General features: G+C 48.9%; 3 protein-coding genes, 1 non-coding gene and 1 pseudogene across 10 annotated transcripts in view; 1 reads left to right on the top strand and 4 right to left on the bottom strand.

The window, feature by feature from the left end:
• yki (Transcriptional coactivator yki) overlaps positions 1-25,618 on the bottom strand; it is a 193,870-nt gene extending 168,252 nt beyond the window's left edge. For 6 of the 7 annotated variants that reach the window (XM_077658587.1, XM_077658589.1, XM_077658588.1 and 3 more), the window contains exon 1: positions 24,891-25,618. In XM_077658587.1, the coding sequence (XP_077514713.1) occupies positions 24,891-25,402 (512 nt within the window). In that variant the 5' untranslated portion in view covers positions 25,403-25,618. The remainder of the gene's footprint in view (positions 1-24,890) is intronic. The other variant, XM_077658590.1, reaches the window with a different exon arrangement.
• LOC144122819 (uncharacterized) lies at positions 18,303-20,304 on the top strand. Its single transcript, XM_077655819.1, has 3 exons — positions 18,303-18,443; positions 19,858-19,968; positions 20,041-20,304. Exons 1-3 carry the CDS (start codon positions 18,303-18,305, stop codon positions 20,302-20,304), a joined length of 516 nt encoding a protein of 171 aa, XP_077511945.1.
• Positions 25,619-66,043: 40,425 nt separating the features above from the next.
• LOC144125317 (putative serine carboxypeptidase CPVL) lies at positions 66,044-103,942 on the bottom strand. The gene is made up of 6 exons (XM_077658582.1): positions 103,888-103,942; positions 74,308-74,653; positions 73,238-73,495; positions 72,176-72,438; positions 69,021-69,197; positions 66,044-66,450 (listed from the first exon to the last, which is right to left on the bottom strand). The coding sequence occupies exons 2-6, from the start codon at positions 74,582-74,584 to the stop codon at positions 66,343-66,345; spliced, it is 1,083 nt and encodes a 360-aa protein (XP_077514708.1). The 5' UTR covers positions 74,585-74,653; positions 103,888-103,942; the 3' UTR covers positions 66,044-66,342.
• Positions 80,525-80,666, bottom strand: LOC144126494 (U2 spliceosomal RNA; annotated as a pseudogene).
• LOC144126482 (U2 spliceosomal RNA) lies at positions 87,075-87,269 on the bottom strand. Its single transcript, XR_013313521.1, has one exon. It is a non-coding gene; the product is annotated as a U2 spliceosomal RNA (small nuclear RNA).
• Positions 103,943-115,679: the final 11,737 nt, after the last annotated feature.

The raw sequence follows: 115,679 nt of genomic DNA, 5'->3' as shown, positions 1-115,679 counted from the left end.
CCAAATCGCCCCGCTGCTCTCGCAAATGGCGACGCGTCGTTCTCTCTCCCTGGCGCCGCGGGCGCTGCTGCTGGCACCTGACGCAGCTTAGCGATGGCATGCGCCGAGGAGGGGAAAAGGGTGGCGCAGCGGAGGAGCGCGGCTTCCGCAGATAACATCTTCAACGGCGCGCCGGGAACGCCTCCGGCTGCTTATTTTCGTTTTCTTCGCCACCGACCTCAGCGCGCGTCCCGAAGGCGACGTGCACGCCCGCGGAGAGAGGATATCGCTATCGAATACGCCATACGAGGCGGCAACAAAGCACCGTTTCGGAACTGAGAAGTCTTCCTTTATCAAGTGCGGTCCGAAAAACAAGGCTGCATTCCGTTTGAAAGCCTCGGCTCAGACCGGAAAATTTCGCGCTTGTATTCGCAGATACTGGGGCGCGGGTTTCACGCTGTTCCGGTGGTGTATACGGCAGTTTCTATCAGGGTGCCGAACGCCTACGGACGTGTCCGAGAAATCATCGCGCAGACAAGAAGACGTCCTGTTGATAGCGACAACATTCTACGCTCGTATTGCACCAAGCTTTTATCGTCGTCCTGTGTTCCCGCGATGTTTGCTGAACACGATCTCACGATTAGCGGGCCGAGTACAAACTCTGGATCTGGCTTATGGCCATCCCTGTATCGCTCACACTAGGTATGATTTTCCTATTCATTTAAAAAAACTCATATCACGGTGGCCACTCAGCCTCCTCCTTTCCCTCACCTTTCACCACACAATGGGGCGGCTTGGCTCCGGTCGGATCGCCGGGGAAAAGAGGACCCTCGCCCGTCAGGCTATACAAATCTTCTGGGCGCTCAATTTGCTGCTCGAAACAAAATATACACTCACAATTTCACCAGCGCTGCGACTAGGAACAAGAACAGAGAAGGAAGACAAGGACAAGCGCTACTAACAACTGAAAGTTTATTTGAAAAAAAACACAGATTATATGCACACAACTGACAACCCAAAGCGCCTGCGCTTCCCCCACCAGGCACGCAAAAGAGTTAAAAATCTAGATACAAAATTTCACACTCATGTAAGTTTACAGATGGTGTGCTAACGCACGTGTCGATGTTCTTGTGAATGTGATAGGCTTCACACAACTCCCTAGTTAACTGATCTGGATGTCTGAATTTAATCTTAGCCCTGTTAAGCAGAGGAAAGCATGCTTTTTTGTTAGACACACCGGGTTTGTTTAGAAGACAATCTCTGTAATGAAGGGACAGATTTGATGAAGGAGCACCATTCAAAGAGGTTCTATGCTGACGTAAGCGTGTATTTATGCATTTACCGGTTTGCCCAATGTAACTCTTGCCGCATTTAAAAGGTATGTCATAAACCACTCCCTCTGCACATGGCACAAAGGTTGACTCATGATCACCTGGCATGCATTTTTTCTTTTGCCTCTTATTTGCTTCTGTTCCCGGGCTCTGTTGTCAACAATAGCACAAACCTTGCCTAGTTTATTAGGGACCGAAAAGAGCACTTTTACCCCATATCTAGTGCCAACCTGCTTAAGCCTATGGGATAACTGATGAATGTAGGGTATTACCGCATACTTCGTTCTGTCATTGCCGGAATTTTCCTGTGCTTCATGTCTACCAAACGACTTCATCTTCTTCAGGATCTTGTTGCTAGCAAGCGCTATCACATCTTTGGGGAAGCCCGCTGACCTTAGCCTTTGAACTTGCTTATCGAAACTGCTGCCTAAAGTATGAATACATGACTTAGTAAGTGCAGATCCTAAACAAGACACTGCTATGCCACATTTAACTATTTTCGAGTGCCCAGACTGATAATTTAGCAAGGGCTTTTCCGACCGCTGTAGGAAGGACCAACAAACATGATTCACCTTTTTCTCCAATCTAATATCCAAGAATTGCAGCTGATTATCTTCCGGTAATTCAAAGGTAAATTTCAGACCAAACCCGCAGTTTTCAAAAGTCTTTAAAATGTCATCCAACATGTGCCTTGAAGTCATGGGATTCAACAAAAACAAGATAATCGTCTACATACCGGAAGATTTGTTTTACACGGTTGTCTAAGTTAACTTTAATGCTCCTATCTGCATAGGAAAGAAAGATATTACTAAGTACCGGAGCCACTTTTGAGCCAATGCACACTCCTGTTTTTTGAACATATAGCCTGCCTTCCCAATCAACAAATGTGGATTTGAGATAAAATGACACCAAGCTCCAAAAACGAGCCCACAGAAACACATGTGGATGACATTTTAAAGACTTTTGAAAACTGCGGGTTTGGTCTGAAATTTACCTTTGAATTACCGGAAGATAATCAGCTGCAATTCTTGGATATTAGATTGGAGAAAAAGGTGAATCATGTTTGTTGGTCCTTCCTACAGCGGTCGAAAAGCCCTTGCTAATTATCAGTCTGGGCACTCGAAAATAGTTAAATGTGGCATAGCAGTGTCTTGTTTAGGATCTGCACTTACTAAGTCATGTATTCATACTTTAGGCAGCAGTTTCGATAAGCAAGTTCAAAGGCTAAGGTCAGCGGGCTTCCCCAAAGATGTGATAGCGCTTGCTAGCAACAAGATCCTGAAGAAGATGAAGTCGTTTGGTAGACATGAAGCACAGGAAAATTCCGGCAATGACAGAACGAAGTATGCGGTAATACCCTACATTCATCAGTTATCCCATAGGCTTAAGCAGGTTGGCACTAGATATGGGGTAAAAGTGCTCTTTTCGGTCCCTAATAAACTAGGCAAGGTTTGTGCTATTGTTGACAAAAGAGCCCGGGAACAGAAGCAAATAAGAGGCAAAAGAAAAAATGCATGCCAGGTGGATCATGAGTCAACCTTTGTGCCATGTGCAGAGGGAGTGGTTTATGACATACCTTTTAATATGCGGCAAGAGTTACATTGGGCAAACCGGTAAATGCATAAATACACGCTTACGTCAGCATAGAACCTCTTTGAATGGTGCTCCTTCATCAAATCTGTCCCTTCATTACAGAGATTGTCTTCTAAACAAACCCGGTGTGTCTAACAAAAAAGCATGCTTTCCTCTGCTTAACAGGGCTAAGATTAAATTCAGACATCCAGATCAGTTAACTAGGGAGTTGTGTGAAGCCTATCACATTCACAAGAACATCGACACGTGCGTTAGCACACCATCTGTAAACTTACATGAGTGTGAAATTTTGTATCTAGATTTTTAACTCTCTTTTGCGTGCCTGGTGGGGGAAGCGCAGGCGCTTTGGGTTGTCAGTTGTGTGCATATAATCTGTGTTTTTTTCAAATAAACTTTCAGTTGTTAGTAGCGCTTGTCCTTGTCTTCCTTCTCTGTTCTTGTTCCTAGTCGCAGCGCTGGTGAAATTGTGAATATGTACCAACTAGCTCAAACCACCATTTTGCTACAAAATATACACTCTGTCCTCTCGAAAGCTTCGCGCCAAGACGAACGAAATGGAAAAGCAAATAAGGATCTGTGCACAGCAGCATATCATCTCGCACAGTCGGCACGATTGACGAAAGAATTGGCTTAGCCTCTCACGCGGTGTCCGCTAATAAAAATGGCGGAAGCAGGCGCCAAAACAACACGGCCGGTTATAAAGAGCTCCTTATAGAGGATTCGGCTATATATATATAATTTTCCTCATCGAAGCATCGGCCGTCGACTCTACCCCCCTCCCCACCACTGGCTATCCCACTCCCTACAAATCCCCTGGAGGCGACTCCAGACCCGAACTCTTCCCACCACTCAGCGCCTGTCCTACTTCCGCCCTGTTTCCTCAGAGTGCACTCTCTGCGGAGAATCGCACGCCACCCCGGACCACATCTCTCTTCGGCTGCCCTGCCGATCCTCCCCCGCAGGAACAGCCCGCCATCGGAACATTGGAGGAATGTGAGGCCCTCCTTGAGTCGCAGGAGCCGGACACCCAACTTTTCTGTGTGAACCTGGGTGCCTAGTGCCATGGCCCTGCGTGGCATGGACACATGCGCGTATGTGAGGGCTGCGCGGTGGCCCTGAGACCTGAGAGGGTCCAAACTCGCTTGCTAATAGTTTTCCATCCATCCATCCATCGATCTACGCATGCGCTGTTGGCGCACGGTACTCTCTAAAACGAACCTGCGCGCTCAAAGGCGCAGTTCGATTCTCGTTTTCCCAGAGCCGCGCCTTCGGCACACAAAAGTCGGGTTCTAACGGGAGACAGAGAAAGGAAAGACACTTTTCTGTTTCTCATCTCTCGAGACGCGTTCAAACGAGCTCGTTACAAACGTGCGGCCGCGCGACTGTGGTGGGGCTACAGGGTCCCGCGCAAGCACCTCTCAAGGTCAGCCAACGAAAAGAGTTCCTGCCACACTTTGCACAGCCACGACACAGAACTCGTCGATGACAAAATAAAAAAACACAGCACACGGAAACAAAAGTCGCCAACACAGCGTTTAACGATGGCGAAAGAACGAACCAATCGGCTGCGCCGACCCCTTTCTATACACCGCCCCCTGCGGCGGCGGCGACACACGATGGCATTACACGGCCCCGCAGATGTCGACGGGTTAACGGCCCTCTTTTGCGAAATATCGCGCTTTCGCAGGTGCCCGATCAAGGCCGACGCTGCAAAGGCCCCTCAGACACAACTCCGTGCGTTGCACGCGGACGGACACATATGCCACAGCGTGACAGCGCGGAGAAAGGCTTCAAAGGACAGCCGCGCCAGGGGTCGACCTCCTGCTCCTTACGCCTTTTCTTCCCCGCGTGGCAAAATGGCACTGCTGGCAATGAAGAAGCTCCGGTAGCATTACGAGAGCATTACGAGAGGAAAGGTCGCTCGACGTCAATTCGCCGAGGCAGGCGCCCATGGCCGGGAAAGGACCGGCTAGTTCAGACAACCTGCCCGTCGGTCGCGCCACGGCCTGCCCTTCACTCGAGTGGTGCTCAGAGACTTCTTTATATAACGGCGCACTCGAGAGGAACGAGCGGGGTGAATATGCCGACACCGCTTGAGTATGATTGATTTATGCCGCGGCCACCGTTCTTTTTCACCCCCGCAGATGCGTAGCTGCCCCATCGCCAGACCGTTCGCGAAGCCGTCCTTTTGTCCTTGTAGACAGCTGCGTTTTCGCGCCTGTGACGTCGCACCACAAGGTGCGAGAGAGAACGACGCGCATGTACGGACAACACGGCGTGCTGCTCACCGGGTGGTCGCGAAAAAAAGGGGAAAATTACAATCAGAGACTGAAGTTTAGATGGCTGGGCGCACGACCGCTACCTCAGCACGTGGAAACGCGTAGAACGAACACAACTGGGAGCGGTGTACGCGCGCGTAGGAGGAAATAAAAATCAACCGGCTCGGGGGCTTTCAAAACGGCGTTGACCTTACTAAGAGGCATATCTTCAATCTGACCGCCATCCACCCAGTTCGCAGAAGCGGTCTAGCGACGTCAGCGGAAGGCGTTACCACCGTGTTCATCTGCCGGAAGGGTTTAAAGCCTCGCCATTCACACATGACTGGTGTAGGCTTGCTGTTACTTTCGGCTGCCCTCTGCCAAAGATGAGTGCACCGAAAGCGCTGCCAGGCTATGAAAAGCGCCACCGTTTAAGGAAGGGGAGAGGGGTACAGGGAAGCCAGGCGCAGCGCTCACGCCGATTCGACCGCGTGGCTCACGGCCCGCGCCGGCCGCCCGACCAGAAGCCGTCGTTGCCGGCGGTAGGATTCTCACACCACCGCGGTGCGTGCCCGCAGGGGTGAGGGGTGGACGATTAGTGGTGACCCCGGCGGGCGCCTCGAAAAGGCCGGTCGTTGCCTCCCCGGGGGCTTTTCTCGCACGCACTGCCCCCTCCGAGGCGGCCAGGTAGACAAAAGGTTTAATGCTCAGACACATCAACTCCTCCTCCTGCCGTCACGCCGCAGGCAGGACACGAGAGCGGGGCGCTCCCCGATACGGCTGCCGGGGCCGCTGACCGCCCAGCTTTTTAAACCGTCGCCGGGAACTCTTAAAATGGCGCGTCGGCGCAACGCACCACCACCGCGCCGAGTGCGCGAAATGAGAAGTGGAAATTGCGAGCGGCGTGCAGCAGCCTTGACCCCGCTCCTCTTCTCTTCGAGGGAAGGATGCTCGCAAACGGGCAAGAAAGATGCTCTCCTCTCGAGCATTTCCCCAGCGCGGTAATGAAATTGCGCGCGTCGTCGCTCGCGCGCTCTTTATCGCAGCTGCCGCGCAACTTTTCGACACCGAGTGAGTCGCAATGTGCTGTATATGCAAAGGCGGCGCTTGTGACGGCCGCACCTCACCAACAGTGCTTCTCTCGTGACAGCTTTGTCAACACGCAGTAAAGAGCACTTCGTGCGTGAACAACGACTAATACCAAAGGGCACGAGTAGGGGTCAGCTCGCCGATACGACACAGCTGCTGAAACGCTTGTACAGCGAATCCCATGAGCACTCGCAAAGTGCGGTTATAGAAGGACCGGGCTAGACAGCTGCCCTAAGGCGACGCGTTTACACGCGCAAAGCCGCTGGCCCGCACTGCAAAGCGTAGCCCCGGCCAAGCGCAGAACACGATACGTGCACCCAGAAACGCACGCGCTGTAGGCGTGATATATAGTTCATGAAACAATGCGATTCGTCGCCGTCCCGAATGATTCATGATCCGAGGATTACAATGTCAAGCACGGGGCACGCGTCCGCTCGGCAACTCTTCATCCTCCTCGCGAAGCACAGGACCCGAGGCCCAAGCGGGGGTCCACCCCGGGCGCCTCTCATCATCGCACGATCCGGGAATCGCTTGGCGGCGCGCCCGAATTCGCGCCACGGTGGTCGGTCGGGCCCCCGCACAATGCCTTCTCCGTCTCCCTCCATCACGCGGCGTGGAGAACAGAAAGCCGCCGGCGACGAGGACGAATCCTGTTCTTTACGCGAGGAGGGGGGGGGGCGGGGGGGGGGGGGGGCGCTAAGTAGTGGGGCGCCGGCGTGCAGCGCGCAAGAGTATTGCGCGGCGGCGTTGGGGGGTCGCACACGCGCCTGGTTTCAGACGGCGCACGAAACCCTTAAGGTGAGCGAGAAGCGGGTGCGATGCTCCGAGCCAGCGCACACTGCTGCTGCTGCTGCCGACCAAACGTGCCACCTCAAGGCAGACCAGCGCGGTTCATTTGCCCAATAGTCCTTTTAAGTGACACTGCGCCCCAACAGCTCCCGATCAGGGCTGGAGATATAACTGCCGATCCTCCAAGCACGGCGAATAACCTAAGAGTCGCACTTTCACGGTAATTACAGTCGGATACAACGCAAGAACAAGGCGACTTTTCCCACACGAAGGACCCCCTTCCAGCGAATATATAGTGATTATTTATTTAAAATAACAAAAAGGAAGGTAAAAGATGTTTGCTCACCCCGGCATCTGCCATCACTAATCGGCGGCACCTGAGCTGGGGTAGCGGAAATATAGGATAGCAGGCAGTTTGAAGAAGTGAAACAAAAGAGGTGAGGGGATAGCAGGAAAGAGATAGGGGTGAGGGCATATATACACTATTTACAAGTCCAGCGAATGGCCGTTGGCCGATTCTGCAGGGAGCGGCAGATGAAAGGGAGCAGTCCCCTCCCCTGCCCTCCCCGGTCGGGTATAGCCCCCTATCTGCATTGTCACCCTAGCAGAGTCATGAAAATCGGCCGACGCCATTGGCTGGAAGGGGGTTCTTTGGCGGGGAAAAGCCGCTTTGTTCTTGAGTTTTATCCGACTGTAGTGGATGCTCGGAGTCACGGAGCCGTCGAGAAAAATATTGAAACGAAACGGGATTTCGAAAAAACACTTCCCACCTTTAGTGCCAGTACCCGCTGAACGTGACATTTCAAGAAGGTTGTGCAACGAACCACGTCAGACAATGTGGCGATCGTGCGCTGTTCGGAAAGAGCGAAGCAGCAGGGTGTGCAATCACTATTATCTCCGATGCCCGGCATCTGCTATCGGTTTCGGCAAATGTCAACAAGTGCATAAACAGCGGCTCTTGTAAAACAATGGCTGCAAATTTCGTCCATCGAGAGGAGGAGAAAAGGGGTACTGCCACGTACGCTGCGGTGCACTGCCGAGCTTATCACTTCTCGAATCAGACACGATCCACCGGTGCGCTTTGCTGGACGATTAAACTGCTGCCGTGGACATTCATTGCTCGATAAATATAAAAATAAAGAAACAAAGAAATTATAACGCTAGTCCCTGAAAAACTATGCGGTGCTACCGTTTCCCATTTCCCACTATCCCTGCGTTTTGTCCGCGGTTTCGAAGGCCGCGAAAGGTGTGTGCCACATTACGCGGAAGAATCAGCAAAAACGGTCGATACCTGTAACACGTGTAGTGTTATATGCCGTGCGACTCTGCCGCGACTGGAAGCCCCGGTTGCGTTACTGCCTCTCCATTTCCGCGACTGAACAACACGACTACGGCGACCACAGGTCAGCATGCAGCGACGCCATGCGTCTAAAGATTCTATATTTTACTGTCGTCATCAGACGGACTCGAGGCAGCAGGGACTCCCGCAGTGTGTGGCCAAGTGCGGCCACCAGTAACCACCATCCTCTCCCTCTTCCACCACCTTCTTCCCCTTCCCCGCCCACGGCGGGAGTTACCGCTTCTGTGCTTCCTTAATCCAAGCTCCTCCCGAACACTACCACACGTGGATATTTCGGAGACAGTGAGCACAGCCTGCCAACACTTGAAAAGCGCGCGCAGTAATGACTACGTCTGGCCACAACGACAGTGCACGGCGCTGGAAGACACCGGCTAGGGTGGACACAGCCGCTGTTTCGGTCCCGCGTCTAAATACCACGTACTGCAAGACGGACGCGGCCGAGAAAACGCGCTCATGCCCGCAGGCTCCTCCCGTCCTTGTTATTTTCTTTTTCCGCTCCGCACTGCACACACCGGTTCACAAGAAGAACCGACGCCACGGCCAGCTTCGCACCAGAGTTCGTGTGTAGTGTGCGTGCGTGTAGGCCAGATAGTATGTAGCATTGGTTTGCTGACGCGAGAGGAACGTGCCAATTCCATTGTTGCGGAGAAGGCCAGTCACGCTGGCAGATCGCAGGTTACCTTCACAAGCAACCCCTTCCCCCAAAGAAAAAAAGAAATCGGCTCAGCATCCCATTCTACTACAGCAGCACAGCCCGATTTGGGGTAGGCGCGCAAGGAACAAGAAGACTAGAAAAAAAAAAAACGCTCCCTCCGTCACCCTCGTCCCCAGGGAGGGAGGGCAGCGGAATGGTCGGGTCGGCCCGCGCGCGGGGACGTCCGACGGCGACCCAGGCGGAACGGGAGAAAGCAAAGCCGTCGTCGCCGGAGAAAGGTCGGCCATGCGCCGCTCGGGTGCACCCCACGGACCAACTCGGAAGGAACTGAGGCCCCGCAGCGCTGCTACAGAGCCGGCTGCTTCGATATTACGGAAAACACCGTTGCAGCAAAAAAAGAAAAAAAAACAGTCTCTTCATTCGCACGGGCGCTTTTCTTACAGCGTGCTGCCACCTTCCATTAGGTGACGATCTCCGGCCATCGGCGCAGGAAAACCGTCCCTGCTTTCACTTCATAATCCGTTGGACAGAAGCGCCACGCACAGTGACTCGGCGCAAGTGCGTTGCACGGGCAGCCCGAGGGTCAAGGGCGGCCCAAACGGCGTGCTCGCGTCGCCTGACAGGCCTCGTCCATCCCCGCCTCGGTGCAGATCAAAAGGCTTGAAGGCCACGCGGCGGGAGCCGCGCACTTTGCGGCAGCGAAAAACGTTGTTGCGCTCGGCCGTTAAATGTCGCCTCTGAAACGGGAGGAGGCGCGGCCAGAGCCGCGGCTGCGTCGTTACGGGCTGTGTCCACGCCTCGAGCCCGCCACTCCGCCTCTGTCACGCGCGTCATTTGCGCCGCAGTTTGCCAATAGCGTTCACGCGGCACGCGAAGATGCGCGCGCCCACTCGCAAGAGGAGGCAGATTTGCTGGACTTCTCACCCCCCCCCCCCCCGGTCCCAATGCACTAACCAAAACAGCTTTCCGCTAATTCCTTCAGTCATGAATTAGGATCCGGTCGGATGAAAAATTTCAAAATTTCTGATTTTCGTAAGGAACGCGACCAGATAGCACGTAAAAAATAATTTCTCTATGGTCCCGATTTTTCCACGTCATGACTCGACAATATTTTCAGGATGTCAGTTGTGCTCCTGTTGAACTATTTCTGTAAGAAGTCATTACGCATATGATTATATTATTCTAGGTACTTCGAAAACTCTGAAGCATGAAAAACAAGCTAAAAAGTACACATGTGTGCCGGAGTACGAGAGATCTGCTGACACTCGATGTTGCTCCTACATTGCCAAGTTATTTTCGGAAAAAAACTAAATTACAAAATTTCCAGGAATTTTTTGTTTCCTCATATTTCCTCATGTTGTTCTGATTCTGAGAATATATTCATTAATTGGTTCCTGGTGGCTATTAGCACGCAAAAAAAAGTAAAGCTATTTCGAGAAACGTTTTCGCTCAATCCATGCGACAGCTATGAGCTCAAAGGTTCTGAAATGCGCAGTATTTATGTCAACAGATGTACCGTAACAAACTATCAGGAAACCTTAAGACCGGTGGACCAGCCAGCCGCTCCTTAGGCGGAGAAAGCACAACAGCATCGATTGGCCTCGACTAACGTAACTCGTCACTGGCGATATCGGTACAATGTCCCATAACGAGTACAGACCGGGCCTTGGAGTTAAAAGGCTAATACCTAAGCGCACAGCAACAGTTATCACTCCAGCGCAGAGTAAGCACAGGTACAAACAAAAAATTGGGCAAGCTTTTCTGTATATTTATAAAACTTTCTTAACCGTATGCACCTTGTTCACATTTGCTCTCGTACGCTTTAGCTTTCTCAGCTTGACGGAGTTGCGACCGCAGCTTCTCGAAGGTTCTCCTTTGGCATTAAAAGGTCTTGGACGGCCACCTTCCCCTCCAAGGCAATTTGCGGTTAAGGTGCACCGCGAATACCGCGCGCACTGTGGGTCTTGGAACAAAATACATGATCAAGTTACCGAAGCCCTTTGAAGCGCCCCTTTGGCAGGACGCTTCACAAATAAGCGCGCGATACCCGCGACGTTTTCGACACCATAGACGAGAAACTGAGTTGCCAGAGGACGCACGTAGACGCAACGGCGCGGAGCTAACACGCGCCCGGCAACAGGTCGGCGGCGAGCTTTGTAGCGTGCCTAAGCACTCTAACGAACAAAAGGCCGATAGTACAACGCTTGAAACGATTAAACCGTTCCGCTTTGACAGGGCGACTCTTTCGCGACACAAAAGAGCGATCAAACGGCCGTCGCAATCGCGGTTTCTAGAAACCGCCAAAGGAGCCCCCGGTATATCAAAGGTCCGAAGGACGCGAGCGCGCAATGGTGACGAGCAGGGAACGATCTGCGTCACCTGCGGATCTGCGTCACCTGCGGAGCAAAGCTTAACCTTTGCCCAAGCTCGTGGAGAGAGAGAGAGATACTGTCGTGATATGGAAAGCAGCGTCTAACGCACAAAGAAGACGCGGCGCAGTTGACACTCTGCTCGCGCAGCATGATATCGTGCGAGCGGCCCTCACCAGCCTCGCGAGTCAAGGCTGGCAGTGGGCAGAGGAGGAAGCTCGAGTGCGGCACACTCTCTGTTGACGCTAGCACGCGAGGGGGCGGCAACAATGGCGGCCGATTTCAGTTATATCGCCAAAGCGCGCGATCAGCGATACGAGGCGACCAGCACGCACGCTGCACGAGCGGCCGAAATCGAATCTGTTTTCGAGGCGGCCCCCGGGAGAAGAACGCGTGCGGCGGCGGAGAAAGTAGATCGCGGCGCGAGGAAAAACAGCGTGTGACGGCGCAGCGAGCTTTTTCGCGAGGTGGGGGGGGGGGGGGGGGGGGGGGGGGGGGGGGGCGCTCGTGTTGACGCCCAGGTACGCGCGCTCGGAACGGTGAGACGCAGAGGCGAGCAGGTTTTTTTGCACTTGGCGGGGGAGGCAGAAGAAAAACGGATCCCTCATAACTCGCGCCCGGCTGCTGATGGGGGCGACAGGAAGGGGGCGCATGCGCGGAGAGGGCGCCGCTAAAGAGTCGAGACAAAGGGTGCATCCATCAGCAGCGGAGTTGCGCCCCTGCCGCCGAGAGCCTCCCGCACCTTCCTCCTCCCTCTACTACGTCAGGGCGCGCGCCTACAACACCCCGTGGCTGGCGGAAGAGGCCGTGCGACGTCGCGCCGATGCTGTCAAGTCGCGCCTCGGCTCGCGCGAAGGCCACCCCGCGGCGCGTGAACTGGAGGAGTTCTTGGAAACGCTCAATAATATATAGATCACGCGCCACGCCACAGAAACGAGAAGCCCCGCTACGGCAACTAGCTACGCTGTTCCAGTACGGCGACTTTTTATCGCACTCGTCCCTCCTTTCGCTTCGTGGTTCGGGTGTTTATCCGGGGAATCGTGATTATTAACAATTAATGGGAATTGGGAAGGTGTACGAAGAAGAGGGATTGCGCGGCCGCATAACTGCCTCCGAGAAGGGCTACACCGCGAAGGGGGCCACCCGAGGGTGTGGGAATTAAAAGGGCATAGGAGAGGAAGCAGTTCCGGAGGGAAGAGGAGAGGGGAAGGAGCAAGTGTGCCGTTCGACGGGCCAACACGGACTTTCGCGGCCACGAGAGACGCCGGTAACGGGGGGCAAGAAGCCGCAAAATCCTCAGACACAGCAGTGCTCTGCAAGCCCCAGTCCAAAGTTCTGGCGAACGCGCCTGCTTACCGGAAAGTTCCTCCAACATAAAAAAAGCGACCACTCTGTAAACGACAGCAGGCCAACTCGCTAACGAATGCAATGGATCGTCTCTGCACTGTCAGCAAGAAATGATGCGTCAAAACATTTCCAACGTGACGACACAGCCGTATACGGACCAGGGCCCTTTTTCTTTTTTTAGATGCTGCGGCGCCCCAAATTCCCAGACATCTCCACTCTTGGTCAGATCGAAAGGGTCGCCCATCACACCCAGCGTCGCCGACATCGGGCGCGTTTTGAGACATGCAAAACAAAAACGCGTTGAACCAAACGATCGCAGTACTCGCGCGGGCACCGAGCGCACGACCGGCACAGCGCCACTCGAGCGTCAACCACAACAGCACGATCACGCGCGCACACGAACACAATGGGGCGCCGAAGGAGGAGCTTCGGGGACCTTGGCGGGTGGGTTCAAAGTCCCACACGACGGCGCGGTTCAGTAATTGAATCGCCAGCCGAAGCAGACAGCGGAGGGAGACGCATCTGCATAACTGGCGCGCGCTCGCGGCGGAAGAACACGCCGATGCCCCTCCCTCCCCCTTCCACCGACGATCAGGCTACACGGCCGAGAGCACACGGCTCGGGACGCCATCGTCGAAGGGGCCCCACACTTGATACCGGGAGGCGGGAGACCTGACTGTCAGGAGGCGGGAGACCTGACTGTATGCAAGGTGAAGATCCTGCAGCACAAAGCACCGGGCACACTGGTAATCGCAAACGTAATACCAATGTGAAGGGATGGGGGGGGGGGGGGGGGGGGGGGGGGGGAATTCGTCCCACGACTGGATTAGCCTACTGCGCTCTATGTAGCGGGGTATTCATTTATACAAAAGTTCCTACATAATTTCCCGTCCTCCTCACCTGTGCGAACGAACGGGCGGATAAAAAAAGTTGGACAACACTTAAGCGCCCTGGAGTTCTCTATGCATACCACTTCACTAACACGGACACTTTTTTTTTCATTTACCACAAGGCACATATGCCTCCTTTTACCTAAGTCGAACGAACTTCCTAGGTGCTCGACGGGTAGCGCGTCCGGCTAACGACCCAACGGCCAGTGGCTCAACTCCCAGCTCGACCACTGTTCTTTTCAGCTCAATTTGCTTTTCTTTCTTCAAAGGCGCAACGTCATGGCAATGAACTGACGTCACGACCATGTAGACCAATGAGGAACTGTGTAGTGATGTCATCGCTGTTGTACTTTGTGACCGTTGTGGGGTGCTTGAATTACACGCGTGAGGTCATGCAGTTGTGACATTCACCCCGCCGCGGTGGCTCAGTGGTTAGGGCGCTCGACTACTGATCCGGAGTTCCCGGGTTCGAACCCGACCGTGGCGGCTGCGTTTTTATGGAGGCGAAACGCTAAGGCGCCCGTGTGCTGTGCGATGTCAGTGCACGTTAAAGATCCCCAGGTGGTCGAAATTATTCCGGAGCCCTCCACTACGGCACCTATTCTTCCTTTCTTCTTTCACTCCCTCCTATATCCCTTCCCTTGCGGCGCGGTTCAGGTGTCCAAAGATATATGAGACAGATACTGCGCCATTTCCTTTCCCCAAAAAACCAATTATTATTATTATCATTGTGACATTACGGCCATCTGGACGATCGAGACTTTTTCGACAGGCCGGCGGCGCCGGGGTTTTCGGTGAACCGGACCCCTAACGCTGCCGCGTCAAAATGAGCACTAACGAGAGAACGGACAAGCGGAAAGTCGAAATAAAACCGTGTAAAACGCTTCAATGCATTGAAATGTGACACCGCTTATCAAGAGAGCTGGACGATCTTGTGGTACTCCAGAGAGTTAGTCCGCGGCCACACGCGTACCAGTGCGCAAGCTTCAGAAAGAGCGTCTATGACGACTGAGTGCTCTCGTGAGATCGTTGAAAACGCGTGTCACACATGTGTCTGTAACACAGGCTCGAACCGTTAACATGTCACGTCCAGTGACGCGACATTTGGATCCGAAGGCTGGCAACACGTTGTTCTAAAGCCTATCAGGTAGGCATAGCATGCAATTTTCTTTTCCTTCTCGCGTGTGTACGACATAAAACCAAAGTGTGGGGGCGCCCGCAGGTGATTCTACCAATTCTACCACGGTTGACGCAGTCTTCCGCATGCGAACTGCACGCTATGCTAGAACTCTCTATTAGCGAAGGTCACGGCAAACACTCACGACTACGCGATCAATCAGTATAACATTCAGGCCCAGCGGGGTGACATGATCATAGACGTCACGACATACTAGAAAGCTTTAGCATAGCGTGATCCGTGGTCCCCTATCGCGACCCTCTTCCGCAAGGAGCCATCTGCGCCATTGCAGTTGGGTCCCCACGTATGCGGATGGCAGCAGCGGATCACGCTATGCTAAAATTCTCACCACGGCTGCACTACAACCGATGGGGACGACACGGAAGAACTCTCTCATCCAGCTATCGCTACAAACAATAATAGAAACAAAACGCGAGTCTCGCCTAACGCGTGCATGCAGCCAACGTCCAATAACGAGTGGGAAGCGACCCTGCGGCCGAATCGCACTGTTTTCGTTCGCCACACGGGGTGGAGCCAGCAGCGTCACCGCTACTACACTCGGGTGAGGTAAGAGATTACGTGCCATTGCGGCAGCGCCAATGCATTCGCGGGCAACCGTTCAAGGGCGATCTGAGCGACACGGCAGCAGCGCCAAGGTTACGCAAACAGCTGCCGCTGATCAACACACTCCGCCGAGAGGTTTCTGCCGTTCGGCGAACGCTATTCGCGCGGAGACATTGTCGCACTATGGCGAGGGGGGCGTACCTCGACACAGCACTCCTCTCGTACCTCTAATCGCGCGACCGAAACAGACGTCTCCTTGGCGAACACAATAAACGCCCGCTACTCCGCACTAGCCACAACTGGTATCAGTCGACGAGCGCCGAAAGCACGGGCCGCTTCCGCGCCGCAAAAGTAGAAAAAATACAAGTCACCCAACCCCACGCCCAGCGACAGAGGGTCACATAGCACGTAACTAGAATGAAACATTCGTCCGCTTCAACACGTTCACTCTCTCTCGTGCTGACCGTTGCAGCGACGGTCTGCCACGACATATTTTAGTAGACCTCTCCCTGGTGCAAACGACCTGACATCAGAGGGACGCGGCCTGGTGGGCAAAATCGTCCGCTTTCGCTTTTGAACCGTTTGTACATGTGAGGAGCGATCCCCCATCGCCTTTCTTTTCCCGATTAGAGTCGCCTCGGTGGGCGTCGCACCTACTGGACCACGCTGCCAAAAGTCGCAGGAAGAGTTTACCAGGAATGCAGACGAGTGGTGTGACACTCCAGGTGGACCGCGCAGTGAGGGAATGGATATATGAGCCGAAAGAGGCGAGAAATAAATAAAAAAAATGTGTAGGCAAAAGCAGAATCCACACGTGCGAGTTGCGAACGCCGGGCGACTGACTAGTTTTGACCGATTCGTTGCGGTCCCTCTCTGCTTTCTTACGTGTTCCGGAAGCGTAACTAATCGCCCGATCGCGGGACTCGCAGGTGTGGGTCAATGGGTCGATTCACCTTATGCTGACACCCCCCCATACACTTGGCTGTACTAGTTCTAGCCTAACAGACTTGCGCAAAGTGAACTTGGTGTTGATGCCAGCGTAATCTCTTTACGTTTAAGCAAAGCAACGAGCAGTGTAGCAGGGAGAGCCATCCATGAACACATTTTTTTTTTTTAATGAAGGAAGTTTTGTGGACTATGCAACAGCAAAGCCTCGGACGAAACTCGCAGTGCTGTTCGCGATCTCGCACGGTGAACGCCCGCCGCTTTTTCCATAACCATCAGCATGCAGTCAGACGGAAACAGTAACTATAGAATCGCCGGCAGCAAGTACTCAAGCTGTCGGACCCAAAATCATAAGAAAGAATACCTTTCCGCCGACAACAAGAAAGAAAACCCGAATGGAGGCAAATATTTACAACGACCCCCCAGCGCGACACTGTATCAAGCGGCCGTCACGTTTGTCATGTCATCTGCGAACACTGGCAACGTCGCCGAGTTGAATGTGTCGGAACATGCGTGCAAATGCAGATTTTTCACAACTTCGCACTTTCCGTGTTTCAACTCTCAATAAGGGTGTGCGTGAGAGAGAGAGCGACGACTAAATGCGAACGCCACCTTTATAACGAGCGAAGTAAGACTCAGTTAAAAAAAAAAATACGACCGGAAGGTTACCATTGTGTAACGCGAGACTCAGCGGCAGCTGGTGAGTTATTTTCGCTTCAAGATATACACCTATTGCTGTAAAATGAAGGAGATTGTACTACTACACTGCGATAGCCGACAAAATACGAGGCGCGGAAGAGGGGCCTTGCAGTTGGTCCAGCCCCAGGGGACATACGACAAGCGACGACGCGGGCACTGATCACAGCGCGCACGGCGCAATCAGCGGGTAAAAAAAAAAACAACGCTGGAGAAAAGAAAAGGTGAAGGAGGCAGGCTTCCACGGGGACGAGCCAACAAGAACACGCCTCGCCGCTGCTGCCGTTGAGCGAGCAGGCCACACCCCCTCGACTGCCAGATGACCGGCGCTTCGCTAGTCTCGCAATAAACTTGTCATCTCAAACTGCACGGAGCGCGCGAGACAACGGCGAGCGATCATCGCCAAGCAGCGTCGTGATTGATATCTCGCGCGGAGGGATTCTTCTCTTCCGCGAAGCGTACGCCTGCGCGGGGAGCGCAGCGCAGCCTGCGGAGGCGACCGTTGCTGCCGGGCATTTAGGCGCACGACAGTCGTCCGCGCACGCACACACAAGCGCGCGAACGAGAAGCCCCGAGGCGGCAGCGCGCGCGCAGCCAGCCAGCTGCCGCCTCTCGCCGAGAGCCGTACGCCCAACCCGTGGCGACATCAAAACCCAGTTCAGTCACTCAGGGAGGAGAGGGGCCGGTCCCGCGAGCGCAGTCGTCGGGCTCGTCGGCGCCGACGTGACCCGCGCGAACCGGCAGCGGCGCTCGCGGCAACCACCGGACTTTCCCACAACAATCCCCGCGCTGCTTGCTGTTGTCCAAAGGCGGCGGACTCCGCAGGAAGGCAGCAGCGGTCGCCGCTTTCCAACGCAACAGGCCCAACCACCCACTGACTACCAGCGCGGGGCCAAAACATAGTCCCCCGAGAAAGCCAACTCGGTGCGAGAGGGACGAGAAGGATCGGGACACCTCCGCGATAGGTATCCTTATATTCAGAAGACCCGAAATATCAGAATCTCGCGCTGTTCCGGGAAGCTCCGCGCGCAAAGAAAAGAAGCGTTCTAGCTTGTCCGTTTCCCACAGCTACGCCAGAGCTGTGGGACCCGAAAGGCTGACAGCTGAGTCCACGGTTACGAGACGGTCGGGGCGGCGTTTTTATATATATATTTTTTTGCCAAAACGTGGGACCAACGCGACGGCCAACTCGCGTATACATCTCGCCGGCGGCGCCAAGTGCTATACTGTCAAGTTGACAAGCACTTTGACGCGGCCTAGATGTCAGCGGAGAAAGGGGACAAGCCGCACAAAAGGGCCGACACGTACACGCAGCAGCGTCGACCGCTGGACGGGGACCGAGATGGTGTGACGTATGACAACCTGCAATTGAGCTCGGATCGATCACTGCCCCCAACCCGGGTACGGCTTTCATTCATGAATTTGATAAAGGATCGGCCAGCACAACGGTCGATTTTCACCCTTTCATTCCATGCCGAGGTCCTGTGCTCCAGTCTGGGATGGAAGAAGCCCCGCTGTCTGAATTTCCGCACCAAACTTCGTTAGGTGTCTGTTGGCTCAATAACTGTAAACATGGCACTCCATTCGTCCTGCGGCGCCCTTATTCGTGAATTTACCCCCCTGCAGTGGCAGAACCATGCAGACGACAACGCAACCAAACGCAAGTCGACGCCAGAAACCGAGGAGGGCGCTCTTTGGATCGTTGTGGACTCGTGTCTTATCGGATGACCGCCCGTCGTAAGGGATATGACCACATCATCATCATCAAGAAAGACAGGGTGGCGCCCGTTCAAAACGCTTCTCCCAGGGTTTAAAAGTGATCACCAAGCCGAGACACGCTTGCATAGGACACACAAAAAAAAATGAGCTCAGGCGGCCTACTGCAATAGGCCTTTCTCCAGTAACGCGGCCCTCTAGCTACAGATTTGCCCTGCGGAAAATGGATGCGAGGGGATGTAGCCATAACAAAGCGCCGTACAATGCTAAGCTGCTAAAGCGGAATTTAATTTTCTTTTTTCAGTCCGTCGCCTCGTCGGTCGAGAGAAGGCCGTGTGTGCAAGAACAACATGCACTGCGCACTCGCCAGTTATGCCGGTGGCGAGGAAGGCATGCGCATACGCCGGACGCTGGTGGAATGAATGAATGATAAACTTTTTATTGATTCTCTTAGCGGGGTGGTAGCGGTGGAGGACGAAGTCTTCATCTTGAAGCTTGGGTCCTCCTTGGCCGTGGCTGGGCCGCTATTCCAGGGCTCCACTGAGTCGGGCCACCTCGCTTGCGTGCGCTACTAGGGCCCTTTGGACCCCGAGCTCGCAGCTGGTGAGCCGGCTCTCCCATTGCTCCGCACATGGTGTTTTGTGTTTGTGGAATGCATGATTTCTTTCGCACTCCCACGTGATATGGTATAATGTCAGTTGGCGCTATAGGGAGTTTGCACGAAAGCCGGCGGCGCTATGCATTCTAGGTAGTCCGCCATTTTGTCGTCCTTGTTAGCAGCCGACGCACCCAGGCCAGGCAGCAATGTTTTTGTCCGAGTGCCGTATCGTCTTCTACAGTCATCAAAACTTGTAACAAGGGGTTGCATATTCGCCGCCCCGGCGTGCTCTGAAGATGTCGGCAGTTTCGTCAGAGACCTACGTGTCGACTCTGCGCCCGAAAGACCGGGCGCGCTACGAGGAGAAAACAAAACTGCGGCGTGGACCCATTCACGCTACGCGCGGATGACTGCACTGTCGATTTCAACTTGTGGCCGCCCGTCGACATCGCCGATATTCACTAATTTCTAGTTCTGATAACTAGTTTTGTTACTCGGCAGCAGCTTAAGGACAGAAAAGCTTTGGAAGGGCACAACTTCCTCACAAGTGGATGGGTACGCGAGCCATGCATGAAAACGGTCGTAGCCGACACAGTGATACTCAAAACACAGGTAAGGACATAAAACCTTTTTTTTTTTCGTGAAGTACTAATTCCTTTCGTCGCCGTTGTCATTTGCGCCCAGGTGAACCACTCGCAAAGTTTGAATAAGCCACCCGTGGACGTGTGGGTCCTCGCAGAAAGCGACGGTCACATTGTGTCGGCTCACTGTACCTGCATGGCCGGAAACGGAGAGGCCTGCTCGCGTGTTGCTGCCCTGCTATTTTATGTGGAGTGTGGTGTGCGCGCACGTCAAGAACAATCCTGCACAGACGGCCCCAACGCCTGGCTGCCGGCCACCGTCAAGACGATTGGTGTGCGCCCGGTGTCGGAAATGGACCTGTCGTAAAGCGCGGGTGCAGAAGTAAAAAAACAAACGCGCAGTAAGCCAAGAAATCGTTGTACGCACCTGAAACGAAGTGGAGTGCACAGACTTTATACTTGTACGGATTGGCGTCAGTCTCACTCCTGTTAATACGCGCCATCCACTCGCGTCGGCGTCGATATGAAAGCTGCTTTGCTTTCTCGCACTCGTGCAGGCGTATTTTTGGAATCTTGAAGAACCGGCAGTCGGCGTGTCCTGTCTTCAGTTTCTGCGCTTTGCTTTGGGTTCTGCTGGTGCAGCCCACAACAGCACAGTACACCATAACGCCAGCACTGTTGCGCGCACGTACTACGCGAGCGTAAAAACCAACGTGCGCTTCCTGCGTCGGCTGCTACCAAGGACGACAAAATGGCGGACTACCCAGAATGCATAGCGCCGCCGACTTTCGTGCAAACTCCCTATACTGTGTGGGGAACATCTTGTTTAGTATGTATAAGTTAGGAAAGGAGCCGGTTTGCAGTCTACGCCATACTGTGGCCTCCTCCTTGGTTAATGCTTTATGCGGTGGGGGATATTGGATTCTTAGCCCCTTGTATAGGTTTAGTAATTCCGAATAGCTGTCCCCACAAGGGACCTGAGACTCCTCCGGGGTTAACGACGTTCCTGCTCGGCTGGTCATTCCTCGAGCTAGGATGTCTGCCCCTTCATTGCCCCTGATCCCCGCGTGACTTGGTATCCAGATTAAACTTTGTGTTTGTCGTTCCTCGGGGCTCCACCGAGGATTTTGAGCGCCGTACTGCTAATTCTGCCTCGGATATAGTTCCGGCGCGCTTCTTGCGAATCTGTTAAAATGTTAAGGGATTTCCCTGTTCTATATCCTTCTCTAGCTGCCAGGGCGACAGCTATCTCCTCCGCCTCCGTTATATCGGACACTTCGGCTGTGAGGCTCGTGATGTGTTCTCCTCGGTTGTTTACGGATACCGCTACGGCGTAGTTTTTGTGTGCTTGGGGGTAGAGGGAGGCGTCTGTATAGACTGTATTGTCTCTGTGCCCCATGTGCCTCTCGTAAAATTCTGCTCTGGCCTGTCTCCTGTTAACATGGAGGTTTGGGTCCATGTTTCGGGGGATAGGTTGTATGCTTATTTTCTTTCTTAGCGGGTCTGGTATTGCGGCCCTACTGTTTTGCGGCTTTTCGATATCCCGACCCAACCTCGTCAGGAGCGCCCTTCCGGTTGTTGTGTTGCTAAGTCGTTGTACTTGTGCCTTGAGCTGGCATTCCCTCAGTTCTTCAAAGGTGTTGCTAACTCCAAGTTGCATGAGCTTGTCGTTCGATGTGTTTCTTGGGAGATGAAGGGCTGTCTTGTACGCCTTCCGGAGTATCGTCTCCGCTTGCTCCTTTTCTGCCTTGATGGTTACGTGGTACGGCAGTGGAAAAAAAATCTCCATTCAACCCCCTCCCCCCGTCTTCATGGGCAGATTCTCTCATCACACTACCGCTGCGCAAAAGCTTCTGAGTGTCCACTGGCTTTTTTTACCGGCTAGTTTTGTTTTTTCGAAGTAATAATAATAATTGGTTTTTGGGGAAAGGAAATGGCGCAGTATCTGTCTCATATATCGTTGGACACCTGAACCGCGCCGAAAGGGAAGGAGGAAAGGAGGGAGTGAAAGAAGAAAGGAAGAGAGAGGTGCCGTAGTGGAGGGCTCCGGAATAATTTCTACCACCTGGGAATCTTTAACGTGCACTGACATCGCACAGCACACGGGCGCCTTAGCGTTTTTCCTCCATAAAAACGCAGCCGCCGCGGTCGGGTTCGAACCCGGGAGCTCCGGATCAGTAGTCGAGCGCCCTAACCACTGAGCCACCGAGGCGGGTAATTTGTTTCAGGAATTACAAGTCGTTCCCCTAAACATTTCCTATTTCTAGCACCTTCTGCATCAATCATGGCGAAAGAATACTAGACTGGAGAAAGGATCGTAGATATGGAATCATCTGCATGGATATGTTTCTCTGCTGTCCTCAGAATTTCGAAATAAAAAAAAAAGAACAGTGGCTTCTTTTTCTGCAACATGCTACGCGCACGTGCATTGCGAGTCGTGTGGTCTTGCATCTTCGTGCTGTTCAGAAAACGCCGACAGGTTTTATAGGTGCAACAACACAACACTGATGGACGCATTTTTATTACTTCGGCTTGAATCGAACTTTCGTCGGACGCCTGATACAAAGGGAGAGCCACAATTGTCATCATCAACACGATCACTGTTACTTTTAGTATGCCCACATACGCAGTATGTCACTGTAGCCATCTGCTCTATTAAAACAAAAAAAAAATCCCGAGAAAAGCGACGTTAGAGACTATTATACTCGCGGACAACTTTCCGTGGCTGTGCAGTGGGAGCTACGAGGGCGAGAGACAGGCGATTAAGCAGGCGGCGAGCACTCGTAGCTTCTACTACAGAGCCACAGAAAGCTGTCCTCTAGTATACGAAGGATTTGAAGCCGAAAAGAAGACATCAAATGACTCCGTGAGCTCCGAAAGTATGCAGAACGCTTGTGTGCCTAGCAGCATAGATGCTAGGTTCAATTGGCTGAGAGGTGTGCCACAGAACTACGATTATAAGCACCAAACCATCTAACTAGCAAATTAAAGTACTAATCAGGCCAAACCAACGTCCAAACGAACATTACAACTTCAGCACAGTACATTTTGACAACCGGTCGCCCAATACGTCATCTGTGCACCTGACACGGACAGTTCCGTGCCTCACAGTGCAGCACGCCGGCGCGGCTGCATCGCTGCGGTGTTTGAACCACTGCCTTCTATTTCCTGCGGCAACGTCGGCAAACTGGTCAAAGCGCAGGCCTTTCGCGCGTCGCTCAAGAGCTGGAACGTGACCACTTCAGCAGAAATCTGCCTGGACGGGAGGGGAAAAGAATCTGACACCCTGATCAAACCCCAATGAGGAGAGAACCGACGTTGTCTAGATTTAAACTCTGATGTTCAAAAACTTCGACCGCTGTACATGGTACCGCTGTACCAACGCGTGGGCCAGCCCCGTGGCGAGTTGCCGCTCTGCCATCGGCGGAGTGATACGTAAATCAGAGTCCACGCGTATTTTTATTTCTGTGGGCCTAATTTGCGGCTATGTTGTCTGCTACCGAAACCATTTATTCACAGAAACCTAAAAAAAAAAACAAGGTAAAAGCGAAAGCGAAACCGCCACTGGACTGGCTGAAAGGCACTCCACGCGTTGGTTGACTCCGCCTACCTACCGCGTTGAGTTCAAAGGCGGGAGCCGGGACGTTTAATCCGATTTAATTAGGGCAAACGGCCCCACAGGGCAATAATTCGCAGTTTCTACGAATTCCTCTTTAGTGCACCTTTTAAGTCATCGAGAGTTTCAATCAAAGCAAACCGGCCTGGCGAGTTTGACAGAGCGTTTGAAACTCCGGAAAGGCGAAACTTGTCCGAATCGTTCACACGCTTCGAAGGTCACACCACACGTTCGTGCCGAGGTTCCTCTTCGGACTTGTTTCGCTCACATAGACACAAAATTATATATATATATATATATATATATATATATATATATATATATATATATATATATATATATATATATGTATATATATATATATATATATATATATATATATATATCGGCGTTGTTGCACCCTTTGTCTCCGCGCGCCAGCTGAAACGATCCCGTCAGCGAAGCGACCGCGCTCATTCCGATCACGGATCACGCTGCCATCGACAGTTGAGAGCTGGTTTTGCTGCCGCGCGAACAAAAGTCAAGGGAGTCCAATGGCAGGGCTGTCGCTCGACTGATCCGGCTGCTTTGCATGCTGCCATCTAGTTCTGCGAAGGTCGCCCCGCTAATCAAGAAGAGAGAGAAAGGGCTGAAAGCCGACTAAGTCAAGCGGCAGGCTCCGCGCGCGCTGCGGCGGCCCGGAAAAAAATTACGCGCTCGGCGGAGTCACTCCGGCGTCGAGTTGTTACCGCTGGCGCTAGGGCGACGGAGAAACAGCTGATAGCGAGAGCTGCAGCGGAAATTGGGGCAGGCGCCCTTGCGCGTACGCCGGGCTGCCGCACTTGCTCGCAGGTAAAAATAAGAAAATGAGAAGTAGGAAAAGCGCTGCCGCTCCGCTTTCGCGTTCTCCGCGCAGGCGGCGATCGCGCGACGATCGCGGACGGAGTTGGGAAGACGAGGACGACGCCACGGTAAACGGCACTCGAGGTAGGTTTTTCATCTAGCCGAATACCTCAGAGATCAAGAAGCCCGCGACACGACACGATCGCGTGCAAAAATGGTAGCTAGCCGACACCGCTCGGTTGCTATGCGACGCGCTCCAACTGTCACAGCGGCGATTGGTCAGCTGACCATCCGTCAACCTGTTGCGCTGATCGAAACTTCACGCATCGCGTGCGGCCCCAGGCAGCATGCCAATGTAACGCGCCTCTGGTGACCAACGGTTGGTAACAATTCCCAGCATATGGCCAGAGAACGGCGGCCTAAGCGCAAAAACGGGCGCGCTCTCTCGAGTTTTGGGTGGCAGTAAATAACACTCACGTGCTGCACAATGAAGGAGCACGATGGCTGAAGCTTACTTGAGGAAGTAGCGCTGTCCTGTGGACGTCTTGGCCATCTCCCAACCGGGGGGCAGATCGTCGGCGAGGTCGTAGCTCTGCTGGCGCAAGTGCTGCGGGCTGGGCGCATTGTAGCTCTGTTGTAGGGAGGCAGGCGACGAATGCGCCCGCGGGTGGTTCACTGGCAGAGATGGCGGGGCAGCGGCGGCCGCCGCAGCCGCAGCTGCTGCCGCCGCCGAAACCTCGCTGGCTGACGGCGAGAAAGTGGCATCGCTACTCGACTCGCGGCTGTGCGAGGCCGACTTGGAGCGTTCGGGCTGCTGAAAGAACGAGGCAGGCAGGTTCCGCAGACGCATGGGCACACTCAGCGGTACCCTGTCGCTGGGTTGCATGACAGCCTTGAAAAGATCGTCCAAGTTGATGTCACTGTCACTTCGAATGCGAACGATGTGGTTGGGGCCCTTCTGCTCGATCATTTCCCCACGGCCGTTGGTGGCCGCGCCGTTGCTGGGCTGAGAAGGCGACGACGACATCTTGGCGGCGGCGGTAATCCTGGGCGCCGAGGCGGTGAGATTCGTCGACGACTTGCCCGGGCTTATAACGCGAAGGCTATGGCAACGCGGCAGTCACGCTGGTTTTCAATAATGCACACACACGCACACAACAACACACACGCACGACGACGACCCTCGTTACGGCGCCGCCTACCCGAAAGGCAACCCTGCTCGCGACTACCGAGCGAGCGCCTGTTGCGGAGCGCTTGCGGCCGTCGCCGATGCACGACCTAGTACGCATCCGCCGCTACAGAAAGTAGTGCGACGTTTCCGCCCCGCTCAGTGCGAAAATACTGCTATAAAAGTGTTAACAACAAGTTTTATAAAGTCCATGCCCAAACATATCAACCCTTAATGGTAGATAGTAACTAATTAATGCAAGATAACGAAGTTTGCTTGTTCAGGGAGTTCGCTTGCACCCCGAAAGAAGTCGTGGTGGCGGAAGGAGTCACCCTCTGCTCTGACTGGACGAAAGTACCCATTCGGGTGGATGACGTCAAGGTTTGGAGGATCTGACGTTGACTACGTCACCTTGCGCCTTCGGCGAATGAACAAAAAGCGCTCGAGATTCAACAGCTGAATGTCCGCAGCAGCGCTACAGCCCAGCAGCCCAGCGGCGCAGGACGCGGCAGGATTGGCACCCCGGCTCCGCACAAAAATAGCGACCTCCAACACATCTTGGTCGTGCAAAGTGGCACGTTAAACCTCAGGTCTTGGCGAGTGATAAGCAGTCCTGCATTTCGCGCGAGCAGTTTTTTAGTGACACGAACTAGCAGCATGCAAGAATAGTGATCGTTGAAAGCAAGACTTATACTGATTGATTAGTTACCGCCGTTAGGCAAATGACGTCTCGTAGGTAATGGTAACTTTTCAATATATTGAAGCCGTTGATTTGCTTTGACGCCGTCAAAAGCCTATCAGTGTCAAAGACGTGACTGTGAAGGCGTGGAGCTGCACGTTCAGCGTCGACCCATGGCTGAGACGGGAAGTGTTTGTGACTGCAAATACAGAAATGATTACACCCTTCACAGCATACAACACGAAACGCTGTCTTACTGGCACTCATAACTACGCGGATAAAGCTTTTATCATATACCATCTAACTCTGGAAATTATATTTCAGTAAAGTTTTCTGAAAACGCTTACAAGTCAGACATTGCTCATCGGGCGAGTTCATTAGGAGTACACTCTATGCAGTATAAACACGATGCCTCAGAGCAGTTATTATTCGACTAATTAACCAAAATGCTCCAAATGATTTTTTTTTATTCGCGCACCGGAATAGGTTTAACGTGAACTGGACTACCCTGCAGCCCACCTTAAGTGAAATTTATAGTCATTACGATAATTTTTCCAGCAGCTGTAGCCGGATGAATTTTTAATAACTTGGATTATTATTATTATTATAAAGCCGAAAGTGGTCAAGGCGAAAGACACATCGATGTATATCTCCACCCGCCTGTCCCGTTGTTTTCATGTGCCTTCCTAATCCCTGCCCCTTTTGAACCGTCCTTATAGACTCAACTCTGTAGCTATGAATCAACTAGCCGGAACAAAGTGCTACCACCTAACAAGTTTATCACATCTATCATGGGAACCGGGGATGTCCACGGTGGCAGTCGCACCGGCAGAAACAAGGCGATCGCAGCAAGGTTAATTAGCGCGCTCTCTTGGTGCTTTCTTTCAGTTCTTCACGTTTAATTCCTGGGGAAAAAAATAACAAAAAGCACCTAGCCTCACGGCTTCATTTCTGGACTGTTTTCTGCGGCTATAAGAACGCGGGCTCACGGCCTCCGTAAGTGCGTTGTGTCGTAAGTGCCGTTCTAACGCGCTTTATATATATATATATATATATATATATATATATATATATATATATATATATATATATATATATATATATATACATATATGTGTGTGTGTGTGTGTGTGTGTGTGTGTGTGTGTGTGTGTGTGTGTGTGTGTGTGTGTGTGTGTGTGTGTGTGTGTGTGTGTGTGTGTGTGTGTGTGTGTGTGTGTGTGTGTGTGTGTGTGTGTGTGTGTGTGTGTGTGTGTGTGTGTGTGTGTGTGTGTGTGTGTGTGTGTGTGTGTGTGTGTGTGTGTGTGTGTGTGTAAGCTGACCGCTTGTATTCATAGGTCATATAAAAAAAGGGGACTTACAAAGTTAATGTTCCGTACAAGAGCACTGGTTTTGCTTTGGCCCAAATATATTTATTATGCAGGGCATTTCCCTACCTTGAGCCAAGACATTTAAGAAGTGGTATATCGCAGGGGCGTGCAATCGATGACGTGTTGTTAGCCGTAGTGTGCTGCAAATCAGGCTATTTTTTTTTTAATTTCAACAAACTATTTAGTTAACTAAGGTGAATTACGCAAATGTTCTATAATTTTTTTAGACCCCAGCGCGTTACGTTAAGCTAAGGGGTTTAGAAACAGGCGATTCATTTTTTCTAACCACAGACCTCCTGCGTGCCCCTTCATTTCTGCATTTAAAGAAAGCCCGCGGTATCTAAAAAAGAAAGAAAAAAGACATTGCGCTCTTGCACCACTATATGCTGCAGCGCTCGCAACCAGTGGCGTAGCCATAAATTTTGTTCGGGGGGGGGGGGGGGGGGGGGGGCTCACGTTGCAGGGCGGCCTCCTCATAGAATTTGTGGAGGAATCAAACGCAAGAATAATAACTGCATTGCCATTGACAATGCCATTGTGTATTAGATAGCGCTACGCATTGTCTAGACGAGTGAAATATGTATTCTTTAAATAAAGGAATGTATTCTAATGCTTAAAAATCGTGGCGGACATAACTGATACCAATGGGTCCATATTTTTGCGTATTTAATTAGTAAAGAAAATATCACACGAAGTCTAAAACCGAAACCAGCAAAGCAGTGCATGGCGCTGATGTGAAAAACGTAAATGACATTAAACGAGCAAGCAGAGGACAAACATTTTAATGAATCTTTGTCATTCAAGAACCTTTAGATTTTTGTACAGATCCAACGGGTAGGGAAAAATCTCAATGACGCTGTCCTTCGTTCCAGTGTACTGCGCAGCAGCACCTGCCACCGGTCATGTATTGCGAGTGATTGCACCGAAATTTTATTTGCAACAGCGAGCACATGTATACACGAGGAGTTCTGCAAAATATGCATTAGAAGTGCGAAGATACAACCTGATAAAGGACAAGAAAGTGCCACTGGAAACAGTCGCTGTATACGTGCGCAAAACCTCGCAACAAGATATTTAATTACACGTACGTCTGCATTGAATCTACGTATCTAAGCAAAAGTCACTGCACACAATGCGTCAAACAGGGCAAATAAACATCTTGCACAATCGCGGATAGTAAACTTTACACACGAAAAGACAGACGATCCAGACAAGAACAAAACTATGATAGCAGAAGTCGCGATATGTACTTGGGCCATGCTGCAGTCTCTACAGCACCATGTGGTTAGAATAATAGAGGAACAATGCAGAAATCAATACGAAAGTATGTATTTTTAACTGCCTGCTCGGCGACAATTATTCTGCATCTATAATTACTAAAGGGCTGTCCTTTGATTCAAAGAAAAAGTAAAAGCAGATAGATAAAAAGAGAAGAGATCGACAAACGAAAGCCACAAATGATGCTGCAAGTTGAAATAACCAATATCCGAGTAGGTTGGGAAACATCGCGTGGGCAGGGCTTTCAATGAGCAAGGTCAGTCAAAATCGGTTATTGTCCTCAAAATTTTCGTATTCGCATGGTAATTTTGATCATGATGCTAACTGTTACAGTGAACGGCACATATTCTGCGGTATGAACAGTCATACATTTTCGTAATTACCCGTTCGCGCCTGAATGTCTTTTCTAGTGTGAAAAGGGCATTATAGGTGACAAAATCCAGAATGACTGCCAGCGCCGGTGGTTGTTTTGGTTTGGTCAGCGGTGCGTGACCGGGGAGGGGGGGTTCCTGCAACAGGATTCCTGCAACCGCAAGAAGTCGTCTTCTGTCCAAAGGGCATCCGATCACTGAAGGCGGAGTGCAGTAAGCGAGTTGAAGCCATAGATATTACGCTCAAAAAGCAGTAAGCTCAAATTTCTTGAAAACTGCCTTGGAATTTCCTCAGGAAGCGTCCTGAGCGCCTGCTTTGATAATCCTGGCTCCGCCCATCGCTGCCTTCGTCACGGCCGCACCGCTCTTCGCACTTTCCAGCGTTTCCAGCGACAGTGGCGACTCCGCACGGTTGGTTCCTGAAACAGTGCCGCGATTATCCGTCCCCAACGGCGCGGGCGAGTTCAGTGCTTTGAATCGCAGAAAGTCCATCGTTTCTCCACTTTCATAAGAACCCGAATCGGTGCATGTCCCCGAAAACAAACATCTTGTCCTCTCCAGCGACTATTGCGGCCAACGAGTTCCACATCGATGTACTAAAGCCTAGAGTCACTAAATAAAGACTTAGAGTACCGGCGCTCTTTTCTCCTATTGTTCTGTGCCGCCGCCACGATCACTGGTCAGTTTGCATCACGTGATATTTGTTTACACTGCGACGGTTCATGGGGGCTGCCATTTTGTGGCTTATGCATTTTCAGTCGGGCAACTGTGGTAGTCCTAGTGCTGCGACGCTGTGAGTGCTGCCGATGACCGACTCAGTGACCAGGGATTCCGCGCCTCGCAGCATTTCAGCTGCACAAGAGCATACGAGGATGCCGTTTTGTTGCGTTGTTGGCTGTTTCAACTCGCAGAATGATGGAAAACGCTTACCGCTTACACCTGAGCGGCTCCATGCCGTACGGCTACGATCCCCGCCGCAGCGCAGGGTGGCTAACAGCGTTGTTTACAAAATGGCCGGGCCAAAGTTAGCGGCGAGGTCGCCGAAGCGGCAATCTGGCAACAATGATAAAGAACAAAATGGCCGACCGTGCTTACCGCCGTGCTGCAGTGACGGTACTCTAAGTCTTTATTTAGTGACTCTACTAAAGCCTATACTACGGTCATGACGCGCGCCATTATTGCTTAGCTGTGTAGAGTTTTTCGGCGTATTGGTGCTTGTGTACCTCATCAATTAATGGTGGTGTAAATTGTAGGCAACCACAACTAAAGGAAAGCAGTGAGCACTGAAAAACGCAAAAAAAATGTGAGCTGATACGAAGGAAACCGAACAGTTGGAATGCGGAGCGCAGGTTCCCGGCTGCCATTATCTCGGTTGCAGATTTCTGCTTTGGTTTGGTTCGTATTTTACTGCGACTCTATTGTCTCGCGTTTATTCTTCGAGGTCATCGCACCGCAAATGAGCCCACTGCACATAGAGAGAAAAAGAAAATATTATGTCTGTAGGGCTCCGCAGCCGTGAATGCATGCACCACTCGCACACAAAAATGCCGTGTATCTTTGAACCAGATTTCTGTCGACGACATGAAGTGTGCAGAGAGGTATAAAAGCCTACATGTTTGTGAACAGGAAGCATAAGTTCTTGCAATTACCGCGCCTTTCTATCTGGACGCGGGTTGAAAACAATGCAGTCACTCATTTCTGCTGTCTCAACGAGTGAGATCAATTAATCCATTAGCCGTTGTTTTAGGATATAGTGCGTATTGTCCCTCTTAATGCAGTCTGCACAAAGAGTGTACACTGCAGAAAAACAAACCTCTATGAGTACGATGACAGGCACTCATATAACGCTCATATATATTAGGAACGCTGTGCGCGTCACATCGAAGCGTGCTTCCATGCGTATGTCACACGTTACTGCGTCGGATAGGCTTTCTGCAAGCATCAGCATGACAGAACCTCTTGGCAGCACACATGTGCAATCAAAGCGACTCGATATTTTCGGATAGCATGCGGTCAAACAGAATATGCAGTCATATTTCAGCTCACCAGATTATTTACCTCCAATTAGCACATATATCTAAGCAACTTCATTCTACGAGAAGTGGTTGAAACAAACGTCCCTAATGTGCAGCTCTTTCGAATTTCTGCAGCTTTTAACGCGGTAGCGTTGAGGCTCCCGCGTTCTGCAGAAAATGCGTCGTTGTCGTCAGCGTTGGGAGCGAAAAATTCCCTGAGAAGCATATAGGTGGGCCACCTGTGTCACGTGACATTGTGGCGTCACCACAACCTGCCCACCAAATTGTGAGCAAACTGCGCACCGTCGTAAGTGGCGGTTAAATTAATGATCGGCCGCGAGAGGTTGCTCTTCCAGAGCAACCTGAGTCGCACGAGCCCCATCGTGGCAGCACCCGCTATCGCAGAGCAGTGGCCCATCGCTTCAACTGCTGCCCCAGGGGTGGTACACATGAGGAATCTGCTCTGATGGATCTATGAATGTAAAGGTGACATGTATACGCTCATGGATGGATGGATGGATGGATGGATGGATGGATGGATGGATGGATGGATGGATGGATGGATGGATGGATGGATGGATGGATGGATGGATGGGTGTGTGGGTGGGTGGATGGATGGACGGACGGACGGACGGACGGAGGGACGGACGGACGGACGGATGGATGGATGGATGGATGGATGGATGGATGGATGGATGGATGGATGGATGGATGGATGGATGGATGGATGGATGGATGGATGGATGGGTGGGTGGGTGGGTGGATGGATGGATGGATGGATGGATGGATGGATGGATGGATGGATGGATGGATGGATGGATGGATGGATGGATGGATGGATGGATGGATGGATGGATGGATGGATGGATGGATGGATGGATGGATGGATGGATGGATAGATGGATGGATGGATGGCTAAGACTGAACCCTTTAAATCGGGCGGTGGTTCGAACCACCTAGCCATGAATTGTGAAATTTTACTCTTGTTTTGATTTTAGCCACAAATGAAATAATCTTCGTTTGGTTACTTCTACCAGCTTAAACTCTACTTTTCCTTCACTTTCCTTAAACTCCAATGCTTTGAATAAATCAGCCCCGCTGCTTTCCACTGCAGGGTGAAGCCGTTTACAGAAAAGTATCAAGTGTTCAGCCGTTTCCTCCCCCTCTCCACAAGCAAAGCACAACGTGTCTATCTCGTGGTACCTGTTCTTAGTACGCAAAACTCCCGTCCTGGCCTCAAACAACAAAGAGCTTCGCCTACAATTATCACAGATATTTTCTTTGGCAATTTCCTGCTTAAAGATCCTGTATGTTCCCAGTGCCGATTTCGTCAGCATCCCTGTTTTCCACAGAGCTCTCTGTATTTCTTTAACCTTTTTCTTAACTATATAATTGCTGATTTGCCCCCGACTGCTGTCCAGATATTTGCTTATCAATTTTCTAGTTCGCTTTCTTCATTTCGTGTCCACATTTCTCATGTACAGGTATCTGAAGACTTTCCTAGCCCACTGCTTTTCCCCCATTTTTCTCAATCGCACTTCAAATGCTATCTTACTGCTAGCTTCTCTGCTCTCGAACGACGCCCATTCCATATCACCCTGTACCCCCTGATTTGGTGTATTGCCATGTGCTCCTAAAGCTAGGCTTCCTACGCCGCGTTGTTTGCTTTCTAGCCTTGCTTGAGCATCTGGTCTCATGCAAAGGACCGCATTACAGAAAGTCAGGCTAGGAACCATCACCCGTTTTCAGATCTCTCTTACCACTTCATACCTATTGTAATTCCACAGTGCCCTGTTTTTTCAAGACAGCTGCATTCCTACTAGCCTTATTCATTACATATTTTTCATGCTCAGGTAACCGATCACATCGACCTCAGTTCATGCTCTTTAGAAAAACACCAATGTGGTTGCTCTCCAGAATGTATTTTCTGCGCAGATTTGAAATTTGCGCCCAATTTAGCTAGCGCGAAGTGGCTCCATCTGGCGTCAGAATATTTTGTCGCTAGTACACTCTACCACCAGCCTCCTGGTTGTCTGTGTTCGTGCGCGGAGGTTTTTACTCAGAACGTGGACGGACTTGAGCTCTTTCTTTCCTTTTTTCTTGTTGGGCTGTATTCGGAAATGATTTCTGCGTTTCATTTTTACTCGAGCTCTTGGTGCGGAAAGGAAGTGGAATGCAAGGCCACACCCAAAAGGGCCCCCGCCTTCCCCTCCCGGCAGCCACACAATAAGGCATTGTTAGTGCCAAAACACAGGATGGGGGCTCCCTATTCAGGACACTGTGGGAGAACAGCATTGTTCCTTGCCCAGCCCAAAGGCGCAGTGACCCAGGTGTCGATACAAGTCAAGAATGAAGCTGCAAATATTCCTCATAGGAGGGCCTCGAGCCGATAGCGGCCGGCGTTTACATGAACTCACGCACCTGGTCGTTTGAAAACCGGTACTGGTACGCACGCCTAGCCGGGAGTCGACAGCTCGGGTCCAGTCAATTCCGCCGCAAGGGTTAGGTGACTGAACTCGACCGTGAACTGATGTGCTTGTAAAAGCTGTTGGGTCGAAAAGTAGGGTTATTTAGAGGGAAGGGGATAAATGCGAACTTGCTTTCCACGTGCGCCGTCGCACCTCCGATACAGCGATGGCGTGCCTCAAACTTGGAGGCTGCTACTGCTTGCTCGACGGTTCGTGTCGCTACAGCTGAACCGGTCTCGAATCGCTAAAATCGAGTTCATGTAAACTCGCAGTGGTTGAGTTGGATTGACCATGCTCAACCCGACCCCCAAATTGACCCGACGCTATCAGGTTCATGTAAACAGGGCTAATGGCGTAGACTGATTGTCATGGCGTAGCGATTAACCTCCTTTCACTGAGGCACTTGCCAATCACCTGCGATTTCTCGCTATACTCGCGGACAACTATGTATTCCCGTGCAACAGCCCACATCAAAGGGAGAAAGGACCGTCTCCTTCCTTTTCCTGCTCAGCCCCTACTGCACTGCAACTGCGACGTCATGAGAACCGGTCGAAGCCAACGCTCGGCTTTGGCTCCAAGCTAGTGAAACCAGAATGTGTCGGATCGGCATCGAAACATCGGTTCTCTAACTAATCTTTGGTCGAGCGTCGCTCTTTTTCCCCAATTCTCCTCGCGACCAGTCATATCTCTGCCAGAATGTTCGCGTTATCAGTGAAGGTGCTGTCCACTGTACGCGGGTGAGCATGGTTGCACCTAGAGTCACTAAATAAAGTCTGTATTTAGTGACTCTAGTTGCACCTTATCTGCAGAAAGGAGCTCGCGGGTTTCCGAGCCCCCTACTCCAGAATAGACTAATGTTGAATTCCAATGGCAGATCCGGATCAAGTTTTTCTGCTCTGCTGGGAGCAATCGTATTCCAATGGCAAAATGGGAGTGCGAGTTGTCTGTTCCAATGGCAGATCGGAATCAGACGTCGATCCCGGATCGCTCCGTGGGGCAGCGATATTTGCTCCGCCGAAATCGGCAGATTTCACCGGAACCCCGCGCGACGTTTTACTTTCCCGCGTCTGCTTCCGGTCATGGCCGGCTGCATCCTTCCTGTCGTCGCTACGCGGTGATCCGGGCAACGTACAAGCAGTACTTTTGACTTTTTTTAATTGAATTCTCCCAAATGTAATTATTTTTCGTTTTATTCGCGTCCGCACAAGTTAAAACAAATAATTTTCTTTACAGGATGTCAATTCCATCGCGGTCAATTCTTTGTGACCGCTTTTTAGACCAAAATCGTTGACTTATTTGAACCTCCCGCGCTTTCTGACGTCAGACGACGCGTACTCTCTAAGCCTAGCAGCTCTGTAAATAAGGAAGCAATCTGAAAATTTGGCGCGTTTCATCACTGGAATTTTGTGGTGCGGGCATCATCACACAAGCGAAAGCTTCGTTCGCCTTTTGTTTGCCGTGAACGCGAGAGACAGAGTGGCGGCAAGGACGAATCGCTGGTGAAGCGAGAGGCCGTGCTTCGAAGGGCGCCGCCATGTTGCCGGAACTTGGAGCTATTCTTCCGCTGAAGTGCCCCCGCGGGAGCGCATGCATTCCATTGGCAAAATGGGAGGGAGTGATCTCCGCCTGAACTACGCGCTCCGTTTGTGATCCGGCGGAGCGCTCTCGATCTGCCATTGGAATTCAACATTAGAGGACTTCTTGTTGGGCAAGTTGGTACTTGAACATTCTACTCTTTAGGCGCCAGCTCTGTCTCGTTTCCTTCTCTTGTGTGTGTGTGGTTTTGGCGCCTAAAAAGTACAATTTCCAGAATAGACATCTCTGTGGTGCGAATAACATGATGTCAGACGTTCATGGCCTGGCTGGTAAAACATCCAGTTTTGCTTCTGAACCGGTTTCACATGTGTCAAGGGTCCCCCAACCGTCTTTATTCTCCCAATTAGATACGCCTCGGTATGCGCCGCACCTATCGCACCTCCTGCACTACGCTTCCAAAAGTCGCGCATGTCAATCAGAAAAACGCTCGGAAGGGGCGCTATAGAAATATATAAAATATATAAAAGAACATAATATAGCACAGCTCATAATGACACTTTTTCGGAAACCATAGTAGGTGTGGAATTTTCGCTAACCCCCCTGACGTCATGGCAATTCAGGTGCGCTGCCGTTTTTGTGTTCAGAAAGAGCACACGCGGTTGGCGTGGCTGCAGTGGCCATCTTCTATTAAATTGCAATTTTTGTTATTTTTAACAATAAACTAATACTAGCAACTTTGTCCAGAACAGTTGGTAGTCGCTTGTGCAATGACGAAATTCGCGTTCAAAGTCACCACGAATAGCAACAGGACGATCTCAATGCTTTTGCAAACCACACATCTCAACCTTTTACCCAAGTCTGATTTGTTCCGTGATGAAATTATAAGCAGTGAATGAGACATGAAACGAAGTATTTCAGCAGTAATTTAGTTACTGAAGTGACTATCGCCCATAAATAAATTTAAATGAAGAATTCGGCGACTCCGATAGCAACAAACGTGCTCAGTGGTCATCGAAGAGGAACCTTCAAGATAAGGGGCTTAAAACAAATACAACAACCCAGAATAATTTCGAAATAGTTGCGCCTGGCTGCATTCCTTCTAGATAGCGCTGGTCGGATCTCGCATAACGAAGTGATATTACCATGCGCCAACGGTTTTGAACTTGAATAAACAGTTTCGAGGCATTCCTTTTGTCAAAGAAGCATCGGCCGGATGCTTGAACAAAAAGCAAGGTCAACAGCAGCAAAGACAATGGAAAATAAACACTGACAGCGTAAACAATGAGAGCGCAAAAAACATTTCACAGAGGCCGCGCCGTCGAATCGGCGTCCACACTCGTACACGGTCACCAAGATTGTATTGCGTGTGGCGTCGGAGGAATACGCGGAATACGGAATAGCCGGCCAAAGCGCGGAAGGGGAGGTGCTCCCAAGGTGTGTTAAAAGATGACACACTCATCTGTTCTGGCTAGGCTAAACCAGCACTGCTTCTAACTACAGGCTGTATACCCCACCCTATCATTGTAAATGTATTTTCGCAGAAAAGATGCGAGGGAGCTTAGGGGGACCCAAACCGGAAAACGTACTTTTCCTTGTGGCAGCTGAGTGGTGGGTTCCTGGAAAAGGGTCCATTCTGTGACCACCACCCCTTGAGACGGTTTATTCTTTTGTGCTTCGGTCTCCCTGCTTTGGCAGGATATACACAGAAAGTTCTCGGCCCTACTTTTTGTTCGCGGAAGAACTGATACTTTCGTGTCGCGGTCAAGGAGATGTCGCGGTAGAATTTACACACCTGTTGGGGTAATAGAAGTTCCCTCCTTTTTGTGGTACTTAAGTGCTGCCATCTATCGACAGAAAAAGTTCAAATCTGAGTTGCCTCGTAGCTGGTGAGCCGTCTTAAGGGACTCCTAAATGTACTTGTAGGGAATTCATTCTATTCTCTTCATCTTTCACCAACCTTGGAATAAACCGTGCAAGTTTCGCACGAGAAATCGCCTCTTCCTTGCTCGGCCGCCATGGTCTACCGGATGCCTGCAGCCCGCTGTTGCAAATGGGTTGCAAGCCCCAAAGGTAGCGTTGGCCTGGCGGCCTGGGGCACAGCTGGAAACATCCGAAGGTCCCGGCAAAGGATGAGTCGACTGGCAACAGAACAACTTGTTTATTCTGGCATCGCAAAAGAGCAGCCGGTCAGGGCGACCACGTTACTCGACGGAAGAAAATCGAAGTCTCTCTCTGGCGTCCGGGGCAGCGGCTTTTATACCTTCGGAGTCGAGGGCAAGAAGGAACGGCTTGGGATGAGCCAACACCCTCTAAATACTTTCTTCAGGCCTCTCCAGGCCCTCCTTTCCACACGCGCTACGTCACGCCAAGTGTCCGGTCAGGCTGCTCACCAAGCGCGGCTCCGCTCCGCTCGGTTGTCTCCCTCGATGTGCTCGCGCTTGCCCGGGCAAGCACAGACACGAACGCAGTCTTGCAGTGAGCGTCTAGCTGCTGCTTGAGTCTTTCAGCCTGGCGTTGGGTGCATTTCCGTTCGCTCCTCGCACGGCTGTGTCTGTTTCGTGTGGCCGTTTCTTGTGTGGCGTGCGTACCTGTGCTAGCGCACGAATGGGAAACTGATTGCCTGCCGTGTAGCGAGTGCAACTTCGTGAAACATGGGCCGGTGCTGTGTTCCCGGGTGCCGCGGGAACTACCAGAATGGTCCCAAAGTACGTGTTTATTGCTTCCCAAGAGACGAAGTACGAAGAAAAGCCTGGTTGCGAGCCATTCCACGGAAGGATTTCACACCTACAGAGCATTCGAGGGTAAGACTCTGAAATATTGCTTAATAGGCGCTGGTAATTATCTTAGTTGTGAGCTGTCGCTCCCGGAAAGGCATGCTGTCTTTGTAGGCAATGATATCACTTCTTACACTTATGTATGAATTGTCCAGGAAGCATTTAGTTCTGTGGATGTGCATAAGGCTTGTGTAAAAGCTGTGTAAATATGTAAAAGCTGTTCACTATTCAGACTCTTTTTACTTAGTGTTTTAGGCAATGGAGAGTCATGGCGAATGGCCTTGCTTCATTTTCTCGTGCAGGTGTGTGAACTGCACTTCCACGCAGGCGACTTCATTACGACGTTGTCACACCAAGATGAACTGACAGGGAAAATAATAGAGGTGAAGCGTGACAGGCTACAGTTGAAGATTGATGCTGCGCCTTCTGTTTTTCCAAACTGCCCAAAATACTTGTCCTCAACGCCTGGACGGAGTGAATCGCCAGAGACGAAAAAAGCAAGAAGGGAAAACGCTGCTTTGCAGGAGGCTATGAGGAAGTCACTTCAGTCTAATGAGCTTGAACAGAAAAGAAACAAAGTTTCATCTTACGAGGAGTTCAAATCTAAGTTGCCTGGAATCTGCAACACGAAATTCTGGACCGTTTCTGTCGATGAGCAGTGCGTTAGGTTCCTTCTCATCGAGAATGATCCTTCACCTAATGTGAAATGCGCCTTGGTAGTTCTCCCTGATCTGTCACTTTCTGTTTTCTTGAAGGAGTGAAGCTTCTGTCGCTTCCTTCAGGCAGGATTCTGCCAGCTCAAGTATGCGACACCTCCAGCCTGTCCTTGCTGCTAGAAGAACTCGAGATAGGCTTGCATAATATACCTGAGGTGACGAAAGAGTCGAAACATACTAAAGTATTGCAGTTTGTCGGTTCACTGCTTGCAGACCTCATTGAGGACAGTGATACGACGAAAGAACAGTCTTCTTTGCTGAAATTTCTGGTTGAGCAGATAGAGCTTCTCCTCGCGAAACAGCATGTGTATAGCGCAGAGCTGCTGGTATTCGCCAGTATTTTGAATTCAATTTCTCCTCACGCATATCACTTCACAAGAGCTGCATCAAGAATCATTCTGCCCCATCCTTCCACACTGCGCCGTGTTTGCTCAAATTACAAAGCTGACCCTCTTGTGGAGCAAAATCAACCGCACTGTCTCTCCTACATCCGAGAACGAGTCAAATCAATGAAAGACCACGAGAAGACAGTGACCCTGATGATCGATGAGATCCACATAAAACCATACTTCGACTACAAAGGGGGCACAATAGTAGGATCGTCGGTTCATTCAACGGAACCAGCAACAACAGCCCATGTGTTCATGGTACAATCACTCCTTTCTGCAAACAAGGACGTCATTCACATATTACCTGTGAGCAAACTGAGCGCAGAAATTTTGCACGAGCATGCTAAGAACATAATCATTAATGTTGAGAAAATGGGGCTCAAAATTATCGCTGTGATAACGGACAACAATGCTCTGAACCGCAAGATGATGTCGTTATTTGCTACAAGTCCTCAGGTGAGCATTGTCTATCCCCATCCAGCCGATAACGCTCGCCCTCTTTTCTACGTGGTCGATCCTGTGCATCTCTTGAAGTGCATTAGGAACAATTGGATTAACCAGAAAAACCCTGGAACATGCCTCTATTTCCCTGAAATGGACTTGAGTGGAGCAATGCCCGAAGGGCCTCCTCGTATGAAAGCTGCTGCTTTCGCAGCTGTGCGGCAGCTTTATTCTTCAGAGAAGACGTCGCTTGTGAAGGCTGCTTACAGACTGAACGCAAAAGCCGTGAATCCAACCTCAATGGAGCGGCAAAATGTAAAGCTCGCTCTCGACGTCATTAATCAGTTTGTTTCAAATGCCCTCAGGACACATGGTTCCGCGTTCAAGATTCCTCAAGCTGAGTCGACTGCTCTTTTCATTGACGTTATCCTCACATGGTGGCAAATAGTCAATGTTAAGACCCCTTGCAAAGGCCAGAGGCTAAGGGACAGCATGCAAGACCCTGTAAGGTCTGTTGATGACACACAGTTAGCTTTCCTGAGCGGCGTTGTGGACTGGTTGGACGCTTGGGCAAGAATAAACATCACCAGTGGCTCGCTGACGAAAGAGACTCACAGTGCTTTGCGACTGACATGCTATTCTCTGGTAGAACTCTCGCGCTACTGCTTAGAAGAACTTCACTTCAAGTACGTACTGCTGGGCAAATTTCAGACGGATGCGCTAGAAGACCGGTTCGGCCGTTACCGCCAGCTGGCAGGATCACAGTACCACATTTCCGTGCGTCAGCTCTACGAATGTGAGAAGAAGCTTCGTCTTCAAAAACTTTTGACATTTCCACGCGAGGAAACAGAGTTTGAAGACGTAAGTGAGGATCTTGTCCCATGCAACTTTTCTGTGGCTGTCAGCGACGACGATATTACACACGCCCACTCTGACATGGATGCTATTGTCTACATTGCAGGATACGCTGCTCATGCTGCTTTAAAGAAGCTTTCATGTTCTGCTTGCTTCAGCACATTGGTGATTGAAAATCGAGAGATCGAAGCGGAAAATACTGCCATGATAGCTAACCTGTCGAGAGGAGGGCTGAAGTTTCCCCAGCCATGCACAGTTCACATGGTACTGATGACTAAACTAGTTGCAGAGAAGTTGTCTTTTGGAGCAACCGCGGAAGATTTTCTCTCCTGTAGAAATCAACGTGGTGTCGTGATTTCACAGACGATTTCCCTCCTGGACGAACACGACATTGAGACATGTGAAAATGGCCACACTGCACAAACTCTCCTGCGCTTGGTAGTACGCGTTGCAACCAACGTTGTTCTAAACAACTTTTGCAAACTAAGAAATGATGCCATACAAGACAATGCGCAGCAGAAGGCCGCAGCCCGGAAAGCAGCAACGCTTAAGAAGAAGTAAGTTTTATTCCCAAGCAATAAAAATGCTTTGCGCACACTTCATTGCTGGTGTCTCGTCGTTTTTTATTGTAAGGGTCAGATTAGCTGTACAAATACTCAACAGCGCAACATTATTGTGAGTGTCATTATTGCTGTGTGTGAAAGCTTTAAGCAAAACACAATACAGAATAAAACTAACACAATGCGCAGTAGACGGTGTTTTTTTTTTCAATGTTCACGAACTTCTACTTTAACAACTAGATATACGCATGTGCGGTCTGTGCGGATGGATTTTACCGCACGGCAGACATCATGTACGTGATAGAACCTAATAATTAGATGATTAATTGAAATTAACTAATCAATTTTTTATTATAATGACCAATAATGCGAAATTGGCGGCCGTATGCTAAATTGTTTATTATAAAAAACTGTATTAGCAGCTCGAACTTTCTTGACAATAAGGTGTTCTGCAATAAAAAAAATATATAAAGCAGATAAAATGATAGCCTAAGGCGCGCACAAACTAGCGAATTTCTTTTCTGCAGCAACGACAAAAATGAAAATGAAGGAATCACTTATAAGGCAGCTACGTACGGCAGTACCCGAATAGTGCAGACGGGCGCGGCGCGCTGAAATCGCGGAGCGCGGGGCCTGCACGGTCCCTTGGCGTGACGTCACGCGGCCGGTGGAGAGGCCTTAGCATTGAGAGGGTGTTGGATGAGCCGCCCGATACGGCGACGCTCGTTCATGTTCAGACGTGACGGGCGCGTCCGCCGGGCCGGCGCCGGTCAGACCTCCTCGCCTCCCAGTTGGGGAGCTCCTCTCCCCGGCTGCCGCGCTTTGACAAGCGTGGGCACCAACATGCACACACACACACACACGACGACACGTGGCATTGAAACCTGCCTGGACGCGCTTGGCGGGAGGCGTTACGGCAGCACTGAACGGGCCCAAAATGACCGCCACTTTGAACGAAGCCGCGGCGTCCGTTGCATCCGCGCCGGCTATACCGCGCGTCGTAGGCGAAACGTAACACCGCCGACGACGCCACGATACCCAATAGTAGAGAGTTATAGCATATCGTTACCGTGTTTACGTTAGCGCTTACCGGGCCCGGCAAGCGACGTCTGCGCATGCGCCGCCACTTACCTGTCCGCAAACACTTTACGGAATCCCTTTTAGCGTTGGGGAGAGTTAGCGTTCGCATTATTGTGAACTAGAATACCTAGTTCGCATGTAAACAAACATGGCGGCGCCCTGCACGGCCGCTTCGGACCAAACACAGCACCGCCGCCGCGTTCTTCGGCGCCCTTTCTCGCCATACATTAAGGCATTCGCTTTTAATTTGCAAACTCTCACTCATACGTTGAGGTTTGAGTAACGACTAGGCCATGTTTTTGAGATTATTTGCTGATTTTTGAGCAGTTAAGCCTGACTATATGTCGTGTACATAGCCAAATAACAACGACTACACTGCAGCTCTTCAGTTTCGTGCCCGATTTAACATTTTTCTATATTTTCATGATTTTTTTCTACGAAAAAAAAAAGACTGGTAATTCTCTTGGTATATTCATCAGCAATTTCAGAAAATAAAAAAAGGTTCTCCGGCGCGGTGTTGGCGCGCTTTAACTTACTGCCACTAGATGGCGGCACAGTGTTCACATCCAAACACATAAGGAAGCGACGTTGCGGCACGGCGAACAGGTGTCGTATTTCATTTCATTTCATTTCATTTATTTACCTTAAAGGCCCCTTTCGGGGTATTACATAAGGGGTGGGGTAATCAAAAATTGGTACATTTTTTCACGATGACATATGAAGTTCAATATTGGCGTTGAAGAGTGACGGGCAGGTGATAGCAGCGGAGTGGGAGAGGCCGTTCCAGTCTGACGCGGCTCGTGGAAAGAAAGAGGTGGAGAAGGTTTCAGTACGGGCACGTGGACGAGCCACTTGAAGGGGGTGACCAGTGCGATGTGATATGCGCGGCGGAGGTGCGCAGATGTATGGTTCATGGCCGAGTGAGCTGTAATAAAATTTATGAAAAAGAGATAGGGTTGCGACGCGACGACGGCAAGAAAGACTTCGTAAGTTGGACAGTGATTTCAGGGATGTCACACTGACCTCGTATGAATATTGGGAGTGAATGAAACGGGCGGCGCGATTTTGCACGGCTTCAAGTGCATCGATTAGATAAGCTTGATGGGGGCTCCAAATGGGGGATGCGTATTCTAGTTTTGGTCTTACCAATGATGTGTAAGCGAGTAATTTGACCTCTTTTGTTGCGTGACGTAAATGGCGCTTCAGATAGCCAAGGGTTCTGTTTGCAGATGAAATAACATTAGTAACATGTTCCCGCCAAGTTAGATCATGACACACAGTGATACCTAAGTATTTGTATGAATGAATGTGCTCTATTGGATTGTTAGAAATTCTATAGGAAAAGGACAACGGATTAAGTCTGCGGTGAAACGAAATAAGCTTGCATTTGTTAGGGTTAAGTGTCATTAGCCAATCACCGCACCATTTTTCAATGCGGTTAAGATCATCCTGAAGGGCTTTTTGGTCGGAAGTGTTAGTTATTGAGTGGTAGATAACGCAGTCGTCGGCGAATAAACGGATATTGCATGATAGGTGTTCTGGCAAGTCATTTATGTATATTAAGAAGAAAAGAGGACCTAGGACCGAGCCCTGAGGTACGCCTGAGGTTACGGGGGCAGAAGGGGATGACTGGTTGTTAACAGCAACTGACTGAAAGCGACACGTTAGAAATGCTTCAATCCATTTTAAGATGTTAGGATGCAAGTTCAGCTGCGAAAGTTTTAGCATCAAACGTCGGTGGGAAACCTTGTCGAAGGCTTTAGCAAAGTCTAAAAAAATTGCGTCAGTCTGGATTTTTAAGTCGAGGTTAGCATGCAGATCGTGAAGAAAGAGTGCTAATTGTGTGTTGCAGGAATAGTTTTTGCGAAATCCATGTTGTGCAGGATGAAAGAACTTGTTACCATCCAGGAACTGCATGATTTCTGAGTAGATGATATGCTCCATGATTTTACACGGTACACTTGTGAGCGAGATAGGACGGTAATTTAATGGTGAATTTTTGTTACCGGATTTGTAGACAGTCCATTTACTTAAGTCAGGTAATCAATCAAGTTTTACTCTACGCATTTTAAAGCAGCACTGTGGCACGCAGAAAATTCGGCACATTGAGGTACTTTGCGAAAATGTTGAAGAACAGCGATAGAAAAGGTAATGAAGGCAAACACACTTTGCAAAATGCTCTGTAGAAAAGGAATGACATACAATGAGGACAGGTCGAATGCGGACCCCCGGTCAGTCTGCCCTTTAGTTTATTCACACGAGAAGGGCCTGAGAAATGCCCGGGAACACGTCCGGAAAGGTATAGTGACAGAACTTACTCTTGCACATATGTCAGCCGCCATTGTCTCCCTGTCTTCACATTACGCAAAGCTGCGTCCAGAGAGGTTGTTATTAACGCAGGGTGTAATTGAAGGACTTACCAGTGGTTTGAAACGTTATCTTTCACTGAAGTGTCAGTACAGGGCTCGTCCGACTGCTGTCGGGTTCCGGCAGGAACGACAGCGTTAAGGCTCCCGTTGTTGTTGTTTACCTTAGTAAACATGTCACATACGCACGCGTAATGATTGTGCAGAAAATCCGTCATCGTCGGCGTTGTGAGCTTAAGATCTCCCGGAGAAGCAACCTAGGCGGGTCACCTATAGGTCACGTGACCATGTGGCGTCATCACAAGCTGCCCACCGGACTGTGAGCTAACTGTCCATCGTGCCAGGTGGCATTTAAATTAATGATTGGTCGCGAGAAGTTGCTCGGGAAGCGCAACCTGTATCGCGCAAGCGCCACCGATGGCAGCCCCCGCCATCGCAAGCCCACCGCTGCATCACTGTGCCAGGAGTGGTACCCAGGGATCTATGGGTGTAAAATTGAGAATGACCAATTCCGCATATATGGGCGTTAACCCAGTACAGCTATCCCCTCTCTTTTTTTTTTCTTTGGGGGAGGGAGAGGGGGGGGGGGCGACGGCTTTCCATTCGCAACAAGTTCTTGCGTCCTAAAGTCAAATACATTAAAAGTAGCTAATGCTACTTAATTATTTGTCTTTTCATTGCACACTACACGTAAATAACTGCGCCTTGCCGTATAATCACCGTGAGCAAACTGCACCGACTATACCTTCAGCGGCTTTTAACAGAAAAATCTGCACTGAATAATTTGAAATACCCGGTACAGATGTCTTGCAGAATCGGACCCGGGAACTGACGACAGTTATCACGTGGACAGTTATAGCTCCACATGATTTGTTCTCATCGGTGCATTTTCGTAATGCTGCTTGATTCGACACCTTTTCTTCTGTGCTCCTTCAATTTCGCCACATCTACCATTATCGAGCGAACTCCACTCCGTTGGTTGACGACGTTGCCTTGAATTGACCTTTGTCGGCCCGCCTTGCGCTGCGTCTTCAACCGTTCTTCTTTCTGACGCGGCCTTTTCGTGCTCGCGTATGCTCTCCTGGTCAGCCCTATACAGCGACCCAAGAAACTTATGCGCCAATCCATTTTCATTATCCTTCTCTGACAGTGACTAGACAGCATTCGTTTCGCTTGGAGGAGCGACGTTCAGAATGTTACTAGCAATGCCACCATTTTCTCTTTTGCCCCTGAGTGCTGTTGAGTTTTTTTGTTTTTTTTTCCTGAGAAGCGGATATAGTTTTGTGCTGCGCTCTTGCAACATTTTTACTGAGAAAAAAAAAATTCGCAAATTCTTTACGGGTCAAATAAAATAAAAAATCGCCTTGCTACCGACGTGCGTAGGAAATCTGCATGACAAAAAAAAAGTGTTTTCGTTCTTTCTAACAATCCAGACTAATCGCTTTCTGCGATGCAAGCTGCAGTGGCATCGGTGCACCATGGCCCGGCGGCATTTAAAGTTCTTAAAGCCTTAAGGACCCACACTGTTTAAGAACCCCCTCGTTAGTAAAGTTGAAAGTTCACGAAAACGGCATTTACAACAAGTTCAATAACGGTACCTTTATGCATCGTTCTTGTTAACGATGCAGAGCTCTCTCAGAACATATAGCGACGCATATCTCCTCGAAGATCTGCCTGATCAACGAGAGCTTCTATATATTTTTGCCATTTTCTGGAGCCCTGACTTTTTGCAATTCAGGATCAAAAATTCACAAGTATTGGTATGATGCCGTGCATACAGCTGTTCTTGTAAAAAAAAAGAAAAGATACCGGCAGAGATAGAGATCTCGTCAGCTCTCGATTATATATAGAGGTGGTGTGTTTATATCTTGCCTTGTGGGTCAGAATAGCTTTTCACTTTAGCAACTTTGAATAAGCGAAATTACACAGACCCCTCCCTTTGAACAAATTCGGTAATGGACCTCCACCAAGTCCGTTTCCCATTTCTTCCCTGTTACCAGTAGTTCCCTCTTCTTTGCGCCGTCATAAAGTCTGGCCGAGAACACTGAAACCTTTTGTATACGAATTCGTTCCCTCAAGTATAGCTCCCTTATACCCCTGTCACACGGGACTTCTTCTCGGCCTTTGCCGTAAAGTTGTCTTATTGCACTAAAGGAGGAAAACCGAAAAGGAGCAGCGACGCTGCTACACGGCAAATCCAAAGGAGCTAGAACGCGGCCTCCGTGAATGCCAAAAGTCACCGCTGTGTGTGAAGCGGCGCTAGTAACATTATGAAATTAAAGCAGACGGTAGCACTTCAGCTAAGAGTGCATTCGTTTATGTTGGAAAAAGTAGCTATCACGATAATAAACGAGCGTTGTGACGGTGAGAAACGGATATTTTGAAACAAAGTTTCTTTTTTTTTTTTCATCGTTCTCGGTCCGACCACGGTAGGCGCACTTTTCCGTTCGGCTCCTCGTTGTGTTCGAGAAGCGTGCTTTGTTGCTTGTGTCTTTGTGCACACAAGCAAACTCAAAACACGCACACAACAAAGAGCAAACGGAGAAAAAACAGCAAAGCGAGATGCGCAAATACGTGTGTGTCGATGCGGCTGCTGAAAAGCGTTCAAGTCCTTTCTTAGCAGTGTGGATGTCTTTACTCATAGCCTCCTCTACGGTTAAGTGCACTGTAACGCAAAATTAACCATTGAATAAGATAAATTAGATATTTTTACGGTTTAAAAATTAAAAATTGCGTCAATTTTTTATTCTTTGAGCTCGCTAGCTGGCGCTGCCGTCTGGGTTGCTCCTTTAAGCAACTTTAAGGCCGCTGACGGCCGCCTTTATTGTTACGGACCTTTATCGCAAAGGTCTCGACGCTTTGCCGTGTAGATGCGCGTCACGCGCCTTTGGGGCAAAGGACCTTAAATTCTAAGGCCTTACAAGTACCCGTGTGACAGGGGTATTAGTGGAGGTCGCCGTTCGTCAACGGAACGTGCGGTCAGATGAGGGATACGATGCAGTTGGGATACCTATCGATCTACACAGGGGCCGAATCGTCGCGTGGTTGGGGCTTTCCCAACAAGTTAATGGGCTTCGGCTCGTTCGACGCCAGCTTGCTGGCTGTCGTCATAGAGTCGGCACGCCGGCCAACCGCGCGAGCCCGGAGGCAACTGGTCGGGAATGTCAACCACGCGAGAATTCGGCCCGAGGCGTTTCAACGAAGCACGCTAGTTTGAAATTAGGCTTCTTTTACATATATGTATTTTGTGGCATATTAATGCCTGCGGACGTCAAAAAACAGGTGATTTATACGTAACAATCGTTTGCTGCTTAACATCTAATAGTTAACTCTCAACAATGTGGTCAGAAGCCTAGCTGCAATTACGCATTTGTACCTGGCGGTTAGTTGTAGCAATATCAGATTTTAGAATTTCAAAACACGCGATTGCGCTCGGCGCTCTGGAGTAACGAGTTCTGGACACCCTACTCGTCATTCGAAAACCGCGCGCAGTCGCGCCCGTGAGCAAACTCGGCGACGCACGTGACACGCTGCGATCTCGGTCCCGCCCATCCTGGGGAGCCCGCAGGAACAGGTACTTGAGCTCTTTTTTGTCTCTTGCTGCCGAACGATCGCCAACACAGCCACACAAAGCCAAACAGTAAAATTTTACAAAAGAACTACATGGAGTTGTCCTCAGTGTCAACTCGCAACTTCGCCCTTTGCAGCCAGCGCGTGTGTTCGTCCGGGTTTCCCTGGGATTTCATCAGCCGAGAGGCGGTGCCAATCTCATTGTCCTCGGCGTGAGTGAAAGGGACCAGCCAGCCGAGCCTGTAGACAGCCGTGTCCGCGCAAGGTGGTCGCTCTCGCCGCTACGATCGCGTCCGGCGTCGCGCTACACGGACCGTGACGGCCGCAGTGGGCGAGCACTGGGACGCCTCTCGTGTCGCACTCGTTTCGTCGTTTTTTTTTGAGCCGTATCTCAGCTTGTTGGCGCTCCGAGTCATACGTGCTTCCTTCCTCTTCAACGGCGACGCTCTGCCACGTCCGAATACCCGACGTATAGCTTATTACAAGAGCCGTCTTCAGTTATCCTAGTCTGTTCGCCTTGGACATCGGGACTACATTTGTAAGGCTGAAAATAAACAAATGAAAGGCATCTAAACAAAACGAATCGAATATCTCCCAAGTGGTAGAAAAGTTGACTTCGACCTGCTGCCCTTCGCGGTACCTGCAAGGCTACGGATATCTCGTTCAACGCCGTAAAGCTTGTTACCCTAGAGTTAAGGTACCGAAGCGCCATCGCTGGTCCGTTTGTCCTGTCACCCGTCTTCACGCGGGCCCACATCGCCATTCTGCTATAAGTAGTCGTACGTAATACATGGCCACGGCGCATGGCTTCCGTGCGCGGCATCACAAAGCCAGCGCGGACGCCTTCGACGTCGCTCCGCTCCTGGTAGCCCCCACCGCCGCGGGGGACGACTCTCGTGCGGCCTGACCCGCTGGCGTCGGGAAACGTCCTCCAACGTCCTTGCGGTGGCGGCGTTGGCGCCATTTCCAGCCGGTCGACGAAGCAGCGAGAAGGAGAGAGCCTTCGAGGGGAAGAATCGGAGCGGGTTTCGCTTGCGACACCCCAAGGACGCCGGGACGACCTCAGATTATCGCTTGAGCGGCATTTCCGGGACACGGCTCGGCGGCAGGGAAAAAAACACTCGCCCCCGACCCCAAAACACGGCCGGCGGCGGCAACAGCGGGGCCCCGAAGCGGGACACCGCTAGCGTCAAGCGCCGCCGCCGGCGCAGCTGCCCCAGAGAGCGCGCGTCTGCAGCGCACGAGCCGAGAGGCTCACGTGAGCCCTCACAACCAGGAGAGAAACAAAGCGACGATACTATCGAGCGCGTCAGGAGGTGGCGACTTCCATACCCACTCTCTTGCTTTTTTTTTTTGTTTCTTCCTCGATACGCCGGGTTCAAAGTAACGTGCGCTGGTTGAATACGTGAATTCTATCGCGAATGCGGATCGCCTGCCTAACCTGTTTCTTTTAATTCTAAAGGCGGAATTTTCAGCTCTAAAAGCGAGGCAACCTCTCTGTTACATCGAGCGAAATTGAAAAATAAAAAATAAACGAGCAGGTGCACAAAGAAGTGAGGGCTTTTTCTTTTTCCTCGCGTTCCTAGCCGCCTCTCTTACCGCCTTTAAGTACCTCGCATTACATACTTATATGGCTTAAGTCCTTGACTAGGTATCTTTTTGAGCGCTTAACTTAGCGCGACAAGGTAGTCCAAAGCAGATAGCAATCACTTCGTGCGAAGCACATTGCGTTTTATTACCTGCAAGTAATCCCGTGTTTTAACTTCGCCCCTAACGAGAGTGCCTTTGATGCCAGCTCTAAGTGCTACTCTGGCGGCGATCAAGTCATTTTGCTGTCACTCCGTTGGCACGGGTTGAGGGGCGCGTCCGTCCGAGTTATGTAAGCGCGTCCGGTTACTCAACACGAAGGAAAGGAAGGAGAGATGGACGGAGGAAAACCACGAATGGACGACACGTGAGTGAAGGGAGGCTGATTATGGGTGCTGCAACGTTTATATTCAACACGCAGAATGACTCTGCGCGCTTTCGGTGGGGCAGTGGAACGTTACTCAAATGGTGGACCTTAATGAAGCGAAAATGGGACAGCACAGAATGGCACTGCAAATCTAATCCGAAGTATAGAAGGAACGTGGAGGGCATCTAAGACGACGTGTAGGAGCGTAGAACGAAGGATTAAAGTCGGCAGATCACGGAGCAGAATGTGTTCGGAGGAATGCAACGCTCTTCGCTATCAGGAATGTGGGAACGAGTGTAGTGCAACAACCTTCCTATGTAAAGAAATTGCAAAAGGAAAGCTTCTCATACTCTCTGTATTCTGTCCTGCTGGGCATCTTTCCGCCTGTGCGTGCGCCTTGCAGAATTTTTAATGTATGCAACGAAGTGCGCCTTCTGGAAAAAAATGAAAATTGGTTTTGAGGGAAGGAACATTCCGCTAATAGCTTCGTGCAATTTTTTGCCACCTGACTGTAAGTCACTACTGTAATTCAAGCCCTTTGAGACTTTGGCAGGCCTGCCGCCTGTATTTTGTTTTACTTTATGCACAATAAAGATAGTATTTTACTGCATTGCATTGCATATTGCATTGTAAATGCGCAGTAACTGCCCATCACAGCAGCCTTCCGCTGACACCAATGTCTTGTAAACTGGACAGTACACTGACATCACTGGCAGTGTCGAATGCCCGCTTGAGATCCAAAAATACTGCGATGGTGAATTGTTTGTTTATAACATACAAGCCTGTGACAGTACTTTAGTGAAAGGCTGTCGTGAATAAAAAAAGCTATTCTTACTCTAACGTAATTTTGGCGATGCCGCCAATGCGTTACCAGGCGAGCAGAAGAGCCAAAGAAATCTGAGCTAATATTTTTCCCCGAGAAATTCGGAAGGACCTCAGCTGACTACGCCACCTTCAAGCGCGTATTATATGGCTGACTTGTATACACTACCAGAATGCAGACACCACGTTACACGGCATGTTACAATGTATTGTGCTATTGCGAAAATCACTGCCATTTATAATCACTGTATATTACCACCAGCAGCTCATCTAGGTGTTAGTCACCAGGAGGAGGACTGACATGCGTGCAGTCAACGACTGGAAAGTGGAGAAGAGCTTGATCAGCGGTTCTTTATCGACTGCGGCGTCTTATACATGGAAGAATTGCCTTCCTGTTCAGTACGTACAGGGGTATAAGCGACAAGTTTTTCGAGCACATTTGTTCCTCCCACCACAGCCAAAACCTGACCTCGAAACTGCAACCGCAATAGAAAAGTGTGCCTTCGTGCTTGTGCGTCGGAAACAATGTACGGATGATTACATATTATGAGAAAGCGGCGTTTCCTTCACTGCCGACCCGTTTCCGATCGCTTACTTGCGTCACGGACAATGAGATACAGGGGCGATGGAGGCAAAAAAAAAAAAAGAAGCAACGTGCCCGCACGTATACACGCACAACGAAGCACGCCTCTGTCACGATTAAGAGGTGCACAATGGATGACGCGCGAAAGCAGCGCACCCCCTCCCCTTCTCAATCTTCGATACTGAAATAATAACGACACTGCGCGTTATACGTGTTCCACGCCAATGCACGGTGGAGCAGCCCGCCTCGTTACCGGAGGTGAGCGAGTGGGGGCGCGCGCGGCTTTATATCGCGGCAATACATGGGCTGCGCGAGAAGTGGCCCCTGAAAACGAACCACGATATTGGATAATCACCCATTGTCTCCTAATGGAATCGTGTCCCGCGACCGCGATGCAAGCGGCGAGGCGTGGCCCTGTTCCGGCGGACTATTTAATTGCCAGCGACGTCGTGCCGCTCAGGAAGTTACGCTTCCTTCAGAGTGCTACTGCTTCGTAAGCTGCCGCGCTCGTGTCAGGATTTAGATAAAAGCGCCAGAAAGCCGCGGCCCTTTGTGCCAACTACAGCGGTATTGGCGCCCATGGTTGAAACCATGGGCGCCACTGGACTCAATTCCGCCGCAGTACCATTCGTGGGCGCTTGCTTCGTCTTGCTTTACGTTTGATTCCGACTCAATGACGTCATAAAAAGTTGCAGCCATCGCGAGAAAGTGGCATTGAAGAATGGATGGAAGCCTCCGGCATATATGCCCAGCGACGTTTTTTTTTTTTTACAGCAATAAATATAATTGTCATCGTTCTATAACTACGCCCACTGCAGGGCAAAGGCCTCTCCCGTATCGCTCCAATTAACCCAGTCCTGTGCCAGCCGTTCGACCACCTTATCCCGGAAACCTCATCTCATCCTCCCACCTGACTTTCGGCCATCTCCTGCTACGCATAACCCACCCTGCTCTCTTCATGTCTCTCACCGTCACACTTATTATTTTTCTTTCCATATCTCGCTGCGTTGTCTACAATTTATGTTGAACCCTTTTCATTAGCCTCCACTTTTATGCCTTATGGGTGAGTATCGGTTAGATACAGCAGTTACATGCTTTCCTTACCATTACATAAAGTATGTTGAGGCAACAAAATGAAAAAGAAAAATGACCTCTCCCGCACACTAATGTATCGCGGGTATAATCCCAATAGTAACATAAGAGATGTGGCCCTTGGGAAATTGGAATTTTGCCACCCGAGGGTGAAAAGAAATCACTAGGGATCCGAAGTAGTAATATATAGCGACCCACAGCCGGAGAGCGGGCCCAAGGAGACTCCCCTGGTGGCTGAGGCCGTGAAGAAACAATGCAACTTCACTAGTCCTTAGTCTGCGGAGCATCCCCTACCTGCATCCCAGGCCTGCGTGCCGGGACCGGGGATTTAGGGGCTCCTTCTCGGTGGACCAATGAAGTTTTCATTCGTTCATTCGTTCCCATGATTTCCCCTATAGTAAGTAGTGGATGGGATGGGACGTGGGAATTAGGACGGACTGGTGACAGCGGTAATTTTGTCTGTATTTCTGATCCCATTGAGCTCCTTCCCAGGCACCCGTAGAGGACGAGCACTCAAATTACCATTACAGCGGGACGGCGGATAATTAAGCAGGAAGGAAGCAAAAGAGAAAGTATTCTTGAATGTCATATTAAGACCATATATATATATATATATATATATATATATATATATATATATATATATATATATATATATATATATATATATATATATATATATATATATATAATTGGTGAGACATGGGAGAGGCCTTTGCCCTGCAGTGGGTGTAGTAAGGCTGATGATATATATATATGCCCTTCCGCTGAACGTACGCTCAGTACACGACACCGTTACAATATACAACGCGTCCACTTCATTCACAACAACCACTACGTTCGCTTGCTGATGTTCCTCGCTGCTAACACCAACCAAGTGAGATTCAGAGATGCTCCAGACATTCATTCCTTAATGTACGAAATGGCATACCACCCACGACACGGCTGATTTGATCCACCGGCGCGTTGTGAAGTAACCGACGTCATGTCACGTAAGTGGCTGACTCCGCCTCACCAGCGTCAGGAAATGCACGTGCCGCGTCTATATGTCGGTGCAAGGTATCTCGTTAGCAGATGAGCGGACCGCGCCCAGATAGATGACTTCAGCTTAATTTACGAACTTCTGATCCGGTGGCGCATTACAATCGATGATTTTTTTTTTTTAAATTACGTTTGCGAGAGAGAGAGAGAGAGAGAGAGAGAGAGAGAGAGAGAGAGAGAGAGAGAGAGAGAGAGAGAGAGAGAGAGAGAGAGAGAGAGAGAGAGAGAGAGAGAGAGAGAGAGAGAGAGAGAGAGAGAGAGAGAGAAACTCTATTGAGGTCTCTTAAGAGATTGGCGGTTCGGTCTTTGTCTTCATCGCTGTCGACGCTTGACCTCTTTCAGCAAGGTTGGGCCCCTATTCCAGGGCTCCACTGAGCCTAGCTGCTTCGCTTGCGTGCTGCACTAGTGCCCTTTGGGCAGTGAGCTCGCAGCTGGTGAGCCGGCTCTCCCATTGCTTCGCACTCGAGGTTTTGTGTTGGTGGAATGCGTAGTTGCGTTCGCACTCCCAGGTGATATGGTATAGCGTGGGGGTTGCCCCGCACCACGGGCATGTGTCCCTGAATTGTATAGGATACATTTTGTGTAGGATACATTTTGTGTAGGATGTGTAAGTTAAAGAAAGTTCACGTTTGCAGCCTCCGCGGCAACTAGCTGCTTCTTGCTGTGTTAGAGACTTATGCGGAGGAGAGTATCTAATCCTCATTCCTCTGTGAAAATTCAATATCTCCGAATATCCGATCTCAACGGTATAGTGTTGACCCAGGGTTTTTGGCTGCTCAGCTCGATAAGTGATCTCGCGAGTTAAGCTATCCGCCTTTTCGTTACCCTCTATTCCCGTGTGTGCTGGAATCCAGATTATCCTGTGGGTTGTGTTGTGTTTGAGATGCCCTACAGCGAAGAGCGACGGCTGATCGCCTTTCGTCCACTGGTATCCCGTTTTGCACCCGGGAGCAAAACAATGCCGTTGACGCCGACGATTCGGCATGACCGTAGTCTTAACGCCGCGAACTCACAAAGAGGAAAAAGGCACCGCACAAAAAGCAACAAACAGCTGCAGGCAGCTTGGAGGGACTGCTAGCCGCGCGCGCGGGCGCGCCGAGCCTACAGCCCACGCTACAACAGCGCCACCGCTTACATCCGGGACCTGTCGACACTCCCCGCCTCACCACATCGCATGGAGCGCGCCGGCTCCTGAACCCACTACCCATATTCTAGAGCACTGTACCCGTGCCTACCGCAGCTGCCGCAACAGGCAAAGAGACAACGGACGATTTTACTCGGGGTTAGTACCCATCAAATTAGTGCTTACGCACTAAAAATATTGCAGATAATGATCCATTCTCCACCACGAATTAAAGTCTGCTCCACCCCATAAAGCTGTTAGCCTTTTAACACACATATAAGACATATAAATTCGAATACGCGAGTGAATCATGGGATTCATTTTTGAAAAAAAGATGGTACCAAAAAAAGCAATCCGCTTCATGTTCAACAGTTATCAGAGGCATACTTTACCGTCCGATCCCATGGCCACAAACTACATTGAAACCTGAAAAAGTGAAGAGCACCCGCCAGGTCGAGATTTCTTTTCTCACTATATCACCATCAGTTTAATTTCAGCTCCGGTGATTACCTGCGTGTACGCTTAACCCGGCATACCAGGCACATTCATGACCACAGCCTAATTACGCCATACTTTGTGGAGGCGAAATTCTACAGGCCCGTGTACTGTGCGATGTCAATGCACGTTAAAGAGACCCAGGTGGTCGAAATTTCCGGAGCCCTTCACTACGGCGTCTCTCATAGCCTCAGTCGCTTTGGGACGTTAAACCCACGTAAACCAAACCACCCATTTTTCATGTTTTGGCTATTCTCAAACTCGGCTGTTTCGCGAAAAAGGGCAGGGCAGGGCAGGGCAGTACGAGTGCTCTCGGGACTCTGCCCGCAAACGCACAAGATGCTCAAGTCCATGCCAACACATTTCTCACACCATAAATAACTCGTTGTAACACACCATAAGCAGAAACAATAATCACATGCATGCGTACAGCAGCATTCGAAGCAAACGCAACAATTGCAAAGCACAACTTAGATCAGCGAGCGCTGATCATCAGCATTACAAAGGGTGTAATCGCCACTGATATTTTTTTTCTCCTTATTTACGCACTTTTATCAACAATGTTTTTCAAGGGTTAGGAAACAGCGCATTATTGCGTAATTGACATGAAGGATGGTCCTTTTTTTTTTCAGCGGTTTAGACATTTAAAATAAGCCGCGCTAGAATTAGAGAGGGGGAAAACGAGTAAAAGAGAATGAAAGAATAGATTAAGATCAAGACGAGGACACGGATATTGGGAGGGCATATAATATGCAAAATAATCGTTGCAAAATAATCAAGGACCCGCCGCGGTGACTCAGTGTTTAGGGCGCTCGACTACTGATCCGGAGTTCCCTGGTTCGAACCCGACCGCGGCGGCTGCGTTTTTATGGAGGAAAAACTCTAAGGCGCCCGTGTGCTGTGCGATGTCAGTGCACGTTAAAGATCCCCAGGTGGTCGAAATTATTCCGGAGCCCTTCACTACGGCACCACTTCCTTTCTTCTTTCACTCCCTCCTTTATCCCTTCCCTTACGGCGCGGTTCAGGTGTCCAGCGATATACGAGACAGATACTGCGCCATTTCCTTTCCCCCAAAACCAATTAATTATTATTATTATTAAAATAATCAAGGGGAAAAAACTGTAGAGCGGCAGAAAGCCGGGTGAAGACGAGAGGTTAGAAAATTTGCTGGGACAGCTAGTGCGATATAAAGACAGTGGAAGTTGAAGAGAACTAGATTGGGTGCTGGTGTTGATGATAATGATCATGATGATAAAGGCTTTTTTGTTTGGCTGCATACTTACGAAAGACGCGCTTGCCATGGTTTGGATGCTGGGCTTGTCGGTTAACTTAAGATATGACCAGCAGGCGCCCATGGTTTTGCTCCTCTAGGGGCTGAAGAAATCTCGCAGAAAGTGGCTGAGCCTATTATCTCCTTGAAGGTCCGAATAAAAAGCAGAGAATTAAATGCAAGTCCTTGATTTGTATTGTTGGTGCTTTGTGTACGTAAAACGGTACACGAAAGAGTAAGGCAATAAACATATATGCGGTCATAACCCCCGTGGCACGTATTTGCTGCATTTCGCTCTGCTCGGGCAGCAGCTCAGTGAGAAGGTGCATTTAGTTGCTAGTATCCCGCAACCTCGTGAAGGTAGGTTCCGAAAAGGAGCCATCTCTTTTGAATAGCTTTTTCTGCTCTTTCTCCTCATTTTATGGCTTTATTGCATTAGGACGGATTTTTCTGCGTCGCTGAGAGTGAAATGCCAGCGTTTGCCGGCTGTCCTGTGCGAACGCACCATGAAAAAGAAAGCTAAAAAGCATTGCTTGCGATTATCGTAGCCTGTGCCTGTACTGCACGACACACCCGGAATGCCTAGAGGGACGGCAGACAACGAATCGGTAGTTTCGACGAGAGGCAGTTTGGGGCTTCCTTTTAGCACGCGAAAGAGCCGCTTGTCTGTAACACACATAAAAAAAAGCCGGCATGTAACTTGCGAGCGCCACGGCGTGAGCGTTGCATCACGTGAGAATATCAGACGCCGAAAGCCACTGCACGACTGAAATGTACACACTCTCCACCACTTATTCGTACACGCTCAGCCGTGCACATCCAAAATAACGGCACCATCAGCGTCAAATGAAACGCGAGCACAGTCATAAATTGTAGCGGCTGGAGAGGAAATACAACCGTGGCCTATCAACACTTCCAAGGAGCGCTTTTAGAGCTAGAGCTCCATTACGCCGTGTTTCGCCGAGGTCTTCAGGAGTTGCAGTTTGACCTTCAGCAGGAGGAGCGCCGGAGGTGTGGCTGCGACGTCAGACCACGTGACTCACCACAGCTGCAGCCGACCGCCGCTTCACCAGATGTGGTCATATGATTATGCACGTGACTCGGCCTTGGATGAGAGCGCGGCTGACAGTGTACCTGAGTCTAACCAAGCGTAGCCAAGTGTAACGGAGCTTTCGCTCTGTCTAACTAGGTTTAGAAGAGTTAAACCGCTGCCAATTTTTTACGCCTTCGGTACGAAAATCAACCGGTCTAGTATTGTGCCTTCCTAGTGCGATATCTTCAAGTTTTGCCGCTTGCGTTTCGATTGTCTTGTTCGCATTTCATTTGACGCTGATAGTATGCATGTGCTATTCCAATCTATCGAGAAACAGAGGACAGAGAGGAAGGAAGGAAGGCCTCAGACGTTGCTGGCACATACCCACTACGGGGGAGTGGCCAAGACACAGGCGGTTAATTGCTGGATACAGGAAAGTTTTGACGGGAAAAGGAGTGGAAGCTCACCGGTCGCGTGTCCCTAGCGTCGTTGTCTTCTTCTGCTTCCTGTCGAATGGTGACATGAACAAAGCGAGCCGGTATGTACCGGAGCGCAGCTGAGTGAGCATCAGAGAACGGTAGTTAAAACCAATCTGCGTTTTTTTTTTCTGGCAAGTCTTTCGCAATTTCCAGACAAGCTTCTTTCAACTCCAAGAAAGCCAGAGTGTTTTCTTCACCGGTCGCGTGTCCCTAGCGTCGTTGTCTTCTTCTGCTTCCTGTCGAATGGTGACATGAACAAAGCGAGCCGGTATGTACCGGAGCGCAGCTGAGTGAGCATCAGAGAACGGTAGTTAAAACCAATCTGCGTTTTTTTTTCTGGCAAGTCTTTCGCAATTTCCAGACAAGCTTCTTTCAACTCCAAGAAAGCCAGAGTGTTTTCTTCACCGGTCGCGTATCCCTAGCGTCGTTGTCTTCTTCTGCTTCCTGTCGAATGGTGACATGAACAAAGCGAGCCGGTATGTACCGGAGCGCAGCTGAGTGAGCATCAGAGAACGGTAGTTAAAACCAATCTGCGTTTTTTTTTCTGGCAAGTCTTTCGCAATTTCCAGACAAGCTTCTTTCAACTCCAAGAAAGCCAGAGTGTTTTCTTCACCGGTCGCGTGTCCCTAGCGTCGTTGTCTTCTTCTGCTTCCTGTCGAATGGTGACATGAACAAAGCGAGCCGGTATGTACCGGAGCGCAGCTGAGTGAGCATCAGAGCACGGTAGTTAAAACCAATCTGCGTTTTTTTTTTCTGGCAAGTCTTTCGCAATTTCCAGACAAGCTTCTTTCAACTCCAAGAAAGCCAGAGTGTTTTCTTCACCGGTCGCGTGTCCCTAGCGTCGTTGTCTTCTTCTGCTTCCTGTCGAATGGTGACATGAACAAAGCGAGCCGGTATGTACCGGAGCGCAGCTGAGTGAGCATCAGAGCACGGTAGTTAAAACCAATCTGCGTTTTTTTTTTCTGGCAAGTCTTTCGCAATTTCCAGACAAGCTTCTTTCAACTCCAAGAAAGCCAGAGTGTTTTCTTCACCGGTCGCGTATCCCTAGCGTCGTTGTCTTCTTCTGCTTCCTGTCGAATGGTGACATGAACAAAGCGAGCCGGTATGTACCGGAGCGCAGCTGAGTGAGCATCAGAGAACGGTAGTTAAAACCAATCTGCGTTTTTTTTTCTGGCAAGTCTTTCGCAATTTCCAGACAAGCTTCTTTCAACTCCAAGAAAGCCAGAGTGTTTTCTTCACCGGTCGCGTATCCCTAGCGTCGTTGTCTTCTTCTGCTTCCTGTCGAATGGTGACATGAACAAAGCGAGCCGGTATGTACCGGAGCGCAGCTGAGTGAGCATCAGAGAACGGTAGTTAAAACCAATCTGCGTTTTTTTTTTCTGGCAAGTCTTTCGCAATTTCCAGACAAGCTTCTTTCAACTCCAAGAAAGCCAGAGTGTTTTCTTCACCGGTCGCGTGTCCCTAGCGTCGTTGTCTTCTTCTGCTTCCTGTCGAATGGTGACATGAACAAAGCGAGCCGGTATGTACCGGAGCGCAGCTGAGTGAGCATCAGAGCACGGTAGTTAAAACCAATCTGCGTTTTTTTTTCTGGCAAGTCTTTCGCAATTTCCAGACAAGCTTCTTTCAACTCCAAGAAAGCCAGAGTGTTTTCTTCACCGGTCGCGTATCCCTAGCGTCGTTGTCTTCTTCTGCTTCCTGTCGAATGGTGACATGAACAAAGCGAGCCGGTATGTACCGGAGCGCAGCTGAGTGAGCATCAGAGAACGGTAGTTAAAACCAATCTGCGTTTTTTTTTCTGGCAAGTCTTTCGCAATTTCCAGACAAGCTTCTTTCAACTCCAAGAAAGCCAGAGTGTTTTCTTCACCGGTCGCGTATCCCTAGCGTCGTTGTCTTCTTCTGCTTCCTGTCGAATGGTGACATGAACAAAGCGAGCCGGTATGTACCGGAGCGCAGCTGAGTGAGCATCAGAGAACGGTAGTTAAAACCAATCTGCGTTTTTTTTTTCTGGCAAGTCTTTCGCAATTTCCAGACAAGCTTCTTTCAACTCCAAGAAAGCCAGAGTGTTTTCTTCACCGGTCGCGTATCCCTAGCGTCGTTGTCTTCTTCTGCTTCCTGTCGAATGGTGACATGAACAAAGCGAGCCGGTATGTATCGGAGCGCAGCTGAGTGAGCATCAGAGAACGGTAGTTAAAACCAATCTGCGTTTTTTTTTTCTGGCAAGTCTTTCGCAATTTCCAGACAAGCTTCTTTCAACTCCAAGAAAGCCAGAGTGTTTTCTTCACCGGTCGCGTGTCCCTAGCGTCGTTGTCTTCTTCTGCTTCCTGTCGAATGGTGACATGAACAAAGCGAGCCGGTATGTACCGGAGCGCAGCTGAGTGAGCATCAGAGCACGGTAGTTAAAACCAATCTGCGTTTTTTTTTTCTGGCAAGTCTTTCGCAATTTCCAGACAAGCTTCTTTCAACTCCAAGAAAGCCAGAGTGTTTTCTTCACCGGTCGCGTATCCCTAGCGTCGTTGTCTTCTTCTGCTTCCTGTCGAATGATGACATGAACAAAGCGAGCCGGTATGTACCGGAGCGCAGCTGAGTGAGCATCAGAGAACGGTAGTTAAAACCAATCTGCGTTTTTTTTTCTGGCAAGTCTTTCGCAATTTCCAGACAAGCTTCTTTCAACTCCAAGAAAGCCAGAGTGTTTTCTTCACCGGTCGCGTATCCCTAGCGTCGTTGTCTTCTTCTGCTTCCTGTCGAATGGTGACATGAACAAAGCGAGCCGGTATGTACCGGAGCGCAGCTGAGTGAGCATCAGAGAACGGTAGTTAAAACCAATCTGCGTTTTTTTTTCTGGCAAGTCTTTCGCAATTTCCAGACAAGCTTCTTTCAACTCCAAGAAAGCCAGAGTGTTTTCTTCACCGGTCGCGTATCCCTAGCGTCGTTGTCTTCTTCTGCTTCCTGTCGAATGATGACATGAACAAAGCGAGCCGGTATGTACCGGAGCGCAGCTGAGTGAGCATCAGAGAACGGTAGTTAAAACCAATCTGCGTTTTTTTTTCTGGCAAGTCTTTCGCAATTTCCAGACAAGCTTCTTTCAACTCCAAGAAAGCCAGAGTGTTTTCTTCACCGGTCGCGTATCCCTAGCGTCGTTGTCTTCTTCTGCTTCCTGTCGAATGGTGACATGAACAAAGCGAGCCGGTATGTACCGGAGCGCAGCTGAGTGAGCATCAGAGAACGGTAGTTAAAACCAATCTGCGTTTTTTTTTTTTCTGGCAAGTCTTTCGCAATTTCCAGACAAGCTTCTTTCAACTCCAAGAAAGCCAGAGTGTTTTCTTCACCGGTCGCGTGTCCCTAGCGTCGTTGTCTTCTTCTGCTTCCTGTCGAATGGTGACATGAACAAAGCGAGCCGGTATGTACCGGAGCGCAGCTGAGTGAGCATCAGAGAACGGTAGTTAAAACCAATCTGCGTTTTTTTTTTCTGGCAAGTCTTTCGCAATTTCCAGACAAGCTTCTTTCAACTCCAAGAAAGCCAGAGTGTTTTCTTCATATAGCGTGCTGCCTGAATTGAGACGCCGTGGAAGATGCGGAGCGTTTTCTTCTAGTGTCTGCGTGCTTTCATGTCGAGAACCAAGCCCTGCTGTTCAACCTCAAAATATTGAGGGTGCAGTTCGACAGTGTTGTTCATGCTATGTTCCCCGTTGACTTATGAAATGAGAGGGACGCTCAAGTTTCGATGAGCGAGAGAGGAAACTTGCTCAGATTTCTGCCTTCGTGCGTGGTACTCTTAATTCAAAAGCGCAGCGCCGGCTGCAATTTCCCGCGCATGCGGGACGAAGCTGGTGGCCGGTCGAGGGGACGGACAGGCAGTGCTTCCACGTACTACGACCTCGTAGGGTGGCCTATGAGCGTGGTTGCAGGGTGCTCGCGCATTCTCAGACCATGCGTTAGAGCAAGGCGGAAATTTGGGCGAATTGGTAAGTGTTCATTTTCGCTCTCAGCGCAACACGAACGGGACACAAGACGAAGGACTAGCACAAACAGGCGCTGACTATCAACTGGTTTTTTTATTGAAGAACTAAAAGCGTATAAATACAAACAGTGAACTACTTCAACAATGCTGATTCTTGGGCTAGTTGGTACTGTTCACTCATAATGGCAAAGCCTTTAGCGCAAAAAAACGAGGACGTGAGAGGAAGACAAAAATCAATCAACCAATCAATCAATCAATCAATTAATCAATCAATCAATCAATCAATCAATCAATCAACAAAAGTTATCTGGAAGGCACGTGGGAGGTCAGATAGCTCAATTCCCTCTCGGATAACGTTATGGAAGGGCTGCTGATACATTTTGCGCCGTTGTGGTAAATATAAAAAGCTTCCATTACCTCGCGTGTTAATTTATTCCGACATAACAATAAATTAACACGCGAGGTAATGGAAGCTTTTTATATTTACCACAACGGCGCAAAATGTATCAGCAGCCCTTCCATAACGTTATCCGAGAGGGAATCGAGCTATCTGACCTCCCACGTGCCTTCCAGATAACTTTTGTTGATTGATAAGTAGTTCACTGTTTGTATTTATACGCTTTTCGTCCTTCAATAAAAAACCAGTTGATAGTCAGCGCCTGTTTGTGCTAGTCGTTCGTCTTGTGTCCCGTTCGTGTTGCGCTGACATGCGTTAGAGGATAGGGGTGCCAGCTGAAAAGCTACCCGTGTGAACAGTTATGGGAACTACAATTTTTACAGCGACAGCTGTTAATTCCGAGTTTTGCGTTTTTGCGGCGCCGAGGTAATTGGTGTAACACGCCCGTTGCAACGCGTCAACGCGTCGCCTGTCACTGGTTGGCCCAAACAAAATGGCGTCATTGATGACGTCACGATGCATTCACTAGAGCTTTCTCGTGACGCCTTTGCCAGTGTAGCATCCTAAACGCAACTAACAACCTGCACTAGATATTAACCTGAGTTACTAAACGCTCCGACTGTCATCGGCATTTCCTACAACCGCAGGTGTCACTGAAGGTCGCACTAGTACAACGCAAGCATCCGGCAATTTTAAGGCGTAAGCCTTACGTGCCCCATTGAGCGAAAACCCGTCTCTGTGTTAACACTCGATGGCACCTATGAAAGATGGCGTCCTCATGCAGCCTGGCAGGTGGCGGTTAAATTAATGATAGGCCACGCGAGCTAGGTTACACGGGGCAACCTGGATCGCACAAATTCCACCGGTGGCATTAACACTTGCCATCCCATCCCAGGACAGCGGCGCAACGCTTAACCGCTGCACCACTGAGCCAGTAGTGGCACGATGACCCACAGGGATCAATGAATGTTAAGTAGAGGAAGACCACTTTCTGCATGTATGGGCATTAACCCATTAGTTATCGCGTCATACCCTTAAAAGCGGAGCGCGGTGCGGCGACGACTACCTTCACGAAGTTCGCGTGCAGGTCAGATGGGGTGCGGCGGCGTCGCGGAGGCGGCTGCAGAGCCATGCAGAGGTAGAATTGCCAGCTGCGTGACATCAGTTACATCACGCCGCAGCACGGTTCTATTTCACAAACTTAGTCAGCTTAATATTGATTGTAATCGTTTTTTTATCGAAGGTTTCCTTTCTAATCGTTCTCAATTTGTTGTAGACAATGAAAATTCCTCTAATCACAGTCCTGCTCAATCTGAAGTCCCACAAGGATCCGTATTAGGCCCCTTCTTTGTCTCATTTACATTAACCAGCTTCCTTCTATAGTTTCATTTAATATTCATCTTTTTGCTGGCGTCTGCGCAATCTTCCATGAAATACATTCTGATAACGATGCCAACATACTTAGTCAGACATAAATTCTATATTTACCTGGCGCAATGCCTGGCCTATGGAATTAAATATTAACAAGTGTAAAGCGATGCGTGTCTCCCGTGCTTCTAATAGTCCTTTGACATATTACCTGGACAACTCTGCCTTTGCCCCACTTTCCTCCTATAAATATCAGGCGTCCACATCACATCTAATCTACGCAGGTCTTTGCATGTTCAGAAGATAATTAACAACGCTAATCGCATGTTAGGTTACTTATGCCGTAACTTCTCAGCTGCTACTTCTTCTTTAAAACTCTTATTAAAACAATCATTTGATATAAATCATAATACGCCACTCCAATCTGACACCAAAGCACTAACCCCTAATGTAAAGCCCTTACCCAAGGGGCCTTGAGGTATCTGAAATAAATAAAAAAACTATTACTTCACTTGAAATGGTACAGAATAACTCTACTCGATTAACTTGTTCCTGCTATAACTGAACTGCCAGTATAACTTCTATGAAATCGCATATCTATCCCGCCATTAGCATCCCGCCGAAAAAAGTTCCGCTTAAGCTTTTTTTTTTCACAGGCTTTACTGTCACCCGACCCTCCGTGATGAATTCATCCTGCAGCCACATTGTATATCTGACTATGTTGGCATTGGCTTTAAGGTTGGTATCGAGCCATGTCATACTAAAACCTTTCTTCGCCCTTTTTGTAGCAATAGCTACACTACGCCACCTCTTCAACCCTTCAACTTGGCACCACTTGAGCTCCGTGGCGGCGCCGTTGGTCCCGTGGTTTGTCACGTGGTGCGAAGCAGCTGCTGCTGCCGGCGGCGCGGCGCCCAACAGCTGCAACAAACAGCTGTGCGCATGCGCCGTGTCAAGTGGGACGAAGATGAAGAAGGAACGCCCAGCGAAACGGAGCGGTGAAATACTGACTTTGCAATTCGACTGAGCGAGTTCCACTCGGCCAGATGTAGCTATCGCGTCACTCCAGGTTTAACCAGAGATAAACCACCGCCATTTTTTACCTCGAACTTCACAAGCCTAGAATCGCCTTCCTTCCGTCACAGTTTCCGTTTATTATAGCACCCGATTCAGATGTGTTTAGCTAACGTTGTATAATTAGGAGTTACTATGTCTTACCATGCTTTGTTATTTTAATTGTGCACTAATACTTTGTCCACCCACTCCCTTCTGTAATGCTTCGGCCATGAGGGTAAATAAATATATGATTGGTCGTGCGAGGTTGCCAGGACAACATAGATCGCACAAATTCCACCGGTGGCAGTATTGATGACAGTAGAACTGTCATCTTCACACTTTCGGAGCTTCGATCGGAGTGCCCGGCTAGCGTAATATCCCCACTGCACGAGCAAACCCAGCGGTCTGCAACAGGGGCAGCTTTATGGGTCACTCTTGAAGAGAGAAAATGGAGGGGGTGGAATTAAGCCCCATTTTATCTGTATTTCGTCGCCTTTTTTCTTCGAAATAATGGCTTGGTTTATGGGGATTTAACGCCCCAAAGCGACTCAGGCTCAGGGACGCCGTACTATGAAGGGCTCCGGAAATTTCGACCACCTGAGGTTCTTTAACGTGCACTGACATCGCACAGTACACGGGCCTCTAGAATTTCGCCTCATTGAAATTCGACCACCGCGGCCGGGATCGAACCCGCGTCTTTCGGGTCAGCAGCCGAGCGCCATAACCGCTGAGCCACCGCGGCGGTCGAAATAATGGCGTTCGGCATGGTTTGCCTATGCAAAATTTCTGGATTAGGGGTTGCCCACGCTCCAGCCCCACTGAGTATTTCTATATGACGAGTTCTATAATTCCATACGACCGGCTCATATGGAACGTTTCAGTAGGGATAAATCCGCCCCTGGTCTGCGAATATTTTTACCAAGACTGTACGCCAGGTTATGGCCCCGGCCCCTCGCACTACTTGGCAGCACTAACGGAACCAGAGGTTCAACAGGCGCACCTCTGAAAATGTGCGCCGTAGAAAGTTCCATACACTGGAATGATGTTAAACGGGGCAGAAGGGCAGCAGAATTGTTGTCAGCATCCGTGGCCTCTACTATAACCTCTTGCCTCTAAGGTACACCTCCCACGAATGACGTCCACGAAAAGAAATTAAACCTACATTTCGAGGTAACACGGCCGCCTGCAATTACTTCCAAGCGCGAGGTCATGGACTTCAGTCTTCGTTCCCCATAGTGAATGGCCCAGCAGATAAAAAATTGGCCGTGGGATGACCCCACGGCCGCATCGTGTGCTTTTTCGATCATAGTACGTGCACAATGAGAGCAGCTCGGAGAAAATTTTGAAGAAAAGCTGCACTTTATTACCAGCATCTTTATTACACTTTTAGATACAAAACTGTCTTTAACACATGCTCGGAAATAATTTTATTTTGAGACACTATGCGCGGTACTGACGTCAAACACAATGAATAGCTAAAATAGTATGCATTATACTTCATATAGCTGCTCTTCCTCGCAGTCCCAATTTTGCTGCCTCTTTTTAATATGCTCGTCGCCAGCAGTAGGCCCAAGCTGCTTCTCAACTTCTCATCGCTCGCATTGCTGACTGAAGTCTTTGCAGCCTTATGTCCCCGTGTGAGACCGTTTTATCTGTTCACTCATCTCACGTCTTCGATCGGCAGGCCAAAAATGAATCTCTCGATGAGCGCCAGAAGTTCCCTGGGCTTGTCGTATGCCACCATGTGGCCCGCTCCTCTCACCAGCACCTGCGAAGTCACGGCATAGACATAATCATCCATTTATGTGGGTGTGGGCTGAACGCTTCATCAGCTCATCTAATGCATGCTTAATTAGCTGATAGATTCAGAGAACTCTGAAGAAGGACGTCAACGCAATACTGCAAGCGTTTGGCTCCATGCATTACAGAAAAACTCGAGCGGCACGATTTTTTTTGTGTGCGTGTGGCGATTGGACATTCAGTGTCTCTGGAAAAGCCGCATAGTGGAAGGCTTGCGAAGTCGCTGTGGTCGACGAAGTTTCTTGCCCGAGAACAGTGTGGTTCCTTGTGCAAAAGTATACGCGGCGCAAAATCAGCCTTCCGAACGGAAGGCTCAAGAACGACTCATAACTGCTCAAGAACGCCGCCTGCGCCCAGCTGTACAGGCACCAGGGCCCTCAGCGGCTATAGGACGTCACAGCACACAGTTAACGTTCACACACCACGGATAAGGCTACCCTAGGCCAACCGCGGAGAGTATCACGTCCTCCCGATTCCAACCAATGTGGACCCCATACGCCACACGACGAAAGGCCCAATCGTTCCTTGTGTACAGTATATGTGGCGCAAAACCAGCCTTCCTAACAGTCGCGCCACCTAGAGGCACGTGTATGCGTCTTTACAATTTCAGATGACCCTGCTGGCGACATAATGAGAAGTTTACGGCGGGACTGCAGTCGAGCGAGTCGGCTACACGAAAATCCATCGCCTTCTTTGGACACACTGTCATTTACTTATATATGCAACAAACAAAACAAAAGCAAGGTGGGCTCATAGTTCAGTCAGAGTAGCCGCCCGGTCCTGAGAGGTCGACGTTCCGATAACCGTTCGAACAGGGACATCGTGGCTGAATTGTGCTGGCTGACTTTGCCTGTAGACATTTTTCACTTCAAAAGCGACGGAGTGATCGGTCGTAGTAGGACGGTAGAACGCGTATTCGAAATCGTTAAATGACATTTCGATGCGCGGTTGATGCTTAAAGTGCACAAAGCACTGAAATGCCCAGTATGGTTCGATCTTGTTACGACTTCGTTTCTGCGGCTGTTGTAGGCCAATATCAAGATGTCAATTAAACGTTTCACGGTAGCTTTAAGCAACTCTTCGCCAGTGCTATCTGTTCACCTTTTCTCCGTAACTAAAGGAAGATGATGTTCTCGCAGCAGAGGGCGCCTTACCGCACCACATTACAACGCATGGACAAGGTTGCACATATATTATTAGACTATATACATTTCGATATCAGTAAGCGATGCCATCGCGTCACAATGGGTATAGTGGCGCTATCCCCGTATATGACTGCACGCAGCCGGTCTGCAGTCCAAAAACAAGGACCAAAGGAACTGCCTCTTGTTCTCGAATGTTGATGGTGATTATGGATTTTTATGGCGCAAGGGCGTCTATGGCCAAAGAGCGCCATGACAAGACGTATTTCTCGATTACTCAAGGTGGGGTCAAAGACCCATTTTTCAAGCATTGCATCCCTTACATAGCCGAGCACCAGGCCAGGGGAAAGCTTGTACCCATCGTATCGCCATGTTCAGTACTACGCATGCTGGCCCCGTTAAGTGATGAAGATGTTTTAGTGCATGTGAAAGTAAACGGCTAGATCCGACGATCACCTTTTCAGTTCCTCACGGAATACCTCGCCCTATTGCATGCGTTATCCGTAGACTACGTTTAAACGTGGCATTCACGCGCAAATACTTGCACTTAATAGGACAAGCGGACTCCCCGGAATGTACCACATGTGGCGTGCTAGAGACTATAGAACATGTTTTAGTGGCGTGTCCAGCGTATGCACGTGAAAGACTCATACTCGCATCTGCTCTGAAGCCTATGGACACATCGCTCCTCTCTGAGGATTTGATCCTCGGCGCTTGGCCAGATAGTTTTAGAACTGTAAAGGCAACGCGAGCGCTCTCACGCTTTTTGAGCGACACGGACCTTGTCTCGCGTTTGTGATGTCAGAAAGTGTGCCTTTTTTTAAAGTAGTTTTTCATCTGCCTCCTCCCATCATCATCGTCCCCCATCGTGACCTTCTTTTATCTCATCTTCCCGTCCCCCAGAGCAGAGTAGCAGGCCAGATATTTATTTTTCAGGCCAACCTCTCTGCCTTTTCCTATCAATAAATCCTCTCTATCTCTCTCTCTCTCTTAGTGCGAAAGCACTACTTAACACGGTTCCAACCAAAATCTTGCTTGAAGCCTCGCAGCAATTCGGGTAAGCTCGGATTAGTTCGGAGGAGCATCGCGCAAGCTGCAGTCAATGGGAGGAAGCTTGGGTAGGTTCGGAGGAGTGTTGCGCCAGCTGTAGCCAACAGGAGGATGACCTTGAGGGTGACCTTGCCACCCTCAAGGTTTCTTGTTTTCGCGCCCTTCAGGCAAGGGGCGCTGCTTTCGCACGTCTGCTCGGTTTAACTACGGTAAATTCCTACCACTTTTTTAATGGCGCAATGGCATCTGTGGCAAAAGATCGCCATGATGCGTCTCCTGTAGTCTTTGAAAACGCGCACCTATTGATAGCAGCTTAGCTTCCACAGAGCACACATGGGCCACTGACCTCGGTGTAGTTGTGCACGTGGCGGTAGTATCCCAGCACTTGGTCCGTGGCCATGCGCCACGGAGACCTCGTTGAGGTGGCGTACTCCCTCTGGCCCTTCCAGGTCACCGTCTTCATGAAGCGCTCCACGGAACTGAAGGGCACCGCCAAGTCTTTCTGACCGCAGTACACGAGGACCTGCACGACACACGCGCTTCGATGCACAGGTTGTACAGGAGTGTCGGTAGTCGAGCTAGCTGGTAAGTCTTCATTCTCGCAGGAAACGGGAGAGACGTGCCCTGTCTGCTTTACTTCGTCTTCTTGTAAACCAGCGCAACGGCTCGAAGCCAAACAAGGAAGGGACAAACAGAGCGCTGAACTAACAACAGAATGGTTTTATTCAGGACACCATGCAGTGCTTAAATACACGCTGGTATCGCAAAACAGGAAAATACAGAGAAAACATCAAGATCCACAGGCTAATCATTCTGAGCGTGCGAAAGCTTGGCCGATGCACGTAATATAGGACATCAAGTACTCGTGCTCTTCCTTCGAGATAGCAACAGAAGGGGTGCTTATGCATTCCGTACCTAGCCTCATAATCTCTGATGCCTCAATTATCTCTCTGGTGAGCTGCAGTTTTTGCTTTTTGCTAGAATTTTGCTCTTCTCGAACATTGGTCGGCATGAACAATCACGACAATGAATCCCGATATGGCGAACGGAATTCTTTATATTATTGTTGTGCTCCTTAAGTCTTTTATTTAAACAACGACCAGCTTGGCCGGCGTACGATTACGTGCATCAAAGTAGATTACGACGTAGAATTACGTGCATCGGTAAAGCTTTCGCACGCTCAGAATGATTAGCCTGTGGAACTTGATGTTTTCTCTGTATTTTTCTGTTTTTCTGCGATACCAGCGTGTGCTTAAGCACTGGTGTTTTGAACAAAACCATTCTGTTGTTAGTTCAGCGCTGTGTTTTGTCCCTTCCTTGTTTGGCTTCGGGCCGTTGTGCTGGTTTACAAGAACTATGTCTGGCCAACTCGCCCACCAGTTCATGTTGTACAGCTTTATTTCCCGTTCTGTCTTTCGCGTTTTTTTTTTTTTCAAGAATGTAACAGGCGAACCGAATTGGAAGCACTCGATATGTGCTTGCAAGCCACGCACGTTTTGCAGAAGATGACCTGACTGAGCCACTTAGATGAGTTTATAATGCGCAAAAAGATAAACACTTGCCGCATCTTCTCAAATAATCGCGGGGACAAGACTAGCGGAAACATGCATCGTCAACTACAGTTGAATATTATAGCTTGGTGCATATCGAACTGTATCGTTGCGCGCCTCTCAGATAGGCAGCTGTCTGCTAGACGCTCTAAGCTATAGATTGGCTATACGCAGCTATCCAATAACAGGAAGAAGTGGCTTGACCCAGTTATTCATATACGTCCGCGATGGGAAGTGATTTCTATCATCAACGTACGTAGCTTGTCTGTGCGTGGCGAACGATCCAAAAGTGGCGGTGTGCCACTGGAGCGCTGCAACCGAGGGTCTTCCTAACATTGTGCGACGATGAATGGCTGAACATTTTGAATGTCGGGGACTACAGGGTTAACTACGCATGCATTTTATGTGCAAAGTGATTGTATAAAATTTATCGAGAAACTATTGGATATCTCCTGCCCGCTTTGGCTGTTTCCTTCGTAGCACGCTAGGTCCAACTTGCAATGTGCATCGCTGAAAGGTCACTACGCTTCAATCAAAGGCAATGTAAAAGTAAGCAAGCAGCCATGTTAAGCGAGAATTAAACGACATACGCACACACCCCCGTCGCGGTAATTGTGGCGCTCGGCTACTCATCCGGAGGACCCAGGATCAAACCCGGCTGTGGAGGTCGTGTTTTGATGTTAAAGAACGCCATGTGAACGTTAAAGAACCCCAGGTGGTCTAAATTATTTCAAAGCCCTCAAATACGGCGTCCCTCACAGCCCACGCGTCGCTTCGAGACGTTAAACGCCACAATTTGCAATTTGCACAAACAGCAGTCCGTAGAAGTTTGTAACAAAAGAACTCTAGCGCAACCAAGACCAACACAAGAAAGGTCCACACAGGACTAGCGCTAAGAAGTTTGATGAGGTAATTCGTTGGCGCTCATTGTCCCCAGCCTTCAATGGCGGAGCACGATGATAATATACGTTCTCATCACGCGATTGCACTTCCTTGGCGATTGCACTTTGTGCCAATAGTGACTTTTCTTGAAATTTCAAAATAATTAGGCTGTATATAACAATACATAGCATAGTGAAGGTTAGACTGGCGCATGAAATTTAACTTATGTGTGATGGGAAATGATACCAGTCAGGTATTTTGATTTTATTTCTGCCCGCCTTTTGTATGTGCAATATGTGATCGCTACCATATTTGAAACGCCCTGTGCTTTGTTTGATATTTTCCTTCTTCCTCCTTCTGTACATTCAACCTGCCTGATCATGTTTTAGAGGCACAACTTCAGAAGGAGTGCGCCATTGCTGTCCGCGACTCGAACCGATGCAGACGCTCTTACAGAGTGCGCTGCCAATAAAGCAGCCGCCTTGCTGAGCCACGTCATCGTCATAGGCCTAATTGCGTCCACTGCAGGACAAAGGTCTCTCCCTTATCTCTCCAAATGACACTGTTCAGTGCCAGTTGCGGCCATTTTGTCTCCGCAAACTGCCTTCATCCACCCACCTGACTACCTGCTGCCTCCTACTACGCTTGCCTTCTTTTGGAATCCACTCCCTTACCCTGAGGGCACATTGGTTATTTTGGACACCTTGCCTTAACACAAAATTTCTTGCCAATGCCAACTTCTGGATTCGGTTAGGATATCATTAACTAGTGTTTTTTCCCTGACCAGTTTTGCTCTCCCCTGTCTCTTAACGTCGCACCTATCATTTCCTTTCCATAGCTCGCTTCGCTGTCGTTAATTTAGTTTCGAGCTTTTTCCTTAGCCTCCAAGTTTCCATCGCATAAGTGAGTACTGGCAACATACAGACAGTGTCGTATACTTTCTATTGAGAAATGTCATCATCTGATCGAGTTCCTGCCAATTGCACTCCGCCCCCTTCTTATTCTCCTGTAAGAATGCGGTGGATATTTACGGGAAAGCTGTGTTACGTAAGAGTGGCGCCGCACGTACCTTGAGGTCCTGGTCCAAGAGGTCGGCCAGCTGGTGCTTGTACGAGACCAGCAGGTCGGCGTACATGCCGTGCCTCACGGCCTCGCCGTCGGCCACGAAGTTCAGCCGGCGTCCCACGTGCAGCGCGCGGCGCACCTCGGAGCGCTCAGCGAACGCCTCGTAGGCGGCGAAGATGGCCGGTGGCTCCGTCAGGTCCATGTCGTACGTCTGCCGAAGGCCGGTCATGTTGCCGAAGAGCGTCGTCGCCACTCTTGGGTTGCCGTCTGCGGACGCCCGCGTGCTTCTGGGAACACTTCACAAGTTTAGAATGATGGCAACTATACGCCTTTTTGGTTCAAAGGCTAGACTTTGCCGCACCGCGATATTACTTTGAAAATCGACATTTTCGGTTGTCCGGGCAGCCGATGATGTTGTACAGCTGCCAGGCATATAAATTTTATCTCAGGCAGACATGTACCGCATTCGTGTTCATACCGGAGATTTACGCAATAATAGAGAACCAAAATGGCGTCTCCCAACCGAACAAACGTTGTCACCACCCTAAACGCACGCGCTTTAGGGTGGTAACAAGAGCAGGACGACAATGAGAGCAACGAGAATGCTTGATGGACGCCCTCCGCAGGACCCCAGAGCCGAGCTTACTTGCACATCTTCTGCCTGCCGTTCACAACGCGAGTGCTTTTCTTATTTTTACTCCGTGCATATTGAAACAATCAAACTTCACGTCGCAAACGCACACTCAATGGTGGGCGCAGGGGCAGTGCTAACTGAAATGTATTTTGAATAAATGCAGTGCTGCCAGTAAATTTCCATGCGGTTGGGTTCAATATACTGAGAACAACGCGGAAATGGGAATCATAAACAGAGCGACACATGATCTCGCAGCAATGAACCCAACTGTTAACTTTAGTCCAGAGCCGAAGAACACACTCCTCTGCATGTTTGCTCTCAACGATGATTTACCGCTCTCTCTCCCCTCCCCCTTTTTTGTCAAGCTTAGCAGCTCCTGTGCCGTTTGTAAGATAATCTACCGCATATAAACAGCCAGCCCCTTGTTTTCACCTATGATGTCATCCATTAGTTGCTTGGCTGCCGTATAGTTCCCTCGGCGCATGAGGAGAAAAGCTCTGTGGTAGTCTTCCCACAGGAGCGCCGCCTGGACATTGGTGAGGAAGCCCGTCTGGTGGAGCAGCTCGCTGTTGTCCACCTGGTTCTCCGGATCCACGAACGGACTGGCCAGAATTAAGCCCGTCAGCCGAGGAATCGAGTCGTCGTCCCGTATCATGTTCAGCATGGTAGCCAGAGTCAGTGCGAACTTGGCTGCACACAGACGTGCATTTTCAAAGAGGACACCCTACACTATACAGGGTGTTGCAGATAAGCAGTACCAAGTTTTCTTTATTTAAAAATCGCACTCTGAAAAGACTCAACTTTAGTGGGATGCAACTAAAAAACGAAGCGGCAGATGCTTCTCAGAACAGGCCCTCCCACCAATGGCGTCGACTAATTGCCAAGAGATCACTTGCATCTCCTGGCGTGCGCCTAGTAGCGCCTCTGTCATGAAGTTACGGTAGACTGCCTTTCAGCTGCTAGCCATCAGCAGCTACTAGCTTCTACCAACGCTGTGGCAGATGCAAGGCGGTTAACCGTGACGTCATAGGTCGGCGACATTGGTTGAAGGACGCTTCCTTCTAGGGACATTTGTCGCTTCCTTCTTGAAATGTAGACAATCGTCATGACGAAGTCAGCAAATTATTTAAACGCTCCTTTTTATTGTTATATATAGCGATTTTTTTTCAGTATGAAAGCTGTAAAGTTTGTTGAAAAATGTTTTTTCCAAAATTGTCACGTGACTATACGTGCTCTCATGCCGCGATGTTCGCACCATCAAAATCAACCTTATTTACAAAATCATTAGTTCAAGGGTTAAACGTCCCGAAGCTACACATGGGCTACGATGTATGCCGTAGGAGCTATAAAATGTTTTATAGACCACCTGGGGGAAAGTCTGGTGAAACATCCACTATATGGCATATACCACAGCGACCAGCGAATCACAAGCCGTCCTTGCTCGCGCCGCTGATGTTCTAATACACGAATCGGTCACGTGTCGTACGCCGTGTCGTGTATACCTGCGTATCCCTCGGCAGCTATGAAGAAGTCCGCCTGGTGGCAGTGAGGGAAGACGACGCAGAACTGTCCCATGAACTCGTAGAGGTCCGCGGCCGCGTCGGACGCGTTGGCGCAGTACCAGTGGTCTTCGACACCGTCGCGCGTGTGGCTGAATCCCGCGCCCACGGGCTGGTCCACGTACAGCACCGAGGCCTCGTGAGCCCACGTGTGCGCCCGGAAACCCGCCGTGCCGTCCGGCGAAGCGCGCAAGGGCCCGTGTTCTACCAGCGCACCCATGAGGGACGGTGTGCCCGGGCCGCCTTGCAACCACAGCACCACCGGAGCCGGGCTGCTCGGATGCTTCTTCTGCGCACGCAGTGCAAAAACGTGTGCGCACTTGTTCACAGGGTCTGAACTCTTCGGTGTGAACCTACTGGCTAGCTTGACTGCCAGTTTTTTTTGTTTTTTTTTGACAGAAAAACTTTGACCATAATTTGTTCATATACGCGAACCTATTACTGGTACTGCAACTTAACAACAGGGATGATGCACAAAGACATTTGAATGATGCTGTGGTGCCTGCCTGCAGACCTTGCGTGCAAAAGCAAAAACAAAGTTATAAAAGAATCTGGGTTAAACCCTGCAATGTGCCATGACAGTAGCAAATTAAGACCAATGGATTTGGGTACCCTGAAGCGCCTTTCAACAAAAAGAACTCTGTATTGCGCTGAGTTATATTTATAGTATGTAGTGTATTCATTTAAAGCGACAATGCCCGCCTACTTCAGAGCTGCAAAGTTTCAACCCAACGCGTCGCCACTCGCTTTATTTTCTCTGTCAATTCAAAATGCTATAGATGACTGAAAAACCACCAGGATTGCACTGGTTTCTGCCTTCGTACCAGGGTATGCCAACGTTGTATCACTTGTCTCGTACAGTAAAGTACTTTCCCTATAAATTACGCCTGAACCGAATACAAAACGCAACGCTATGCATGCGACGATTTCCGTAGTCCACGTCCGTAGCTGTGGAAAGGGCGACTGCTGGTTGCAAAACACCGCCATGTTTTCGGCTTGTACTACGTAAATTACAAACAGCGTGCACCGACAGTAGTACCTTCACGGGATGGGTTTCTCGCATCTTCCCAGGGATACTTTAAAAAGAGGAAAATATGCAGCGATTACATATTCATTTCCTGTTCTGATTTTGGGATTTAAACTTTTTCATACAACATAAATTTCATTCATGCTTCTTTCACGGGCGGCCTTTTAAAAACACGGCGAGGGTGTACTTGAGCATCCTGCTGCCTTTCCCGGGCGGCTTGGATCTCGCGCACCCGGAATTCGGGTATTTCCTTGCCCGAGCATACTGATCCGGAGTTCCCGGGTTCGAACCCGACCGCGGCGGCTGCGTTTTTATGGAGGCAAAACGCTAAGGTGCCCGTGTGCTGTGCGATGTCAGTGCACGTTAAAGATCCCCAGGTGGCCGAAATTATTCCGGAGCCCTCACTAAGGCACCTTGTGGGGACCTGCCCTGCAGCCCCCTGAGTTTGCTTTCCCGCGAGGCACCGTGCAGCAGCAGTCTCACCCCGAGGATGAACGCGTTCCCTTGCCAGTTACATTAACTGGCAAGAGAGGGCGCCAGCGTCGCTGCGCGGGAGACTGCTGAAGCCCGCCCGCGGGAGATGGGCTCTCTTCGGCCGGGATAATGAGCCTGAGCGGACGCGTCGCTCGGGGCTCCGCTCTTCGCCGACGGGGCGAAGAAGCGACGGGGAGACAGGCTCCCGTACTCGTCCCGTCCGGCCTGCGGAGTTTATATCCCTTGCCCTAGCGCGGGCGAACATTCGCTCGGAACCTTGCTGGTGAGTCGGACGCCCTCGATTCATTAGCGTACCTTGTTGCTAGCTGGCGTTATTGTTTCTGTAGCAATAAATGCCTGTTTGTGTCAGCCAATGTGTCGTTCCTTTGTTCCCCCAGAGCAAGGCCCGCCGTGGTCGGCGAGCGCTCGGTAGCGTACGCGATCACGGGGTGGGGTCCGGGCGGCTTTGAACCGTGTCAGCCGCGATTGAGTGGGGAGAAAGTACTTATCTCCCCAATTCAACCCCACAACCTCTTTCTTCCTTTTTTTTTCACTCCCTCCTTTATCCCTTACCTTACGGCGCGGTTCAGGTGTCCAACGATATGAGACAGATACTGCGCCATACGCTACTGGAAATATGCCATGTTTCATTTTAATTCCACCAAATTAAAAAGAACGAAGTGCGATCAACGGGATTATTATTATTGTTATTATTATAAGGAAAACAACAAAACTTGCTTGAAACGAGTGCTGTTGCAAACACCAACACATATGTTCACTTTGTGATTAATCTCCATTCTGTTTAAAGCAAAAACAAGGCTTTAAGGAAAAGTTTAGTGCACTCAAGACGAACAAGAACGTAGAAAAGACAACACAGAGCTCAGATGCCGATGCTTCTGAAGCTAGGCTTTGTTTGCATCACTAAGTTTAATCTCGTGAGGAGACGCATGGTTGTGTACAAAAAGAGCATTCTTTATTAAAATTCGAGCATCAGACTGCCGTAATCGTTATACACGTTACTCTATAAATATGCAATAGATATATACAATACTTAAGGCAATGCAAACACCATAAAAATGGACTAGAATACAGATGAAAATTACCAACTGTAATTACAAAACATTATTTGAAAATATTTTCGTTAAAGGTAAGACAAGCAGGGACGACACCAAATAAACGTGACACTATCAAAAACAGCAAAAATACAGTTCCTTATAAGCACGTTAATTATCTCAAGAAGAACAAACAAGAGACGAACAACGAAGATTTGCATATCTTGAATTACACTGCTCAGCGTTTCATTGGCAACGTGGAGGCTGGGAGGCGACACAACAAACTTATTGGAACGATTCATGCATAGTGCAAAAAGTCCTCTTTTAAAATGGCATCTTTCGCGCCTTCGCTTGGGCGAAATCATATATAGTTTATTTGAAGGATAGATCGCGGAGGAGGTCACTTTCAATCATAATCAGGATCAGGATTACCTGATACCTGATTTAATATCTGCTGCTGGTCCTTGGACCCAAGATTAAACTTATTTTTGGAATATGGCGGAGTGCTAGACGCACTCTGGCACGGGTCGGCCCGGTATTGCACTGCCTCCGGTAACGGCCCGGGGCCTAGAGATTGTCCGGACCCCGTAGAGTATCTGTTACGGGTCCAATTGGACTTATTTTTGGAAATGTGGCGGAGAGTTTGAAGGATGCTTCACTCCCGCCACCGGTTGGCCCGGTATTGCACTGCCTCCGGGATCGGCCTTGTCTTTAGCGCGTCTGTACTATCCTGTCTTTCTATCCCATCTTTCAACTCTCCTAATATCTGCACGTGGTAGCGATTGTGGCTCGGCTTGAGCCAGTGGGCAGGCCTATGCACTTTCCTTTTCTTTCTTCCTGGCAACAACTTCTCCCTCTCTCTCTCCGGGGCATATGGGCCTATTAGCGCGCGGCGCCTTTTCTTTCTATCTTTCCTTTAATTCTCCTACTTTCGGCACGCGGCAGCGAGCGTGGCTCGGCTTGAGCCAGTAGGCAGGCCCGTGCACTTTCTATCTTCCTGGCAGCAGCAGTACAGTACAGTACAGTCACTTTCAATGGACATGATAGCAAGCGAGTTCACCTTGTCGTCAAGGGGGCTCGAACGAAGGTTAATTTTTATAAGCGACAACTTGGAAAACGACCGTTCGCTCTCACAGTTTGCCACGGGTATGCTTAAGTACATTCGCAAAGCAACAGAAAGGTTCGGAAACACACCAATAAGCTTTCTTTCGTGCAGCAACGTCATTATTCTCAGGGGACTCGTGTCCTGGCACACAGAGTTCTGCAGAAAGTTCGCAAACTGAACAATTTCAGCGGAAAATGCTGGCTCCAAATCATTTTTGTACGTTTTCACCAACTTCTCAGCCTGCTGTGCCAGAGAGGCCTAGCTCCTAACTTCTGTGAGCAATTTTAAGAATCCGAACCTTTCGCAGAGTTCAGTGTAGGCAGCCTTTCGCACTCGCAAAGCAGAGCCTAGGCTGTCAAGTATAACATTGTAGGTCTCTACGATAAACTTTTTTCTACCTTGTAATCATAATAATAATAATTGGTTTTCGGGGAAAGGAAATGGCGCAGTATCTTTCTCATATATCGAATTGGACACCTGAACCGCGCCGTCTACCATGTAGCGTACTATCGCTTTTTCCGTTCGGGCATGCTTACTTAAAACGATGCGTTTGCCCTCATCCTGATAACATTGATTTGTACTTAGCGTGCGTGCTCTCTCTTCGAAGGTATCAAAGAGAGGTCGCAAAGAATTAACAAACTTTCTAGAGAGCTCAGCAAATCTACAGCAGTTGAAATGTCTAGGTCTGGTTTCTGAAGTGCTACACTCGTTTTGTCAAAGCGCTCCGAGATTTCACTCCAGAAAATCACCATGAATGCAGTCTCTACTTTTGTCATTTTCTTGAAGAGAGAATGTGCTTCGTTCCTAGTGTCACCGTTTTCTTCCTCATTCTTTGATATAGCTTCAAGCAACACAAGACTGGATTGAAATTTTTTAGAATGGCCTTACATTATTCAGCGTGCCTTGACCACCTTGTCTCAGAGAGACGTTTCAAAAAAGCTGCTGGCCAGTTCCGACCATGCTGTCCAAAAAATACCTCCATCGCTTAGGTGAGGCAGCAAAGAACACATACAGTCTCTGAATTACAGTGAAAAATTTGACTGCCTCAAGGCAACTGTCAACAATACACGCGCCAAACAAGTTCAGTGAATGACCAACACACGGGACGTAGACTGCCAATTCGTTCAGGTGTTTCATTTGAGCTTGCAGTCCTTTGTATTTTCCTGACATTTTACTCGCATTATCATAAGCTTGGCCCCTACAATCATCAATTGAGATGCCATTGGTCGTCAAGAGGGACATCACGGTATCGAAAAGATACAAGCCGGTACGCGATTCGATTGGAAATCCAAGAAAGCGTTCGTACACTTTACCATTTAAATAGTATCGTAAAACAACTGACAGATGATCAACGTGAGTAAGGTCTGGAGTCGGATTAACAATTAAAGAGAAGTATTTTGCGCGTTTCACTTTGTAAACGAGACGTTTTCCTTGACAGCCTTTGCCCTATGCTCGATAAATTCATCACAAATTGTTTTTGGCAGATACGATGGGTGACCTTTTCCTTTGTTCCCGTAGCGTTTGATGTGCTCCTCTAGAAAGGGATCAAACTTGGCAACGGCCTCAAGCACTCCCATATAATTGCCATTTCTCGGTAAACCAAGAATCTCCTCACTGCCCCTAAACGCTAGGTTGCGCTCAGCTAGAAGCTTAACTACAACGACTACGCGCTTCAACACCTCTGTCCAGTAAGCGTTCTCAGTGACAAGATGCTTAACCAGCTCCTTGTCAATTGTGCTGCTCGAGTTAGAGCGGGCGAGCCATGCTGCCACGCAGTTCCGGTGCCCGACGCTATTTTCATGTGCGCAAACCCTTTCTTCTGCTCTTTTCCAATCAGAAAAGCCGTGCGCGGTGAAAGCACTGGGGTTGCTTGAAATCGAAAATAGTTTTCACATGAAACAGTAAACGGAACATTTGGACTCCGAGTACATTAATCAGTGTCGCTCGTACGCTTCCCCATTTACAGCCTTTCGCACGAAAAGATGATGTGACATAGCGTTTCTGAGTTTTGTATTGCCTTTCGGAGGACGGAAAATTTTCTGCCCAATTTTGCCCAATACAATCACCTCTTTCATTTAATTTCTCCATTCTGCCTGCTACCCTTTATTTCCGCTGCCCCAGCTCAGGTGCTTCAGTATCGATGGCAGATGCCGGGGCTAGCAAAAATATTTTCCTTCCTTTTTCCTGTTTTAATAAAAAAACACTACCCCCCCCCCCCCCCCCAAATGACCCTTTCTCAAGGCATACACTCCGAAAGCTGTCAGCAATAACGTCCGGCCACTTAGCAGGGTCACTTCGGAGAATCTTGCAACGTACCTCTTGCTGCGGGGGTGTCTGTACTTCTCTTTTCCCGCAACGAGAAGCCGTCTCATTCGTCCTCTCGAGGCACACTTTGTCGGTGGGATCAGGATTATTTGAAGCCAAACTAACAGGAAACAAGTGAGTGCAGATAGAAGGTGAGTTGAAAGGTGGGATAGAAAGGCAGGATAGAAAAGACGCGCTAAAGACAAGGCCGATCCCGGAGGTAGTGCAATACCGGGCCAACCGGTGGCGGAAGAGAAGCAAACTTCAAACTCTCCGCCACATTTCCAAAAATAAGTCCAATTGGACCCGTAACAGATACTCTACGTGTATACTAAGGTATACGCCGGCCTCGTTCAATCAACACTGGCAACGGCGCCCGGGCTCTGACACGATGACGTTGAAAACCGCTGATGGTTATTGCACGTTGCAGTTAAAAGAATAGCATTACGCAGCTGGCTGAGGGTCTTGTGTGTGATTATATTGTTACGGACGCAGCTGCAACCGTCGGTGCGCACCATAGTTCGCTCTGTCACAGAAGTTGGTCAGCACATTTGTGCATTCGGCGCAAAATAACCGCCCGCTACCGTACAAGGTGAATTTGCATACACTTCGAAATAAAATACTGATGATAATACGCGGTTTAAAGCGGCACATTAAAACGACAACGGCACAGAGTTCGACTTTCGAACCCACTTTCCAGTGCCGATTCTTGCCGTCAGCACCAAACATCAAGCGAAGTTGAGGACGCCGTAGGAGCAACCTGTGGGCGCGGTGTTGCCAGACCAGTGTTGCAGGCGTTATCGAAAAAAAGTAACTAAATATACGTTACTCGTTATGCTAAAAAAAAGGAACGCGTTACCGAACTACGTTAGTCACAAAAAAAGGTAACGCGTTACCGTTACCGAAAAAAAAGTACCGCACGTTACTTTGTCTTTATTTCATGACCATAAATTTTAATTAGTGCGCCTTCGCTGCAAGAACTGACGATACCAAATTAATAAAGCTCATATTTCACATAAAACTTCTACCCAAACAACGATTTTACGCGAAATCCTGATTTAAGAGGGTTCACCAGTGACAGTGTCCATAGGAAGTACATGGGAACTTTCAGAAGCTGTAGTCTGTCTAAAAATGGCTCGATATTTATGAGGTCTGTGGCAGCGTTTTCTTCTTTAATGAATGGAGGAACTGTTGCAGGCAGATATTATTTTTGAAGTTTCATTTTTTTACAAATCAGAGGTATATATCCAGAAAAATTGCACATTTAGATACCGCGGTGGCTCAGTGGTTAGGGCGCTCGACTACTGATCCGGAGTTCCCGGGTTCGAACCCGACCGCGGCGGCTGCGTTTTTATGGAGGAAAAACACTAAGGCGCACGTGTGCTGTGCGATGTCAGTGCACGTTAAAGATCCCCAGGTGGTCGAAATTATTCCGGAGCCCTCCACTACGGCACCTCCTTCTTCCTTTCTTCTTTCACTCCCTCCCTTATCCCTTCCCTTACTGCGCGGTTCAGGTGTCCAACGATATATGAGACAGATACTGCGCCATTTCCTTTCCCCCCAAAAAACCAATTATTATTATATGTCGGTCTTTCATGTCATCTCGTGAAAAAACTAAGCCAAATATCAGAAATTCGTCCGTAACATTTCCTCCCTTTTTCTTTCTTGATTGTTGAGCCGGAATTTTCATTCATATCGAGCGTAGTATTTGCGTTTTATAGGCTCTGAAAGTTGTGTATGTATTTTCTGCAGGGATTTGAAATTCGCGCCAAAGATAGATACTTGAGGCCTTGCCCTTTGTAACGGGTGGGCACCACTAGGTTGGGCACCCGGACCAAAAACAAAAACAAAAAAACAAGAAGATGGAAGCGCACAAGGAGAGAAAGAAAGACAAAACGCACAAAAAAGGGGAAAAAAAAACACGCAAAGGCTAAAGTCAGGAGGTGGGGGGTTCGCTCATCGACCTCGTTCACTTCCGACTCTGCGGTTTCGCGCTTTTAGACACAGTGCTCCACCAAAGTGTTATTCGACGCTTGGTTCGCAGCACCCCCTCGCTCTTGACCTTGGAGCTGTCTCCTTCGTCGTCCACTGCAGGACCGTGAAACCCGAGCGCATGTGGGAATGTGGTGCCCTCTGTCGGCATCGGATGGAGTCTCTGGCACGACATCACCAGGTGCTCGATGGTCTCCTCCGCGTTGCCACACGCTTGGCATATTGCTGCCTGTGCTTCTGGTGTTGCAGCAAAGCGACGGCGGTACACCAGTGTTCGCAGCGCTCCGGCACGGGCCTCAAACAGCAATGCGCTACCCAGGCCGTTGTCAAAAATCTTTTCGGGTCCGATGCTGTTTTTGCACTCGCGGTACACAGCCAGTGTCGGTTTTTCCGCGAGCGCCTGCAGCCATTGGCGATTCTCTTTTTCCTGGACCCGTCTCCTTGCCTCCTGTTTCCATGCCGTTGCCGATAACTAGCGCGACGTGGCTCCATCTGGCGTCAGAATATTTTGTCGCTACTGCACTCAACCACCAGCCTCTTGGTTGTCTGTTCGTGCGCGCAGGTTTTTATTCAGAACTTGGATGGACCTGAACTCTCTTTCCTTTTTTCTTGCTTGGGCTGTATTCGGAAAGGATTTCTGCGTTTCTTTTCTGCTCGAGCTCTTGGTGCGGAAAGGAAGTGGAATGCAAGGCCACACCCAAAAGGGCCCCCTCTTTCCCCTCCCGGCAGCCACACAATAACGCATTGTTAGTGGCAAAACACAGGATGGGTGCTCCCTATTCAGGACAGTGTGGGAGAACAGCGTTGTTCCTTGCCCAACGCAAGGGCGCAGTGACCCAGGTGTCGATACAAGTCAAGAGTGAAGCTGCAAATATTCCTCATAGGAGGGCCTCGAGCCGATAGCGGGCGGCGCTTACATGAACCCACACGCATGGTTGTTTGAAAATCGGTAGTGGTACGCACGCCGAGCCGGGAGTCGACGGGTCGGGGCCAGTCAATTCCGCCGCAAGGGGTAGGTGACTCAACTCGACCCTGAACCGATGTGCTTGTAAACGCTGTCGGCTAGAAAAGCAGGGTTATTTAGAGGGAAGGGGATAAATGCGAACTTGCTTTCCACGTGCGCCGTCGCACCTCCGATACAGCGATGGCGTGCCTCAAACTTGGAGGCTGCTACTGCTTGCTCGACGCTTGGTGTCGCTACAGCTGAACCGGTCTCGAATCGCTAAAATCGAGTTCATGTAAACACGCAGTGGTTGAGTTGGATTGACCATGCTCAACCCGACCCCCAAATTGACCCGACGCTATCAGGTTCATGTAAACATGGCTAATGGCGTAGACTGATTGTCATGACGCAGCGATTAACCTCCTTTCACTGAGGCAATTGCCAATCACCTGCTATTTCACGCTATACTCGCGAACAACTATGTATGCCAGTGCAACAGCCCACATCAAGTGGAGAAAGGACCGTCTCCTTCCTTTTCCTGCTCAGCCCCTGCTGCACTGCAACTGCGACGTCATGAGAACCGGTCGAAGTCAACGTTCAGCTTTGGCTCCAAGCTAGTGAAACCAAAATGTGTCGGATCGGCATCGAAACATCAGTTCTCTAACAAATCTTTGGCCGAGCGTCGCTCTTTTTCCCCAATTCTCCTCGCGACCAGGCATATCTCTGCCAGAATGTTCGCGTTATCAGTGCAGGTGCTGTCCACTGTATGCGGGTAAGCATGGTTGCACCTTATCTGCAGAAAGGAGCTCACGGATTTCCGAGCCCCCTACTCCAGAATAGACATCTCTGTGGTGTAAATAACGTGATGTCAAACATTCATGGCCTGGCTGGCAAAATCATCCAGTTTTGCTCCTGAACCGGTTTCGCATGTGTCAAGCGTTCCCGAACCGTGTTTATTCTCCCAGTTAGATACGCCTCGGCATGCGCCACACCTAGTCGCACCTCCTGCACTACGCTTCCAAAAGTCGCACATTTCAATCAGAAAAACGCTCGGAGGGTGCGCTATATAAATACACATATAAAATATATACTACATAAAAGTATAAAATATATAAATATAAAAAAGCAGAGCTCATAATGAGACTTCTTCGAAAACCTTAGTAGGTGTGGAATTTTCGCTTTCAAACCCGGCCCTGACGTCATGACAATTCAGGTGCGCTGCCGTTTTTTTTTTTTTTGTACTGAAAGAGCACACGCCGGTTCGCGTGGCTGCAGCGGCCATCTTCTATTGAATTGCAATCTTTATTATTTTTAACAATAAACCACTAATTGCAACTTTGTCCAGAACATGGTAGTCGCTTGTGCAATGACGAAATTCGCGTTCAAAGGCACCACGAATAGCAACAGGACGATCTCAGTGCTTTTGCAAAGCACACATCTCACCCTTTTACCCAAGTCTGATTTGTTCCGTGGTGAAATTATGTGCAGTGAAGGAGACATATAACGTAGTATTTCAGCAGTAATTTAGTTACTCAAGTGACTATCGCCCATAAATAAACCGAAGAATTCGGCGACGCCGATAGCAACAAACGTGCTCGGTGGTCATCGAAGAGGAACCTCCAAGATAAGGCGCTAAAAACAACTACAACAACCCAGAATAATGTCGAAATTGTTGCGCTTGGCTGCATTCCTTCTAGATAACGCTTATCGCATCTCGCATAACAAAATGATATTCCCGCGCGCCAACGGTTTTGAACTCGAACAAACAAGTAGTACAACAGTTTCGCGGCACTCCTTTTGTCAAAGAAGCGTCGGACGGATGCTTAAACAAAAAGTGAGGTCAACAGCAGCAAAGGTAATACAAAACAAACACTGGCAGTGTAAACAATGAGAGCGCAAAAAGCTTTTCACAGAGGCTGCGTCGTCGAATCGGCGTCCACACTCGTACACGGTCACCAGGCTTGTATTGCGTGTAGCGACGGAGGAATACGCGGAATACGGAATAGCCGGCCAAAGCGCGGAAGGGGAGGTGTTCCCAAGGTGTGTTAAAAGATGACACACTCATCTGTTCTGGCTAGGCTAAACCAACACTGCTTCTAACTACAGGCTGTATACCCCACCCTATCAATGTAAATGTATTTTCGCAGAAAAGATGCGAGGGAGCTTAGGGGGACCCAAACCGGAAAACGTACATTTTCATGTGGCGGCTGAGTGGTGGGTTACTGGAAAAAGGTCCATTCTGTGACCGCCACCCCTTGAGACGGGTCATTCTTTTGTGCTTCCGTCTCCCTGCTTTGGCAGGATATACAAAGAAAGTTCTCGGCCCTACTTTTTGTTCGCGGAAGAACTAATACTTGCGTGTCGCGGTCGAGGAGATGTCGCGGTAGAATTTACACACCTGGAGAGGTTATAGAATTCCAACCTTTTTGTGGTACTTAAGTGCTGCCATCTATCGACAGAAAAAGTTCAAAACTGAGTTGCCGCGTAGCTGGTGAGCCCTCTTTAACGAGAATACTTTGCACAAATGTGCAAGAGCTTGGCAGTGTTTTAATGGCCTAAAGTTGCTTGTAGAGTCATGTGAGCCAAAGTAATGTGATCACTGTGTGCAGGCTGGCTTTGAAAAGCAGCCTCAGAGATTGAACAACGCTGGCTATCCCTGCCTTTTGATAACCGCTGTCTGCGAAGCTTTGCTGCAGAAGGTTAAACTCGCTTCGAGCGGTGATCTACCAAGCAAGCAGCGAGATAAGAGGCCTGTGGCGGTAATTCCGTATATGCATAAAATAGCGCACATCAAGAAGATAGGGAGTCGTTACGGAGTGAATGCGGTGTTTTCAGCACCATGTAAGCTTGGTAAGCTTTGCTCCATGATGGACAAACGACCCCCAAGGTGCGCTATCAAGCATGGGCTGCGACATACGCTATGCAGGTCTGAAGTCATCTACGAGATACCGCTAAAGTGTGGGCGCGTCTACATTGGGCAGACAGGCCGTTGTTTCAACGAGAGACCGAATGAGCACGAACGGACGATGAAAAACATTGAAAGGGGAACGTCCCTGATCACTGCAGAGATTACAAAGATCGCGAACAGGTGCTGGAAGCGGAAAAGCTTATCGGCAAATGCAGAGAGCGAGTTGAAAGGGAAGTTATCGAAGTATTTCACATACGGAAAGGTGGGCCCACGTGCATAATAAGCAGTTCGTCGGTTAAACTCGGCGGCCGGGAACAGGATTTTTTATATGATTATGTGTAGATCATGCCATTTCGTCGTATCATCTAAAATTTTATCATGCCTTGTTCTGTGAGTAGTATTTCACTGGCTTTTATGCGCAAATTGATCTTTTCTGTACTTATTTTTTACCTGTTTGCTTGTTCTGGCTATTATAACGCACTGATGATGATGATATTGTACTGGCGTATAAAGGTCGTGTTTTGCGAGATTAAACTCGGTTGGTAGTAGGCCTTTCTGCCTCCGTGAAAAAAGAAATTTAACGAAGGTGACATGTGTTGCGGGTGGTAAATGGGCAGAAACAATGGAACACCTGATACCAAAATGTGATGGCATCTATTCCGATGTCGACCCTAGGGTTTAGTGATAACAAGTCATGTAAATAAGACTGCGGTGGTAATCAGCGATTGGTGGCTCAAAAGCACGTACTTAAGGAGTGACTAATTTAAAAACCCTGGGGAGTGATAAAAGGAAACACTTGCCCAGACTTATCATTACTAATATGGTAGATGGCACAGGGAAGAGGACTGGAGGAATGAACGGTGTGGGGCAAAGGGAAGTGTGAGATTTTTCTGATTTTGGATTTGAAAAGGTGGGCTGATCCCGGCGGCACTGCAATGCCAGGTCAACCCGTGGCAGAGGTGAGGCAAGCCTCAAGCACTCCGCCTATCTACAAAAATTGCCAAAATATCTTGGGTCCAAATTGAACCCATATCAGATATTAAGCTGATAAGAACAGATACTACACTTTGATCTTAGCCCGTAAGAGGCCGAGAAGCGATAAACCAAACCGTGATCCCCCAGTTGGGAGCCCCTTCGGTTGACCCTCAAACTAGCCCGCGCAACTGCGTAAGCCAAAAGCGACGAAGCTCTCGAGTTCCAGCACCTGTTTTGATGCGCCCGCTCCATCGGCACTTTGAGCTTTTGGAGCACTTGTCTTCTAGTGCAACGAAGCTAATAAATTTCTAAGCTGCTCACAATTTTCATTGCGATCACTCAGAACCAAAGCAATGCACGGCTTCTCAGGAAGTTGCCCTGGCGGTTGATCGAACTACGACGGACATTACGTCACGGCGAAGCCTCGTCACGTGGCGCGAACGGAGGCGCGCGGAAGCATAGCTAAACGTTGAGCATAGCAGCTGAGGCAAAACGCCTCTCCTCGACGCAAGGGGCGCTACTGCGCCTTTTACTAGCCCCGCGCTGCCGCTGCCGGGCTGCTTCTCACATTCGGAACGGCTCTCCGGGCGCTGAACTGGCTGAAACGAAGTGTTTTGTCTGCGTTCTACGTTTCGGCGTGGCTCCTCGAGCTGTAAACTCTGAGTGATCCGGAGAAAATCGTCTTGCGTGCGTGAAGTTCGTGCTATAAAGGCACTACAGAGAGGCACGATGCCGAAAAGGAAGACGGACTCCCATTGCTTTGCCCCGGGCTTTGCCGAGCGCAATCTGCGAAGAAATGACAAACATTTCACTGGGTCCTCAGCGGTCTGTGAGCGCCACTTTGAGCCCGAGTGCATATTGCGGGACTACATACACATGATAAAAGGCTCCGAAGTGCGACTTCCCCGTGGGAAGCCGTCACTGGCACATGGTGCGGTGCCTACCCTCCTGCCTGACTGTCCGTCTTACCTTTCTGTCCGAAGAGCGAAACAGAGGCCAGAAAGAAGGCCAGCAACAGCAAGCGAAGGACGCACCGAATGAAAGTGCAGATGTCGCGCAGGAAGTGCTTCGTCAGCCTGTAACCGATGTTTTGATTTCCGAGCTGAACGCTCTAAATGAAGCTGCAGGCCCCACCGAGAGTGAGCCCTTCACAGTTAACATGCCTCGAGGAGTGATGCTTCCCTCAAAGACCTGGTGCCGGATAAATTGCGACAGTGACGCCAGCATGCTCTTCGCAACAACATCGATACGAAGAGACACAAAACTTGAAATTCTTCACGATAAATCCGTGCTGTTCCCCTTCGGATGCAGATGCTGGCCAGCAAATTTAGCTCCCATAGTGGCAGGCAGGAACTTGTTGATAAACTGCTCGATGCAGGCAACATAGATGCAGCAAATGCAGTGCTCCCGAAATTACCCCCAGACCATTCCATTTGCACTGTGGCATCAAGTGACAGCGGCTAATATTTTATATAGCTGGTTATGTGGCCAGGAAATGTGTCCTGAAGACGGGCTGTGAAAGCTGCCTCAATTTGCTTTTGTTGACCCAAGAGGCGGCTGGGAACTTAAACCTAGCCCAGTTCACTCGCATGAAAGACAACGGTGGTCTTCTGTATCCCGCTGCCGCCCTGTACAAATTTGTAGCTGACCTAGAAAATGCTTTCACAACATGTTTTAGCCTCCTGGAACTACATGCAGACAGTATCATTGATATTGTAGATGTGGTTAAGGCAAAAACAGAGCTTCGACTTAATTGGCTGTTCAGACCACTGTGAGAATGTTGCAGCCGAGCTCACTGCTTTTTACATAACAACCCGCCTTCACTTTTTTATGAAAAGCATCAATAGCAGCAACAACCGGAAATGCCAAGCTTAAGTACCTGAAAATGAGTCGATGCGCTTAGATTTGCGAAGCACCCTGTTAGGGTAGCTGCAAGCCCAGCCTTGTTTCCACGGATGAAATTTCTATGTAACCTTATTTAGGCTGGTTACGTCAATAATGTGCCTGCCATCAAACCAATATTTGCTTCAGTTTTTCTTTTACATGTCCGCACTTGTCAATAAAAGTATAATGCTCGCCTCCCGTGTATTATTTATCAACCTGGCTTATGTCATGCATACACTGCAAGTAAAATTTGCCGAAAATTAGGTTGGAAATATTTTCAGTCATGGGTAAAATTTTCTGAACAAAAATGCGTTTCTAAGGCCGCTTAACCGTCTCAGGTAAAAACTGATTTCCGTAAGACTAGATCACACGTAGCTACGTGCGCCTAGGCGCGCGCACAGATGAATGAGGGGTGTATTTCTCTATAATTAAGTCACCGCGGTGGCTCAGTGGTTATTGTGCTCGGATGCTGACTCAAAAGACACCGGTTCGATCCCGGCCGCGCCGATCGCATTTTGATGGAGGCGATATGCTAGAGGCCCGTGTACTGTGCGATGTCAGTGCACGTTAAAGAACCCGGGTGGTCGAAATATCCAGAGCCCTCCAATGCGGCGTCCCTAATCGCCTGAGTTGCCTTAGGATGTTATACCCCATGGCACCAAACTATAATCGCAGATAAACAATATCAGCTTGACAGAAGATGCACCCAGACAACTAACATCCACCGGCAAATCCGTGAGCCTCTCTCATTGCCCGGCGCCGTTCTCGGTAGCAGACGGCATACGGCGACGAGATTTTTCATCATCGCCGAAATGCTCAAAGGGGCACGGCAGGGGGAAAAAAGGTGCCTATGAGGTTACGTTGAAGCTAGTTGAAGCAAATGGCATGCATGTTTATTAACTACAGGCGTATTAATGCACCACACCGGAACAACGACTCGGAGAAACACACACAAGCTCCACCGACGACGCCGCGACGCCGCCAGAAAAAGTTGCAGTGGCGCCACCCGGTGGTTTCTACGCCAAACGGCACGCCCGCGCCTTTCCGTTCGCGCCACTAGTATTCTAGTTCACTGTATTCGGGTCCATGGAGGAAGGCATGTTCGGGTCGTTCCATTGGGTTCCAGTGGTCGTTCCTGCGGTTTCGTTTGCGTAAGCATGACTTGCAAACTTGCAGACGTGCGGTTTCAACCTTTCTTTCCTTAATACCAACGCTCACATCGCTGATAAAATGGTGTTGTGCGCTGCCTCAAACTGCAGCAACTTCACTGCAACGGAATGCAACATGTTCCGAGTGCCGTCAAGTACTGAACGGCGAAAGGACGCCGTTGCGATCCGCTGGCAGACTGCCTGCTACGAGCTCCACGGACAAATCTTGGCTTTGCTTCGAGCATTTTGTTGGTGGTAAACGTTTCAGAGCGTTGTGGAAGCTTGGGAATTTGGTTAATTAGGCTGTTTTCTCTCCTTGAGGAGTGCCAATTTATGTCTCGGACAACTTCGGCCGTAGCCGGTCCCGCATGACGGCGGCAGAACCGCGCTGTCGTAGGTGTGCAGATATGTGCTATTCGGCGTCCGTCACTATACAGCTCGACAAGATGTTAAAGGAGTCAGAACGATTTATTCCTCAGAAATCTGTGCTGCATGCGAGTTCTGGAATTCAGAGCTAACACTTCAGGCCTATGCGATCACAACCGTCAGCTGCCGAAACGGCGATACCGGCCACGGCGGGGTCCCGTTGCCTGCGATTGCTGGTCGCAGTATGTGTTTACGAGCACCTTTAGGATTTATTAATTGTTATATCAGAATATATTTGCTACCCTCATGCCCAACGTGAAACACATGTTTTCACCAGCAGACCAGTCGACATGTGCACGCAGCAAGTATGGAAAAATTATAAGCGAGCTGTTACGTTAACGTTCCCCGTTTGTGCGGACCGGCATGTTGCAGTTATGTTTCTCCGTTTCCTGTTTGAGGACAGGGAGAGTGACAGACAAGGTGATCGCATTACAAAGTGACAAGAACTATTCACCACCATTTTTTTCATACTCTGAGGCAGTAAGTTATGAGAAGCTTGACTTCAGGATAACCGAACCAAAAAAAATATATCAGCCAACATAGTTTAGCTGTTTATCACCTTTCATTGTACAGCACATAGGAGAATTGATATCCGAGACAAATGTTATAATACTAAAGTTCGGTCGCTGCGCAGCAAAGCATCATTTGAAAACTGTCTTAAGTGCTGAACATGCATGTGAAGTAGATACATGTCTGCGCCTATACTTTACGTGTGATGCATTGCGTGCTTGCATGTCGGAATATTGCACCGAATGATTGACTTATTGAGAGTGGCGTTGGTGATTTCAAGAAGTGCAGAATGCTGCAAGGATGGCATAGGCCGGTCTGGTGATCGTTGGGTCAATTATCTGCAAGGATAAAGAGTAATAAACATGCTATAAAATTGCTAGTTTTAAAAGACCAAGGAACACATTGTGTTCACAGACATTCCAGATTTTTTGGTAACACTAGTGTCTTAGGGACGGTTTACCAAAGTCGGTTAACATACAAGCTATGCCGCAGTGTTCATGCCAAAACTAAAACTGGGTGGGAACGCCTTTCGTTTAACATTGCAGAAGATTTGGTCAAAGGAACTTGTAGAAAATGCTGGAAACAACTCAGGTCAAGTTTCTTTGTGTGCTGGAACAGCCGAAGCATGGTTTTTTTACGCTCTACCATTCTATTCATTATAATTTACTATTTGTCGCTCAGATCTCCTGCATTAAACTCATTTATTACATGCTGTGCTGTATAAAATGTGCGTGCAAAAATTCTTGCAAGACAATGTTTATATCAGATGTTATTACCCTCATGACAAGAAGAGTTTCCAGTTAACAGCCGATGAACTTTCTCATTTTGTAGTTCAGCAGTAAAGCTGCCTGTGTGAAGTGTTAGTTCTCCTTTTGGCTGTGGTCTGCTCTCTGCTTTGTCTTTGTGCCTGACTTCGTTTATGTTGTGGTGCCTGTAGCAAAGCTGTGCAGCAGGCTTTGATGATTTGCTTCGGCTTGATGTTTCCATAAAAAAAAAAACACAAGGCAAGCTAATCTTCTGCCTAGCTGCTTGTGTTATTCCTTGCCTACCTTACCTTGAACAGTTTGCATATGATGCATAAGTTTTATATTTAAACATTTCTGTACGTATGCATCAACAGCTGACGTGCCCGCCATTGGGGACATCTGTTCGTACATTTGCTGGTGGTTCTTCTTCGACTAGGCTCTGAGCACTAAGTTCACAACAGCAAAATGGCTACAGGCTCTCCTCTGCCTTGATGGGAAGCCACATTGATTTACTTTCTGAAGGTAGTGAAAATTCAAGAGATGGCCATAAAACAAAGCATTTATCATCTACATAATGCAGCAACTAGCATTAGAGAAATCAAGCACAGAAATTATTAACATTCAGAGCTGCAAGTTATATGTAAATGGCATGTAATGTCCCACACCACCATGCAGGCCGTGAAATGCATTGCAGTGTGTAACTATGCGTGGTTAATTTGGTGTGTGAGTGAGGTTCTTATGCACGTGCCAAAGCCTCAGTAAATGGGTGCACCTCTCATTGCTGAAATAGATGTTATGTCACTTGCCTATCCATGCCCTTGACGCACATTAGTAGAGGTTTTCAGGCACAAAGTCTCGGCGCATGCTCGGTGCAATTCGTACTGGCAGAATGAATACAGTAGGGCTGGAAATGCAACACATTTGTCATGCAGTTGCATTTTTGCACTTTAGACGAACTGAACTTCAGTTGCTTGAGACAGTTGTTATGCATGCCAGCTTGTGCATTAATTATTCCATAAGCCATAGCAAATATTCGACAAAAGCAGTTGAGCTGACAAGAACATTAGTCGACAGCAAAACAGATTGTGTACCTTTGCTAAGTTTGTGAAGCATTGTTAAGTACAGACTTTTGGGAGGAGCTCAACGCGCCGCATGTGCCAATTTTAGCGCAGCAAATAAGACTCGGTCTACCTTGCTTGCAGGCAACGACAGCTCTGTTGCTACCGCGTGGCAAGAAACCCTCCGATGCAGTGCTCGTGAAAGTTTTGTAAAGGCTATAAAATCACAAAATATTGTAAATTGCATGGTGTTGCGTCTAGAAGTGATACATGGGCAATGAGGGACGCAGGGACGCCGTAGTGAAAGGCTCCGGATTAGTTTAGACGGGTTCTATCGCACAGCGCACGGGCACCTTTCGCACTTCGCCTCCATCGAAACGCGGCCGCCACGTCCCGGATTTGACCCGGGTCCTCCGATTCGGTAGCCGACCGCCCTAACCACTAGGCCACTGCGCCTGGTGTAGAAAGAGCACCGCAAGTACTCCGAGGATTTGCATGGTGCAAGTTCTTTGCCGTCGCAGCCACTGTGCTACAATGTGCGCAGCAGTGCGCTCGTACGAAATGCTAGGCTACGGTTGCTGGTAGTCCATATATTCAGCACTTGGTAGCGTGAAACCTCTCGGAAATATGTACCCTAACATATATTAGAAATCAATGTAGCAGCTGCATGATAATAGTAACTACAGGAGGACTTTATAGCGAGTGAATGAAGCATCTTAAACTTCTGTGCGAGCAGACGATGCATGCCGAAACGATAGCACTTGCAAAGCTTTTTCACCATTAATTCAAATACGGAACGTCGAGCGTGGACATAATAATGCACGTACAGCATCCCAGCATCCTGATCGCGTTTACGGCTTCATTCGTGCGTATTAACGCATGAAGAGCCGAAATCAAGCTTGTCAGTTCTGCATTTCAAGCAAAGCGCTGTACACACGCATCTCACCAAACGACCCAGAAGTCGGAGTACCCAGCATGTCTTGCGGCCCGTTCAAATTGGGCACCACCTATTACGTCACGCTCAACATAACTGTTCACTGCAGATTCTAAAGACTGGATAAGTTTAGTGTCACGGTGGAATTTGTGCGGTCCAGGTTGCTCCTGAGCAACCTCGTGCGACTAATAAACTCAATAAAACCTGCTATGATGAAGACGCCATCTTTTATGGGTACCATCGAGTGTCAACACGCACGCGCGCACACACAGTGTGCGTGGGCAGGTTCTATAGCTCAGTAGAGGGAGAGTTTATTTACACCGACATGGATCTCGGGGCGGGGGCTCAGCAGGAGGGAGGGTATCCCCCTTGCCGGCCCTCCTGCGCCGTGACCGCAGAGAAGGTTTTGGAGTAAGCCTTCTCCGCCAGGCGTAGGACGATCGTTTGTACATCCCCATTTGGGCTGCGGATGTAGGACTCCCAGGCAATTTGATCAAAGGGATCGGTCTGTTTAGCTCCCGGAGATTTGTGACATTGCCAGATTAGATGATTTTGACTCAGAGGTACGTTGCAGAGATTGCAAGCCTCTGTGTCGCCTGTAAGCTCACTATGCAGTGTAACATAAGGGAAGAAGCGATTGGCCTTAATTTTTTGCCAGGCCCTACACTCTGAGGGTGTAAGGGCCTATCTAGTGGTGGATAGATTTTTATTTTTATTTATTTATTTATTTCAGATACTGCAGACCATACATATACATGGCCCAGGCAGGAGGGGCATCCGCGGCAAAAACATGAGTACACATATAACAAGCATACAGCTGTTCAGAAACAAATTTCACACAAAAATTTCATAACGAGCGAACTACAATTAACAGCGCAAAAATTGACGTTCCAGTTCTTTAACAAAGTCACAGGCTGCGAAAGTGTGCGAAGGCAGGGAATTCCATTCACTGGTAGTCCTGGGAAAAAAACTATGCTTATAGGTATTGGTTCGTGCAAAAATTGGGGCCAAGGAGTGAGGGTGTGTGTGTCGAGTTTTCCTGGTGCAATGTGGCTTAACACAGTCTGGCATGTTTAACCTCAGCGTACCTGAGACGCAGTTATGCAAAAAAGCGAGCCGACTAATTTTTCGACGGGATTCCAATGTTCCTATACTATGTTGCCGCATCAATAAGGAAGGAGAATCGTGCCTTTTATATTTGCTAAAAATAAACCGGACAGCCTTTCTTTGGACTCGCTCGAGCTGCAATATGTCCTTCTTATTGTGCGGATCCCATACAATGGAGGCATATTCGAGCTTGGCTCTAATGCAGGCATTATAAGCTAATAGCTTAACTTCGACAGGTGCACCTTTAAGTTTCCTCTTTAGGGACCACAGATCCTTCGGCCTAGTCTGGGAGTCTCAGAGAGCTCCTTGTAGGTGATGAGGGGGTTTTTGTCTCCAGGTAGTGGGGTCTCTACGGCCTGCTCGGGTGTATACATCTCAAGTGAGGCGATGGGCAGCCTCATTGCCTGGTAGACCCTCAGCCTCTAGTATCTCTTTCGGCCCTTCGTCCCATTTCCCTTATGCCTACCATCTGCAAGCTTTATGAAAACATTCTCGCTGCACGCCTGTCGCGGTGGCTGGAATCCCATGGTTGTTACCCAGATTCCCAAATTGGTTTCCACCCACAAATTGGAACAGAGGACGGCCTTGCTTTTTTGGCTGCTGATGTGCTTGACCACTCTCCGCAGAGTCACCTTGTACGAACCGTGATCGCTACAGACATAACAAAGGCATATGATAACATCCTTCACTCTGTCATTCTTGCCTCCCTTCAAACTCTTGGTCTCCTTCACCGGTTCCTCTTCTCCATTCACGCCTTTTTAGCAAATCGAATCTTCAGTGTGCGTGTCCACGGAAAGCCCTTTGGTAACTTCACTTCCAATAGAGGAGTGTCGCAGGGCTCCGTTCTCGTCCCCACATTATTTAATGTGGCTTTAATTCCTCTTGTTCGAGCCCTAGAGTCATTCCCTTCTATCCGCGTGCTTGCGTATGCCGATGATATAACCTTGTGGTGCTGTCATCAAGATGCGTCTATTCATCAGTCGGTCCTTCAACACGCGCTGGATGTATTGACATCTCGCCTCCCACCTCTGGGTCTAACACTCTCTCCTACTAAGTCATGTTTCATTCGAATTGGAAATAAAGCCGGCTTACGGAAAGCTCCCCTTTTAAATTTTGCGGTACATAATTCTCTGATTCCTCAGGTAGAAACTGTTCGTATTCTTGGTCTTCTCCTCCATACATCTGGGACTGGCACCCCGTGGCTGACAGCCACCCGTAAATTGGCTCACGCTACTCTAGGTCTGATTCGTCTTATGGCTATGCGCTCTAGTGGCGCACGTGCTCATACAGCCCGCCAGCTTGTGCGCTCTATCCTTCAGCCACGGATAGTATATCAGGCACAATTTCAACGTCTCACCCGCAGACAGTGGGACTTCCTTGAAGCTATCAATCGTGAGGCTATGCGCGTCATAACATATCTGCCTCGTTTAACACCCATACCAGTGCTACAGGAGTTCGCCCAACTTAATACACTCAGTGAAATCATCGACCAACGGGTGGCAAATAGAGCTCGAAAACAGTCTCTCAAACTTCATCGTTTAAAGTCACTTCCACCGTGGTCCTATTGCCAGCTCACTGACAATCGCCCCACTGTTTCCCCGTCGGTATCAGCAGCGTATCTGCCTGAAGGGTGCATATTATACACGGATGCATCACATTCTGCAGAGAGGGGCGTTACTGCTGTGTATAGTCCATCTCATCTTCATCTCAACTCTCGCGCGATGTATACCGCAGATATGTGCACTCCCCTGGCATTGGGACTTCAAGCCGTTTATAATGCCATTGTTTCCCTTCCGCTCATTCCAGCATTCAATACAGTTCATATTTACACCGACTCCCGCGCCGCCCTTAAACAGCTTAAGGCTGTTCGACGCACATTCCAGATTTCACAATCAATTCACGTGCTCTGCGCAAAGTATCCACGTCCTGTGCGCATACACTGGATTCGCGGTCATGCCCAGGATCCACATAACATTCAAGCGGATGCTATGACTCATCTTCATACGTTAGACAATCCGCCACCTTCCCCTCTTCCCCCAGATCCGTTCCTGTCCCATGTTTCCGATTCCGAAGTTCTACGCCAGCGAACATGCGCTCTAATTCCTCCATGTTCGCACCCTCTCCCCCGTAGTCTTACTCGGCAGGAGGAGGTATCCGTGCGCCGGATTCGGGCAGGGGCGGCTCTGACACCATCTGTCCGTCATCAGTGGCGTGCGAAAGATCTGCCAGCAACTGACAGGTGCCCTCACTGTAGCGCTGCACCGGACGTTTGTGACGTGCGGCACTTGTTGTGGACGTGCCCAGTGACGGCTGCTATTAGAAAACAGCTCCTCAGGGAGGTGGGCCTGCGGTGGAACCGCGAACGTGACTATGTGCAGTGGACTTTGAACAATTGTTTCATCAGCAACCTCTGCGACTACCTCAGCGCAACGGGTCTTCACTCCTTCTTTTAACTTTCAATCTCCCGCATTCCTTCCCCTGTTTTCACCTTATGCCTCATGGCACACTTTTCGAAAAAAAAAAGCCCAGATGATTGAAACCTCCCGTTTTAGTGGGTGCTTCCTCAGTACACTGGCCGCCTGCTTGGAAATTAGGCCTTTGCCGAAGTTCCTAACAGCCGCCTTATTGTCTGAGAGAATAGTTTTGGCTGTAGTACCTGTACATGCTAACGCTATCGCAGCCTCTTCAGCTATTAAAGCGTTATGCATATTGACGGATCCAATTACCTTCTGGGAGTGGCTCCCATCTACCACTGCTATGATCACGGCCCCCTCTAGCCTGCAGGCAGCATCGAAATAGGCTGGTTCCTCAGAAAGGTCTTTCATTAGTTTACTTGGAATAAATTTTGCTCTATGCCCGTTTGTTCCTTGTTGTGAATCTGGTGCATATATTCTTTGGAATTGGTGCAATTGTTAATAGTTTCCGCGTCTCAAGCTCCAGGGGTTCAGCGACATAGGGTGGCCTTTGTGACGGAAGCCGTAGTTCTTGTAGTATTTTTCGGCTCGCTATAATGGAGTTGAGCTGCCAGATCTATTACATGTATTACATGTAATCTACATGTATTATGTAGCATGCCATATTCCCATTATTAAAATCTGACCTTGTATGCAAGGTTATAATAGGTTAAGGTAATAAAACAACTTAATTTTTGCCATGTTAAGTGTATTGATACGTGCTAACTGCAATTTGTCTTAAGTGTCCCTTCAGTACTTTGTCTGGCTTGCAACTTAAGCAGAACCATGCATTAGATAGTACTGCAATACCTTCACATTATTGCACTGGCAGCCTGATGCATCCCAATGCTCCTGCTCTCACATTTTTGTCCCAAGTCAGGTTTCGATATAGTTTCATTTTTTTCTTGCAGAAGCAGGTCGCGAGCTTCTGAGGCATACTGTGGCAAGATGGTATAGTTGTAGCTATGTATCTTATAATTTATTTCTCAATGTGCTCCAGCGTAGCCCAGTTGTTGAGGGTGCTTTCAGTATTGAACATGAAGGCGGCTTCACATAACTTGAGCAAGTCAAGTGCTGCCTTTGACGGGGATACAAAAGGTATGCTACCAGGCACAAAATACTTCACACGTAACCAGCTGTTTTCAGGGAGGTTTACACTGCTACCTGTGATGGCTGGAGCACAATCATGGCATGTTTTATAGTTCTTCTTCACCTGGCTAACTGCATAGGCTTATATGTACGTAAAGCCCTCCCCAACATCCTTATCCTTGCTCTGAATTAAAGGCTATTTTATTTTAGTCATTGTTTTCATGCTACATTATATGGATATAGCTAGCATGCTCGCATATTTTTTTTAGGGGCACTTCTGATAAACGAGTCATAGACACCTAATTTTAGGTCGTGTTTTATTCTTTCAAGTGATGCGCTAAACAATGGAAAACACGGTTCACCATGTGGTATTCCCCTATGACCATTAAATAATATATAATTCGATTTCTTCTCTCATGCAACTTGTTTCGGTTTCATCAACTAAAGGATGGCTGTGGAGCCATCGGAAGAAAAAAGAATCGTAAGCAAGGTTGCTAGGCCGCAAAACTTCATCCCGTACTTGAGAATACTGTGCAATGACACAACAAATACCTGATTGTGTTTCTTTTTTTCTGAATCTATGTCACGCTGATACGCTAGCGATGGCGCAGACTTCAAGAGTGAGCATTTGCTCAAATTTTAAAACAGTACTAATATATATTCTAGACCTCCCTTGAGTTTAATACTTGGCTCCAATGGTCCTATATGGTCTTCACATACAAAGGAAACATAAGACAGCTTTTTAAAACCTTGTAATTTGGTATCTCAACCCCTTTAAAGGGAGTCTACCGTAGTAACAGTTAGCTGCCAATCCTAAGTTTTGTAATATATTGCTATGAATTATTAGAATTTATCTAACCAGCCTACTATAGTTATAACATTCACTGTTTTCACATGTCTGCCGCCACTCGCATTACTACATTTCGCAAAGCCATTTTTGACTAGGAAGTTTTGTTACCTATTTGCAAAGAAACCATTTTTTGCAACCAAAATTACATTAACACAGTGACGCCAAGAGGCAGTTATCTTCGTGGTGCTATTTCCCTTACAAAATGCTTACACCTATAATTGATGCTTACAAATGCTTACAGGTTTCACCTACAAAATGCTTACAGCTTTTTTTTTTGCATGCAGTAGAATAAAAATGCTATTAAGCCTTTCTGGTTCAGCGATTTAGAATCACAGACATATGCATGACATGAGGAAGAAAACGCCAACTGTTTTTGTGGAAAATTCAGCATTTAGCTGTTTATATATATATATATTAAAAATAAAAACCGCAGGCAAATGCTATTTTGTAAGAAGAGTGCGAAAACTGCTTGCACTCTGCTGCTACCATTGATAGATACCACTGCCTCCCTTCGGCCGTGTGGAAAAAAAATTGGCTGCGGCTTAGCTCAGCTAACCCTGGTTATGCAAGCGAAAGCTTTGGTATCGCCTGGTTAAGCCTTGCTTTAACTGTGGTTAACAATGAGCCAGGTGAAGGTCCCGCTCTTCATTGGTTTCGGCTGCCTGTTTAGTGCGTTTACGCTTCCTATCGATTGCTAAATCTTTTACACGGTTGGCAGTGTCGACCAGATGATCAGACTCTGCCCGATGCCTGCGAGTACCCACTCTTGAGTACGTTGGCTCCGGCTGACTTGCTTCATCTGTAGCGAGACGCTGGATAGGCAGCGCGCAGCGCTCTGCAACGATGACAGTGCACATGGCTGCAGCTGCTGTGAAGCACGTGGTACGTCACGTGGTTACTTAAGCAGCTCCGCTCCTGTTCAAGGTCATTCGTGCAGACACAGCGAAATCGGCGCAGCTAAGCTAGTAAAGCTTTCGCTTTAAAAAATGGTGTTTGTTTTAGAGGCGGACTAGCAGGTGACGTTATTCCTTCAAAGTAAATTCTTTCATAAAAACAAATTAACGGGGGCTACAAGGCTTTGCAAAGATCAGTGATTCCAAATTGAATGATTGGAACGTGGAGGTCCTAAAGTAGAACGTGCCTTGCGGTTGTGTTTGAGTTCTGTAACAGTTTGTGTTGTCTAAATGTCGCCTTTTCTGACATTTCTCCACCTTATATGTCACAAGAAATGCTTTTTCCTCCAAAGCAGACATTCAGAACACGAGAGTTTTAGAATGCAAGAGCTGCCCACCTCATGTGATGAGGTATTGGACATTGATTCACCAGATGCTGAACAAGCAGTCGTTGCATGAACCCGACAAAAACAAGCAGAACATGAAAGCGATGAACCTGAATGCAATTTCTGCCCTCACAAGAAATTGAAAACTGCAATAGAATGAAAAACCAAGTGGTGCAACGACTCCTCTAAATAGAACCGCCAAACAACTCAACAGAAAAAACCATTTTGACACAGCATGGTAACTGCTTACTATGACAGAATTTAAAAAATAATGCATAATGCAAACTCCGACAACAAGGAGCACCAGCTTTGCCTCCCTGATATGGTGAAAAAAATTCTGCTGTGATTCAATCTTTCAGAATTCCATTTTACCTTTGGTGAATTTCATAAACTTTAAAAAGTCCAGAGCAAAATCCCGATGTATCCGCCGTAATGCCGAAAGAACTTCATGGCAAGATTACGTGTTGTCTATAAACAGCTCAACCACATCAAAACAAATGTGGGAGAAGGTTAGAAAGATGAGTGGCAGGAATTCTCCCCATTCACAGTTCCTTTTCTCTCAGCCCCTGGTATACAGAAAAATATAGAACAGGCAGACATTTTGGGTGAATATTTTTCTACAGTCTCCAGCTCATCTCACTACACAGAATCATTCCTAAAATACAAAAGCACAGCTGAAAAACAAAGACCGCCAACAAGTGGCGGTGCAAATGAATCCTATAATAATTTACTTACAGTTCAAAAAATTCATCCAGTACTATCTGCCGGCAAGCAGACTGCACCCGGCCCTGACGAAATACATTATCAACTGCTAGCCCATCTCTTTGAACCCGCTGTAGAGGTACTTTTAAGATTTTTTAACAAAGCTGGGAATCGGGGAAAATACCCGAAGCCTGGAAAAAAGCCATTATTGTTCCACTTTTGAAAACCGGAAAACCACCTGCCCTTCCTTCACCAGCTGTCTAGTGCAATCCTTTGAAAGTGTATTGAATATCAGATTAACCTTCGTATAAGTCCGTGAGCTTCTGGATGTCCACCAATGTGGTTTTAAAAAGGCGTGCTCCACTACTGACCACCTAGTTCGTCTTGAAAATACTATCTGAAAGGCTTTCATACACAAAGAACATTGTCTTGCTGTCTTCGATTTAGAGAAAGCATATGACAAAACCTGGTGGTTTGGGATTCTTCAGGACCTGGCTGAGCTTGGCATCCACAGCCAGAAGTTGAACTGCCTTGAAGACTTCTTGTCTAACCATTCATTTAATGTCTGCCTAGCTCGGCCCTTTTGAGGAATTTTATTCAGGAAAATGGAATACCTCAAGGATGAATTTAAGCACAACACTCTCTATAATAAAAATGAATTCTATAAGAAAAATAATCTCGCCGGGTACCCACCTGTTATACAATGGGTGCAAGCTTCCCCTGGCCTGGTGCTCAGCTTATTCAGGGTGAAATGCTTGGGAAATGGGTCTTTGACCCTACCTTGAGCAAATGAAAATACCTTGTGCCATGGCGCTCTTTGACCACAGATGCCCTTGCACCATAAAAATACACCATCATCATCAACAGGAAAATAATCTCAAGGTCCATTATGTATTCAGTCTATATAGCTCTCCTCAAATGACCAGGCTAAACGCATGCTGTTACATTAGGCAGGGGGCCCCCGTCTGCTCGTTCTGGTTTTCTGGCTTCATACATGTCACTCGAAGTTTCGTTGCGCATGGTTCCATATACTAAGCAGGTTAGAATAAATGGGCCCCCTTCTCCTACTGTCCGAGGTGAGGCGTACTGGGCTGCAGCCCCCTTAGCCCCCCCCACACCCCTTAGTCCAGCGCTGTTCTTGCCCGAGTGCGGTCAGTGTGACACGCCGAATCTCCTTGCTCCACTCTCCCCACCCCTTGACTCTGATTGGCCACTGCATTTTCCCTTTCGGCCCCGTCGCCTCCCATCGACTCGCTCTCTCCACTTTTCCTCCTCTCCCTCTAGGCTTCCCACACCACCAACGTCGGATACGTTTTGCACTAATGGGCGTTCTATTGCTAACGCATTAAAAATGCTTTCTACCTACTAGCCAGCATCTCACGCACATCTCGCATAAAATTTAAAGGCGGATGCTTAAGCTCTAGGACCCCGCTGCACTTGCCTAGTGGTTATAGCGTTATCTATTCTTAGTTAGATCATACCTCAGCCTTGCGCTGTTGGCGTTCTGGAAGTACACCCGCCGGCTGATTGTTCCTTTTCAGATGCTAATACGCCAAAAATTTTACTGTTCTTCAGGTGGAACCCTGCTTACGTTAAATTAACAAATTCTCTAAAACTTATTCAAAATAATTCCACTCGTTCTACAGCCAGTATATCGGAATTAAATGTGGTCATGAACGTCCATTGTTGTCATTTCACCGAAAAATTTGCGCTTAACTCTACTTGAGAAACTTTTCCACCGCGCTGTACTGCACGGCGAACTAATTCTTCTACTTGCCCTATCGTTCATATGGCATATCACATATGACATAGTGAATCTCGATCATTGCAGCAAAAAAAAAAACATTGTTCAGTTGTTTATTCTTTTTACATCTCCCGAATGGAACCACCTTTCCGCTGTGTCGATTGTTGATAACCAACATCCTCAAGATGTTGAATAAATTGAATTGAACTTTTTTTTCGGACTCATTAGCTAGTTGCATAATCAGGATAATCTTGTTTGTATAACGTTTTGCTGCTTGCTTCATTGCTCTTGTTCTGTTTGTGACCACTCTCCTCTGTAATGCTTCTGTCACGGAAGGTAAATAAAAAAAATGCACCTTCGGCACCCACCGGTGAAAATGCACGTGACCAGTACCCCCCCCCCCCCCCCCCCCCCCCCGAATGGAGACATTATAATGTCTCCATTTTTTTTTTGTTTTGCGTTCACAAGCCATGGCAAACGTTGGATCCTTAGCGTTATACAAGCTGGTAACCGTCCTGTGATTTTTTTGCTTGTAACGTAAGTAGCATTCACAATTCTGCATAACTGATATATATATATATATATCGAGGCGATGGCAGAAAGCCTTCAGAGTTATATTCCTGTGTCCACGTTAGGTCTTAGGAGATGCTTATTTTCGCGTCTTTTCTGTGTCAAGCCCAGTCTTCGCGCAGGTTCCCAGCGGCCATGACTGAACAGCCACCACCCAGAGCTCTCCCGCTCATTCATCCAAGCACAAGCTACAAACACATCCACCGTTCGCATAAGGATCGTGACCTGTCGGCGGGAACTCACGATGGCCGGGAAGAACCAGAAGAAGAGATGGTTTTGCTGCTGCTCCCGCACCGTAACGAATCCTGCGTAGCCTCTCGACATCCGGCGAGCCGCGGATGCTGCTTACACGGCTGCGCTCGCGGCATCGCGCACGCGGCCCTTCGCCACGTACGGCGTCAGGTACAGGGCAGGCTCTTCTTTCCGCTGCTGCTGCTGCTGGCGCCTCCGGCCTCCACGCTGGTGCCAGTCCGGCGACCGCGTCCGCGCTTCGAAGCACCATCGCGACCAGCAGCAATGCGACGGCCAGCCGAAGCATCGCCAGAGTCGGGGCCCCGCCACCTGACCAACTCGGCTTGTTGCTGCAGCTCATGCCTCTCCGGCAGCGCTGCCGTCGCCCCGAGTGGTCGCTTCGGCTCTGGGTTTCGCGCGACGGATGCGTGTTTGGCGTGTCGGTATATGTATGCGTGCAATTCTACACGGAGTGCGTACAGGCGTTGCGCGGTATAAGGAGGCACATGTGCTTTGACTTCTGTTCGGTGCCCTGCGTCAGCGAGGACCAGGCAGGACCAGGCAGCGAACCCGCGTCAGCTGGCTGCTTCTATGAGCTACCGTTTCCCAATTTTCACTACTTCGAAAGGAGACTAAAAGAATGTCGGTCCCTCTTAAGCTGTAAGCTTGCTGGCGCACCGTTTTTTTTTTACCTCTTAAAGGTCTAAATCAAATTTTATATGTCGTATCAAATGTTTTTGAAACTTTTCAAATAACCGCGTTCTATAAACAGCGCGTCGTGGATTAACTGACTGATTCGTTTTCGAGGACAGGAAATGGCGTAGTAATTGTCTCACATATCTCGGTGGACATTCGAACCGCGCGCCGTACGGAAGGGATAAAGGAGGCCGTGAAAGAAGAAATCCAATGCATTTTGTCCAGCCGCTTTCAGACGATAGGCGAATTAAGGCGGGCATTGCGCAGGGCGCATGCGGGATGCCTGACGTGTACAGACAACACCAAACGTCCTGATGACGACCACAAATGGTCAGAACGTCATCATCCGAACAGGACATAATTCCGAGTACCTTCAGAGCGCAACGATGGCTAAATGTCCTCATGAGAATGTCCTCAGTTTGTACTCTGCAGGATGTCTCCTGGATGAAAATTCCTCAAATGTCCTACAGTCGTCCTATCGCAGGATAGTACTGTGGAACCGAACTGAGATCAAGCCAGCTTTCTCTCGCGCTCGGTTGATATTAATAAAAACTGCAGGTTTATTAAATGATGTGTGTACAATAGTGATCTAATGAAGGAAACCGTTGTGACCCCTAAAATTATATGCCTTGAAGATGTATCTTAAGACATTTCTGCTTTTGCGTCTCTTCTATGCATCGCATGCTTCTGATGGGGTTGGACTGTTTAGATTTTCGGGAAGCTCATTTTTTACATTCAGGCAGTAGAATTAAACTTCAGAGCTACAACCTATGTCCGTAAAGTTTCGAGACTGAAGACTGATTTAGTTTCTTCTTTAGAAATGATTCCCGAAAACAAACGTTGATGCGTATGTGTACGCCATCTTTTCAGGCTAACCTGAGCTATTTGTGAATTGCTCTGGCAGCCACTAGATGACACTACATAGAGAAAAAGAACGTTGTCACTAGTCGTCTGCGCATTCTACTGTGAGTGAATGTGAAGAGATGGACGTCCACCTCGAACAGCGTGTAAATATAAAATTGTGTGAAGCTTGGCAAGACAGCCGCACAGACGTATGAGCTCCTTCGTGACGCCTACGGCAACGAGACATTATCGCGGGCGCGAGTTTTCGAGTAGCACAAGAGGTTCGTTTTGGGGAGAACGTCGGTGGAAGACGACACAAGGCAGGGGCGCCCTTCAACCTCACGGAATGAAAGCAACGTGGCTCGGATCAGGGAAATCGTACAGCAAGACCGCACCATTACAGTCCGCATGCCATCAGATGCTGCTCTCGACATTAGTAATGAAGACAACATGCCACCAAACTTTGTGCGAGAACTTAAGGAAACGAAAGCTGAATGCCAGACTGCCGCACTCCCTCACACAAGACCTGAAGGGCACGCGGGCATCAGTGAGCGCTGATTTGCTCTCCGAGGACGAGAAGGATTCTGCATACGTCGGCAGCATCATTGCTGAATGCACCCTGGCCAATCCCCCGCCGTGGGTACGTGCCATTCAGCCTGACGACATCATCATCATTGCTTAACACGAAACATGGTGTTTTCAATACGATCCTCAAACAAATAGGCAGAAAGCCGAATGGCGGTCCACAAGCTCTCCGGCGTCGAAAAAGGTGCGGCGACAGAAGACCAAAACAAAGACGATGTTGATAGTTTTTTTTATGCCACAGGTGTCATACACCACGAGTTCGTCCCACAAGGGCAGACGGTGGATCAGGAGTTTTATATCCACGTGCACCAACACATGCGTGATGCACTGCGACGCCGTCGGCCTGACTTATGGTCATCTGGACAATGGAGCCTTCTCCACGATAACCCAAGGCTGCACACTGCTCTCAGAGTGACAAAATTTCTCCCCAAGCACAGCATTACTGTACCTCCCCATCCGCCATACTCGTCTGACCTCTTCCCATATGCGATTTCTTCCTGTTTCCTCGTGTGAAGAGAGCTCTAATATGTCGCTGGATGGGGAGCGTGGAGGCCATTCAAGACGCCACGACAAAGGAGCTGACAGCCCTGCCAAAAGAAGCGTTTTCCAACTGTTCCCAAAACCTCAAGAAGCGTTGGAAGCTGTGTATAGACTGCAAGGGAGATTATTTCAGTGGGGTGCTGCACAAATAATTTCAATGTTAAACGCATTTTTTAATGGACTCAGTCTCGGAACTTTACGGACAAAGGTTGTATTCTCCGCGGCCTTTGGTAAACCCATTCTTTTTGCTTGCTGTGATTACCTTCGCTTACATTAGCTTTGAATATGGCACTCCCATGAAAAAAAAGGTCTTGATACAGATCCTAAAGCAGTGCTGAAAACGTCACCAAACATGACCCTAAAGATGTCCAGAGTATGCGCTACGGATGGAAATATGGATCCCACTTGAACAGCTTGAGGACCAGTTACAGCCTGAGGACGTCTGAACATCATGACGCGGACATCCTGATATTATAGTTAGGACGTGTTTGCATTGTCTGGGTGATGTTCACAGACAACACCAAACATTCTGAGGATGTCTACAAATGGACAGAACTTCCTCATCCCGAACAGGACAGTTCGAGTACCTTTTCAGTGCATCGATGGCTAAATGTCCTCAGTTTGTACCCTGCTGGATGTCTCGAGGATGAAAATTCCCCGAATGTCTTACAATCGTCCTATCGCAGGGCAATATTGTGGAATCCAACTGAGAACAAACCAGCTTTATCGCTTGTACTCGGCTCTCACCACGTATAAACTGCAGTTCTATTAAAATACGTGTTTAAAATAGTGTATAATGAAGGAAACCATTATGCCTTGAAGAGATGGTTTAAGGGGGGTTTGACGTCCCATTCTTATAACTAGAAGAATAAGAATATGGTGGAGTGCTTATGGTAGCTTCCAGATTATGAATGACAGTTTACCAATATCCCTCAACAGAAAAGTATACAACAGCTTTATCTTGTACCAGTACTCACCTACGCGGCTGTAACGTGGAGGCTAACGAAAAGGGTTCAGCTCAAGTTAAGGACAACGCAGCGGTCTATGGAAACAAAAATGATACGTGTAACGTTAAGAGACCGAAAACGGGCAGAGTGGGTGAGGGAACAAACGCGGCTTAATGACATCCTAGTCGAAATCAAAAGCAAGAAATGGGCTTGGGCAGGGCATGTAATGTGAAGGCAAGATAACAGCTGGATTTCAAGAGATTCCGAGTGGATTCCAAGAGAAGGCACGCGTAGCACGAGGCGACAGAAAGTTAAGTGCGCGGATGAGATTGTTTGCGGGAATACGGTGGGCGCAGCTGGCAAAGGGCAGGAGAGGCCTTTGCCCTGCAGTGGGCGTAGTCAGGCTGGTGATCATGAGGACGTCCCAAAGCGACTCAGGCTATGTGGACGCCGTAGTGAAGAGCTAAGGAAATTTCGACCGCGTGGGGTTCTTTAACGTGCACTGACATCACACAGTACACGGGCCTCTAGAATTTCTCCTCCATCTAAATTCGACCGCCGCGGCCGGGATTGAACCCGCGTCTTTCGGGTCACCAGCCAAGCGCCATAGCCACTGAGAAACTTGATATTATGTACCGCAAGCTTCCGATGGGGTTGGATTGTTTAGATCTTTGGGCCGCTCGTCTTTTCCATCCAGGCAGCAGAACTCAACTCCTGAGAACGGCCTCGGGCATGGTAAACACCATGCTGTGCCGCTTCTTTTGGCTTATTCCGGTTAGCTTCTCTTGCATTAGCTTTAAATGCGGCACTCCTATGAAAACAAAGAACTTGATAGACATCCTCAAGTAGCACTGAAAACGTCCCCAGACATGATCCTCATGATATCCTAGGTATGCGCAACGGACAGACAAATGGATCCCAGTTGGAGTGCTTGAGGACCGTATATGGGCAACCCGTTGTCTAAATTGACTTCTGACGAGGCTCGTCCCGAATAGAAATAGGAATGTGGTAAAATTGGTCGATTGCGATGCTTGGCCTTTTTAAACGTAGCCTGATAATATATATATATATATATATATATATATATATATATATATATATATATATATATATATATATATATATATATATATATATATATATATATATATATATATATATATATATATATAATCGAAAGGCCTTCAGGGGTCTTTATAACACAGGTCCAGCGAGGCACCACTTGCGAAAATTCCCAGGCCAATGCGCCCTTTTTACCGGAAAGTCAGTGGCACGCGCATGTCTGTTCGCGCAAGTTGGTGAGCGTTGCGAGAACTAGCGCGCGACTGCGGTGAAGTATAGGTACTGAATAAATGCCTAGTCTTATGCGTTACTAAGGAGATCGTTGCAAGAGTGAGCAAGGTTCTGGTATCTCCAGTGAAACGGCTATTACAGTTGCGTGCACACAGATACAGAGGCGTGCCTTGCCGAGCTATAGATAGAGGCAGACGTTCTTTTCTGGAGTGCGGGAAATAAAGGTTGAGAAAAAACGAACACACTATATTTTGCGAGATTTAAAATGCTCATAGGTGATCTTCATTTATCAGCATGTCCTAGCGCGCAAAAAATCAAATAAGAGCTCCACACTTCGGCCTAACCTCAGCCTGAAGGCGCGTGCAGATTACAAGGTACATCAGAGTAACAAAATTGTTTCAGAGGCCAACCGTCTTTTTGCACTCCAGGAGGCTCGGCCAACCTGAGGCTTGGGAGTGAAATAATAATTGACATGCACAATACATACCACACTTCTCACAGAGATCTGAACCATGAACAGAGATTATACCTCGTGAATACTGCATAGCTGGAACGGAAACTAACGTAGCAGCGCCTATGATTCAACGCAAAACAAGCGAAACCGGAACAGCACGGGACGATTCATAGGTGATGCAGAGCTACAAGTTCGCTGAGCAGTACAGAGAGAGAGAAAGGGGGAGAAGGTGCGACTTTGAGCATATATGCCGCCAATCGCATGTTCTTTGCGCTTAGCCTGCCGGCGTTGTCTTCTGCAGCCATGCACGTAAGCGTACCGAGGATCCTTTTGTATTAATGCGAAAAACTACTCCACTAGCAATCCTGAACAAGCCGATCGGTCTCTGAAGCCTTGACTTTTGACCCTTGATGCCGCTCACATACCTGCAGAAGTAGATATTGCCGCCACTGCATGAGAACATGTACTATGATATCGCCGCACCGATCAGTTACTGCCACACTCTCGAGCTGTGCACTGCACGTCGTCGTCTTCAACTTCCACCGATGCGCAAAAAAATTGCTGCGCTTTAACTACTTCTGAATGTGGTTAGAGAGCGAAAGCTGAGGTGTATCGGGCAAGTAGAAGCGGCTTGGCGTCAGTAACGTTCAGTGCGTTCCGCACACCGGATAGGCAGCGCGCCCACCCCCACCCTGTCAGGTGGCGGTTAGTGGTTCATCGCGAGAGGTTGGTCACGTGGGGATCTTTAACGAGCACTGAAATGAACACCTCAATCGCACTTTAAGGTACGAGGCGGTGGTGTCCGTCTGCATGGATGGATGGAAAAACTAATATCCAACAGATAACAGGGAGGGATTTAGCCTTCCCGCCTAGACCACGGCTATGCATATGAGCCCTTGGATACCAGCGGCGTCTTCGGCCAGTCGGACTAGGGTGCCTCGATGGGCCAGCGCCGCTTTCAGGGCGAAGACACCGCTCTCGGCGGTGGCATGTTGGGTCCCACTCTCCCGTTCGTCTGCTAGAGCGCAATTCGGCGGCGCGCCGTTTCGAAGAGAAAACTGCAGGTGCCGCGTGGAATCCAGGGATTTTGGTATTCTACCAAGACAGAGTGCTACCAGAGATTGTTTAAACAGTGCATCGGAGTTAGTCACTCTAAAATATACGATATTTCACAGGTAATCTTCCGAGAAAGTCGGCGCCTTATGAACAGTCGGTCCGCTGATGTGTGTTGGTTCTCTTCTGTAGCGTTCATTTTGAGCTGTGTTCCTTCATAATAGCATTCTTACAACTTGCGTAGCATATTCCAGTGCAATCTTTTGACCCGGATTTTCGATTACTTATTTCGCACCGCAGTTGCATTTTCGCCAAAGGCTGCCATTCAGACAGCTTCTCGTTCGCCATGAAATCAATACGAGAAGGTGCGTTTTATGGCTAATTGCAATAATTATTAGGATGCAAAGATAAGTTGTGCATTATTCCTCCGTCCCCATCAGAAATTGTTCTGGAAAGCAAGCGTTTCGCGTGCTTTACCTCGCAAGTTGTATAGACGCTTTACAGCGCGGGAGCATGGGCGCCGCCATATTTGGTCACGTGACCATTTCGCCATCGCCGGCCTTCGGGCCTTCTCGTTCCGACGGCTGCCGGCGCGCTGGTGCCCGGCTGCAAACCGCTTCTCCGGCTCTCGCTGTAATTAACGAGCTGTCGGACGGCACGAAAACTTAGTGTGAGCGCTCATAGAACGTATTGGTACTGCAAAACGTTTGGTTCAAACAGCTCATTTACTCGTCTCCTTCAGACCGCCCGCATCGGTTCGAATGTGTCACCAAACGGCGATTAGCTACCTGCGCGTCCATATTTATTCAGTCAATTCACCGTATAACGCAATTTGTGGACCGCATAACTTGCTGTCGAACTGCAGATTAAAAGCGGGACAATGCCTGAAAGCTTGCTTTTTAGAGCCCGATGTTTTTTTCCAAGTGAAGGAATATGGGTTCACAGCTATTAAGAACGTTCACTGCTCAGCACTGTGCACACGACTTACAACCGAACGTGCGCGTGATCGCCTGCCGGCCGATCGCCCAGGTATTTACTTTATCCTCCGTTAACATTCCGGCTTCCAAAAAAAGATGCATATTTTTCAAGGGCCCGTTCAGAAGCTCGGCGACGTTCGACTGTGCGCTGTTGTTAATTACGTAAAACTTAAAACTGCTCCGGAGTTCATTACCCGCAGATGTAGCCTGCCAGAGTAAGCGGAAATATACATGTCTTGATAAATTTCACCTCTCTCCAGTGCATTACAGTACTTCTGTAGAGCTTTGCACTGGGCGAGAGAATTGGATGTCAAAGCGCCTGCTCCGAGGACTTCTGAAAAGCTCCGTTGCCGCTTCCACTGTGCTAGCGCCAAGTAGGCACGACAGTTTAGTGAGCACTGTGCCGACGCCCAGGAAGCACTTATTGCAAAGGTCTAAAATAGCACCGATTATATACAGAAAAAAATCCTTAATGGAAAAACATAATTTAGCCAGTGCTTCAAACTCTCTGGCATGCTACGCTGCGCGGAGAAGGGAATTTGGGAGATAAAGGCGGAAAGAGAGCGGTGCGGAAAAGATAAAATAAACATATAAAAGGGGAGAAGATAAAATGCGGCCATTAAATGCGTATTAAGCTGCATAGGCAAATAATACTGTAACGTGTTCAATGTATTAGACCATTGTTTGTCAAAAATGAGAAAGGTTACAGGCATGTACGCTCGATCTGGCATTCCCGCAGCTACTGCTGGCTCTGAAATAAACAGACGCATTGCATTTGTAAGATGTTTAACATTAACCTTCTGTTCTCCCTGAAAGCGACATGAAGTCGCAAGACAGCTCTTCGAAAGACGACGGCAGTTGTGTTGCGAAGTTTGCCGTATGTAACTAGTGCAACTATTTTTTCGACACTAGACCATAGGGACATCAGCTCTAGATATTAATTCATCAATACACATGACATCCGTATCACAGCTAGATTGCTTGAGTGACTTGACGTTCATATACAAGAAGCGCAGCAGCGTTCCGCACGGCGCGCCGATGCTGCTAACGACGGCTCCGAAGGCCAGAAGTGGCGGCCGTCCTAGTGGCGCCACCTGCCGTGGAGAGAGCATACTGCTCTCTGTAAACGGTCTATACTTGGAGTCGCATACTTATGGACGGCTGGACAGCGCTTTTATCTAAGCCAAACAAGCTGGTTTTGTTGATGTAATATAAAATGCAAAAATCGACAAAACGTATCTCTATTTATTACCACAATTTGCAGTATATTCACTCTTTGTACAATCATCAAGCTCCCGCCCAATGTCACATCCACTACTAAGAACAGCCATTGTGTGGCGACACCGTCAGCGCCATGAGTTTTGTTTTTGCGAGCTAATTAAAATATTAAAAACCGGAGTATACGCGGTACGACCGATGCTGATAGCATCACTAGAACTCATTCTATGCACCCAACAGGGAAAGCAATGCACTGGTCGTGTTTCGGAGAATAGTAGGATCTCTCGATCATCATTCTGGTTGTTCTAATATTGCGACCTTCAGGTGGCGCCTGTGGGAATCCCCATATAATATGATTGAAATCAGCCCTGTCCTTGCATGACTTAGACCTATCAGTTTATTGCTCTGTCTGACCTTTGTCGAACGAGGGGTCTGTAGGTCGGTACTTGGCTCTGTCTATTCTGTAGTGCTGAGTAATCTACCTGTCGCACTGTACTGTAGCTAAGCAGCCGCGTCCTGTGAAAGGGCCGGGCGGCACACCAGCTCGGAAAGTGAGACCTTGAGACAATTCGTGAGCCGCCCCCCCCCCCCCCCACCCCCCCCCCCCCCCGCCTTAAAAAAGAAATATTTCGTGCTCAGCAATGCTAAACCAGCGGCCATTTTTTAAGGCATGAAATGCTTTCAGCTCCCGTTGTCTGCGCGCTGCCGATGACCTTGGAGCCAGGACGGAGCAGAACTCGGAATAGAACAGAGGGCTGAACCTAAATAAACCCGCCACAATACGGACAGAGAAGAGCCGAGACATGCACGGCGACTGAACAGCTGTGCTTTATTGAAACAAGTCCGTCTCCCAGGAAAGCCAGCCGAGAATGCGCGGCACAAACAAGGCACACACCCACAATGATGTTTGGGAGATAGCCAAATAAGGTGCTAGCACGGTGCGAAAGGAAACAGTTCGTTCTGCACCCGACAGAGTTATGCCGTGTTGATGCAATTAACCCCTTGAGCACGACGACGCGGGATGAAAAACCGGCTTTCTACCCACCTTTTCTAGCTGCCTTCTAACGTCATGGCAGAGCACGAGCACTGGTGAGCACGAGCACAAGGGGTGTAATCCCGGCTTTATACCCGCCATTGCAGTGTATTTGACATGGCTTCCAGCTACCGAGCACGAGAACGTGAAAGAAATCCCATGCGCGCAAACACGTGTTGAAACATAAAAGACGCCCGTGCGCTAGTGCGTTCAGTGTAAAGATGCCCAGGGGGCCGAAACTATTCCGCACCCTTGTTCTATATAGCGCCTCTCTCCTTTCCCTTACGAAGTTGAGATGTCCACCGTGGGAGTGAGTTATTGTGCCTTTGGTGTCCGCTGTTTATTTATTTTTTTAAAATAATGGCTATCGTCAGAAAAGTGCAACCGCGGCGGAAGAGGGGTAATCCAGGATGCGTGCTTCCGCAGGCACAATTGGTGCCGCGGACGCTATGGTTGCCTCAGGCACGGACACGACCTTGAAACGAAGTTCTTTGACTCGGGACAAAGCTTACAAGCCTGTGTCGGTGACTCAAGAGCATGCGATCGTCAGCGTGTGCGTCTATACGTTAGGCGCTTTAGCGTTAGGCGCTTTAGCGAGGTGAAAAAATTGGCATTTGGGGAAAGGAAATGGCGCAGATGTGTCTTGCATCTCAGGGGACACACCACCCCAAGGGAAGGGATAAAGGAGGGACTGAGAGAATAAAGGAAGAAAGAGGTGGCGTAGTGGAGGGCTCCGGAATTTCGACCACCTGGGGACCTTTAACGTGCACCGACATCGCACAGCAATCGCACAGCACACGGGGTGGATTCCTTGCAACCCTGCAACAGTGGATTCCTTGCAACCCTGCAACACGCTGTTGCATCCCACTCTTAAAGATGAAGCTTAAGTATCCTCCAATGAGGAAGCAGTTGCGCGCAGCCGCGATCAATCGAGATAAGTCTGGTGGCATCGCAAAGAAAATGATAAAGCCGTGTGGCTGATAAGAGTGTGACGCCACTGAGTGGCGCCACCATCGTTCGAGAGGAGCGCTCCCCAGGCAATCCTGCCAGACCCCTCCAGAACGCCGATCTGGAAGGATGCCGTCTAAACGCTCTTTGTAGTCTTTAAACAACACATTCACCACACATCAGTGACACAAGCAGCAACGCGGCCCTAAAGGCTTTCGCCTCACCACACTTTAGGTCAACAAAGTGCCCCCTGAATTTTTTAGACAAGTGTGCTTTGAATGTAGCAGCTTTGTTTGGATTGCACACCAACATAGCAGCAAAGAAAGTCATGGGCCACAAAGAACACTTTGAAGGACACACTTTATTGTTACTCTTACGGTTACAAAAATACATTTCTGGGAGCCAGAACAAGATAACTGGGCTACCACACAGTGTTTTCACGAGAAGAGATAAAATTCGTCAAGTATGAAACAAGGGGGTGAACTACTGGAGGTACCATGTTGCCACAAATACTATGTGTACACGCTTGCCAAACCAACCCACAGTGCTGACCTTTTGATAATGCTAACACTTCTGAAGCATACTGTGTATTGTGCAGTGTTACTTGACAAGCGCTTTAACAAACAGACTACACATTTACAGCAGTACAGTGTCACTGGGTTCGGACATGCAGTACACCGTTCAAAGCACAGCAACAGCATATTCATATTTCAACAAAACAATGTGGAACATGCACTTCAGCAAGCCAGTCATAAACTGTTCCTGGTGAACTCAGTGCATATGTTGCACTCCCTATCTTTTGCAAACACTGCTGCTATCATCCTCTCTTTGTGACCTTTAAATTTTTGTCTGAGTGGCAGGATGGCCAAGGGGTGAAAACATGGGGGGGGTCGCAATGTCATAACTTGATAACATGCAAACAAAGAAACTGTTCAACACTTAGTGACAGCAAAATTTTGGCTTCACCAAACATCAGTTAGCTTGACTACAAAATTGCAGTAGAAGCAAAAAAAAAAAGAGAACAGAGTACAAACGTCTACTATGAGAATACAAATGTGTGCAACTTTTCAGTAGTCACCAGGACGACAGACATACCGAGGCCAACAAAACATTAACGCATATTTGTTCTTAACTTGCGCTGTTGATGGATAATGACAGTTAAGACAATGTGATGAAAGACATCTAAGGGGGTTCGGCTAATGCAGCTACATTATATC

This window comes from Amblyomma americanum, chromosome 3 (assembly GCF_052857255.1).
Source record: "Amblyomma americanum isolate KBUSLIRL-KWMA chromosome 3, ASM5285725v1, whole genome shotgun sequence".
In the NCBI taxonomy this organism is placed as follows: Eukaryota; Metazoa; Arthropoda; class Arachnida; order Ixodida; family Ixodidae; genus Amblyomma; species Amblyomma americanum.
The sequence above is the reverse complement of the archived record's forward strand: the minus strand, read 5'-3'. Positions and strand labels throughout refer to the sequence as shown.

What these genes read in the sequence shown, in the direction of transcription:
- LOC144125317 (XM_077658582.1), bottom strand. Translation starts at nt 74,584, where the DNA reads ATGGGTGCGCTGGTAGAACACGGGCCCTTGCGCGCTTCGCCGGACGGC. An exon ending in AGCTGCCGAGGGATACGCAG is followed by an intron (nt 73,496 to 74,307) that starts GTATACACGACA and finishes GTCTGTGTGCAG; the next exon opens with CCAAGTTCGCACTGACTCTG. An exon ending in TCTTGGACCAGGACCTCAAG is followed by an intron (nt 69,198 to 72,175) that starts GTACGTGCGGCG and finishes TGTGTCGTGCAG; the next exon opens with GTCCTCGTGTACTGCGGTCA.
- LOC144122819 (XM_077655819.1), top strand. Translation starts at nt 18,303, where the DNA reads ATGTCAGCGGAGAAAGGGGACAAGCCGCACAAAAGGGCCGACACGTAC. An exon ending in GATCACTGCCCCCAACCCGG is followed by an intron (nt 18,444 to 19,857) that starts GTACGGCTTTCA and finishes GTTACTCGGCAG; the next exon opens with CAGCTTAAGGACAGAAAAGC. An exon ending in CAGTGATACTCAAAACACAG is followed by an intron (nt 19,969 to 20,040) that starts GTAAGGACATAA and finishes ATTTGCGCCCAG; the next exon opens with GTGAACCACTCGCAAAGTTT.